The sequence below is a fragment of the Cryptomeria japonica genome, chromosome 5 (genome assembly GCF_030272615.1).
Source record: "Cryptomeria japonica chromosome 5, Sugi_1.0, whole genome shotgun sequence".
In the NCBI taxonomy this organism is placed as follows: Eukaryota; Viridiplantae; Streptophyta; class Pinopsida; order Cupressales; family Cupressaceae; genus Cryptomeria; species Cryptomeria japonica.
Genome location: NC_081409.1, coordinates 164,062,497 through 164,206,675, shown reverse-complemented (window position 1 = coordinate 164,206,675; position 144,179 = coordinate 164,062,497). Strand labels below are relative to the sequence as shown.

Here is a 144,179-nt window from a genome sequence, read left to right as displayed (position 1 = left end):
ATCTCCACTAGCTCTTGGAGTGCCTTTTTCAGTAGTGTGGCACAATTTACCACCTTTGGAGGAGGTTACTTTCAACATCAACATGGGGACACTTGAGAAGTTTTTAGAGATTCCTTTCATCATGAGTTTTTTTGCCTCATCTTCCCTTCATGGTTGGGGAGACTTTTTGGATCCACCTTTTGTTTTGTTTCTTCCTAAGGGGAGGAATTTTGTTCGACGTTCATGGAGCAGTTTCTTCATTCATCTTCGAGATTCTATCATTGGTGTAGATTCCACATTGAGGGGGGGCTTCCTAGTCTCTCTTCTTCTTCTTCTCTCATATGGGGGGGACTTTTTCTTCACATGGGGTTTTGTCCTTCACATACTTCTATGAGAGTTCTTTGTATCTAGTTTTCATCTCTCTTTTGGGGGAGGGTTTTTTCCCATTGGGTTTTTCTCTCCTTCCCCGCTTTGTGAGAGATTTCATTGCATTGGTTTGCATGCATTTGCATTTGTTCATGGGTACCTAACATGGCCTTGTATTCGAGACCCATCTTGCATTGCTTAGTTGCATTGTAGACTTAAGTGCATTCCCCTAAGTTGCACTTAAGGGGGGGCGTTGGTGTAAATAATTATTCATCTTGGATATTATTACTTTACTTAAGTTTACTTAGAAAATGCATTTCATAGTAGTTTGGGTATGAGACACTTGGGTGTTTGTGCCACATTGGCATAGTGTGTGTAGAAGAATTTTCACCTTTTGTGGACTTATCTTGTTACATTCCACATTCAGTGGGTTATCCACCTCATGTGGAATATTATATTGTTTCTCCTACCTACCCACACCTATTTCCTACCTACCCTTGTTTCTTATTGAGCCACATGTCATGTTTGTGTGTTCACATATCCATATAGCCTTGCCTATATAAGAAAGCTCATATTTATTGTATGTAACGCTTGATGATCCAGTTGATCAGTATTTCATCTTGATAGAATATAGTTTATTCCTATCAATATTTTGTTCTCTCTTATTTTTGCTTTCCATTGCCTCTTTATCTTTGCAAAATCTCACAATGACAAATATCATCAAAATCAAGATCATTCATGGGCCAACATGATCAAATAAATCAAGACCAAGAGATCTCAAAGGGAATAGTATAAGCACAATCTTTAAATGAATAAGATATATCATCACCGAACATCACTATCACAAGCTCCCATTAAAGTGTGTAAAAAATATATCCATGACATCATGGTAACGATCTCCTAACTAAAGGTCAAACAAATACCCTCACACAATAAAAGAAATCAATTAGAGTATTAGGGGATCCCAAAAGGCAAAGTGAAACCATGATCCTCAAATAAGAAGATCATATATATTGTCCCAAACAATTAAGAAATAATCCACCACCACTAATAATGCACCTGCATAAGTTACAATCAGGTTATGTCAATTTCTTAAAGGAATAGGGAACATCCATGTCACCAATATCACCACTAACTGTACCAGCATCAAACTCCCACCATATCACACCTATTTGCATCACATATATAGTCAACAATAGGTCCCACATCATGGTTGTACCTAGTAACACCATCTCTCAATCTCAATATGACAAACAAACTAGCAAAACAAGTGACTTAACCAAGCCACAAATTTGAATCTTAATCAACACCAAATCATCTATGGGTACAAGAAACCAACATTCAAGACATATATACACATAGTTATAGACCATCTACAACAATGTACAACTTGTAGACCCAACAATGCAACACATAAATCCAATAAAATAATGATAACCATGTCAAATGAGAGTAATCTTATATGTACATTTGTGTATGTACAATGACTAAAAAACCAATTCAACAACATTGTATTTTCCATGGGCTAACAAAATCATCATAGTCATAATAACCCATAAATCAACTTAGATAGAAATAACAAAAAATAAATCATGGCAAAACATCTCCAAACCTAATCCAATGTGTAGTTATCTAAAAAAGATCTTCAATGAATATGACAAGTCCAAAATTCAAATTTTTTTACAAGTTATGATCTCTACAAGTTTAAAAATAAAATATAGCTTCTAGCAAGCATTTCATTGTCAAAATGGCACAATCCAAAAAAAATAGTCACACCACTATGTAGTACTTGTGGTGCAGGAGCACCTAAGGTCTAGTCAAAGAGTCAACTAGGGGTTTGAGTCTTAGGTGTTAGAGGTCATGTATTTTTTATTGAATAAGGTAAACTAAGACCATCTGTATTGTTATTTCATATTTTTAGGTCGGTATGTCAAATTTAGAGTCATATTTTGTAAAATTGCAAAGTTGTCAAAAAGTTGTCATGCAACATTTTACAAGTTTTGGAAGTTGAACGGTCATGCAACCCAAAATCTTGTTGTGGCCACGAGAAACTTCATAATTTGGTATAAATTGTATAAGCCAACCATTGGCAAAAGGAGGCTGCAACATAATTTCAAATTTAAAATCATTAGCAACTATTTGGAAGCTCATTTTTCTACAATTACTTTGTTTTCTGCACGTGTACGGATTTCAATTGATTGGACAGTCATATGTATGGATAGAGAATTGAATTACCTTCCATTTACTAATGATTTGAGTTTCTAATTCATTGTAAGGAAGAATTTATAGTAGTTTTTCACACGGTTACCTAGTTAGCTAGGGTAACTAGGGTTTCAACAACAAAATTATAATTTTCCCCTACCCGGTTATCAAAATAACCTAAAAATTGTTGTGTGGATAGGGAAGTCACTAAAAAAATATATTTTAAGATTTTAAGGCAGGGGCAATTGATTGAAAGTGAGTTTCAACCAACCCTAGGCCTAGTTTATAGGCTTTTCCTAGCTTTTGTGCAAGTTCAAACTACTAAGGGGACTAATTCTGCATTGTTTGATGTTATCACCCTAAAATCACCAAAATACTTGGTTTCCACATCCCACCTAACTGTCTAAGGGGTTGATTTGGTTTTGCAAGCTAAATTTGAGGGCGTTGCTTTGTAAAATAGGCCCAATTCAGCCTAGTTCAGTCATAGTTTGCTTACCTAGTCTAAAACAACCTACCCCAATTATTGTTCAGGGTGTGTAAGGGATTAATGGTTATCCCCATATGAAAGGGTTTGTGATTTGGAGTAGAGGGGTGAAAGTTGTAGGTCAAAAACACCAGTAGTATGGCTAGTAGGAAGTAGCCTACCTAGGGTCCCAAATTGGAAGCATATAGCAACACCAAGCCAAATTGGTGATTGATTGATTCAAGAAGGTTCACTCTCCCTTTTATTGCATCAAGCGGCATTAGAGTTTAGGTTCTAATTGGGAGATTTGTGTGTGTGAAGATAAGGTGAAAATAGTGGTTACATAGAAGAAGGGAAAGATGCCTCCCAAGGGTAATACAGTCGTCACAAGAGAGGTGAGGTTAGTCAAGGAGAACCAAAATGGACTTACCATTCTGACATGAAATTGGACTTACCAATGTATGGTGGCAAGATGGATAATGAGGAGGTACTATATTGGATAGATGCCCTTGATAACTACTTTGATTTCAAGGAGGTCCAGGAGGACCAAAAGGTGAGGTTGGCCAAGACCACTTTGAAGGGGCCAGCATCAACTTGGTGGAACTACACTTAGTCAGAGAGGTTGAGAAGAGGAAAACCCAAGATTAACACTTGGGACAAAATGGTAGCAAAAGTGAAGGCCCAATTTTTACGAGGTGGCTATTAGATTCAAACCTTTAGGAGACTGTAGAACCTAAAGAAAAAAGAGATGGATGTGATGACATATAAAGAGGATTTTCATAAATTGCACCCGAGGGAAGGGCACCATGAAGATGAAGTAGATAAAATAGCAAGGTATATGAATGGGTTGAGACATAGCATACAAGATGAATTGAGTCTAACTACCCCTAGGAGTGTAGAAGAATGTTTTCAGTTGGCCACAAGAGTAGAAGAGAAGGTCAACATGAGGCAAGAGCAGCAAGCCAGAGGTAGAGGAAAGAACAATAGAGGAAGAGGAGACTTTGGAGGAGGTAGAACATAATTCCAAAAGAATCAAGGGGAGACTAGTGGTCAGAAAGAACAAACCAATGAGCAAACAAGAGGATTCAGGGGTAGGAGATCTAACACAAGGGGGAAGATTTGGAAACCAAGGAAGAGGATCAAATACATTCTCAAGGAAGTGTTTTCAATGTGGCCAAATTGGTCACCCTTCTTGGAGATGCCTGGACAAGCCAAGTACAAGATCTTATGGAGGAGAAAGGAGGATACAAGTTGATCATGGAGAAGAGGGAGAGAGTGTGAACTCACCATCATTACATGCAACACTTGAGGTAGGGGAAACCTTACTCATGAGGAGGACATTGATCAAAGTTCCAACCATCAAGGAACAACCACAAAGGAAGGCTTTATTTAGAACCACATGTAAGGCACACGGAAAGGTATGTAAAGTGGTAGTTGATTTCGGTTCCACTGATAATTAAGTTGCAGTAGAGATGGTAGAGAAGTTGAAACTAAAGATGATCCCTCACCCCACACCATATAAAGTGTCTTGGCTAAATTAGGGTCAACAAGTACTTGTCAATGAGCAATCTTGGATAGAGTTCAATATTGGTGCTTATAAGGATAAAATTTTGTGTGATATAGTTCCCATGGATGTGTGTCACATCCTACTTGGCAGGCCTTGGTAGTATGACAGTGAGGCCCAACATGATGGATAGAAGAATGTCTATGTCATCAAGAAGGGGGAAGTATCTTATACCCTTACCCCATTAAAGGAAGATGAGACTGCAGTCCATGAAGGACCTAGAGTAATGGTGGTGAAGGAGGAGTTCATGAAGAACTTGGAAGAAGAGGAGTGTGGATATGCCATTGTGGGGAAACCAATCTCAAAAGCAACAGATAATGATAACAAGGAAGTCCCTAAGGAGGTGCAAACCCTACTTGACAATTATGAGGGTATAGTAGTGAAGGATTTGCCTAGTTCCTTATCTCCCATCTGTGATGTGAGTCATCATATTGATCTCATTCCTGGTGCAAGTCTACCAAACAAGGTAACATACAAGATGACACCTCAACAAAATGAGGAGATCAAGAAGAAGGTCCAAGAATTACTTGATAAGGGTTTGGTGACAAAGAGTTTGAGCCCATGTGTTGTACCAACTATTTTGGCACCCAAAAAAGATGGAGATTGGAGGCTTTGTACAGATTCAAGGGATATCAACAAGATAACCATTAGATATAGATTCCCCATACCTCGGATGGAAGATCTTATGGACAGTCTAGCTGGAGAAAGGTACTTTTCTAAAATTGATTTAAAGAGTGGCTATCACCAAATAAGGATTAGAGAGGGGGATGAGTGGAAGACAAATTTCAAAAATAATGAAGGCCTTTATGAGTGGCTAGTGATGCCTTTTGGGCTATATAATGCCCCTAGCACATTCATGAGACTCATGAATGAGGTCCTAAGAGAGTTCATAAACAAGTTTATAGTGGTATACTTAGATGATATATTGGTGTTCAACAGGACAAAAGAGGACCATTTGAGACACTTGGACAAGGTGCTAGGAAGGTTGGATGAAGAAAAGTTGATTATCAATCTCAAGAAGTATGAGTGGATGAAGGAATAGTTGATATAATTGGGTTTTGTGATTTCACAAGGAACCTTGAAGATGGACCCACAAAAAGTAGAGGCCATACTCAGCTGGCCAATACCTAAATCAATTGGGGAAATCATAAGTTTCCATGGTTTAGCAAGTTTCTACCGCAATTTCATAAAGAATATCAATAATATTGTGGCACCCATAATAGACACCATCAAAGGAGAGAAGAGGAGCAGATTCCACTGGACCAAGGAGGGTGATAAGAGTTTTGAGTACCTCAAGACAAGGGTAACACATCAACCTATCCTTACTTTACCTAATTTTAATAAGGTATTTACAATAGAGTGTGATGCCAATGGCTATGCCATAGGAGCAGTGTTGAGTCAAGAGGGGAAGCCAATAGCTTTTTATAGTGAGAAATTGAATGAAGCCAAGAATAAGTATTCTTCCTATGATTTGGAGCTATATGCCATGGTGCAAGCACTAAAAAAATGGAGACACTACCTATTGCCTAAGGAGTTTGTGGTATGCACAGATAACCATGCTTTGAGTTTCTAAACAATCAAGAAAAGCTGAGTCATAGGCACATGAAGTGGGTGGAGAAACTGCAGTCCTACACCTTCACCATAAAACACAAGAAAGGGTAGGCTAACAAAGTAGTTGATTCCTTGAGTAGGAGGACAATATTGATACAAGAGATGGAGCTTCAAAGTGTAGGAATTGATTCCTTAAGAGGTATGTATTAGATTGATGAAGATTTTCATGAAGTGTTTGTTGTTTGTGAGCAGACACAAGGGTCTTTTCACAGTGAGTATGCAGATTATGTGTTGCAAGGTGGTCTTTTGTTCAAGGGGGCTCAGTTATGTGTCCCAAAGTGTTCCATGAGAGACAACCTAATCAGAGAGAAGCATAGTGGTAGTCTAGGAGGACATTTTAGATGTGATAAGACATTGGACCAAGTCAAAAGGTTTTATACTGGCCTAAGATGCACCTAGATGTGAAGAGGTTTGTGGAAGGTTGTGGTATATGTCATAGAGCAAAGGGGTCAAGTTCTAATGCAGGGTTGTATCAACCTTTTCCCATACCTAATAGACCATGGGAAGCCATCAGTATGGACTTTGTTTTGGGTCTACCAAGGACTACAAGAGGATATGACAGTGTGTATGTGGTTGTGGATAGGTTCAACAAGATGGCTTACTTTATTGCATGTAAGACAACTAATGATGCCTCCCGCATTGCAAGTTTGTTCTTTAAGGAGATTGTAAGGATTTGTGGGTTTCCATTATTCATTGTGTCTGACAGAGATTCAAAGTTCATTGGAAAAATTTTGGAGAAAATTGTGGAGAAAACTAGGAACCAAATTGACTTTTAGTTTTGCCTATCATCCTCAAATGGATGGGAAGACTGAGGTTGTCGATAGTTCATTGGGAAACCTACTAAGATTTCTAACAAAGGAGCACAATTAGTCATGGGATTTAATCCTACCATAGGTAGAGTATGCATACAATGATTCAATCACCCAGAGCATAGGGAAAAGTCCATTTGAAGTTGCCTATGGAGTGCATCCTAGAGGTATCTATGAGTTGAGATATTTGAGGGGATGGATAGAAGGAGTGCCCAAGGTGAAGATTTTGTAGTAGCCATGCATGACATCCACAAACATGTCAAGGAGACACTTGAGAAGAATGTGGACAAGTATAAGAGGAAGGCAGGCTTGAAGAAGAGCGATGTACAATTCAAGGTGGGCAATCTAGTGTTGGCACATTTGAGGAAGGAGAGATTGCCAAAGGGAAAGTATACAAAGTTGATGATGAAGAAGATAGGGCCATGTAAAGTGGTTTACAAGTATGGTAATAATGCTTATGAGATTGAACTCTCACCGGGGGTTGCTATCTCACCTATATTAAATAGAGCTAATTTGTATCCCTATAAGGAATCTGATTTTGTAGGTCAAGGAGAAGAAGGAAGTGCATATGTTGATGTGGAATGGGTCAAGGACCTCCCACCTGCTTAGCCCATGCAACTTGAAGCCATTTTGGACTCAAGAGAAGTGAAGAGGACAAGGAGGAAAGTATAGAAGGAACACCTAGTCATATGGCTAGAACTACCTAATGAAGATGCCACCTGGATGTCAAAGGAGGATATAGAACATCATGGGGTCTCAGTTGCAAATCTCATTTCATCAGGAGCATAAAATATTTCCTCTCTAGGTGTATGGTGCAGGAGCACCTAAGGCCTAGTCAATGAGTCAATTAGGGGTTTTAGTATTAGGAGTTAGGGGTCATGTCTTTTTGATTGAATAAGGTCTATTAAGACAATTTGTAATGTTATTTCATATTTTTAGTTCGATATGTCAAATTTGGAGTCATATTTTATAAAATTGTAAAGTTGTCAAAAAGTTGTCATGCAACATTTGGAAGTTGAACGGTCATGCAACCCAAAAGCTTGTTGTGGCCACAGGAAACTTCATAATTTGGTATAAATTGTATAAGCCAACCATTGGGAAAGGAGGCTGCAATAGAATTTTTAAATTTGAAATTATTGGCAACTATTTGGAAGCTCATTTTTCTGCAATTACCCTATAAACTGCACTTGTATGGTGTTGTACGGATTCAAATTTATTGGATAGTCATATCTATGGATAGAGAATTGAATTACCTTCCATTTTCCAGTTAATTGAGTTTATAATTCATTGTAAGGAAGAAGTTATAGCAATTTTTCACACGATTACCTGGTTAGCTCGGATAACTAGGGTTTCAACAACAAAATTACAATTTTCCCCTACCCGGTTATCAAAAAAACCTAAAAATTGGTGTGTGGATAGGGAAGTGACTAAAATAATATATTTTGAGAGTTTAAGGCAAGGGCAGTTGACTAAAAGTGAGTTTGAACCAACCCTAGGCCTGGTTTATAGGCATTTCCTAGCTTTTGTGCAAGTTCAAACTACTAAGGGGACTAATTTTGCATTGTTTGATGTTATCACCCTAAAAACACCAAAATATTTGGTTTCAACATCCCACATAACTATCCAAGGGGTTGAGTTGGTTTTGCAAGCTAAATTTGAGGGGGTTGCTTTGTAAAATGGGCGTAATTAAGCCTGGTTGAGTCATAGTTCATTGACCTGGTCTAAAACAACCTACCCCAATTATTTTTTAAGGTGTGTAAGGGATTAATTGTTATCCCCATATGCAAGGGTTTGTGATTTGGAGAAAAGGAGTGAAAGTTGTAGGTCAAAAACCCAAGTAGTAGGGCTAGTAGGAAGTAGGTGGTTTGTGATAGCAAGTATATAGCAACACCAAGCTAAATTGGTGATTGATTGAGTCAATAAGGTTCACTCTCTCCTATCTTGTATCAACTCGGAACCACCTTTCCAATGACACTCTAGGCTCAATTTATGTGCCATTGAAGAAAAATACCAAAGTCTACTATATGGGCAAGCTAGGAAGTGGTAGACTAGTGGTATTTAGATGGTGACTCACCAACAACTCATGGGTGATAGATTTCATTTATCCTAACGTAATAGAACAATAAAACACATTTGTCAAAGAAAAATATTTTAGGTTCTAAGTGTCAAGTCCTTGCAAGACCACGGTCTGGGATTCGAGGGTCTAAGGTCCACATGTCCCACCAATAGACTAGGGCCAACCATCTCTTACATGGTAGTACACCTGTTAGTGAGTATTGATACCCACATATCAGGCTATGTAGGGAACCCTCACGTGTAAAATTTCTTTAGTTTAAATAAGACCAAAAAATAATTTTGTGTAAGAAAATATATTTATTTATTTTTCTCGTCTTCTATATACATGGTATGACTATATGGTTGTATAATGAGGCATGGGACAAAAAAAAGATTATTTTCTTCAATAACCAAATTAGGTCAAATGTTATGTCAATATTTTTCTGTTGAGCCTCCTAGATCCAACGATGAGGCTTATTTTGGCCTAGGGGTCATTTGTGAAATCTCTCCTCCAAAACCCTCATAATGAACACCCATAAAAACCATTTTCCAAAATTAGATTCATAAGCCTATATCTACAAAAAATAACCATAGACCTACAACCCCAAAACCCCAAATCCATAAGAAACAACTTGCATAAAACCCCCATACCTTATCGTGTCTTCATTCTCACCTGCAATCCCTAAATTCAACTATACACTAGATTTACTCCAACAAGGGTTATACAAACCACAACCATGTGACTTTGATACCAATTGTTAGGAAATTTTCAGCCATGCATGATAATTTTCACATAACTTAAATAGAGAAATCTATGTAAACAAGTATTCAAAATACACATGCAAAAGAATAGACAACATAACATTGAAACATGGCACTAGATATACCCTACAAACCCCTTAAGAGGGAAAAAAATCAACTTCCAAAAGCATCCTTGTCTCATTTATTATTCAACAATAAAACCATTACGATACTTATTTAGAGTCTCCTTGAACTCTTATGAAATATAAGCTCTCTACAAGCACTCAACGTGAATAAGCATGTAATCAAACATCACATCTCATGCTTCAAACCCTCACAAATGTAAACAAGAGATTTTATCAACCCCTTAATTTAAATATCCAACTAGCAAACCTTAGAAAACTACCCATGTACTTGTTTTTATAGAATTAAGCTCACTCAAAACCACCAATTGATATTACATAAAACCCCGTGACTAATACCATGAGATTATTAGTATATTATTTTTTCCCAATATTAAATGTGTTCCCATGGGAATGCTGACAATGTAATAACCATTGATAAAGTGAATGAGGACATAATAAAGGAGAGAGTTGAAAAAGAGAAGGACAAATTCTTTGAAGACACCATAAAGAAGTGCACAAAACACTTGAATACATTATTACCGACACTTAACTCTACAATTTTGGAGTACAAGGAGCTTTATAGGGAAACATGCAAACCCCAACTTCTGACTGAATTGCAAGAGATTGCAGGTACAATATTGCATAGGTACGAGGTTCGTCTCCACCTGGATTCGCAAGTTTGAGTGTATCTCATCGGCCCTAAGAGATTGGATTAGGTGGTCATAAGACCCTCGTTTATCCTAGTTGGGTATGCGGGTCGTGTTGGACAATTGAATGACAAAGGATATCACCTTGAATTTAAAAGTGGAGTGTGTAGGATCATGGGATGCAAAGGAGATTTGATTGCAACTGGTAAACAAACTAGAGGTAATCTATTTCATCTGAATGCTAATGTGATGGTGGTTGAAATTGAGGATAGTTGGTTATGGCACAAAAGGTTTTATCATGTCAACTTTGATAACTTTATAAGGGTCAGCAAATCTAGTATGGTGAGAGGTATGCCACAACTTGTGAAACCGGACAATGTGATGTGTAAAGAATGCCAGATGGGCTAGAAAGTGTAGGCCAATAAAATATTTGTATTGATTGAGTTTGTGGAGCCAAGGGTTTCTGCAGATCTATTTGTCTTTGGGAACGATACCTCCCATTGATAGCATAACTGAGGTGGTGAAAGATCCTCCGAAGGGTTGCAATTGAGAGTGAAGGATATTTCAGTCCTTCATACTGAGTTTGTTGAGGTTTAACATCAGCATTCATGGTGGATGATTTGGGAGAAGATTTCTTGGAGATTTGAAAAAGAATAAAGTAAAAAGTACTATTGGAGAGAAAGGTGGATTTAACACTAGAGGTAGGAATAAACAATAAGAGTACACCAAGAGTAACAATATTGGTAGTAGAAGCGGGTTAGTAGTTGTAACAATAGGGTTGGAGAAAGAAAATGGTAGGTAGGTAGGTGGTGAAGAGGATATAAAATTGGTAAAACAATGGGAAAACCTATAGTATGAAGAATATTTATTCCATAAAGAATACCCAATATAATGACTTTCAAAATATAACTTCACTAATTTTTAAAAAATTGACATGACCAAGGCATCAACAAGTGATTTTATCATAAGAGATATTTCTTGGAAACATCGATATCATGATCATAATTGTGTTGGTATTTTTTTATCATCAATACGATTTTTAGTATTAACATAAACAAAAAAGATTTCATTAACATGATAGTGGTTAGCCATAGTAAGGAAGATTTTTCATTTATTTCTATTTAGTTTATATAACTATTGTAAAGATCTAAAAAAAAAAATCATATACATCCTTTCAAGGTTAGAGTAGGAATTTATTCCACTACCTTAGCTCTCTTACACAAATAATGTACCGTAACCACTCATTCAATCCCACCTTGCAAGATTTCTTACACCAACTATATTTAATCAATTAAATAATATTTTAATTTAATTTCTAACCTCGTCATCCTTTCTCTTATAGCATAAGTCTCACATCATAGAGATATTATATGTTCTAGATACTATTACACACCTTAGAATACCATATATTCTCTCCCCTATTGTAATATTGATACTAAAATATAATCTCAAGATTCCTCTTCAAAGTGGTTTCCTATTCACATGATAGGCTACTTTATAATAATAATAAATTATAATTATCCAATGATACAAGATAATTTACCAATAGTATATCCTTGTTTTATAAATTACATATGGGGACTAAAGACAACATAGATTAATGTTTAGGAGCAATATTTTACATAGATTTAGTACTACAACAAGAAAGTTTATTGATACTTGCTAGCTTCTACATGTAACTTCTCACAACTTCCACTAAATGCGCATTGCACGATCTAATACATAACATGGTAACATAACTCACATCCTAAACATAAAAAATATCATTTACCATAAAATTCATTTGAGACACCCATTTGTTAAAAACATATTTTTTGGATAAAAATTCATGATCAACCTTGGGAACCATGGAACATCCACCACTTATAGTTATAGAATATATATTGTATAAATTCTAAATGTGAATTATTTTTTTCTAAAACAAATGCTCCTTTTACAATCTTATGACCACCTTTTTCCAAATGCTACTTATGTCATTTATCTTGCTCAATATGTTCATGTTCTTCATAAACCTAGGACGTGTAAAACTCGAGGGAGTTCCTCAATCCTCTCATATTTGAACACCACCTTGATCTTACCATGACAAATGATCTTATGGGTTGATTTATCATCTAAGTAGAAATAACTTTCATTCTAAAATTCATATTATAAAACCACTCTTTATGAGGATTCATATGAAAAGAATCCGTTGACTAGTTAGTCATGAATCATACATGCAAGTGTATATGATGATGCAAAGAAATTATTTTCTACTTCTTCAGTGGATATCCTTGATTCTATAGAAGACACATCATTTGATGCCTTATCTTTTTCATTTCTTAAACTTGTATTCCCTTTTTAAAATAGATGGATATATCATAGTTCCAAATTTTCACCTTACATATTCTAGGATATTTATGTTAATTTTGTTATCTATCTCTTAAATTGTCCTTTCTTTAGTATGAGAATTACCTTTCACAAATAGCAAATATTTGGTCACACCCTCCATGGATTTCCACACCATTTCTTCTAATAACAAGGCTATAATTATCTCTTATATCTTCAAATTAGCAAAGGTACTACAAATTACCAAATGAAGTTACCCCATGAATTAGGTAAATTACATAATGAAGTAATCCAATTATCTTCATCATCTATCTTATCTTTAATAGAGAATTATTGGCTTACCATGATACTAAAATCATTTAAATATTTTATCATAGAACTACCATTAGCCATCTGAAGGGAGCACAAATTATTCTATAGAAAAATATTTCTCCTCAAAGACTTTGTCTAGTATAAATACCCTATCTTCTCCCACAAATTGTGATTGATGTCTTTTCCCAAAACAATCTACAACACTAAATCTAAAATGAAAATATGGATTAGACTTCTTTCGTTTCTATTGATCATATCCTAGTTATTGGCTAGCATAGATACATGATTGTATATGGATTAAAAAACCCATTGGTCTTGATCAATTAGGAGATCATCCATCTTGAACTTCCATAGTTTATAGTTTTTTCCATTAAATTTTTTTTCTCCATATTAAAAGTGTTAAACCATTTCATGTGCACAAGATTTGGATTCACCTACACTTAGCTTCCAATCAAACAAATATTATCACATAGCCAAAATACCCCTAATAGATCTTATTAACCTTACTCTAATCAAATAAAAGGAAATGGATGATTGATAATATAAACAAAAAGAGTTACACTAAATAGATTCAAACCATAATATAATAGAATAGAGAAAAGAATACACAAATAAAATACTAAATTTACTCTAGATGAAACCCTTTGAGAAAAAATGTCAAAAAGAAAAATAACAACACCCTCCATGTTACCAAAGAGAATGATTACAATATAAATATATATTTTTTGTGTTTATTATGTTCCTTCAATTATTGGGCAATCCAATAGCATCTCTTCTCTATTATTTTATTTCTTCAATATGTGCACCAACCTGTGTGCAACCTGGTTCAATCAAAAAGATCAAAAAAATATAGCAATCACTTTTTTTAACAATATAAAGCATTTTAATTTAATTTATTTATAGGCATGATTAATCCAAGAAACTAGGTGTGTTATCTAGATTATGGGTTCCAAATCCAAGGTCAAACTCCCCCATGAAAACTCATATGCCCCACCCAAGTCATGCAAATAAGATCATTAATCTGAATGCTTTATTTATATATGTTGTTCCCTTGAAAATGTGGATTCAAACTTGCAAACCATATACCCAACATATGAATTTAAACTCACTTTTAGAGATTCCTTAGTGCGATCAATTATTTTTATCTAGTGAAAGATGTCTTCTTTTAATGCACTTTGTAATCACTATCATAAGTGTAATATAACTCATGCATCATAGAAGTCATTACACTTCTCATGAATAATAGATGCTCTTAAACACTTTACAATGTCATAGATATTATTCCATGTTGTAAGATTTTTTAATTTTTTTTTATATCGAGGGCATTCCCGCGATTCAGTCCAGCGAACAAGGTAAGTTGAGGCAAGACTAGTCCCTGGGGGTAGGATCCACAACCCACAAGAAGTCTCCCTCTTAAATCTGAGAAGGCACTCGAACTCGAGACCAATGGGGAGCAAACCAAATGTCCAAGCCAACTCACCTAACAATTTTAAGATTCTTCTCTAAAGTGGCATCCCATTTCAATGAGGAGACAACTTAAATTATTATGTAATGTGTAAAAAAACCTTCCTAACACTAGGGGTAATGATTAAAATATAAATAGAAGAATATATTGGTATTTTCTAATGATGGCATCTAAGTTAAATTATATGCTTCTGGTTAGGATTAGTGTATTAGGGCATTTTCTCGCATATATGGTAACTATAAGAGTGCTATATATTTATCCTATAACATTCATATGTACTTTCATATGACTATAATATTATTTTACTGAAGAATATTGTATGAGTGGTATTGGTGTACTTAAACCAGTTGATTAATACAAGCTTGGTATTTCTTTGGTGATGGAATTCTTTTGCTAAAAGGTTTTCTCCATGTATATCCAATGTCATGTGTTTTTTTTATTTCTTAGTACTATTGTACATTATTTTACATGTTCTATTGTATGTTTTGGTAGTTGATCACGTGTACCTCTATAATGTCCCAATTTTGAAATAGGATTTAATAATGTATAATAATAATAATAATAAAATTAAAATACAAAATAATAAAAATAATATTTAAATTAAAATATAAAATTAAATATAATTAAAATTTAACTAAATTAATGAATGGTCAAAAGGCATAAAATGAAAAGTTGTGACTCCCTCAAACATGAGATATAAAAGGGAGAAGAGAACCTCATTTGAGAGGGGAGAGGGAGGAGAAAACAAAGAAGGGAGCATGTGAATCAAAGAAGTGTCAATAGAAGAAGGAAGGAATGGGAAGTAAATAAGAAAGTGACTCTTCCAAAGGAGGGCAGAAAGAATGAAAGGTTGTGACTCTTTCAAAGGGTGGTGATTGTGAAGGTTGTGACCCTTTCGAAGGGTGGTGATTGTAAAAGGTTATGGCTCTTTTGAAGGGTGGTAATTGTGAAAGGTTGTGACTCTTTCAAAGGGTGGTGGTTGTCAAAGGTTGTGACTCTTTTGAAGGGTGGTAATTGTGAAAGGTTGTGACTCTTTCAAAGGGTGGTGATTGTGAAAGGTTGCACGACTATTATGAAGGGTGGTGATTGTGAAAGGTTGTGACTTTTTCGAAGGGCGGGCATGTTGAAGGGGTGTGACTTCTCCTCAAAATGGAAGATATAAAGGGAAGAAGGTCTCATTTGAGGAGGGGGGGAAGGGAAAACAATTGGGAAAGAATATACTATTTTATAAGGTAGCAATGAAGGGTGGTGACCCAACTCTAATGAAGGGTGGTGACCCAAGTCTTATGAAAGGTGGTGACCCTTTTACCAATGAAGTATAAAATAGATTATTTGAATTATTCAATGATCACTTATCAATCATCATTTCAATAATTCAAATCAAGCAACAATCAATTAGCATACATACAATCATCATTCATCAACCAACCTTCATTACATTATCACTCACCAATACCTCAAATCATACAATCAAAGGATTTCATTCAATCAATCAATTATTAATCAATCATTCAACCATCAAAGGATAGATTGGATAACTGCAACAATATTGACACCTAGTTGTGTGATTATACATTATGTTTTGTGTATGACCTACATACATAGCAATAATATTTATATTTGCATTCTCCAAATTAATATACTACTACTTACAATTATTCAATATAGAATAATATCACTATATATCTACTTCTACATATTTATGATAAGTCATATGCTTCTATTAATATTGTTTATATATTATCTTAACATACTTTTGTATATTTATGACAAGTTATATGTTGCTAATAATATTGTTTGTACATATAGATCTGATTATGGATATTTGGTAGTTAACTGAGACTTGTGTATATCTACTTATACTTTGAATGCTTCTTAGCCATGATGGAAGGTGAGGAGGTTATCTATAGGCAGAATGGTGTTGGGGTCACCCCTAAGCGTGCCACCTCATATGTATGGCAGAGTCCACATGAGGCCAAAGGTGGGTGAATGTGCTCTACCTTTGGGCTTAGGAGGGCTAGACTTAGGGCACACTATTGGGGTAAATCCTTATCCTTTCTACCATAGTGATGGATGGAATCATATGAGAGGGAGAAGGTGGCTTGATTGAGGGGGAACAATTGCAAGACACCCTATCAAGTTACCCATCCATGGCTTGATTGAGGAGGAACGGTTGTAAAAGCACCCTATCAAGTTACCTATTTGTGGCTTGATTGAGGGGGGACGGTTGTAAATACACCCTATCAAGTTACCTATCTATGTCTTGATTGAGGGGGAATGGTTGTAAAGACACCCTATCAAGGTACCCAGCCTAGCTTTCTATGATTGGGGTTCTTTTAGTTAGTTAAGTAACCTTGTAATCAATTAGTAAGTTATGATCTATGATCTTGATCTCTATATTTACAATTGTTTGTAATTGTAAATTGCCTTATGTTTCATCATAATCGATCATTCTATACTTTATGCATCATTATCAATCATTATTTACTTTATGTATCATCATAGTTGGTTGTTTGTAATTAATATTCACTTATATAATATAATTTGTAGGTTATTTTCTAACTTGATTGCAGGTTTTTCCTTTTAAGGAGATAAAGGTACTCTCCCTCTAACCCTCCCTTATTGGTTGAGAATTGTAATCTAGGGCAAACTAGGGCATTTTACAAAAGGGGACATTACAAGTGCTAATTAGGCTAATTTGATTTATACACTTAATGTTTATACTTTCACATTCACAAATGTTTTTAGGAGATATAGATATTATATGTCTTCCTAAACACAAATTAGGTTCTCATTTTAGATTAAAATATTTCATGGTCTAGTATCAAATTAGAGTAATCTTACTTCTATCGATGTAAGAAAACTATTGATAAAAGATGTCTTAACCTTGCATTTCCAATTTTTATATGTATTAATTATTTTCATTTTTTTAATTTTGTCATCACATTAAAAAAATGAACATTCCGCTTTAAGGTAACACATAATAATTATTTTGAAATATGTGTAAGAAGCTCTGAGAATAATTAAAAACAGTATAACATTGTCATACAAATGACTTATGAAAAAATTATATGATGCATAAGCCAATGATTATAGAGCGTTAAAATATTAAACAGTATTATAGATGTCTTCTGATGCATGTCATAGAACATCTTAATTGAAAGTACAACCCAAAAAAATTGGGTCCCCAAGTTCAATGGTCAATTCTGACAAGTTATGACAATATGACAGTATCTCGTTCAAATAAACCCACAATTTAATAAGTGTAATTGACTCTCCTAGTGACATGTATCTCGTTCAAATAAACAACTCGTAACGGCTATTTATTGTTGTACAAGTCATTAAAAACATGCTCGCTTATGCTAACTCCACATGAGAAATGGCCGCTGTAAATGGGTGCAGGTTGGCGCTTTGAGTACCCTGAATCACTTATTGGCCACATATTCAAATGCTCAATTCAAGGTAAAGAATGGGAAGATGTGTCACACCATTGTGGATGATGGATGGATTATTTTAAGTTAAAATGAAGTTTGTTTCTATTTTGTAGATTGTTTAGTCTTGTGGGGGTCATTAAAATTCTTCAAAATCATTGACAAAAAATTTCCAGTGAACCTACATCTCATTCATAACCATGGCGCATATTCTGCAACAGAGTCCTCCATCTTTATATCTCAAAGCGACTGGAATCTTGACTATTATTGGAAGCTTCAATGCTGCATATTCGGAGTTCAGAGGAGCAAATTACACATACTCCAAATTTGCTCAGACACGACAAGTAAAAGAAGCCAAGAAAATATCCAGTAGAAATGGCATGCTTATTTGCTATGGGCCATCCTTAGTAGCTTCATTAGTATTCTTGCTTTACAAAGTGGAATACATTGGATCAACAGACCTGCTGTCCTCCATGGGAATGAAGCAGGGAGCAGGCCCACATCTGCTTGCCCTTGCGTCTGCTTTAACTATACACTTCCTTAAAAGAGAATTGGAGGCAAGTGTATACTTAATATTATTTCTCTACCCTTTTTGTCTTTTTCATTTATGGAATAGAAAAACATTAGGCAATGATATCATGGAGGGCTGTACTTCAATGGAAATGGGCTACCTCAAATTTGTTATATTCCCTGAGAAATTTTTGTGATTGAGAGTTTTATAGCATTAGAAAGAATTGTATGATACGTAAGATTTGGTCTTTTTATCTGAGATTTTTTTTAGCATAGAATTCTGGTTTTACCATGCTCTAAAATTAATATATATCACGGGCCTTGTAGGTTCTGTTTCTGCACCGTTACTCTGGTTATATGATCTTACAGACTGCGTTTTCAATTTCATTTGTATATTTCTTTCAAACTGTTAATCTTTTGTACGCCCAGCAGATCTCAGAGGGTTTGCAGCCACCGGGTAGGGACTTGATGTGGTTTGGAGTTGCGTTGTTTTGCATAGGCATTGGGGGCAATTTTTATCATCATTATCTGTTATCAAGGCTCAGAAAGAATGGGAAAACAGGTTATGTGGTGCCAAGTGGGGGTTTGTTTGATTTGGTGGTGTGCCCACATTATCTTTTTGAGATTGTTGATTGGATGGGCTTGGCCTTCATTTCTCAAACTCTCTACAGTTGGGTTTCTGTGTTTTGGACAGTGGTATACCTGAGTAGTAGAAGCTATGCCACCAGGCAGTGGTATTTGCAGAAAATGGAAGACTTCCCCAAGCAGAGAAAAGCTCTTTTCCCTTTCATATTCTGAATCTTGTAATTTGCTAAAGTATAATTTTGTTTTCCATGCACTTAAAATTAAGCAAAGCTTGTGTCAGTCCCTTCCATTACCATTCCGTGCTCCATATGGCACAATTAAAGCTTACGATGCACTTTTGATATGCTATGTGATGGTTCTACTTCCATAGAGCTATTTGTTTAATATATGCTACCTTCTTTTATATATGATGATGTGTTTCATGATGATAATCCTTCTAGACCTCATGAGATACATATGATTATTCATTATATATTATCGCATAGACATTTCTTTAAGTTTGAGGTCACTTATATTGATGGCATTGCATTACTAATGATACTTCATTATCCTTTCCCTCATTGCATGATACTATGAGCCTTAGTGAGGAGTTATTACATGATCATTATGGTGAATTTTTAATGTTTTTTTGTATGTGAAATCATTTTTACTCATTAATTATAATGCCATCTAATCTATTTTTGATTAATATTATACTCGATTGGTAAATATTCACAATGGTTTGATGCATCTTATTTTCTCAAGACTTCTTTCACAATTTTAGTTTGTGCTTTGATTGACTATTTATCCAGTCTTACTTCAGATAAGGATTGTGTAGATTTAGCTATGTTATCTTATTATTTATATTTCAATTCAAGTTGTTCTACTAGTGTTCATTTGTCTTATACAACCTATTACACATAAAATAAAAGAGATTATGTTTGTATGACAAATGAATATAGTGCTTAGGTATCCTTATCATTACTCAAACATTCAATGGTACATGATGATAGAATCAAATTTGATCAAATGTATTGTGTTCTCCATGTCACTTCTTCCTTGTGTAATGCAAAATCATCTAGGCGGTTAGAGCAATTTTATATCATCTTAAATATATATTTTTTCATTTTTATTGTATTTTTTAAGTTCTCAAATAAACTCATTGTCATCATACCTTTATTGCAAAATTTAATTCACATCATATAAACATATTCTTGTTTCAATAACTTTTTTAACATAATAGGGTTCTAACTAGTATGTATATTGTGTAGTAATACATTTGGATCACTACATCTCATACTTGATATGAAAGCCTCAACATGTAGTATTACATCGTGACACATCAATACCAAGTCTTTTGACCATTGGTTGATTCATTATGATGTAAAAGTTCTTAGAGAAGGTATAATTAATCTATGCACCAAACAATTGAAGATATTCCTAAACTTATTGGTCCATGGAGGTTCAAGATTTGGACCACATTACATTCCAACAATTATATATTATATAATTCATTCAAGGTGAGTCCTTCTATATCAAAGCATGCATTGAGAAGTGTATCACATTGATGATCAATGCACCGACATCTTTAATGTCTTGCACAAGTGTTGTAAAAAAAAATGTACATCACAAACGGAAAAAGAAATGAGGATGGAATTAGATTAGCTCAATTTTGATAACAAATTTATGATTCAAAAGAGTAAAGAGAATCATATATATTGCATATATCAGCTTATAAATTATAATTAAAGAACCACACACTATTTTTGTGTGTATTTCATTATAATAAAAGTTTGAGGCCTCATTCATTGTAAACCCTTGTGAAAAATAATGTTGATGTAATTCAAATTATAATAAATCTTTCTCCTATTGGTATCTTGTGTAAATTATATTATGTTGCTTGGATTTAATGAGTGTTTATTATGTTGATTGTGTGGTTGAATAGTTCCTAATCGTTCATACCAAACTACGCCATTGGTATTAGGGAAAGTTGAAACTTGAAGGAAAAAAATGATACTAGATATTTTCCATTATCATGTGTTGTGTAGGAGTCAATAAAAATCTACTTATAACTAAATTTCTAATGTTAAATAAATTCTCATCTTAAATAAAAAAGTCAAGTTGTCTTCATGAAGAGTAGGTAGAGGTTAATATGTTGTTTACTTTTTTCTTGGAATAATCTAAGAGAAGTTTGAATTGGTGAGAATTTTATATAAATTTTTTGATATTATTGAAGATGATTAGAAAAGGGCCCATAATCCTAGAAATGATTAAATTGATAAAAGAAGGAAATGTAGGAAGAAGAAATGTACTAGTTCTTAAAGTAGTTATAAAGGAACACAAGATGAAGGTGAACATCAAGTGAAGATTATTTTAAAAATTAGTAGGTGACCTAGGTTGATATTCCTAATTATGATATTAGCTCAAGGGTGTAAATTAATTGATCTATTGGATAAGCAAAATAGAAGAATAATTTAAATATTAGGGAATTTCATATCCCAAAATAGTTAGGTTTTCTAAGACAAAACTAAAAGGATGTGTGATACATTAAGGTGGGAAAAGTCCAATTAAAATAATAGAAGAGGCAAAGAAAAGATTGAAAAATGAGGTAAAATGGTTAAAAAGTTGAAAGCTAAATTTATACTTGTAAATTATTAGTTAGATCTATTCAAAAATATTCAAAAAATTGAGACAAAAGGAAAAGAACATAAATGATTACCTTAAAGAACTTTATGGTATCAGAGCCTTGTTCCTCTGTGTGCAGAAGCTTAACCACTTGAGGTAAAGATCCTTGAGGATAACATGGGGGGATATGAGTTACAGGGAGCTTTCAAATGGGCTTGCAGAATTTAAAAAAGCCCTAGGTGAGTTAAGGGTCAAGTATAAAGCTTCATTGGCTAAAAGAAGAGAGCTAGTTGAACAACTGTATGAAATTAGTGAAAATAGTTCATCTGAGGAAGAAAAGATTGATGCCTTGGTGAATGAGGTGGAAATTTTGAATGATGATAAGGCAAACCTAAGGAGATAGCTAGAAGCCCTTACTATCAGGATGAGTCAAGAGTTGGAAGCCAGAAGAACAGCTGAAGACACAATAAGAGATAAGGAGCATGAGATTATTAAGCAATACTCGGGAGATTAGTACCTTGCATGCACATCTTCAAGAGGAAAAAGAGGAAGTGAAAACTAATCTAGAAATGGCTATGTCTCTTAAAGAGAGTCTTATGAAAAATAATGAAGATCTTACTAAGGATTTCGCTGATGCTAATAAGATATTGGCTAAATACAACAAGAGCACTGCTATGCTTGATGAGTAGATTCAGTCAGAAAGGCAAAACAGAGATACACATGGCTTGGGTTACACAACCTTTGAACAAGGAGAACCATCAGGTACCAAGGACACCTTGCATGAAGCCAAATATGCACCAAAGAAGAAAAAGAAGTACACCAGTAAGAGAACCTACAAACTAGTATGCTTTAACTGTCATAAGGTAGGTCATACTGCTAATGTTTGTAGAAGTAGATCTAGTATTGTTAATGGTTATGGACCTAATACATATGATGGATAGAAGCCTAGTACTTTTAATGGTTATTACTACAATTGCAACAAGTATGGGCATAGAGTTGTTGAGTGTGGGTCTAGAGTGAACAATCAGAGATCTTACATGGGTCAGAGGTATAATGGTGAATGGCAGAGATCATACAATGACCAGAGGAACCCTACTTGGCAGAGACCTTATGTGAACCAGTCTAGTCCTTATGAAATGGAGAACAAATGGAATGTGATTTGCACTATCTATCATAACTATGGACATGTAGCTATGAATTACAGATGAAGAACTGGCAGAGGCAATGTTGGACCCTGGAGAGCATCTGGAATGACATGTTTCCATTGGTACAAACCGGGACATCTTGCAAAGTTTTTGTAGAGCTAAAATGATCAAACCGGTTAATCAGTCTATTGATCAAAAAGGAAAGAAGATAGTTGATGTGGAGGAAACCAGGAATGAGATGAACAATATTTGGAAGAAGAAAAGTGAGTAGACACCATCTGAGGATTCCCATTCTTCACCTAGTGTGGAGAATCCTTCACCGGAAAACTAAGTTATGTATGAGGCTTAGGGGGAACATATTGTCATATCCATTTCTGGACCCCCTAAATGGTATGTGTATTGTTGAGAAAACATCTGGAGAACATCAGAAATGTTGAAGAGCTTTTGACTGCTACTTTGATTAAAGTTGATAGCGGATTGTGGAGATTTGTGAATCAGTGGGAGAGCATTCTCACTGGAAACCCTAGTTGTGAACAAATCTGATGAAGCAGATGATTATCAAAAACTTGTGATTATTGAACCGGAAGTGCAGAAAGATGTTGAACAGAACAATGCAAATGATGATGCTCAACCGGTAGATGATGATGAAGATGAAGAACAAGAACAAGAAGAGACTTCTATAACTAGATATGTGAATTTAAATCACTCTGTTGACCAGATAATAGGAGACAGGAATTCTGGAGTCCAAATGAGAAGAAAGATCAGAGAAAGTGCCTGTCTGATTTCAACTATTGAGTCAAAAATTGTTAGAGAAGTTTTGAAAGATGAATACTGGTTGAATGCAATGAATGAACAACTTGACCAAATTAAGAAGAACAATACATGGTCTCTTGTTCCTAGACCGGAAGACAAAAATGTTATTGGGACAAAATGGGTATTCAAAAACAAACTTAATGAGGATGGTGAAGTTGTTAGAAACAAGGCGAGGTCAGTTTGCAAAGTGTATGCACAAGAAGAAGGTGAAGACTATGGTGAAACCTTTGCACCGGTGGCAAGACTTGAAGGTGTTAGAATATTGCTTGCCTTTGTTGCTTTTAAAGGATTTAAGGTATATCAAATGGACATTAAATCATCTTTTCTGAATGGTATCTTGGAAGAAGAAGTATATATAGAACAACTATATGGTTTTGCATTAAGTGAAGATGAAACTATGGTTTTCAAACTACACAAGGAAATATATGGATTGAAGCAAGTTCCCAAAGCATGGTTTGAAAGATTGCATGCACATCTGATCAAGATAGGATTCTGGAGAATCAATGAGGATAATAACATATATTTGAAGACTGATGGAGACAAAATGTTACTTGCTGAAGTTTTTGTTGATGATATAATATTTGGTGGAAATGATGACATGTGTATGTCTTTTGCAGATGAAATGAAGAAATAATTTGAGATGTCTCTTATCGGTGAGATTAAATTCTTTATTGGTTTATAGATTCAACAACTGGAAAATGGAATAATTATCTGTCAGACTAAGTATGTAAAAGAAGTCTTGAAAACGTTTGGCATGGAAGATTGTAAACCAGTTGGTACTCTGATGGTGACAGGTTGTAAATTGTCAAAACAAGATGATTCATTATCTATGGATGAGAAAGAATAAAGGTCTATGATTGGAAAGTTGCTTTATGTTGTTCATAGTAGACCAAATATTGCACATGTTGGATTGGTCGCAAGATTTCAAAAAGATCCTAAGGAGACATGCATGGCAGTAGTAAAAAGGATATTCAGATATTTGAAAGGAACAGTTGATTATGGTCTATGGTATCCTTACAATGATAATTTTTCTTTAAAAGTTTTCACAGATGCAGACTAAGCTGGAAATGTTGATAACCATAAAAGCACAACCTGTGGAGCTTTCTTTTTAGGAGAAAGATTAGTGTCCTAGATAAGCAAGAAACAATCTTGTATTTCACAATCTACAGCTGAAGCAGACTATGTGGCAGCATCAATGAATTGTACTCGGGCTATATGGATGAGACATATTTTGGAAGGTTTTAAGGAAGACATGTCTGAACCAGTGACTATTCATTGTGATAACACTAGTGCTATCAATATTTTAAAAAATCATGTATTACATGCAAGAACAAAGCATGTTGAGTTGAAGTATCACTTTCTAAAGGAAAGAGTACAAGAGAAGAAAGTAAAAATAGAGTATGTGTCTAGCAAAGAGCAGTTACCAGATATATTCACTAAACCTTTGCCTAAGACAACCTTTGAATATCTCAGAGGTAGATTAGGGGTTCTACCCCTGCACAAGATCAACTAAAATGCTGGTGATGCATCAATCCGATGAATTCATTGAATATCTTTCAGTTTTGGATTGATGTGAAGTGAGCTACTCCTCAGGGAGAGAAACTACGATGAGATAAACAGATATGGCAGCAGTAGAGATGAAGACAACAAAGGTATTTGCACCTTTGGCATTGTTGTCAAAGAGGGAGAAGAATTAGTTGAAGATTAGCCATGAGAAGAAGAACTAGATAACTGGCAAAAGAAATACAAAGGAGATGTTGAGCAAAAGAGTTCAGTTCAACATGATGAGGTTTTTCAGTATTGCCATCAATGCCAAAGGGGGAGCATGTTGGCATGTTGGTGATGATATAGTTGAGATGTTATTTGAGGACTTGATGATCAGTTTGTGTTGTCATTGATGGCAACTATGGTTACATTGTTCTATCATGTTATCTAAGTCGTCTATGATTTACCAAAAAGTTATGGAATGGATTTGATAGTTAACTGATAAATAGGACTTTAACCCATAAATGTGAAACTGTGTTATGCTTAAGTAATTGGATCTTGAGATTGATGAGGAATTTGGTGTTGCAGTTTGGAATGTGTTTGTAACATTGTATTGAGGTTATGAATGGAACCGGATCATGTTTTGGCTACTAGAAGTCATGTTTGTGATTGATTGGTGTATTTTCTGTAGGGTTTTAGTAGGGTTTAAGAACCGCAATTCAAATCTTATAACCAGTAATGATTTTGATTTTGTTGGTGTATTACATTATGTTTGTAAGATGGTGATGACATAGTTGAATCCGCATGAAGTGATAAGATGATGGTTTGGCGCGTACAAAGAGCGAATTTCTTGGGAATGAGCGAAGTGCTTAGTAGAATGAGCTAAGGGTTTGAAAGTGTATCAAATCGATGTACGGCGATCATTCAATGGTTGTAATTGATTTTTAATTTGTTATAATGATCCATATGATGATCTGTAATGATTTGTAAATATATGTGATGATCTATGATGTAAATCTTAGCATGAGGTTAGGGTTTTGTAACCGACTAAGTTGTAAAGTCTATTTAGGGTAAGTATGTGATGATTTACTGTGTCAGTGATCAAAAGAAGAGTGTGTGGCCAAACCAGTGTGTTTGTCTGCAAGAGAGAAGCGGATTGGAATAGAAAAGGATATCATACATCTGTTGTTCCCTAACAGTTGCAACAGACTCAAAATCCCTTAACCGGGTGACTCATTAGCTTGGGTTCTAAATCCTTTCACAAGGTTACTCCTAATAGAGTAAAGCTCCTAATAGGGCTGAGGTAAATCCCTTAACCGGGGGACTCCTAATAGGGTCTTCTCCTAACTAGGCATAATTGTAAGCTCCTAACCGGGCATAATTGTAAGCTCCTAACCGGGCTAGGCTCCTAACAAGGCACATTCCGAAAGAGTGCAAAAAATCTTGTGGGTACCAATTCCCACCGTGGTTTTTCCCATTTGGGTTTCCATGTGAAAATTCTGGTGTTCATGTGTTGATTGATTTATTATGTGTTTAGTTGATATCTTTCTATTGCATGCATGTTGATGAACACTTAGAAGAACAACTTGATAAATCTGATCAGCAATATGATTTTAGTTATTACAGGTATTGTTTATGAGTTGTTTTGAAACAAGTTTGTGGTGGTTGTTAAAGTTTTAAAGTTTACTATTATTACTGATTCACCCCCCCCCCCTCTCAGTAATAATCGGTTACTCACAAATAACACTTTATGTGTTGATAATGATGGATGGACATAGTGAAATCTATTAAAAGAATATGGAACATATATATAAATGGACGGAAGGGATCTATTTAAGAGGAACTAAGTATTGTAAGATTTTAGACATGAAGAACTATATCAATTTTTATTTAATGCAATATATAAGTTGAATAAAATATTTCATATGAGTCTAAATAAGCTAAGGGAAAGTGGTGGCATATTATCAAGAAGATGCTAAAGCAAGAGGAGGTAATATTTTATATTGCTATAGAGATCTAATGGATATCAATGAGGTAGAGGAGGATAAATATCATTCAAAGGAACTTGTTTCAAATGTGTAATCGAAGAACCTAGGGAATGCAAGTGTCTTGAATCTCAAGGAAGTAATATCAAAATAACTAAAGGAAGAACAAGAGTGACACATGTAGATATGAAGAATCAGTTGGGTGATATACCAAGTAGATGAACTTGAAAGATGCGAGAGAAATTTTCATCAATCGGTTATCTTTAAAAGGAAGTTCACTAGATATTTTAGTTACATATGTGCACCAATAACTAAGACTAATAGAGGAGATAGAAGGGAATTAAATAGACTACAAGAGAAAATTAAATCTTTGAGTTCTTAAAAAGGAAGTTTACTTTTAAAAAGTGTTAAATTTTTTATGCCCCGATGACATAAATTTTAAGAAGATTGTGATGCCAATGGTAGTGCAATTAGAATGTTGTTAAGTCAAGAAGGTAAAATAGTAGCATTCTTTAGTAAAAATATAAATGATTCAAGGAGAAGACATTCATCATATGATTAGTAATTCTATTCCACAATTTAAGAATTAAAGTGGATACATTACTTGTTTCCTAAAGAGACCATGTTATATAGATAGCATTCAGCATTAATATATTTGAATGGTGAAAGTAAGTTGACTCAAAAATATGTAATATGGGTAGAATTTATACAAATATAGTTTTTTCTACTAGAGCAAAGGATTAGAAATTCAAATATATTTTCTAATGCATTGAGTATGAGAAATAATTCGTTGATTTAAATGAGAATTGTAGTTGGATTCGAAGAAATGAAGCATCTATATGAACATTATTATGTTTTTTTTTAAGCATGGAAAGTATGTAATGGTCTAGTAGGTATGGATATAGCTAGGCGGCTTACTTAATTTTGAATGATATATAGTTCAAAGGAAATCAATTATCAATGTGGGAGAATTTGATAAAAATAAATGCGTATTCATGGAATAGTTGCACATTTTGGTGTCAATAAGATAGTAGTATTGGTAAGTGAAAATTGTTGTTTTTTATTAAAAAAGCAACGTTAACTAGGGTGCTGACCCTTTACATAGCCAAAAGGCTATCAAAAATTAAGAAACAACCCAAAGGTAACAAAAAGACCAAGCAGAGGTAGAAACCCCAAACAAACAGATTCAGGCAAGCCAAACAAACCTGTCAAACCTACAACAACCCAACCCAACTCAAGAGTGGGGCAAGACACCCAAATCTTGACAAAGGGGAGGTTGGGAAAGTGAAAACCATTGTTGTCCATAAATGTATAAATATGTTACTCGAGGTATATACAAAAAAGTTAAATTCATCAAGGGGTAAAAGCATAAAGCTATGTCACACTTTTATAAAGGAAGTGGCCAATGTTGATTAAACTTTTTAAACTCAATCAATAGAAAGTGAAATATATGTTTTGAATTTTGAAATTATGCAAACTAATAAAATGTATATTTTTTGTGTATTTTATGTTTGTAATTTTTTTTTAAAAATTAAAATTATTTGAATATATTTTCTTATAAAGTAAACACTATTATTTAGTTGTTGACAAAATACTAAAATTGAAGTTACACGAGGTGTCGCACTTAATATAGTAAATTTTACCTTGTTTTTCATCAAAAAATTTTGTGTATATTGATAACTTTAAACTTTAGTACAAAAATATATTTTTAACTATTTTTTATGTATATATGTTTTTCAATAAATTTGAAAAGTTGTGTGTACTGAAATAGAACTCTTTCCATTCAACGTCACCTTTTTTCTTAATTATTTATCCAAATTAGAAAATTATTATTTTTATTTTTTTTAGAGGTAATAGGCCGAAGCCGCAATATTTTGAATTATTATTATTATTATTATTATGTTTGATTAGATTGGCCCAAGACCTTCCCCATCCTATGGAAGGCCAAGAGTCACAACTTAGAATTCCACTTTAGATGTCCTTATTGGGAATTGAACGTGGGTCTCCACAGTGAGAACCCAATGTTTTAACCAGTTAATTTCAACCCCTTGGACCAAATTAGAAAATAATTTTATCATCTTGACATAGACTCTTTTCTCTAGTGCATTTATTTTTTTCAAATTTTTTAGATAAATTTTAGTATTTTTCCTTTACAAGATAATCAACCTTAAATTTTAGTGTTGATGACCTACTTTCAATAAAAAAATATATATAAATATAAAAACTAATTAAAATAGTAAAAGATATATAGTTTGGAAAATTCACTCATAGATCTACAAAAGGGTATTTTTACAATTCAAAAAAAAAATTATTTATAAGAGTAGGAGTTGTTGAAACATCAAGTTTTTTTGTTTTTCAATTTTTTTTTGTAATTAGACCAAAAGTGGTATAAAGTTTACATTTAGTAGACAATTCCAATTGGAAACGTTGTGGCCCATATATAAGATAGCTATGATGAATCTATATAGACCACATGTTTGACTAAAATATTTTTTTAGTTTGAATTACTTAAATTCACTTGTGTTGATAAGATGGCATGAAATGTGACACAGTTTTGTGCTTTTACCCAAGATATAAAGTGTAGTAGTTAAAATATTGGATCTTACAATTTAATGATGATTTTAATGAAGCCTTGGGAGTATTTTATTATGGTTTGTGTAGTAGTTTTTTGATAAATAAAGAGGGAGTGATTGGATATTTGTTGAAGATGATAGAATTTGAAGATAATATATTTCTTAACATTTTTTTTTGTAAATGTTAGCTAGTCTATTTTTAAGAAAGTTGTGAAATTACATGAGTTGCCAAGAAGTTACGAGTTAAAAATTTATAATTCATATCATCCATATGTTGATGGAAAAATATAATCTTGTAGTGAATATGATTCTAGATAACTTATTTTTTTAGAAAAAATAGGAGGTAATTGGGACTAACATAAGCACAATTAGAGTTTGCATATAATATTTTGACAAATAGGAATAAATTAAGAACGTAATTTAAAATTTTATATGAAAAAAATACAAAGAATGTATTATAATTGAGATATACTAGTCATGAAGATAAAATAATGAAGAGAAAGGAAGTGTAGAAGTAAAAGAATTGGTAGACAACATATAAATTTTGCAAGTTGTAATAAATCAATTGCTAAAGAGAAATACTAATTCTATGGAGAAGGTTAACATGATGAGAAGACATAAGGAATATGAAATTGGAGATGAAGTAATGGTACGTGTGAGAAAATAAATATTTCCACAAGATGTATACAATAAGCTTCAAATAAAACTTGTTAATGGGTCTCAAAGGGTTAATCCTTTTGATTTACCAGTGAAGATGTCTCTATGGTACCCTCCGGAATCGGGATGGGTAAAAATTAACTTTGATGAGGCGTCTCGTGGAAATTTGGGACCTTCTAGTGCAGGTTGTGTTTCTAAGGATCACTATGAAAATGTCATTACTAGGTGTAAGCAACGATTGACTCTGGGTACCAACAACAAAGTCGAGGTGAAGGTGGCCTTTATGGCTAGAAGGATAGGTGTGACAAATCTCCACCTAGAAGGAGACACCCAAATCATCACGCATGTCATTATCAAGGGAGAAGCTCAGAATTGGAAGCTTGACAAAGATATTCAATGGATCAAAAATCAACTCAACTTCTTTCAAAGCTACAACGTGTCTCATGTTCTCATAGAAGTAATAAAGATGCTAAAGAGTTCGCCAACCAAGCATTTGACCTACAAATAGGCAAATTAACCTTAGATATTCTCCCTCCGAATGGCTCTATTCTAGTGTAATTCAAATTTGTTTGATTGACATGTTTGGGTGGCGAAATGGCTCATTATAGTTGAGTTACCCAAAGGATTTAATGCAAGTCAAAGTACGTACAACGACAACCCACAAAGGACGTGCAAAGAAATGGCAATATGCTCCAAACCTCTCAGGTTAACTAGCAAAGATTTGGGGTCATTCATGTTTAAACAAGCCGACAACGCAACCATACACTCCTTGTGTGCGAATTTTAAGCAATGTCATGTCTTTAAACATTACTATTTTCGAAAGGTCAAACGCAATAAATTTCTCTTGGGCCATAATTGAGGATATTAATGAAGATTGGCTTCCTATGCAAGCTAAAGTCCTCAAAGAAAGTGGAGAACTAAAGTGTTGGTGTAATTAATTATTCATGTTGGATATTATTACATGTTACTTAAGTTTACTTAGGTACATGCATATCATAGTAGTTTGGGTATGAGACACTTGGGTGTTTGTGCCACATTGGGATAGTGTGTGTAGGATAATTTCCACCTTTTATGGTGTGATCTTATTATTACTCTATCATATCCACTTATTGTGGAGTGATAATTCCACCTTTGGTGGGTGATTCACCTCATGTGGAAGATTATATTGTTTCTCCTACTTACTACACCTATTTCTTACCTACCCTTGTTTCTCATTGACCCACATGTCATGTTTGTGTTCTCACATATCCATATAGACTTGCCTATATTAGCGGGCTCATATTCATTGTATGTAACGATTGATGATCCAATTGATCATTATTTTCATCTTGATAGAATACAGTTTATTCCTATCATCTATTTTGTCTCTCTATTGTACTTTTCATTGAGCTTTTGATCTTGCGAAAATCTCACATGGTATCATAGCCATTGGGGCTTCATTGATTTGTGTTAGAGAGGCATTTTTGGAGGCTTCAATTTTGGATTTGGGGACATGCATTTTTGGGGGGGCGTCATACATCGATTTGGACATCACGGTTGAGTCTGGAAGGCCGTTTCCATTATTTTTTACTATAAAGTCGGCCAATTTTGGAGAAAGTCAATTTTGGAGGAAAAAATTAGCCTATAAGGCTATACGGTAGAGAATATGTACCAATCAACTGGTTACTAGTTTGTTCTCTAATTCGTCCTGTCAGGTACGAATTTTTCAAAAAAAAAAATTAAATTTTTTTTCTGCGAATTTGTTTTATTTTATTATTCGCAGTTTTTTAATTTAAAAAAGAGGTGTTTTTTGAATAGTTTCATTTGAAAAATTTAAGTAAAAATATATATATTTTCGTTGCCACGTTTTGTTGGGATTCGTTCACCGTCTACCGCTGTCGTGTTCTCCCATTGGCTCCGTGCTACAACATTGTCCTTATCGCCACGTTGTCTGCCATGCCAACTGACACTTGTCATGCCACGTCATATGTACGGACCCACTGACCATTTTGCTAACATCATATTTCGTACTGTTAACGTCGTTTTCCGTATGGTTGACCAAGGGGAGCGACGGTTTGATGACGATCAAACAACCATCGATTTTAATCTCATGAATTGTTTACGTCAGCACTACATCAGCATTTTTTGGAAATTTTTTTACCCCCCTCTCATTGAGATTTTTAGTTTTGCATTTCAACTTTGGAAGGCCATATCTTTCTCATTTTTGCTCCTTTTTTGGTGCAATTTTTTTTAAAATGGGCTAGAATTTTGTGCTCTTCGCAGTGGTGGAGGAATTTTTTTATTTTGATGAATGAATTTTTCAGAATTTGCAGATCTTCATGACTATACCTGTCTAATCCCAGATTTTGCAACTTCAGAGGCTTCATTTGGGGTATACGACCTCCTTTTCAGGTGTCTTTTTTTTAAGTGCATAATTTTTTGTCTACTTTCATAATTTGTCATTATTTTGCAATGATTTTGAGTAGAAATTGTACTTTCATTATTTGGTCATTTTTGGCCTATTTGGTACTTGCATTTTGCTTGGATCTCAGTTTAGATCACTTGCAGTATTTGTTGAGGTCTCTTATAGCCTATTTGAGGCAGTTGTAAGATTTAAATCAGAATTCCACCTTGCCTTGTTTTGCAAGTGGCCCATTGTATACACACTAAGTATAAAGTGCGAAATCATCAAATTTATTTTTTTTTTTTTTTGGGGGGGGGGGGTTGATTGAGTATTTTGGGGGGTGTCTTGTGTGATTGTGTCTCTCTCTATCTTATGTTTTTTCATTTTGGTGTTATGGGTTCTCCTAAATTTCCACTTTTAACTCCTCATAATTATGCTTCATGGAAGATTAAGGCATGGAGTAAACTAATGGAAAAAGGACTTATTCATTATGTAAATGGAACTATAGAAGCACCACCTGATCCTAAGGTTGATCCTAATGCTCAAATTTAATGGCTCACTAAGAATTCTATGGCACTTGGAACTCTTAGAAAGTATGTATCAGATGACCTCATTTTTCACATTGATAAGTGTACTACAATTAAAGAGGCTTGGGATATTTTTTAGAAATTGTATGGTCAAGTTGGTGAGATTAAGGGCTACAAGCTTGATAGTGAACTCACAACTTTGGATCCCAAGGATTTTGATACAATCCAAGATTATGTCACAAAAACAAATGAGCTAAGAGCAAAGCTAAAGGATTGTGGAATTGACAAAAAGGATGCTCAATTGGTTTACAACTTGTTGGACAAGATTCCTTCAGAGTATGCAGCCTTTGTATCTAGCTTTCACACCCATAGGTTAGCTCAAGGTTCCTCATACACTTCCCCCTCATTTGATTCATTCATGGAGATGTTGATACTTGAGCAATCTAAGTTGACCAAGATAGGGATTCTCAAATCTTCAAAGTCACAAGCATTGGTGGCTAATAAGGGGAATCAAAGCAATAAAGGAAAAGGAAAGAATCAAAAGCAACCTAAGTCAAAACCACAACAAGATGGAGCACAATCCTCCTCTCCACAACAAGGTGATTCTACTTCCTCACCTAAGAGGAAATCATATAAGGATAATCTTTTTGGTGCATATTGCAAGAAGTCGGGACATGATGAACAACATTGTTACAAGAAGGATATTGATGAGTTGAAGAATCTTCTTGAGAAGAACAAAATCAACCTACCTTCCAAAATGTCTACATCGGCTTCTTCTTCCAAGGAAAAGGATAAAGGCAAGGATCACTCTTTTGGGACAGATAAAGGAAAGGGACGAGCTCTTTATGCTACTACAAGTCATGATTCAGGGAGATGGCTTCTAGATTCAGGGGCTTCTCATCATACGGCATCTTTAGAGTCTATGTTCTCTTCATTTGAGCCTTGCGACATCCCACAGATTTTGATGGGCAATCATACATAGATGGATGTGATTGGGAAAGGATCTATTGTCATTGGGGATAACTCCTTCGATGATGTGTTGTGTGTACCCCATTTGACAAACAATCTTCTTTCCATCTATCAAATCACACATGGGGCAGCTAGGAAAACTGTGGAGTTCACACCTGATTCGATAATCATTAGAGACTTGGAGACTAGAGCTATCATTGCGACTGGGGTGGTTGATCATGCATCTTGGTTGTACTCTTTTTCACATTTTGGTCCTATTGATGAGGTTGATTCTTCCTATGTTGATGATTCAAATTTTGAGGACAACTTTGGGTACTTGAACTTGGGGATTCTCACATGTGACCCTATTCTTGAGCCTTGTATTTCATCTCCTCTTGATATCACATCACCTATTGCACCTGATGATGCAACTAGTGCGACAGTTTTGCCTTCTTGTGATTCAGTGCAACGGGATATTTCATGTCTTCCAGCTTCAGTTGATTGGGATGCTTACTTGACAGACATTGCAGGTTTGTTTGTGGAGTCCTACATGGTAGATTTGGGAGACATCATTGATAATATTCATATTCTCTTTGATGAAGATAATGCTTCTTCGATTGTTGCAAGGGAACACTCTGACCCTCTTGTGCATTCTCTACATGATCATTCTTTCAAGGTTGATATGATTGTGGATACTTTTGTACAGCAGTTTGAGCAGGTTTCTTTATGCTTAGAGGAGACATGTGAGTCTTTGGATGTTTTTCTGCATTCTTCTCCACTAGATCTTGGAGTGCCTTTTTCAGCAGTGTGGAGCAGTTTACCACCTTTGGAGGGGGTATCTTTCAACATCAACATGGGGATGCTTGAGCAGTTTTCAAAGATTCCATCCATCATGAGTTTTTTTCCTACATCTTCCCTTCATGATTGGGGAGACTTCATGGATACACCTTTGGATTTGTTTCTTCCCAACGAGAGGAACATTGGTTGACATTCATAGAGCAATTTCTTCATACATCATTGAGCTTCTATCATTGGTGCAGATTCTACATTGAGGGGGGGCTACCTAGTCTCTCTTATTTTTCTCTCATATAGGGGGTACTTTATCCTCACATGGGGTTTTGTTCCTCACATACTTCTATGAGAGTTCTCTTGTATAGTTTTCATCTCTCTTTTTGGGGGAGGGTTTTTTCCCATTGGGTTTTTCTCTCTTTCCCCACTTTGTGAGAGATTTAATTGCATTGGTTTGCATGCATTTGCATTTGTTCATGGGTTCCTAACATGGCCTAGTAATCGGGACCCATCTTGCATTGCTTAGTTGCATTGTAGACTTAAATGCATTCCCCTAAGTTACACTTAAGGGGGGTGTTGGTGTAATTAATTATTCATGTTGGATATTATTACACCTTACTTAAGTTTACTTAGGTACATGCATATCATAGTAGTTTGGGTATGAGACACTTGGGTGTTTGTGCCACATTGGGATAGTGTGTGTAGGAGAATTTTCACCTTTTATGGTGTGATCTTATTATTACTCTATCATATCCACTTATTGTGGAGTGATAGTTCCACCTTCGGTGGGTGATCCACCTCATGTGGAATATTATATTGTTTCTCCTACCTACCACACCTATTTCCTACCTACCCTTGTTTCTCATTGAGCCACATGTCATGTTTGTGTGCTCACATATCCATATAGCCTTGCCTATGTAAGCAGGCTCATATTCATTGTATGTAACGATTGATGATCCAGTTGATCAGTATTTTCATCTTGATAGAATACAGTTTATTCCTATCATTTATTTTGTCTCTTTATTGTACTTTTCATTGAGCTCTTGATCTTGGCAAAATCTCACATAAAGAAATAACCTAATCAGATTTTTGTGAGTCTTCTCTTAACACGGTGACATCAAAACCCAATGAGAATGGAACCCAATTCCTCATTGCAGGCCTCAAGACCAATGATGGTGTTTTGGGGTTAGATTTCAGATGAAAGGTTGGCGAGCGTATTCCATTTTGAGGAAAGAGGAATTCTTCACCTGAGCCAAGATTGTCTACGTGAATGAATATCTACGGGTGCAATTCAAATACCGCACTAACACGGACATTGTGTCCATGTTTGTGGCATGGTGTTTTGAGTTGGAGGATAAGGAGCAAGTGGAATGGCTAGTGTGAGGTTGTGTTCAAGAGGAATGGTGTGGAGGACTTGATAAGACCGGGCTAGTTTTGTGTCCCCAAATGGATGTTGGCTCCATGTGAGCGAATTTCAACCTCCTTTGCACCCATATCTTCTATGGAGCATGAACTGCAATAAGGAGGTTCGTCGCACATCAGCACAAATTGGTATGAAAGGAGTGAAGGAGTACTTGAAAATGTGGGAAAGGTAGGAACTGAGGCTAGAACAAGAGAAATGGGGACCATATGAGCTAAAATCCTCACACCTTGGTGGGGCATCATCCTCCAAGCACAAACACAGGCACTCGAGGAGTTCGAAGAAGAAGCAAGGTTGGAAAACCCTGTGGATCGGATTTATGCCCGAAGACAATGATGATATCGACAACTCGGAGGAGGTGACACAGCTTGGTAGGAGTGCGAGTGAGAGAGGCAAGGTGATTGTTGTGGTGGAGTAAACCTTCTTAATACAAATTTTGGTTTATATGTCAATGGCTTGTTTTGTAAGTTTGTATTGTATAGACTTATCTATTACATACAAAGGCGAGGGTAGAACGAATTCTTTTTAATTAGTTGGTTTTTAGGATGAAATACTTAATTCAAATTGTTATCTTTGTTTTGATTATACAAAATGATTGGCTACAGACAATGTAACTTTTGTTTTTAGCAATAAAAATTATACCATTAACTGATTAAAAAAAGCTTCAAATTAAGAAGTTTTTTCTTCAAGTGATCAATAAGAAATTTGATTTTGGTAATGCATATGAGGTAGAATTTCCTTAAGGATTTTGTATATCACATATCTTTAATATTATAAATTTACATGATCTGCATGAAGGTGAATTTAAATTATAAGGTAAAAAATTTAATTGAAAAAATTAGATGTTAAAACAATAAGTTGAAGAAATTGAAGAAATACTAAACAATAGAGTTGGAAAAAGTATAAGGATTATGAAGTATGGAGTTTATCTAATTAAATGAAACCTTGGGAAAGACAATGTAAGAATAAACATGGATATCTACAACTAAAGTGAACTGTTTTGGTTTTCTTTTAGTTTCACAAAGTGGGGATCACTTTTTTTGTTACTAAAAGGTGTTTGATACAAGAGCATCCAAGGTGTAAAAGAAATCTTACATCACCCAAAAATATTTTCTCTCATTTTTACTTTTTTAGGTTCCTAAAAAAAATCATATTCATATATAATTGAATTCAACCATAGAGGAACCTTTGTGTTTCAATCAGATATTATGACATCAAGGTTATACATAGTATGTATAATATGCAATAATTCATTTTGATCACCAAGCCTCTAAATTGAGTGAAGATTTAAGACATCATAATTTATCATGCCATATTATACCAAATGTTTTAATCATTTTTCAATATATTATGACTTGCCAAAATTTTAGATAAGGCTTAGTTAATCGATTTGCCAAACATTTGAATACATTCCTAACCTTATTGGTCTAGGAGAGGTTCAAGATTAGGATTGTAATAAGTTCCAATGCTTCTGTTTTGTTGCATTCATTCAAATTAGGTTGGTTTCTACATGTTTTCATATCAAATTATGCATTGAAAATTATTTCATATTGATGGCCAATTTCATAACATCTATACTTTCTTGCACATGTACATTATACAAGAATAATATTTCTACAAAATTGAAGAAGGAAGTATCTTAGCTTAATTTTGATAGAAATATATGATTTATAATATTAAAGAGGATAATATACATTGTAAATAGCATCTTAAAATATTGTAATTGAAGAAGTGTACAATAATTAATCTTTTAATTTAATGGAATAGAAGATTGAGGTCTCATTTCATTGAAAGTCCTTGCAACAAAGTCTCTTGATGTGATTCGGAGTATGAATAAATAAACTATTTGTTCCATTCATATCTTTGTGTAAATTATATTTCATTTTTTATCTATTAAGTATTTATTTTGTTGGTTGTATGGGTGGATGGTTCTAAAATAAAGATCCATCATCCCCGACTATGTCAATATGTCAAGATAGTGATATATTTAAATAGAAATCCTTACGTATAATGTTGGTTCTCTAAATTTGTTGGAATGGATAACTGAGATACCTCTAAGGACTTGAAGGATATCATTTTTTAATATTCTTCAAACTATGTAGGATATTATTGTAATGTCATTGAATAAGGGACCATAATAATTATTCAGTATCTCTCTATCATAAAATAAAATAACTAAAGAAAAGATAGAATAAATATTATGAATTATGGTCATATATATTTATATAGTGATATGGGAAGTAGAACCAACATCCTTAATAGCTATATAACTTCTATTCATGTGTATTCATAGTAAGATGTTCAAAAACTATTAATATTATTATTTTTAATGTGAGAAAAATAGTTGTGTTAACTTATAAAAAAAAATTAAGAAATTTAATTATTTTCATCTACATTCACACCATCAACATGTATTATATTATTAATCCTCTAGAAGGTTTCAATGGATAAATTAAAGAAAGAGTAATCACATTATTGTCAAGCAATATTTTATGTATATTTTTTAATGGTTCATTAAGCTTTAAGACCTTGAGTTTTGAAAGATGCAATATTAGAGTAGTAGCCACTTGTTTTGCACTAACACTTTTTGAATGATATTAATCTTTTGAAATTAATAAGGATATGAAAGTGTAGAAGTACTAGACGACATTCCTTAAACTACTAGATGCTAGCAATTTAATTAAATAATATATTGAATGGGAGAAAATTTATTCTCCAAGAAAGATAAAATTTTAGCTCATTATCATTTAGTTTTTCCTATATTTTATTATATGAAGATTGGAAGTGAATGAAATAGTAAAAAATAGGCTCACTATTATTTCATAGATTAATCAAATCAATCTTATTTTAGTTTATGCCCATTATGGAACAAAAGTGTTAGAAGAATGTAGTAGATAACTCACCAAAATAGTGGATATAATTGGGAGCTTAAAAATCAAACCATTGAATGGCACAGTCCTCTAAGTTTTAAGGAAATAACTTAGTTAGTGTTAATGGTGGTTTTAGCACAATCAACTTCGAGTATATAATAGATTACTTACCCCTCTTGAAAAGCAGAGATTCCTACTCCAAACTTCCTTCATAGTCGATTCTTGACCATGTGAAATGGCTAAGTGGTATAAATGATCATTTATAGGGTGGCCTTTATCGGTGTGATTTGGATTAAGTTAAAAGAATGATAAGATAAAATATTCATATTTGTGTTCGCATGCAACATTAGAAACTTTCTTATTACAGATCTATACATATTTCTTCATGCATTCAATGTACATTATGTAGATCCAAAAATCTTATTATTCCTTAAATTTTAAAATTCTCTAACCATCAAATTTAAAATAAAGATCAAAAGATGGTTAAGGTTCAAATGAGGTAAAATTAAATCATTTAATGGACAATGATAATTCATGTTTCATTAATCAATCCTAAACAATTAGTTGAAATAAGAAAATAGTACTGTAACAATTAGCATTCACACAATTGCACACAAAACCAATGCAAACTTACAAGGAAACAATCATAAGATTTTTTTCAAATTGCACATGATCAAATCACCATATTTGATGTGCATATTTGAGACACGATTATATAGAAAATCACAATGAATCTAAGATTTTACTAGCTCATTCAATTTTAGATCAACAAAATACAACCTAACATTATCGAGATCAAAAAAATATTTCCAAATAGTAGATGTTATCCTTTGATTTCCAAAATATTACATGATCACATAATTCAATAGAGTAAACACGTTGAAATTTTATACGCTTTCTACTAAACAATGGTATTATAACCCTTAAAACAGTCACACAAAAAGATATAAATAGAAATCTCTACTTCCATGAGTTTCAGATTAATAATACCTAACTAAAATTGAAACTAAGCTATTTAGAACCATACTAAAAGTGTCAGTTACAAATTGGGTGAGCATTACAATGCCAACTTCAAAAATATCAACCTTTAAGTTGATTTAGTGCATTGATTAAAATAAATAAATAATGCAATTAAATAAGATTGAATGCCAAAAACTCCTAAGAATTTGGAAAGGTGTAAGGACCTCTCAATATTAAAAAATTAAATTACACATAATAAATATAAATTGAATTGACTTGCTCAAAGATATAATAAAAGAGACTAAATTTAAGATTTTGATAGAAATTTATGAATACATTAGCCCCAAAGGCTAGCAATACATTAAGAAACTATTTTCTTACAAGAAAACCAAATGGTCATGTACATCAAGTACATAAAGAAACAATATTAACGAGTACTTTTGATATGCGACCTCCACATAAGAACACCCTAAGTGAGAGCATTGTAAGAGTGCTTTACTGCCTAACCATGAAACATATGCTTCCCAAAAATCATTTAAATGAAGAATACCCAACCGTGCATGACAATGTGTAGCAATCTAGAACCGGAAGGAGTGATGGAATCTGATGTATCATAATATACCTAACATTCTAATGCCTAATGAATGCTAATGTATCTATATCATGATATGGTAGAGAGAGAAAAATAATCAAATAGTAAATATTTAAAAATAATTAGCAAGATTTGGCCAAAGCATCTTTTTAATCTAACTATTGATAGATAGGTTAGTAGTAGATACCTACCCTTATATGTTCTCCATATTCGGCACCCATCTGACTTCAAATTCTAAGCAACTACTCAAACATATACAAAAGAAATATAACTATGCAAATCTACTAAAAGACTATGTACAATTATAATTACCAATTCAAACACATTAATCCAATAACTATTTCATAATAAATAAAATATGATTCATTAAAGAACATGTGATTAAAGTGGTTAGACACAATTACTTGAATTTTAACATCTTACTAGCACATTTGAGAACTTACATGATACAAATTGGTAATCATCAACTATCTATGAACATTAAGATGAGAATAAAAACTATCCTACACTTCCATAATAAGGTACCCTTACTCTAAGGAGATTCAAAAGATAATTTTGATAGAAGAATATCTTTCATTTCCTAACCTTGGATGAGCCTTTACCCTTGATTTTGTTCTAAAGACACTAATAATATATAGTTTTAATCTTTTACAAGTTCACACTATATGATATGAATCACTGCTACGTTGTTGGACATATTTATTAACTACACAACAAAGTTTTAATATTCATGAATATCATTTTAGACATTTCTCAGACATGACAAGTTTGGGACTCTCGCAATAATCATACCATTCCTTTCAAGTAAGAAAAATATCTACACACATAAGTTCATGCATGCATTTTACAATCTTTTTATACCATATCTTAATTCAAATAGTTTTTTCAATGTAAAATTATATGTCTATGACATTCTTGCAAGATGGATAATGGTTCTAAATTATTCTATAGCTAATCATATTTAATACTACTTAATTAAGATGCCTCTTGAAAGATTAGTACCATCTTAACAATATGACAACTAGAGTCAATCCAAAGTACACTAACTTGATATGGTAGCAAATGATAACTTTATATTTTATAATTGTGATTATATAATTATTAATAAGAATGGTAATTTATAACATCAAATGCGATAGAATTTCTAATTTTATTGCATTCTTGCATGAAACATTACCTATTGATTCATCCTTTCAAGGTTACATTTTATTCGAATTACAACATTTCACAAGGAATGCTGAAATCTTCCTAATGTTAACCTTTTTCCTAGTAACAATATAATTAAAGACTTGAGATTTCCACAATCCATAATGTTCAATTTGCTATTTCTGGATTTGATTGTGTGAGTTTTTTTGTATCAACGTTTCAGATCACATGGATGATGGATCATGGAGTGTGATCCGAAACATTGATGCAAAAAAGCTCACACAATCAAATCCAGAAATAGAAAATTGAACAATATAATTATTACGGATTTGATTGTGTGAACTTTTTTGCATTCATCCCAAATGTGATCCGAAATGTTGATGCAAAAAAAATCAAACAATCAAATCCTGAAATAGCAAATCAAACAATATAATTATCAACTTAATCATTTTTCCAGAGATTATAATATATAAATTCAAGAAATATAAAAATAAAACGCCTATTTCTAAAGTTATATCAGTCGGATCTTCCCTTAACCTAAACTGCTGTTGATTTTAATCATATGCGCATTGGTTTGGATATCAACATACAGCATCATGATAAAAGAATAACTATTATTTATCCTATAAATTTTGCAACCATAAAAAGACTTAGAGATCGACTTGCATGCAATTATGTGGAAGCATAGACAGGGCACATGAGATAGCGATAGAGAAAGACTGTTAATTTACAAGGACTTATTGCAGGATGCATGTTGTAGACAAAGCAATCAACACAATGCAAAGGTCGAGGGATAAGAGTGTACAGCCTTCATTATATTGTGAGATTTATCCATAGGCCAATAAACATTAAACTTTCACATGCACATACCAAGAGACGGGATACGCTCTTATTCAGACTAAGGTAAACATTTACAAATCTTACCATTGAAATAAGAATGTGGCTGCCATTCAAAATTCAGATGTTATAAAAAAGACAAGCATGCAAGATGAAGACCTAAACAAGGCATGCAAACTATGTGTCAGAGTATCTTAGAGATACGTATACTCATGGAAATACATCTAGATAAAAGCAAGGGTCGTGTGGTAAGCACAAATTAGATCTAGATAAAAGCATGACAATGATTTTCAATAGATAAAGAAATGTCCGTCACGGATTATGTTAATCTGCTACTTGGGTTGGTAGTGACCTGACACATGGCTTACAGTTTCAAGGAAGAAAACGACTATCCAGTAATGCATAAATTATGATACGTGAGAATAATTTATGTACTGATATATTCTTAAATCCTTAAAGTGAAGCAGAGGCATCCCAAATCTCATTTCTATTTTAAAAAAGAGAATGTGTGTCGATGGTGCTCTCTTTCTAATCCAAGCAACACCAACAATAGTTCTAGCTTCGCACGCGAGAGATTACGATAGTATTATGAACCCATGTGCACTTAAAGCCATTTCTGTGCAGTTTTCCATTTCCTTCGTGTAAGCACATGTTGTGAGTCGCTTCCATCATTTTGTCTTCTGTACATATAACTAAAGAAGAAGAACTTATTAAATCTAAGTAATTTACACAAACGTAGCATAGAGCAACAAAGAAGTTCAAGTTATTGTTTCTAGTTATTAATTGTATTGGATTTCATTATTTGAGATGTGAAGCTGGTAGATGAAAGGTGTCTAAAGAAGATTAAGAAAAAAGACATACATTTTTTGTAGCAAGAAAGTGGTGGAAACAGAATGGCACAAGGCTTCAGAAAATCTCACTTTTTGAGATGTAAAACTGATAGATGGAAGGTGACCAAAGAAGATTGGAAAGAAAGGACGTGCATTCTTTGTAGCAAAAGGGTGGTGGAAACAGAATGACAACAAGATTTCACAAAACAGCAAGCTTCTTACTCAAGATACATAACTGAAAATTCATTAGAGAAAAGAAGTTGAAAACAGATTAATTTGGTGCATCTTGATCCCTTAGACTGTTAGATCTTGTGGATGTCATTAAAATTCCTCCATTCATTCATTCAATTTATACCTTCCACTAATTAGAAATGTAGTTACTTTTCTATTCGGTCGATGGTTTTGTTCAAAATCGTAGTGGGTAGCTTTTTTCTCTCTTTTGCAAATAAGATTGCTTCCCCCCTACGATCGAATAGCTCTTTTCATGGCCGATCCTACTTTGCAAGTCCTTGTGTTGGTCTCGTGTATGAGCGGATGATTATAAATACATTTTTCTTTAATGCGAACATCTTTATGGTTAGAGCATTCTTTTCTTTCTTGGTGACATTTTTTGTAGTTTTGAGAGACTTCACTTTTGTGTGCACAAATTGATTTTCGCCATATCTATAGGATGTCCTTTTATTGCTCTGCATATTGTTCTAGCAATTGGTGAATCTCTTTGGTGTTGGCAGATGGTTGCAGGTACATTTATTTCCTTCATAGTGGACTTATGTGTTAAGCATGTGTATTGCATTTCCACAAATTTTATTTTGAGCGATGTGCACAGATATGAAATGTTTTATCTTCATAGCAACAACTATAAGACTTATAATTCACTTTGGGTTGCAGGGTCCCCTTCTCATGCAGGTTAATTTTAATCATGGTAGAAATATGTGATGATGGGTTCCCCTCTTTATATTGAATCCTCCTTTACTCTGTCGCAACTTCTTCCTTGTATGCAGATCCCCATTTTGTCTCCATAGTGTTGGTATTCAATAGCATGTCATCTTCCAATTGTCCCATCTGCTCTGAGTGCCTCGTTTCTCATGGCAACCTTCAAGTGATGATGCACGTATTGCAAGGTTGTTTTACTTCCCATAGATATTATGTTGCGCGCAAACATTTGAGTGGTTGTATCCCAGAACTCCTCTTCCTAAAGCTTCCATGCTATCCTTTGATGGCCATGAACTTCTCTTCTAAGTTGTGCAATTCATCTCGTGAAGATATTTAGCTAAAAATTCAATTCTCCAGTCAAAAGTATTTTTTTCAATGGAAGCTTTTTTTCCCTCAAGTCCTTTGTTGGCAGAAAAAATTCTTTTCTATGGATTTCTTGTTTGTCGGTCTCAAGCTCTTCGATTTTTTTCCCTTCTCTAAACCCATTTTCTTCAGGTGCAATTTTTTCGTTTTTCCATGGCAGACTTGGATTCTTTGGTGGTAGTTTTCGTTTCCTCAAGTTCTTCCCTGTTGTGAGCAAATTTTCATTCTTACTGGAGGGTTCCTCATTCGCACATTGGTGTTGGCTTTGAGACTCCTTATTCAGTCAACAAAATTAATTTCCACCAGCCGTTTTACTATGCAAGATCCAATAGTGCAGATTTCTGTTGTTCGTTGGCCTTTTTGGTTTCACAGAACTTTTTGGAAGTCCATAGTGGTTGTTAGGGAAGAGGATTTAACTTTACATTTCTCAAAATTTTATGTGGAAATTTTAAGTCACTTTCAATTTTTTTTACAGCAGTTTACTTGGCAAGTCTCTTGCTTATAACTAAGGTTTCAGGACCACATCATCAAATATGATGCCACATCAACATTCTTTTTTCGAAGTGTCCCAAACAGCCCAAAAAAAAAAGTGAGAGCAAGAATCGTGCAAAAGGGAGACCCATAGTTGTGCAGCTGATGAGGCATCACATGATTGGTTGTTTTTAACAACTATAGGTAGTCATCATCAATTAGCAATAACAACTTTAAAGTCGCAACTATTAGTGCAATGTTGTCAAAAAAATTGGACATTAAATCAAGTGTGGGTGTTAAATCAACTAGTGTAAGTATTAAATCAACAACTACTATCATAGCCATTAGAACACGCTTAGGTACTAGGTCCTCTCCCTTGATCCACGTCAAATCAGAGAGAGTGGATTTCTTCTCTTTTAAGGTCACATCAACAATGGGTCCACCATAGCTTAGACTACCTTCTTTTTTGCTTGTTGATAGAGGTTTCCAGCAGAGGTCAAAAATTGATTCTTCGACTAGCACAAATTTTGGGCATTTCTAAGCCTAATTGTACTTGTTTTCATCCATGGGTGAGATCTTCGAATTCCTCAATTCATGCATGCTTCAACATTTTTCTGATTGCAAATTTGTGCTTAGATGGGAGGGGTGTTGCACCTCAACCCTGTCTAGTGCACTAGGAACGCGTTGAGGTAATTGTCCCCAAATCTTAATGGTGCATTGTCCCTAGTTGTCGCCCTGCATGCCCCTTTCAACTCCATCCAATGGATGAAAGAACGTATAAACTAATATACCTATCTTTAGAGAAATATAGGTAAAGTACGCCAAAAAATATCATATTTGTTCACTATTCCACTTAAAAAATTATTATATTGTAATTAATATTAAATTATTATTATGATATGATTATAGTATTATGTTCTAACATATTATTATTTTATATTACCACATTATTATTGTTATATTTTAATTCTATATTCCTTCTTATCCTTATTCTTGAGAAAAACTTGGATTTTTAGGGACACTTTCAATCTCCCATAATTACTATTAGATTGAGATGATTTCAAAATTAACTAATTGCATTATAGAGATAAACAAATTGATTGATCACTTGAATTCAAAATGAATGACACTTTAGAGGTGGAAGTGAAGATATAATTAACAATAAATAATTAAAAAACAAATTAATTGAGTGCATAAGAAGAGAAAATAAATTAAGTTAAATAAATAATAATAATAAACTATTTTTGGGGCTTTTCATGCATTTAAATGTTACATCATGTCAAATTAAATATTTCTAGTTTTTATTGACAGACTTTATTAATCCATATGTGAATTAGTTTTTATTGACAAACATTTTTATATCCATGTGAATATAATACACCTTCAATATTCACCAAAATGTAACGAACTCTTCATTATCATTATATTATAATAAAATTCTCATGAAAAATTTATATATTATTATTTGTTTCAACTTCTTTTATATTAAATGTAGTACTTTACCCCACTTACCCTTCCCATTCAAGGACTGTGTGATAAAGTAATTTTTAGAAGTTAGTCTTTTTATTTTGGCATTCTAATTATTTTGATCCATTGGATCGCCCTATTTAATCAATAGTTGAAATCGTCATCCTCTTTTCACAAACTATAAGCAAAAGGGTCTTGCATCGTTGTAATTTTTTTTATTTCTTTTGGGGCTCGTGAACAAATGGCAGTGTTGTTATTGGCTTTATTCTTCATATTTCAACCCAGAGATGACATGTCTCGATCTCTCATTTTAAATGGTTCTCTAACAGAAGTGTTAAGTGATTTAATAATTGACATTATATTTAGAATTAATAATCGATTGATCACTAGTTCTTGTCACACAGTCCTATTTTATCCTCTTTGCACCCGTCTCTCTTTCTAATTCTTTGTCCCTTTAACTCTTTCTCTGCAGATTTAGCTTACCATTAGATTTATTTTAGCTTAGGTAAAGAACCAGCCTTTTCCAGAGGTTGCTTGCATATTTGAAGTTGTGTGGGCCCATGTCATAATGAGTTGCCCCCTAAACCAATGTGTCTTTGGCCTATCAAAGGTGTGCCAAATTGGAGCAACAACACTACATTAATCTATACATGCAAGAGAATTTGCAATACCAAATATCTATATTTACAAAGAAATAAATAGATTCCACAAAGATTTGGTCAACCGACAATGCACCCTTTAAAAAAATTAATTACACCATTTGACCTTCATAACATCACATAAGAGTCAACCCAAACAATGCATTACACAGATATATAGAGAGAGCTATATTCATATATCTGCATGCACATATGCATGTGTTATATACTAAATAAAGTTAGCCTGGCACACATAAAATCCAACTTTCTTAATGAATTGCCACATAATGCCTCGGCAGAGCAAATATGGTTTCGGTTTCACAATGGTTCCTGGTTTTGACTATAGTAGATATTCAAATACAGCACATTTGGGAATATAGTAAGTTGATACAAATGTACGGACCGTGCATTAAAGAGAATTAATATGTACCAAAAAATGAGCCTAAGTTACAGTTGAAAACTGAATTTAGCTTTTGCTTCCATCTACTGAGTTGCCTTTAATAGCTAGGCCTTCGTGTTCCACAATTTATTGGAAATACTATTTTTAAATTTTTCACTGGATCTAAATCAAAACTGAACAAGAAGTTACAAGAAAATATTACACATGTTGAGAATATCCTTTATATCAAGGATATTGAATTTAGAGGAAACTAAATTTAAACCAGCCCCACTGTTTTTTATTTTAAGCAGGTCTTTCCATTGAAAACAAATAGCAAAATATCCATGTCTTACAACACAGGCTTTCCATACATACAAAGTCTAGGGTGGCCTAGCATGCCCTATCCCTTTAGTTGCAGAAATCCCTACAAAAATGGTGCACCGATCACTTTCAAAATAATAAAGACTGTTCATGCTTACATATAAACAACACAGAAAAGAAATTATGGGGAATTATTCCATTGAAGCATGCCCTCTCCCAACTAAAAACCACTTCTCCATTCGTCTTCATAATGTATGGCCAATACTTGCCAGCGTCTTCAAAGCATCTGAGCTACCTTGTCATATAGCTCCTGTGGCCAATTTCTTGGCAAATAATTTGCCACAAAGTTTGCAATCTACAAAATGCCATTAAAAAAATTTACATTAATTAGAGTCTTACGAACAAGACCAATATCATAAACTTCCTGTTCGACAAGGCATCTAAAACATCAAAAAACGGGATTTAGTTGATTCACATTATAATTGCCTAAATCATTCACAAAATAAAAACTAGCCGTGCATCTACTTTTGATTAACAGTTGCATTAAAATAAAAATTGTCTTGAAACATGAGTGGGCATCAAATTATTTACAATACTGAACCTCCAACTCAACATAAATTTACCAAATCCAATTTCATCACATGTCATGGATATTAAAAAATTGTGGGACAAAGGGCCAGTTATGAACCATATAAGGTTACAAAGCCTATCCATGCAGCATCTAATAATACAGTAAAACTAAATTGTGCACAGAAAGATGCAACTTTAGACTACTAAATAGGGAAACATGTCAAGTGTTTTGTGGACCTGTTACAGTCTAATAGTCAAAAATGAGATCCTAAGTACCAAAACAGCTAACAGCAAGGGGATGACTAAGATCATTTGGGACCATCTTGATCCTTATTGAAGACCTATTTCTTGGCTCCAAAGAGTTTCATTCTTTATAATGCCTCGGGATGATGAAAAGAGACTTTAAATCATAGATACATCATAAGGTAATTGGGCTCGTTAGAAAAGAAGCATATAAGGAAAAGAAAAGAGACAGATAGGAGCAATTCGTGAAGAGCATGGAAATAGGAGAGCACCAGATTGGGTGATAAAGATAAAAACAACACGAATGGCCAAATCCATATGTGACTCCAAATAACCCAAAATAAAGTGGGAAGTCATAAGTCCTTTGACACATCAATGTTCATTTGAGGGTGCCTTTCTTGTAATGTAGGCAAAGGATAGAAGATTTGCAATGGCACTCTTGTTGTAGAAGCAATTTGTAGTTGTGAATGAGTTCTTTTTAAAGTTTATTGTGTTAGACTATAAGACCTTTTGTTCTGTGATTTTGTAAGGCTTCAAGGTCTAATTCTAATGCCTAGAGGCTTGATGTAATTATTATGGACGAATATAATACATTTCTCTATTAATTTGTTGTGTCGTTGGAATTATCTACTATGATTGATTTTGTGCATCAATGTTGCATGATGGGATTGTTTTTCATTAGACCCTGAATCCATGACTAGACCACAACTACTTTGGATAAAGTATTTTTTAATTTTATGTTAAACCTAAATCTTTCAAAACTCCAAAATTTCTTATGCTTACAATTTTCAACAACAAATTCATATTTGACTTTTCAATATGTCCCATAAAAGTGTCGGTTTCAATTAAATAAAGCCTATGTTCCCTAGGGACGCATCCCCTACTCATCCACAATTTATGAAAATTTACCCAACTATCCTGAAAACGTTTTTTATACGAGGGAACACAGAGAGTATGGCTAGACATTTCCCAACCATCCCAAGGATGGTCAATCATCTCCACAACAATTAAGCCATTTTTTAACAAAGGTCTAAAATGAAAACTTGATTCCTTTATTCTTATTCTTTTTAAACCTCCACAACACACTTATCCCTAAATCAACAAAAACCCTATCTCATTCCAACTCACTGTTACATGTCGAAAAAAAATTGCAGCCAAGTTGGAGCAGGAACAATCATTTTTAGCAAGTTTGGAAGTGCAACTGAAGAAAACAACATTGCTGAGCAGTGAAGAGTGGGGTGACAAAAGATGCGGAAGAGGTGAGTGATTCTTACATTTGTTTTTGTTTTCTTTCTTTTTGAAGTTTTAAAGAAAAAATGTATGAATTTTTTTTAGTTTTGCTATTTTTAATTTGTACTTGCATTATTGTTTCACAAAGCAACATGAGCAACAACGAGCATAGTGAACATGAGATGGAAGAAAGAAATGTGAGAGTTCCAATCTCAGTTAGTGTTCTTTAGGGTGCGGGAGTGTTGCACTGAAGGTGAATAACAACAAATTCCATTTGAAATCACTTCCATTATTTTAAAATATTATGCAACAGCCCCTTTAATTCAAACAAAAATCTTCTGCAATTTGTGACAGCCCTAGACAAAGATAAAAAGAAAAGTTTGGGGGGTAATACAATATGGTTGTCACATTTTCAAAAGAGATTCTAGACAGAGGTACACAAAAGTATTTCCTCATCTCTGGGCCGTTAGCAGACATGGGGTTATCTGAGTACAAATATAGATTATGAGTAGATAGAGCTTCATAGACGGCATATGGAGGGGGAAGCAAAGTCTCAGGATGTAACCATACCAATACGATCTACACAACCAGCTGTGCCTATGCCCTCCATGGTTGGTACTAGTAGTGGTGATGTTTTTACAAGAGAAAAGAGAAAGACTAGTGCTAGTGAGAAGGTGGGGACAATTGTAGGTATGTTTATGCCCATGCCATCTTGTTCCATGTAGTGCATTCTCCTTCAAACAAATGTTCAGAGATGTAACTTGTGTTGGTCTCTCATTCTCCCCCTTGGAGAACATACAATATGCACTAGCCTCTTTACAAAGAATATTTGTAAGTGAGGTTGATGCTGGAGGACCTAAGGCAAACTTGGAATAGGACGAGTTGCTCTATTTTCAAGGATGGGTGAACCAATATTAGACATCAACCACTCATTAACATCATAGCCACATGTTTTGTTGACTCATATTTTCTTAGTGCTATTGACAGTTATGGGAAAAGGATGTGGACTTCCAATTTCATTTTTTGAGAGGCCATAGGGAAGAATGGGGCCTCAAATGTTGTACAAGTGATCACTAATTGAGCACTCGTGTAAAAATTAGCTGGCATGATGTTAAAAGTGCATACAAGCACATCTTTTAGACCCCTTCTTGTGCCCATGCATTGAAAAATGCATTAAAAGACATCGGGTAGATAGATTGATTGCAGCAAATTGTGATAGAAGCTAGAGATACTCAAATGTTCATTTGTAATCACCATACCTCACTCTCTTCAAGACTTTTTCTAAACAAGAATCCCTCAAACCTATGGAGACTAGGTATGCAGTTTATTTCATTTTGAAAGAGAGGATGCTTGAGATGTAGGAAGCTCTAAAAGTGATGATGGTTAATCATCTCTACAACTGATGACAGTTAACTAGCTCTACAGTTGATGATGGTTAATTCAGAGTAGTCTAGATGGCCTACTTCAAACATTGTTGAAAGAAAAAGTATCAAACAAAAGGTCCTTGATGATGACTGGTGGTCCACTATGAGATAAGAAATTGTTGATTTTTCAAAAAAATATTGATTTTATCAGTAAATTGATTGCTGATTTTATCATTGAATTTCCAAATATTAATTTTCTAACTTGTCTTGTTTGAATTTTTTGTTTGCAGATGCATTTTCTACTTCATTTCATCTATTGTATATGTCATTAGATATGCCAACATTCTCCTAGTCCTGGAGAGATTTATGAGACATTTGACAACATGCTTGGGCAGATGAAACAAGCAATTTGCAACAGGGAACCTTATTTGGGGTTATAGGAGCAACATATTAAGTTCATCGTAATGCAGCCGTGGAACTATATGAATAGCTTGTTTCATATAGCAATATTTGATCTAAATCCCAAATGGTATGCATCAAAGGCGAGGATATTGTCTCCTTGTGACGATGAAGAGGTAAAAGAAGGGTTAATGAAGGCCCTTTGAAAGATGTATTCAAGTGAGAAATCAACTATTCTACTTCACACATAATGGTTTGACATTACTAATACATACCCAGAATACACACATACACACACACACACACACACATACATACATACATACATACATACATACATACACACACACATACACACGCACATACATACATACATACACACATACATACATACAAAAATTTACACACAATCTTACTAACTCATGAGTAGTGTTAAGAGTGCTTGCAATAAGTGCTAAATGTTCCATTCATTCTCATGAGAGATGGGTTCTTGTGAACCACTGCTCATGAAACATGGGTCAATCAGTTTGACTCGGAAACTACACAATTGAATCTTGATAGCATTATCATAAGTTGACTTGTTGTGGACATGACTACATATGCAAGGGCACATATATCTGCACTCTAACAAGGAACATGCCATTGATGAATGTTACTACTCACTCAAGGGCACAAATAGGGGTATGGTACAGGATAAAGCTATATCTAAAGGTTAATGACCAGTGCATACCAAAGGCTACCCCACATGCATGTATGCACCCTAACCCCAAGAAACAAAAAGAGTTACTAAAGGAGACTAAAAATATGATGGATCTTCTGGCATAATTGGAACAAACATAAAGGTACTAATTTCATGAGTAATTGCAGTAGACACTGCTGAAAGGTGGAGAGATCAAGTCAACCATCCTACAAAACATTCTGGCTCTCTTCTCAGAAAGGAATGCTCGAAAAGCTCAAATATTTGTTGCATGCCAATGCCAAGAATGGCTTTAGTGCAGAAGACACTCCAGAATCAGTGCAAGAAGCATTCTTACCACAAAAGATCCACATTGCATGCAATGATGACTATAACAGAAAGCTTATTATAGACACCACAGTCAATGGATGGGATAAATGTGATATTTTAGTGGATAACTATGTAGAGATGAATGTTCTAATGAATGATACTTGAAGAAATACAAGTAGACCACACCTCAGATCAACCTTCATGTATTTTCCATAGGAACAAGGTACATGACCAAGCTCTCATGATTCTATGTGAAACCAAAGCAAACATGATTTGCATATAGTTTGTATCATATTTTTAGGGTTCTAATGAATCACTACTCATGATATATGCATCAATGTAGATTAAATTGAAACTAAGCAGCTAAACCCAAAAAAAATCATATCACACAACCTGATGCACTGTAGAAGTACCACATTCATAAAAACAAAAGATGTAGGAAACTGCATATAAAATGGTTCACAGGGCACAACACTTGCTGAAGGTTTTATCAATTGGTAGCAAACCAAGAGGGTTTGAACGTGGAGAAAACTATATGGATACTGAAGCCATATTGGGATCAATGACCTCCTGAATTATGGTGCTTCACCCTTATAAGCATCAAGAAGATACAAGAAGTGCCAAGAGGACCATTCATTCTTGTTAAAGATGCTTTCTTGGTAACCACTACTCATGGAAAATGGGTCAATGTGGATTTACTTGATGCACTGAAGTACCATTAGATGTGATCTCTAATTTAGAATAGGATAATAAATTGAATTTCACTGTATAAATAATGCATTAGTCAAAACAAAATGAGCTAAAGAATCAATGGATTTCTAGAAATTCTTATTCTGCACATAAGAGTAGTGATTTAGAAATTCTTATTCTGCACATTAGAGTAGTGATTTCCCACCATTGTTAGAAATCTATAAGCTACAAAATTAAAAATGGATAGACATGACAAGAACTAAAATGCTTGGAATCTCAACATTGCAGACAGTCCTTACTTTTCTCCTCAAAACACGAACTGTCCCATCTGTATCTGTTACATTATCCAGGCATGTGAGAGCAACCTTAAGGACATCTGGAATACATGCTTGAACTGGAGGCGAGAGGTTTTGAAATGCATCTGCAGTTATGTCAGGGGATCTTGAATCCAATGGAAGAAAAGACAGTTTGGTTAGTTCCCTTAGAGATTCACCATACCGACCACTTCTTGCAAATTTGTGAACAGCTAAAATAGCCTCAAGTTGCCGCAATGTTGTTTGTCGCTCTGCAATTTGGTCCCTTTCTTGGATGCTGGCATTCAAATAATCAGATGTAAGAGTGAAGTTAGATATGGGAACAAGTTACATATCATACTTATATTTCAATACAAGAGTGAGACTTTTGAAAATTAAATCCCCGTAAGAAACATCTAGACACTCAATCCAAGAGGTTGAGATGCAATGATCATTGGGAAAACTATCAATGCATGACCCAGAATTAAAAATATAAGTATGTCTTTTAATAAGCAAAAAGATATGTATTAAAGAATTAAAACACGTATAGACCAAGCATATCACAAAACTGAAACCATAGTGCTGATTAACTTCTAATGTACAAAACATGAAGTAAGGCTTCACTAAGAGGCCACTTTGCATACGGCACTATCTAGTCTATTGCAGAGCTATAAAGCATAAATGATAAGTAAAATACAGTACAAAAGACTAATGTTCTGAAGGGTTTGATCTCGGTACTTCATTGAGAAACACGGGTGAGGCATCATTCTTTCAGCCACAACAGGTGTGTAGAAAATTAGAAATTGAAGTGGCCCAAGGTCAACACAAATCATATAGAAGATGGCCAATAACCTCATCCATAGTTTACCAAGCCAAAAAATACCATCCCTATGAATAATGAATAAAAACATAAAGAAGCACATTTGGGCCTTTATGAAACGAAGTATGAACTCTCATCTGAATACTTTTAGGGTTCTACCCATCCCCAAAAGGATATAAGCTTCAACAACCGATAAGTGGGAAAAATTTGTGGGGAAATGAGGATGATGACATGCACATTTTGCTATGCTCTTTGAAACGGTGAAAACCAACAACCCATGGACTTTGGTTTATGAATAGAACTGTACTGTTCATGGAAAATTGGAAAAAAGGGTTTAAACTATAGATGATTAATCCTTTGCATGCCATCCTGGGTAAAACTATTCACGATTCCAACAAAATTCTGTAACTATAGAGAATTGTAGTAATTGAGGGGAACTGGCATGTGATTTCGATCTGACCATTTACAAAAACTTCACAATAAAGAAATAAAATTTTGATCTAGGATCTGGTCACAATAATATCTGCAAGCATCTTCAACTTCTTGGTCCACTTATAGCAGAGCCATCAGGTTGCTTGTTCCAACTAATGTGGTTTTCCAACATTTTTAACAAGCCTTGAGGTAGCAAATTACTGATAAGAATATTCAATAAACACAAGATGGCAAAAGAAATTGTAGAATATGCTGCATATTAGAGTTGTGCCTCTCCTTGTACAGTATTCGAGAATCCCCAAACTTGAAGCCAACAGGCAAAACAGAAGTAATTGATGTGAACCCACAGGGTAGGTTATGGAAAAATGTCTGTGCTGGACAAATCAATGATTAATAGTAGTGGAGTGTATCCAATCATCACTCAAAATTTTGACAGTACACTGAATACTGTTTTCATCAAAATCCTCTACAGGATTCTATGCATACTTGAAAAATATCTTTGCTAAAAATTTCTTTGTTATCATGAGAAAGATCTTGATGCCAATCCATGAAGTGGCAGCCACACAAATAAGGGTGCTGAAAAACAAGCTTTATCTGGCACGTAGATAAAGACAAACATAAAGGTATCTTTTATAGGTCACCACCAAACAAGTTATCTATTTGGAACACAAACCTTGTGAACATCATGATCAGTGGAATTTACCATACTCCAATTAGTCCACTTGTTCCTACATTAAATACTGTTTTCATCAAAATTCTCCACAGGGTTTCAAACGTCTTTAAATATGTCTTTGCTGAAAATTTCTGCGTTGCCATGAGAAAGGTCTTGATGCCAATCTAGAGTAGCAGCAACCACACAATGAAAGATGTTGGAAATCAAACTTTATCTGGCACATAGATAAAGACAAACATAAAAGTAATTTTTGTGCATCACCATCAACGGAGACATGAAAGGTAAAGACAAACAAAGAAGTATTTTTTGTAGGTCACCACCAACAGAGACATGAATTTTGTGCATAAGATCTCCCTTGTGAACACCATAATCAATGGGCTTTACCATCACTCCAATTAGTCCACCAGTTCCTCAGGGAAACTAGTAATCAATTAATTATTATATTATCTATATGTAGATTCCAAAGCTTGTTATGTTGAGTCTCCTGATGATGAAATAAGGCTTCGCCTGGGCAAACAGGGAGCTGGCAACAAAGGAGAACACTCTGCCATGAGAGACATACTTGGGGCAAACCCACAGGGTCGGGGGTGTGTGCAGGCCATATCCAAACTGGGACATGTACCTGGTACAATTCCAGTCTAGTCACACCCTAGATGACCCAGGAACCAGATAAGATAAAGTATGAAAAATGAGGAAGTGGAGGATAACAGAAGCCAAGTTGAGAATAAGGATTAGAATCAAAACTCGGCAAGGGAGAGAATAATTCCTCTAAACAGAGATCATTCACATTTGACTAACCTTTACCTTATCTCTAATCATTAGACATGCTGCAGAAGTTAATTAACCAGATATTCTCATTGACATTAAGTGAAGCATCGCAGACACACTGGTGAGCTGCAGGGGATAAATGTATTGGGATTGAAGAATAGGGCAGACACACTGATGACTGGGATCACCCAAGGTTATCAATTTTCCCTATATGGGGAAGCTTTCTTGTACAGTTTTCTGAGAAGCTCAACGCAGCCCTGCTCAATGATGGTGACTACCATGATCAGGGAAATTTACCAACTCCAGTCCACTCAGTCCACCTGTTGCTCGAGAAAACTACAAATCAATTACAATTTTTAGATGTGAATTCCTGAGCTTGTTATGTTAAGTTTCATAGTATTGGAAGTCAGCTTTGAGTAGCTGATGTAGAGCTAGCAACAAAGTGATCACTCTATAAAAGGGACGAAATGGAAGGAGAAGCATGAGCAATTATTGGCAGAGCAACAAGGTATTCAATTACAAAACTCAGAACACATAGCTCAGCAGCAGCAGCAGCGTACCTCCTTTGTTTAGCAACAGGTTTGATGATGACTTCCACAAAAAGATGGCCAGTAAGGATAAATTTTTGAAGCCAAGGCGAGTCAACTTGGAGACAACAAAAGGAGAGATTTTACCACTCCAAGGGCAGATCTCACCGGTGTATGGGAAATTAGTGGTTAACATAAGCATGTTCAAACTAAAGGTTAAGAAGACAGTGGAAGCAGCACTCAGAGTCAATGCCACAGAGGAAAAGATAACATATATAGACGAAGCAGAGGTGGTTGACCTGCAAGAGGAAGTGAAACACTTGAAGATGTTGGTAAACAATTCACAACTGTCAACTAAGGATTCAGCAATGTATCCATTCCAATACCAAGAAGCCTACAACCACAGAGCTACAGACAGAAATTGCCACCATCCCCACCAACCAACTCTATCTTGAGTATCAACAAGCATGCCAACAAGAACATTTAACTAGCATATTTTCTAGTTTTATATTTGTAATTTTGAATACAATTGTCTGAAACATTGTACTAATGATGAATAAATAAATATATTGAAATGGATTCTGTGGGCCAAATGTATTGTGTTAAGTAGGTCACCATTAGAATTGTTATCAAAAGTGATTGGGTAGGTTGATTGCAAAAATTGTAATTTGTCTCAGAAGCCACATTCGTTAACCTTCTTTTGTACTTTGCTATTCATAATATATTTAGTGTTGCTCATATGTTTGTGCAATTCTCTAATACAGTTCTGTTATACTACAACTGATTGTCGGTGACATTTAATAATTCAGATTAGAAAACCTACAGCTTGCTGCAACTAATCATTAATGTGTAGGGAAGGAAGATTCAATAGATCTAGGTTGGCTTTGCAGGTTACAAAACAAGGACTCTGATGAAAAGATCAGCCACCTACTTTGACAAAGCTTAATCTTACAGCATGAAAAAAGCATCCAGACTCCTCTTTTCACCTTCTAATTCTCTAATTTTCTACTACATACCCTAATTCTCTAATTTGTGTCATATCAATTTTGGGTTTATGGAAAACATTCAAAAATAAAATAAATTTGTAGACACACACTTTTAAATCACTTAAGACAAACATAATATAACAAAATAAATATTGTAAACATAAATATAAAATCAAAGTGTCAATTCATAGAAATAAATATTTCAAAGTTATGTGCTATAAGATTTAGATATATAAGCAATCGAATATATGTATATTTCTATAAATTTCATATCTAGCTATATCTGTATCAGGGGATCAGGGGATCTTGAAAATTTGTTATATCCATATCCGATGCTGTATGCATCTCCATGCAACTCCGCTTATATGGTACACCTTTTTTTTTGCCTCACCTCTCTGACTATCTTCAAATCCAATCCCTTCCCTTCTGCGGCATCTAGTGATGATTAGTCTTCATGGCAAATATGGTTGAGAATGGTTCTAAATTTGATATTGTAATCAGTTTTTGCATGCCCCAGCTGAGATCTGTACATTATTATTTTGTAATTTATTCCTATGAAAGAAACACCATCAAGCTGCGTAAGGCATGTACACGATTATTTTTCTCTTTTGCATGTGACTATATGCTTGTCAGAACTCAAATGGTGGCAAAACACTTAAAAATTTATTCCCATATGAGGATTAAATGCATAAAATTTTCATTAAGTCTCACATAAATCAATACAAGATGAGAAAAAAAAGTTAGCTTACCTTGTTACTCCAGAAAACTTGTAAGCTTCTATAATATCATTGCCCGAATACACTAGACCAGCAGTCCTAGTATCTCCATCAGCCCGACCTCGTGCAATTGCACCAATGGCTTCTGAGAGGCAATTATTTATGGTCTGTAAAGCCATTGCAAATGCCCCAACCCGTTTTTGAATTTCAACAGACTGCAATCATTAAGAAAATTAGAATATAGAATAAAACAGAACATTGGATAAATTTACACAAAACATGAAGATATAGTATGCAAACATTGGCAATGTGTAAGGTTCTGGAAGTACCCTCAATACTGAATTTATATTAAAAACACAAGATAGAATGAAAGACAACATAGAGAATGACTCAATACAATCAAATTTACAAAAGTATATAAATATTGGCAATGTGTACAATTCTGAAAATCCACACAAAACTGAATATACATTAGAAAATAATACATAGAATGAAATGTGGCACACATAGAACAATTTAGGAAAATCAAATTGTAAAACAAGGAAGACAGTGAAGCCAAGAAAAGCATAGCAACAACTAACTTTATGTGTCAAACTTTAGTGCTCACTACAAAGACAACAAGGAATAGCAGTTATAAACATTCTAAATATCATCAATGCACTACTTGAAAGTGGAGATTACCTTTTAGGCAATCAAGAACTAGATATAGCTGCAAAACTAAAAAGATGTATATACATTCTAAATATCATCAATGCACTACTTCCATTTTATGGGCACTACAAAGAAACTGCTTGAAAGTTGGACTTACTGTGAACATGGTATATTATTATATACCATATTCCCCTAGTGATAGCATACCCACAACATTTCCATCTAAGTTAAAACTAAATACTATTAGATTACCTATCGTATTGCATTCAGTTCCAGCAGCAACTAGTTGAAAGGCATAGTTCCAGAGGGATATTCCCCCTCAAAATGCTACAATTTCAAAACAGGGACGGACATAGGGATAAAATGTCCCCCCACCACCATCACCAGAGTAGGGACATGTCCAGAATGCCCAGCCCCTTCTCCCTCCACCATTGGGGACATTGATAAGATGGCTTGCAGAATTTAAGAAGTCACTAAACTGTCTGGGAAACTCCAGGAAGTCCCCACATTCTGGGCAGCATAATTGTCATTTCTCATTTCTTTATTTGAAAAGCATTTCAAATAAAAACCAACATTTCTTTATGTCATGATGACAATTTTGATTTGTGACAAAGCTTTAAATCAGTGTTCCACGGGGACGCGTCCCCCCCTTTTTGGCCGCATCTCGGAGACGGGGACGGGGACGCGACGTCCCCCGCCATCCTACCACCGCCACCCAAGCGCCACCGGAGATGGGGAGACGTCTCCACATCTCCTTGAGAAACGTCAAGGCGTCTCCCCGTCCTTCGAGAGGTGTGCAGACGTCTCTCGAGGGATGGGGAGACGCCCAGACGTCTCCCGTCGCCCCCACGTATATTCAAAGTTTCAAATTAAAAATTTTTTAAAAAGTGAGTTTTTTGGGGGTTAAGGGGTAACCCTAATTGGACGTGGGCCAATAGAAAAATAACACCCGATGCCCCTTGACCCCAACTTAGGGGTACTTCTCCCAAACCCCCGTCGAAAAATATAGGGGGAAACTAAAAGATCCCTAAATAAGTCTTTTGCTGCCCTGTTTACATTTTAATTTAATAAAATATATTTTGGAGCCTTTTTGGTGTTCTTAGAGACTAGACAGAAGATGCAGAAGAGTTTGTTTCTTTTGTCTTGTTTTTTGGTGATGGGGTTTGCAACATATGACAAGAAACAACATAAAAAATGAACTGTAATCAAGAGATCAGCTTCTGATTTTTTACATGACAGCAGATTACAATCATCTAGAAGTGAAATAACATTCACATGTACAAGCAGAAAACATACCAAGGATCCAGTGCTAGGGTTTGAGCTGGTTTGCTATCCAGAAAATGGATACAAGTTGAGAAGGGTGATGTAGGAGCAGATCAGTGAATCCAATCTGTTTATTCTGCCATAAGATGAATTACCAATAACAAATTGGGCAAGAACCCAATTACCAGCTGGAAATCCAACCTTTGCCAGGCAAAATTATACAATTTTGACCTTCTTTTCCCGCTGTTTTGCTCACCCTGATCACAAATCTAGTCAGTTGATTGTGAATTCTTCCACACTACCCTTTCTAATCCCAACAATGAGATCAAGCACAAGAAATGGAGTTAGAACCCTCCATTTAATTTAAAATTGATGCACAGCCCTCTAGAATGGTACGACATAGCCTGGAATGGTACGGCTGCAATTATGAAACCCACACTTGCTGTAATTTCAAAATAAACTACTCAGAACTGATGTATCATACCTAATGGTGATTGTTGGGCTGGTTTTGTTGCTAAATTGACCCCCATTGGGTCTAGACAAGGCACATCCTTGTCCCACGTGGGCAAATTAGTGGGTACACCTCCACTACCAATGCAGATCTGAGGGTTTACGTCCTCCAAACACCTGCAATTTCTGCTGCTAATGCAGAGCAGAGAAAATCAAAAATAAAATAATAACCAATGTTACCCCGAGTTTCCGGGACGGGGATGGCAGGGGACGGTTGGAAGCGTTTCCAGGACGGCAAATTTTTTTGCCAAATTTGGGGAAGGAGGGGGACGGCAAAGGGGACCGCTATATAAAATATAGGAAAAATTTAAAATATATAGGAAAATTTCAAAATTCTAAATGTTCATATGAAAACATGGATAAAGCATGCATACATACATTTTATTCATATGAAAACAATAAAACATGGATATAGCATGTGTATGATACTATGAAAAGTTGAAAACATTTTAGAATGTAAATTCTGAACATACAACATTGTTAATACTCAATAGACAATATGCAATTATGCATTCATAAATCAGAATTTCAATTCATTCACATTGTCAATATGCATATCATAATAGATATTAAAGAAATAACATACAAAATGTCCAAACAAAGAGGTTAAATTTTCCCCACTTCTATCGACGCAGTTTCCCCCCATATTTTTCAATGGGGGTTTGGGGGCAACACCCCCAAGGTGGGGTCAAGGGGCATTGCCCCTTGCGGGGTCAAGGGGCATTGCCCCTTGCGGGGTCAAGGGACAACTCGCGATACAGGGCCGGGTCGAGGGGCAGCGCCCCGCGAGGCCAAAAAAACTTATTCTTTAATAAAGGCGTTAGGTGTTATTTTTCTATTGACTCGCCGAGTTTGGCGATTTTTGGGCGATTTTCTAATCTCTGTGTCAAAATGCCCAAAGGCTACACTGCTGCCATATAGTTTCATTGTCAAAATTATGAATTAAATTAATAAATTTAAAATTTAATTAATGTTATCTTTTAATTTTTTTATTTTTAATAACAATTTGAATTAATAAGGGACCTATCTTAGAAAAAAAAAAATTTAAATTGAAAATACAACTTTTTTTTTTTTTTTTAATATTTTTTAATGGCCTTAGATATGGGGGACGTTTGGCCGTCCCCGGGACAGATTGGGGACGTCCCAGTCGTCCCCGGTCATCCCCGGGACGTACGTACTTCCCCCAAAGCTAGGGCAAGCGTCCCCCCGTTTCGGGGTCGCCCCCTCAAAATACAAGGCAATTTGGGGACGGGGGGAAACGTCCCCTGGCCGTCCCCAAGTCCCCGAAACGTCCCCAGGACGGGGACAAGGGTTTTCAAGTCGGGGACGCGTCCCCGGGTAACTCTGATAATAACATAATGCCAATTCCCTCCTCCAAAATGTCTAATAACCTTTTCCAAAGAGTGGTGTAACCCTAAATGGAATATCCAACTAAAAAAGCATATTCCTTGGCATCTTTTAGGTCCACGTACCTTAAAGGCTTAAAGGCTTTTAAAGAATGACAAGGGTCCCACCATGCCATGTCATTTAAGTGATTTGAGCCACTTTATTAAAAGGTACGCATAGCACTTTATTCAAACATAAGCCTTTATTAAAAAAAGAAACTTAGGCTTATAAAGTAACTTTATAAAAGTTACTTTTTCCTTATTAACTTTTGACACTTTGAAATTTTTAAGTGTCTTTATTCATCAAATGCAATGTGGAAATTGCATCAAAAAGATGGGGACATGACAGAAACCGCACCGATAGAAGTAGGGAAAATTTAACCTCCGAGTCTGATTAGGCTCTATATAACAACACAATTAGCATTGAAGAAATCTTGGTATTTAAATTTAGTATTTCAAATTTCCTATAGTTTCATTTGAAATGTAATTCTTATACTGTTATATTGTCATACATCTTTTCAAAACTAGTTTTTCAAGTACTATATGTATATGTATAACTATATCACCACCACCACAACCCCCGCCGCCGTCCCCAAACTCAGGCCGTTGGTCCCCCCGTCCCCAACGCCGGTGGAACACTGCTTTAAATAGACAATCCACATGATGGCATATACAAATGGTTGACCTTGGAGGAAAGAAGGAATATTTACACGGGGCAAAATAGACATTTATATTTATAACAGCTGTTACTGTTTTTCTCTACTTACTTGAATGCACATTCTCTAAGCTGTTACTGTTCTTATTTCTGCCAATTGCTGTAAGACGTTTCTATAAACAGATTAAAAATTCATGAATAATGAAGTTCATATATTTAACTCCATAGCCCTCAGCATTCAGGCCAGTCAGATGCCACAGCTTCAATGGTCAGAAATAATGAAGATTTGATGTCCGAGAAAACATAGTGAAAAAATCATGCCCAAATTTGGGTCCATGTTCCTCCCATCTCCAAAACCTGTCCCCAAAACCCCATGGAACAATGTTATAAGGCTCCCATCTCCAAAACCTGTCCCCAAAACCCCATGGAACAATGTTATAAGGCAGGTTTTCCTTGAACCATATTCCACTTCTACCCTGTAATTTCATGGTGTGTGGCTCATGTACTTTAGGTGCCAAATGAATTAATACAATTTAGAGCAGTTTCCAAAGGGCTAGCACAACATAGAAGCAAATAAAAAGTCATAAATAACTCCAATGTGTCCGACTTAAATTCAAATGCAACCTTCCCTGAACATAAAGTGTCTAAATTATGACAAATACGTCCAACTTGCTTTTGTGAAAGACAAATATGACAAACAAACCCAAAAATCAGGGATTTATGCAGGGTTTTCTTGTTTTTGCAACAGCCAAGTCTTCCTCTTGATCTCACCAGGTACGAGCAAGTCCTGGCAGGGAAGTCACAAGTTTCACAGCCAACTTTGTTCATGAAACATAGGCAAATTGCTTGCCTTGCAAGAAAATTGGCAAGTACACACCAACTTTTATATCTATTTGCATGTCCTTTGAATTCTAGGTTGTGTAGGAATGTGATTTTTAAAAAATGTTTTAATTTAAAGCTAAGTTACCGGTTCGGGTTCGAAGAACCCGGTATGCCAGTATGGCAAAATTTTGAAAAGGGGTTTGGGTTCGTTTGGGTTCGTTAGTACAAAAACATGTAAATTATATATATATGCAACCTATAAGCATGAATTAAGATTAGCATGTCACATAGCATCATATAAACAACAAAACCAACATAAACTTGTAATCATAGCATCATGATCATACCATAACAGCATCATATACATCAAGTTTAATATCAAAATGATAAAATATTCAAGTATCATTGTTTCAACTTTCAACAATTTAAAGTTTGATCATTAAATGGATTCAAACTAAGAACATCCAAGTTTAATTTTTCAAACTGAGGACCTGGATTTTGCCAGCAACGCCCCCAACGGGGTGCCCCTTGCGGGGGTCTGGGGGCAGCGCCCCCGCCGCCAACACCAAATAACAACCTTCAAACCCACACGGAACTCCATGGCGTGCATCAGTTTTCTGCCTTTTTAAGACGTCTAATTTTCTGCTTTTTAAGGTTATAACTTTCACTTTTTACAAGGCAGAATTGAAAAAAAATTAAATTTGCATTGTTTTTTGACTTTACGGGCCGCCCAGGTTCGACTGGGTCCACTCGGGTTCGACTGGGTTCGACTCTGGGTTTTTCGAATCCAGGTCGAACCGGACCCATACCAGGGGGGCCCAGAGGTGAACCCGGTAACCTAGATTTAAAGTAGTAAGAAACACTACTAAATAGGAATAAGTTGACAAAACCATTTGTGTAATCACATGCACCTCACCAGCTCAACATAGCTTTCTTTTCAAAGATTATTAATGTAATTAGTCAAACAATCAAACACTCTACATATTTTAATATGATTTCAATAAACCATAGCATGATGCCAAGTAAGAAAGCAAGTCTGACCAGCACACAAACATTTTCTGACACGATCAGAAGAACAATTGACCTTATTCAAGTTTTTGTAAAAAATCAGCTGAACCTATCACATGGATTGTCTCAACATTGTCTATTGTTATTTATTACAATAATTGTAAGAGAAAAGCATGATCCTGATAGGACTGTAACAAACCAAAGAAAAATTTTGTCAATGTTGAATTAGGGTAGGGTATCATAAAAGCATCTGTTGGTAACCAAAATAGGTCAATCGGCTAGCAAGTACGCCAAGAAAAGACAACACAGAGAGCTATCTAAATAAGCAACTAAACAGAAAAACCATTATTCAATTTGCTAAAAGTAATAAGTGTGTCAACCAAGCAAGGCAGAGCCCTTCAATGCTGGAAATTACATGAATACATAAAAGTGGCTATCAGAGTAGAGTCTCATCTATGTTGCCAGTTCTGGTTTGGATCCTAGTTAAGTTGGTTCATGGATCTGTGAAAAACAATAGGGGCTTATATATATATATATATATATATTAAAACATAAATATTAGAGTATATAAATATTAATAATATAATATTATAATAATTATTAAAAAATATCTAAATATATCATGGCTCCCTGCCACACTGAATCGGAGAACATATCTTGTTTGAACTGGACCCAGATCCAACGACTTGGCCCACGGATCTAGTAAGATAGAGTCTCGTGATACAGAACATGAACAAGCTCTACTCTTCATCAAGTTCAAGAGAGAGGTCTGTCAGATCTGTCAAGCATTCTGGAATTCTTTTGGCCTTTGATCCCAGAGAAGTAATTCATTATTTTTCTTATCTTCATAGAAAACAGCTAACATTTACCTTGTCATAAAGGCCAGACTCTTGACAGTGCCGAGCAGCTTCAAGCAAGAAGAGGTGTTGAGTTTGCCTATCTGGTAAAAACCTTCTCAAAGCACCTTCTGATCCAGTCCCATTAGGTCCAAGAAGAAGCATAATTCCCCCCTCCCTTAACAAAATCTCTGTCAGAAGTTGTTTCAACATTATCTCTCTTTGTCTCTGCTGATCAACACTGGTGTGGCCCATCCATGAAGGAGCACCACCTCCCATGGCAGAAGCAGCTTGTGCATAGTATTCCAATGCTAGTGACAGGTTACCTAGCCTTACATATAATGAACCATATTGCTGAATTATGCTCGCAATTTCAGCAACAGCATCCATTATCCCAAGCTTGTGTCCACTTCCAACTCCCTCTGATAAGACTCCATGATCAGCCAGGGCAATGGAAATATGTACAGCATCAATATTATAACCTTCATTGCCAGCTTCTTTTGTGAGATATTGAACAGCTAACTGCAGCTGAATGCTTAATAGTAGCACATATGGATAAACCAATGGGTCTTTCCCATTCTTCGTGTAGTATGATGGCTCGAACTTGTTCAAGTAGTTCTGAAGATCTTCTAAACTATATGGTGCCAGACCTTCTGGAACAAGTGCTAAGGATGAACTAGCACCCCCAGTGTCTCGAACAACAGCTAACTTGAACCACAAGAAATCCTCAATGGTGCTGAACAATGTTGGAAGGTCTCTAAGCAACCGGTCAATTTGCTGGCGGCTACCAGAGACAATGGCATACAGTAGCAACTTGTGTTTGTCATACCCAGCCCTCCCAGCACGATCTCCCAGTCTTAACATGCGTTCACATTCTTCTGCAACCAATGTTGAAGTTCCTGAAGAAACCATGCCTCCACTTGATATCCATTCTGCAAGCTGGCAAGGAAAAGTAAAATAAAGCAAATAAATATCCTGTGAATCTTGAACTCCTACTCAAATTGCATTAAAAAATGAGGGACATACCTGTGGGGCAAACATTTGGCTGACTCTAGAAGACTGTGCTACCGACCTGGCTTCATCATAATAACCAGTCCTCAAGCAAAAGTATATCTGCAGAGAAATTCCATCATTCTTCTTGTGCAATTGCCTTCACCAAAGAATATTCACTCCTCAAATTACATAAGAAAAAACTCAGCTAGAAATGTTGCACTTTGAACCAGTATTTTTCACAATTATACTTAACAAAGAACAGTTGTTTCAAAGCATCTTAAACAGCAAAGTATTCTGCCAAAGAAAAGAAAGGGAAATAATAACAAATGAAGTAATGTGATGAACTGGTAAAACCAAAATGATCAATAGAAAATCACTGAAGAACTCAAGATGGCATTTTTTCACAGATCCTTCCTCTGTTCATATCAAAGCATAATAATTGATTTTTGACCATAGCCTCCAAAAATGCATACTGAACAAATCATGACAAGGAAGTGGACCCCAAACAACAATCATATAAACAAAACCACATCATCAACAGTTCAAAGCTTTTGTCCCTTCTACTTTTACAGATCCTTCATTTTTTCATATCAGAGCATAATAATTACTTTTTAACCATAGTGACTCCAAAAAGCATACTAAACAAATCACAACAAGAAAGCAGGCCCAAAACACCAATCATATACACAAAACCACATCATGAACAGTTCAAGCTTTTGTCCTTTCGGCATTAGGGACCAAAAATCTACCAAAAATGAAAAAAATTAAAATCATGGCAAAAATCATACATCACAAATGCAACGACTTAGGGATAACTTTAAGGAGTGCATAACTGTTGCTAAATTGCATCCTTTGGAACCAACTTGGACATTGCACAAACATCTCTTCTTGTAGCAAAGTTCCATCGACACAGATATAGATACAGATATGGGTACGGCCATTTTCAAAGACCCCCAATATGGATACAGCTGGATACAACACTCATAAAAAAAACATAACTCATATATTTAACACAATTACTAGGTTACTTGAGGAGACTTTCATTATTTTAAGAGCAATAGACACATAATTGCTACATAAATAATATAAGTTGATTTAACAATTTACAATATGCAAAACATAGTGAGTTGCATTGAAAGATAACCCAAAAAATGGGTCATTGAAATAGAAAAGCATTTCATTGTTTTCCTCATTTGGTGTCGGTTTTATTTATACCAAAAATAAATTGAAAAAATTGCATGATTGGAAGTTTTTTTAATTTGAGTTTAGGAAAATTTACATCAATTTAAATCACCCAGTATACGGTATCTGACGTGTACCTGCACCGTATCGTATTTGTATCCATATAGGATACACAGGTACGTGCACCCGAAGAGGGGGCAGATGTGTATCCAACTACTCTGTCTTGTAGAGATTATGTGATATGAGTATCATCTCAGAGCTCTTTATTATTGCCATCATATAGTGCAATGAAACAATTGTTGGCCTGTATTGGACAAACCACGGAGTTCCTCAATCTGTCTAGTATTTACTAGAGATCAAAAAAGGCTTTCTTTATTATTGCCATCGTGAGGTGCTATGAGTCAATTGTTGACCTGTCTTGGACTACCCATCGACTCCCTCAATTTGTCTAGTATTTTCAAGAGATCAAACAAGGCTTTTTCTCTCAGTGACTTCTCTTAATGGAATTACAGAGATGAGCAAAACTTTCTTAGGTAAAGCAATCTTATTGATGAAGATTGCACCTTGAGTGTATCTTGTATTGATCATGATGCTTTATTTTTCTGAGATGAGATCCTACATTCTCATTGTCACGAGGGTTGCAGTGTGAATTAGATACCCCTACTCACTTCTGCAAGCTTTGCCATCTTCTGGTTAAGCATAATTAAACTAGGGCCATGATCTTCCATACTTCTGAGGATGCTCTTTCCAAGTCACAATTCCCCACCTATGCAAATTAGGGTATCTCACAAGAGACTACACCTAATTTGGGGATCAGTCTACACTTTCTTTCTTCAGTCTAAAACCTGTGTTTGCATGTGTTATTTATGCCTTTGCTTCATTTTAATGCAGCAATGCTTTCAGGTACTTCAGGTATATCACTTCAGCAAAATCATTACACACACCACTCCTGATAAAAATAATGTTTGTGGCCACAGTTCAGGGTCTATTGATTTGGAACATATCAAGACAGACCAATCTTATCATTCTTCGCTGTCTATACTGTTGTAAACCAATGGTTCTTCAATGCATTGTTCAAGCTTAATTATTTACCCACCTTTTTGTCTTGAAAAGAACTTTAAGTTTACGTTTATTTATTACAAGCATACACTCAATCTTTTGGCATGTTCCCTCCTTGGGTCTCTAAAGAGGAAGGCCTTGTCTGTACACTAAAAAACTATTTCGCTCATTCAATTTATCAGCATACCTATAGAGAGACTTTCTTGATTATGGATGTCCCCCCCACCTTCGTCCTACAAAGATTGTGATCAACAAATTGGCCGAAAAATATATTTATCAATATATCAAATCAGCACAACTCTCATTTCAATATAATAATATTAATAGTGTCTGCGATGTCGCTCCGGTATGCTCCGCAAGCTAGGGCTTCTGTGAATGGGCAGTTTCGTGCCGGAAATCCTCCTGGACGGGGGGGCTCTCAGCTGGGCTTCCATGGTGAAGGGAGATTGCAATGGTGTGGAGTCGCAACGAAACTGGAAAGGCAGTTTTGGGGCACTGCGAAACCAAAAGGGTTTTGCTGTTAATGATGGCAGTGTCTCTAACCGACGGGATCTAGGGTTTTCCCGTTTGTGGCCTTGCTCAACGTTTGTACGATCGATGGGGAGAGGTGTCAAGGGTAGAACGGATCGATGGGATCACCGTCATACCATGTGGTGAATCTGATGGTCTGGGAAATTTGGACCCCGCTGCTACAGCTTTGGTTCTTGCGGCTAAGCCGGTTACTATGAAGTTGTCGGAGGAGATTGAGAAGGAGGTTGAGCGTAATGAAATGGTTTTTGCAGCTTTAGGGCTTATTGGGCGCTTTAGGGGTCTCTGGCCAAGTCTTGGTGATTTGCATAAATGGATTTCAATTCATTGGGAACCCATTGTGGAAAGCTGTGTGCAAATTTACCCGCATGGTTGTGGAAAGCTGTGTGCAGATTTACCCGCATGCTCGTGGTTTTTACGTTGTGGTCTTCCAAAATGTGGAGGGCAGAAACAAAGTTCTTGGTGACGGTCATTGGTGTTGGGAGGACAGTCACCCTTTGATGCTGAAACCTTGGCACCCGGCTTTCAACCCTGAGTCACGAGTCTTTCGATCGTACTCCTGTTTGGATCAGGCTTCCAAACCTTCCAATGCAATTTTGGTTTGATTCCTATTTTGAAGCAATTGGAAATTCTTTAGATAAGTTTTTCATGACTGATGATGACTCCCTAAATTTGTTGCATACTACTTTTGCTCGTTTAGTAGTTGAAATTGATGTATCTAGGGATCTCCCTTCGGAGATTTCCATTTCATCATCAAAAAGTAGTTGGCTTCAATCTGTGGACTATGAAGGGATTCCTTTTAGGTGTAGGAGATGTTTTAAAACAGGTCACAATGTTGATTCTTGTGCTAGGTGTAGGGTGAAGCAACCAACATCATGGTGGAAAGAGGTTACCCCACAATTTTACACGGTGGATGAGGAGGGGGATCCGAGCACCCCCCAAGATATGGGGGGTTTGATCAAAGATACCAGTGAAAAGGCCGTAGAGCCAACAAATAATATGCAAGGTGTAGCTTGTGGCTCGGATGGTGTGGTGGTTGGCGGTGCTCATTTGGGTTGTTGTTTGGTACAGGTTGTTAATGTATCTGAACAAAAGATGGAGGGTGGTTCTGGATCTCAGGGGGGTTGTGTAGCAGGGCTGGTTGATGGGCCTCAAGTTGCTAAGGAGTTGGTTGATGTAGGGGTTCAAAATCTGAAATTACTGGAGAATACCAAAGCGGATGGATGGATTGAGGTGAAATGGAAGAAGGATAAGAGGGGAATGGGGGGGAGTATTTGTATTGTCCCTTCACAGGAAGGGGGAGATGTATCTGGGGAGGTGGCTCCCTTCTTTAAGCACATTCTTATAAGTTTTTTAATTAAATTTTGTATGTGATTTATTCAAGATAAATAAAAAGAAAACTGCACTTCCTATGCTAATGATAGTCTTAAACAAGAAAACCCGAAATAGGATGTATCTGAATAGATCAACTTAGAATAGCTATCCTCTAGTGATGGCCATGGCTACAAATAACTAGTCCGATGCTCTAACCATGGTGATGGTCATCATAACGAATATTAAAACCCTAATGATCAATAACAAATTAGTAGTTACCAAAATATCTAGATCACTCAAATTTGACTTCTTCATTGGAAACTTGTAAAATTCGAAGCCTAGGTTTCACTAAAAATTTTATCTTGATAATTCATCCTTCGAATGGCTACTTGACAAAATATTGATTGCAGCACCTTAAGCACCATTACACAGGGAGAAACAGATTTCAAACAAATCTGCAACTTGTTTTGGGAGTCCTAAGTTTAATCACCTTCCACACATTTTCCTCTGACAAATATCAGACTATTGATCCTGAAGCTCCTTGGATGAAGATTGAAGTAAATTATAGACTCTTGGTTTCATATGTTTTTTCTTGTGATGGCTGAAACTTCATTAAAAGTTGCCAGGAAAGATAATTCAATCATTGATGGAAAATAAAGGCCCAAAAACAATGTGCTAAGACTCAAACTGCAACAATCTGATTGGAAAACCCCTCTCCAATGCCACATTGCAAACTGAAACTGTTGAAAGTCCTCTTGCTGATAATACTTGAAGACACATAACAACTCTTTGTCAAGATGTTTGGATATGAGAAAAACTGCATTTCAGGGAACGATTTTTCGAAGGCTATTTGAGGGGATGGGAGAACGCATTTTGAGGAAGGATTTTTTGGAGGCCATTTTAGGGGATGGCAAGGGGATGGCTATTGTTAAAAAAAAAAAAGAATAAGTTCTATGAATACAGGGAGATTTCAAATATTTCTCTGATAAATTTGATAAGGCATTCATCATGTACATTAGAGGTTTTTAATATATAGCATTACTAACATTAGAGTTCACGTAAGAGTTGAACAATTTTTTTTTTAAAAAAAACTTGCATAACTCATTGTCAATGTGCATGTCAGGGATATCCCATTGTGCCTTATAATATCATTCATTGAGCTTGAAATAAAAACCATGTCAACAATTTACATTGTGAGAGTGGTGGAATGAATATGCTCTATAAGTGCATTAAAATCCTTATCTTGCACCATTCTTGTGGTTATCAATTCTAGTGGTAACAGCGTCGTGGCATTTTTGTGTTGTGAATTTGAAAGGTAATGTTATATTCCTATTATGGAAATGATTAAATTGGTTTTGTTTGCAATTCCCAAAGGTGGTGTCCAAATGGAAGTGGGACTTCGCTTATGGCCAGTTGTTAAAAATTAAAATATTCAATGTTCGATGTATTAAACAATGGAGACGAAGTCTCCTTAAATAGATAAATACAAGACGATGTTTCTAAATGAAACAATCGTAAACTGAAGCTGAAAATAGAAACTAACTAAATAAACTAAAGATGACTAAGAAGACTAAGATGACCATTAAAGAAACATTACAATATTCTAATACCCTCCCTTAATGGTCATGTCATCGTTCTAACTACCCAGAGAAAAACAGAGAAGGCTGCCCCCTTCTTCTCAAAATGTTCTACGACATGAGCCTGCCACTGACCCTGTCAAAATCTGGAAAACTTTTTGATAACATAAATCGTCCACAAACTTTTGCAGATGAGCACGATGCCCCAAAACAGACTGCAAGAAGCCACGATTTTTGAGGAAAAAATCGTCAAACCCAAAAACTGAAGATTACAAAGCATCGTTTTCTTTCAAGAAAAAATGGTAAAAACCCAAAGACAGGAACATCTGTTCAGAAGTTTTCTAAGGGAAAAAATTTATTAAAACCCACCAATAATTTTTTAAGGGAAAAAAATTATGAAAACCCATCAAAACATCTCCAAGCGACCAAACAAAGAGGCAGATTGTGTGCCCTAGTCGCGTTTTTCCAGGGAGATGAAGACATCGAACAAGGTCTGACTCCACGAAGCCCTAGACCACAAGTACACAGGATCTGAAACTCTAGGTTGCAGAATGCAGAATACAAATGCAGGTTGCAGATCTGAAACACACCAGTCGCGAACAAAAAGCAAAAATTTGTGTGCACGAAAAAACATAGGAAAACCTTCACGATCTTCATATGCAGCACCCAAATTGCCCACGAACACAAATCTACGAACCCACAAAAATTTTGAATTATAGCTCCAAAAGAGTACACAAAATTCTGCATGCAAAAATCCTACACGATCTTTGCCAAGAAGACGAGTCAAAACCCTTCATGGGTTTGAACACAGAAACCCACCTTTGCAAATCCATACCAAAACAAAGAACCAGAAAAGCCTTCCCATAATCCTGAGCCCTCCTGTGAGGGAGACATGTTCAGACCGGCTTTTGATACCATGTTAAAATATTCGATGTTCAATGTATTAAACAATGGAGACGAAGTCTTCTTAAATAGATAAATACAAGACAATGTTTCTAAATGAAACAATCGTAAACTGAAGCTGAAAATAGAAACTAACTAAATATGACTAAGAAGACTAAGATGACCATTAAAGAAACATTACAATATTCTAATACCAGTTTCTACTAAAGATTAACATATTGCCATAATTCTGCATTTCCTGCTCCTATACACAGAAAATTATCTGCACTTTTGGCCATGTTACTGGTGTTTCCTGTGCATTAGCATTTAACTTTTGCTGGTTTTCTTTGATTGCAAAACTTTTCTGCACGCATTCTTCTGTGCAACTGAGCAGCTGTACACATTTCCTATTCAAAATGTTGCACTTGCAGCAACAACACTCTGAGTAAATCATTGCTGCTCATAGAAGATCGGAGGACTACATGGATTTTACTTCAATATGTTTTCCTCATACTACTACTTTCAGGTTTTTTTGGTTTTCCTCCCCTTCATTCTAGCTTTTATCTTTTCTTTTCTGTTTTTTTTCTTTTAAAAATCAAAACCTTTTAGCATGGGGACAGCTGGCCATCCCCAAGATGGCTGGACATCCAGAAATCCCCAAACAATATCCACATTTTTGAGACGTTTCTTTTTTTGGCAGGGGGTAGCGGATGGATGTTTCAGAGGAGTCCCACATCCCCAGAAAGTTACTGGTACAGAAACAGGTCAAAAACTGCTGTGGACTTGTCCCCATGGAACATAGGCGGAAACTCTTGAAAATTCACCACAAATTAATGAAAGAAAAATTGCTAAAGATGATTGTAAAGGTTACACGTTGTTGTCACTGCCTACAAATGTTCCTCCAATCATGAATAATTGGTGTGGCAAACTTTCCACATCATTTGAATGGGCCACTGACCTACTGAAATACTGACACAAATGCCAGAGTCTGCAACAAATATGTCGTGGTGCGCTCTTTGAAACTATATGATACTTTTTTCTTTTGTCAAAAAACCTACAATGCATGCACTCATAACCTTCAGAATTTATTGATGTTTAAATATAAAATTTGCACAATTCTTGTTATGCTGCACCCAAGTCTGAAATGACCATTTTGTGTTTTTCAAATTTTGCCCAAAAAAAGTTGTGGCATGCTCTTCAGCTGCTAATGGGCACTTTTTCTTTGTGTTAAAATAATCTATTGGTCAATTCCCTTTATGGCATGGGCTTGACAGGTAAATGACCAATTTTTGTTGTTTTTGAATCACTTTTGACCATAGTGTCCAATGGCACATGCCATGGACTCAACTCACCTCTTTTTATGTTTCAATTATTTTCAGGCAAAACCATGTCAAGCATTGCTGCTGATCTTCTTGGCCACTTTTGGCTTTTTAAACCTTCTGTCCAAAAGTGGAATAATAGTCAAAACACAAAAAAATAGTATCAATATTTTTTGTGTTTTGCATATTTGTAATAATAGAATCAATATTTTTTTGTGTTTTGCATATTTTGTTAGAAAATGGAATAATAGCATGCGCTGAGCCGTATTATGTTCCTTGACTGTCCATCATTTCCATTTTCCAGACCCTGCAATGACACACTTCACCAGTATTGTTCTCCTCATTGAATTTTTAGTGATGTTTATCTCCAACATGGTTTCTCTAGAATGCCCAAAACAATAATGTAAACTTACTATAATGCTTGTAGAAACCTTTCCATCGATATTTTATTGGTAAATATCTTACACACTGCTGAAATGATGTGTCCTAACAAGCAATGATACCTGCTGCAAGTTTTAAAATGTTTTGCCGTGAAAACTGACTCCAAAACTTGACACTGTACAAAAAGGAAAATTGTATGGGTACAACAGAAGTCTTCAAAAGAACTAGAAAAGGTTTGCATTCCTTCAAACCAATTCGCTAGCCTTAAAACCAGTTATAACTGGCTTGTAAATGCATATCTAAATACAGTAATGATGCGCTGCAATAATGAAATACAAATCAAGAGTTAGGGGAAGTCAGCTTGAAATTATATGAAATTTTCCACACTTAATAGCCTCAATTTTAAAATCTAAAGGACACTAGGTAAGCCACCTTTACCTGTCTATCCAATTTCTCCCCAATAAAGGCCAGAACATTTTATTTGATTGGCCCCTACGCCTGCAAACAGCTTCTTATACCTCTTATAGGTACTTTCAATAATCATTGAGATAATTTTAAATTTAACTTCATTCATATCATCATATGCCAGATCAAATATCATATGATCAATACAAATAATTACATACAATTTTAGTGCAGCCTCTAATCTCACAAGCGCCAATCATATTTAATCTATAAGGATCTCCGAAGATTCAGGGCAAACACAAACTGGGGGTTGTCATCAGGAGGCAGTTTCAAAGTTGAAAGCAACAGTTTTGTGGCTGCCAGGGCAGATCCATAATCACCAGGATGGTCTTGACTGAAAGAAAGTAGTGATTTCATTGCAACATACTCATCAGCAGAGGAAGTGAACAGACACTCACAGCTTTTGGCACTTCAATCCCCAGAGAAGGTTTCAAGTGCACAGGAGGACTCCAAACAACATTAAATAACATAACAAGCACTAGAAAGTCTAATACAAGGTTCTGAAGGTTGGAGACAGATTTTGTATGCATCCAACACAATGGAAAACTCAGCTCCAGTACATAGGAGACTTGACAGACAAAACGAACAGCTCTATAGTTGTAATCCCCTCTTTGTAAATGATTTTCCAGGCAACATAATACGGTAGAGTTGTTATTTGAAGATGCCAGCTGCTTTTTCCTTCATTTCTGGAGGCTTTCTAGGGTAAAACTGAGTGTCTGCACTTCTGTTTAGTTGATTTGCTTGAATTGTTTCAGTTGTTGCACAATCTAACCAACTTCCAAAAGCTATTTGATATTCTAGTAGAACATAAAGGTTTTTGACAAAATTATGGATCAATATCATTTACGTCTATGGTTATTATGGACTATCAAGAAGAAAATCCTTAAACATAGAATTTAAGTGAATAATAAATATAGTTTTCTCTTAAAGCGTTATTCTCCTCCTATAATAAAACAAAACATTCAAAAGCAATTTCAGCTTGCATTTTTGGGCAAACTTGAAGTTAATGTAGCGGCAAGGTAGCTGCTATTGTCTTAAAGAAATTATTATACTGACTCACTTCAACCAAATTGAGTGATTTACACATGGCTCCAAAGAGGAAAACTGCTACAAAGATGAGGTGCTGGTTTTTCAATGTTTTGTAATAAGGTATCAGTTATAGTGTTTGTTATGAAATAACATGCTTGACATAACATTACTGTCATGTCATGTGACAAAAGCATTCTATGTCAGCAATACTTCGATTACTAAGTTAAATATTAGTTTTGTAAACATTTATTGTTTAAGAACTCATTTTTGTGGCTATAAGAATTATGAAATGTCACATTCAAAAATGTGGAGTTCCTCCTCAATAGGAGGAGGGCACTAAACCCACTGAAGAGGACAAACTATTTTGATTAAAGAATGTATGTCTTAATAAATAAGTAAGTCCCGACTATTCAAATACTTGCTAGTTTTGCAACTCAGTCCTGTACAGCAATTTCCTTAACACCAGGGTGCATTTTCTGTTTCTATGTTCTCATATCAATTTGACTAGAGCCCCAATTGAGCACCTCAACGTGGTAAGAGTTCTTTTCAATCGAATTGCTCCATTACTCAATATTAATTTTTGAAGTTTACAAAAGAGACTGATGCTAATTCCTATGTGGGTCTCTCACAAATGGTTGCCTTCATCTACCCAAGCAAGCTATTAATGCAGTCAAGATCTCCCAAGGCAAGGACTAGTATCTCCATATCTGATGATACTACAAAGTCAAGATACAAAGATGTGATTATATCACATTTGATCAGAACATATCACAGACTACATACTCTTCCCCTGTTATGTCTTACTCTTAAATGCCCCTCACCTTGTTCACTCCTCTGTCATTATCATAATTTGCAAAGGCCCCGTCAAATCAAGCATCCTCTACAATTAAATGAAGAATGAAGTAAAGTGGGTCTCAACTGATTGGAGGAATGCTTTATTTGTAAAGGACCAAAATAATTACAAGGTATGGTGGTTGGAACTTGCAAATGAACATTTGCACCTCCCATCCACAATAACCTTCTTGACAGACTCAATTTTGTCAATGTCCTTCAATGTAATGCATTGTTCATTACATGCACACACCAAGGGGTCCAATAGATGTCCCTGTAGATAGACTTGATAAGTTCGTTTGTTGATCTATACACATGCTGCATCAATAACCATCTGCACTACACTATGAGTACCAAACTCAATGGCACCTCTCAACGTTTGGAATTGGAACTCTGCATCCTTGTGTTTTCCTAAGCAATCAATCACTCTTGAGAAGTAAGACCTAACCTTAAATGAAACTATAATATCAATGTGTAGGCAGTGTCTAATATTTGTCCAACCATTCATGATGATGTTGCAGCCATGAGAGACCTATATAGCCTTTATATCCTCCAACAACATATTCACCTTGGAATAATGTCTATCTAAGCAAGTGGTCTAAAATTATGTCTCCCTAAGAGACATATAAATACCTACTTTGGCCATCTTGGTAATAGCCTCCTTGAAGGAAAGAGAGCAAGCGACCAAGAATGGAATGCCATTGGCAAAGAAGAGTTTTCCAAGGGCATCATCTTCCTCATCATGAGCCTATGAATAAAAAATGCCCATTAGCAAATTGGAAGTTGAACACGTGGCTTTTCTTTTCCCCTTAGACCCCACTTTGGTCACCTAAAAATAAGCAACTATAGAAAGTGTGGAACTACAAATCCAAACAGTTTTATTGGGTTGGGAGGCCTTCGTAAGGCATCCTGTTAGGTTTTTAGTTAAATTAGAATGTTACTTTTGTTTTGCATTATTTTCTGTTTTCTTCTATTTTAATGTATGGCATGGAGATACTCTAGCATTTGCAATATGATGAAGTCTCAGAGATGTTAAGGAATTCTCCCTACACAACCAAAACCAAGGGATGTCCCTTTTGGGTATCGCCTAACATCCCTCTGTTCATTATAGGTGGTCGTATTATGTTATGTTATGTTATCGTGTGTAATAATGGGTTATGGCAGTTAGTTAGTCGTCCTGAAGGGGGCAGTTGGACGCGACGGTTGGTCGCACCCCTTCGGGTATTATATATTGCATACCTTTCTTTCTTAGTATCATCATCATAGTTGTATCTGGGTGTAATGTTATAAGCACTTGATGTAGCGAACACCCTCAACCATGTTATTAACGTAATTAAAAATAAGGATGTCCTCTTTTTCAGGATTGCCATGGAGATGTCCCAATAATTTTAAGAAACACGAAACTAGGGAATCATCTCCTCCCCATCCACAAGGAACACTCAAAGAATGATTGTTTTAAATCATCTGAACCTCTAATACAATGTCCACAACACCAATACTGAGAGAATGCATTGATATGGCCAGCTAGTACCTGCTCATTGGTAACTTCACGATGTAGCAAAGTCCTATACACAAACCTATGCCTCCATTGGCCATCATAACCTGAAAAGTTTTAGATAAGTAAGGCAAGCAATTTAGCAAGCAGCCAACTTCTTGTCAAGAAAAATTATGAATATTACTTGAGAAAATAGAGACACCAACCTTTCACTTTTTGATATAACTTTGGGTTCGCAATGTATGAGATGCGGCAAGGCCAGCTAAGGCATGCAAAAAAATGGTGGTCTAATCTAGACCCTCTTCATCTTGAACATCACCTAGAACTTCCTTTGAGTTCTCCATTTCCTTAATCTAAAGCATTTTCTAGGATGAACAATGTAAATTGGCACATTGATGCCCCTTGAAACCCTTCTTATATTTTTACATAAACCCTTCTCCTAACATTCTTTATATTCATTTTGGGAAATTATAACAGTGGAAGGAAGAAAATGATCAATTCTACTGTTATCTTTTTCAGCAGCATTCAAAACTAGTCTTTTGGGAACCTATTACATGTCCTAGTACTTTTAAATTATGCTGTATATAAATGGCCTTAGTTATCCCTAGAGGATGAAAGATCTTTACATCATGCCTAATGCCCTCATTCAAATATCTGATGTACAGCTCAAATTTTACACAACTTGGATGGGCAGCTGATATGGTAATTGTTTCAGATGTTATCATAGTGAGTTGTGATCTATTCGGTGAACTTATTTCAAGTAGAGATTCCATATCCAGATGCAGAGCTCCAAAAGTAATCTTCTATTTTCTTGTGTGATTGGAGAGAAAATTATTGGTGGAGCTAACTTGACCATTTTTTTACACCAAATCCATTAAACTTTTTGACCTCCACTTCAAGCAAGGTTTGATTATCTAGTGCAGGGAATCTAGAGATTTCTTATACAGGACTGTCAAATGAATGTGGCTAACGAATGTGACCTAACCATGTGGGTATGGACAATGGAGCTGCTCTCTTGACCCTTGCAGTAGTGGCTGGAAATTGTTTGAAAAAAATAAGATAATGTTCCTGGCAAGTCCCAATTAAACTATACATGCCAGCTATTCCAATGGATAAAGAAACCAAAAAAAACAAAAACCTTTGCTTGAGATAATGCTCTAAGACCATTTGTAGGGAAACTTCTTGATGAAATATGCACACCAGCATAGAAGCTTTAATTCATATTTAAAAATTCAAGAGGCAATACCCCATTGCATTGCCACTGCCACAGAGAAACGTCCTCTTATAATAGTACTCAAAACACTGGGCATGCTTCCTCGAATGCACAACTCTTATTTATAGGAAAGATAATAATATATTTACATACTACCTAAATTATATGGGATACAAGAAAAGGATTAAGATAGAAGTGGGGCAAACATAAGAATAATAAAGGACGAAACATGATAGAAGAAAATAAGAGATAGGAGGTGGGATTTATAACAAGCCAAGTCTACAAGACCACAGATAGGGCCAATGAGACCATTAGAGCTTTCCAACAGAACAAGAAGACCCAATAATGTCCTATAAGGAACACCAAAGACCATAGATGAGACTATCATTTCCATAGGCCATTACATGCAGCTGTCTATGTCTTGAATGCAAGATTTATTTAACAGGGGTCATCTATTACTAAAACAGAGGTTCTAGGAGGTCTTCACAAATGCATTGAGAGGATGGTGCCTCTTGTTAAGAATGGAGAAAAAATACAAACACAGAACCAATGAGAATCTGTTTGCTTGTGCAGTAGCAACCAAAAGAAAACCATGCAAACAAAACAAAACAAAATTGATCTTTTAAGTTCCAAATGATAAATGAAAATGCATCACAATGCATATATTTAATTCTTATCATGTGTGCAAATTCACCTTGAATGAAATGTCATATCATTTTGAATTGGAAAATATTTAGTGGTTGACATAGTGCATACCTGCTGCCATGTGGTGTCCACTGGAGGATGTCTACGTCCATCTGATGCATCGAAATCCAGTACAGGATGATCCCTTAGACGAACCTGAAATTAAAACTCATTGAAATGTTACAATACACTTGATACTTAGTCATGAGGTTTTATTTCATAATTTGTGAAATCTATCAACATTTCTGCAATTGTACTTATAAGGTCCTCTATAGGTTGGCAATTAATTCAGAATGATAGGGAACAAGAAATGTTCATACCCTCAGAAACGCTCGAATCCGTTGTAAATTCCCAGTAGCACCTCCAAGGGCAGCCTGCAATTTAGTAATCGGATAAATACTAGGCTAATCAGAAAGTATAACAGAGTAGCTTACAAAATTCAAGGATGTTTACTAAATCTCACAGCAACACATTATTATTTTCTCAATATATTAAAATTGTGAGAGAAAGTAACTCAACAAACATAATGGGCATTGTCATCAAATAAATCAACATTAGTAACCTAGTCATACGAATCTGGTGCAATTGCCTAACAACTCCAGAAGCATGTGCAAAGAGGTCCAACTTGATGACTATTTTTGCAAAACCCTACAGATTATTGCGTCTCTAGTTTTTATGCAAATGAACTTATCCAAGCTCAGTCCAAACCAATTATTTAATGAAATATCCCCTGTAGTGAATTGACTGAAAAAACAAGGAATATTTACTGAAAACTTGACTCTTCAATCTGCGTGTTATGCTGTTTGGTATTTGCGTGTTATGCTGACAGAGAGTCTCAGAAATTTTCAGTCTGATATGGAGGTCATGCAACATATATTTCTCGTGATTTAACAACTATTACTAACTACTATTGATTGAATGTTTACTAGGAATGCATATACGACCATCTTATGATGTTTTATATAAGATTAGGCACACACACATGAACTTACAGCTAGCTGACATTATGACAAACAATTGGCATACATCCTCAGAAAATCATGAATGAAGATGCAACCAAATACTCCTTCCTTTCTTATTTCATATGATGCTCAAATAGGACATTACATTGACAGCATTATGCTCAAACACATTGACCTTCAATAATGAACACTTTCAGGTTTTCTGAAGACAAGTGACAGCTATGGACTCATGCATACAAACTCAGATTACAATAAATTAACAATGCCAAATGAACCTGGAATATAGCGCCTTGAAGAAGCAAGCAATATCACGGACTAGGGAGCTTCCAATGAGTCAATTCGTCCTCCTTATCAAGTCGCCCCTGCTGCTGCTAATGGAGGTCTGATACATTAGTGAATGACAGCTGCAAGTTCTCCAATCTTCTTCCCAGAATGATCACCTTCCCTTCACCAATGTAGCACTATTTTTATTGATGAGATTTGATGCCAAATAAGTGAGATATGAGCAAAATCGAAGGTATAGGCTGACTGCTACGATTTTTATTTCAGACTGATATGGCACTAATCTTTCCACAAAAACACCTGCAAATTATCTCAAATAGAATCGCCTAACTCCTTCAAGAATATCGATGGCCTTCGAAGGAAGATTTGATGACTTATTGGTGAATTCTGATCCAAATCGTGGGATAGGAGAGAAGAACACGAACTTGCTTCAGACCTGGAATTTACAACAGCAAACTCACAAGCTCTCCTCAAATGTTCTCCAATAGGATCGCCTTACTACTCCAATCAAAACCGATACACAATGGTTCTTCAATCTGAAAATCTGACAATATCATGAACCCATCCACCATGGAAATATAGAAAACTCAATAAGCACACTTAGGAAGACTGATTTGTCTCCCTCTCCCAACAGCAACCCCTCGGAAGATCTCTCACCTCCTCAGTTATGCTAACCATCAGGAGTTTACGTTCCCAAATGATTGTCTGCAGAAACCCTCGGCTCCACAAGTCTACACAAAAAGAGATATTCACAACAACTGATGATGAACAATGAACCAACCTCCTCTATTTATTCTTTTCATATCCAATCATGTGGTTCCTTCTAGAAGATTCTCTTCTTATCCTGTTGTTACACTTTATTATTTTATCACACATTAATTTAATTGCACTTTTAAAATATTATTATATTATAATTAAAGTGCACACGTCTCACAATACGTGTAATCTCCTTATTTCGCCATAAAATCAAGTAGACATAAAATGTGAAGTCGTAAATCACTGCAAATCAACCCCCTAATCAATCCTCTTGGCCTACGAGGGTCAAGTGATAGGCAAATCTCGTGAATATCTACAGACTAATGAGAAGGGGACGTTACATTTAAGGCCAGAGATGATATATCTTGCAAAAAGAAAAAATAACCAAGACCTAATGTAATATATTTACTAGGAATAGCCAAAAGATCAGTATTCTAAAAATGACCCAAAAACCAAATAGGAAACTAGATCATTTCACTAATCAAGAGCCAAAATGCAAATACCAACAATGCAAGAAGCTAGATGCATTAACTGAAATGTCCACATTATTCCAAACAATGCATTTAAGTATATATAGAATATATGAAAGGAAGGACATCACAAATACAAGCAATAGAAAGCATAACTCCTAAATATCCGTAAATAGAAAGAAGTAGCTCCAAAAGGAGATACCGACAACACAACCCCATGACTCATTTCAAGACAAGCCTAAGCAGGCTTAACCTAGGTGTAGGAAAAAATAAAACAACCTAATGAAATGAAATAAAAAGTTACAACACCACCTCTGTAATGTCCCCAACTCAAGCCATGAGGTTTAATTGTGCATTGGCTGTCCTTTCCTTGGATTACCAAGGAGGAAGAGGACTTAGAGCACCATTGGATAAGTGTTAAGAGTCTTTGGCTTGCTCTCTATTCTAATCTTAAGTTGTGGGCACGTCTTTATATGCAATTTAAGTGAGCTTGATTTGTGGACATGTCTTTTTATGCAACTTAGGTGACTCTTAGCCTAAATATTTATTATTTCCCCTTTTCAGTATAATGACTTAAGACATGTACTTTAAGTGATTGTTATTAAACATCTGCAAAAAGAGGCAAAAGAAGGGCACTGAAAACAAAGGAACCTAATGGCTTATATTTTAGGGTTTTATTTTGAGCATTGGATTGAGCTTGCAATGAATCTATGGCTAAGATTAGATCATTCTTTTGGGAGTCATTATATGATATGTTAGGGTTCTCTTCGAGCTCATTATGTGACGATACTTTTCTCTATTGCTTCTGTAATTTCTTGGCTTGAGACTTGTAGATCTCCACCAAGATCTAGACCTATCTCTCTACCCCTCTTTTTCTCACCCTCAGAACTGGGAAGATCTCCACTGGGAAGAGGAGGAATAGTAAATAGTTTTAGCTAGAGCTGGGAAGAGGAAGTTGTAATTGTAATTTGTAATGATGTATTTACTTTTGGTTTTAAAAAAACTACTTACTATTTTGCTTCCAGCCATCAGCATTCCTCATGAGGATGCGATTTTGTAGACACTTTGCATTTAAATATATCTAGAATCAGCTTGTTTCTTTTGTGTTATCATTTATTGACTCATTGGATGCATCTTCTCATTAAATTTTGCAAAAAAAATGCATTTTTTACTAAGTTTAATCGTGTTTTTAAGTTGCTGAGTTTTTCGCCGAGTTTTTCTGAGTTTTTCCCAAGTTTTCCCCGAGTTTTTTTCCCAGGGGCTTGGCTAAAACAATGCGAGACACGCAATGGATTTCAAAGAATTGATTGATTATCAGAATGAGCAAGACGCTCATAAATAATACAAGGATATTTACAAGAATAGCAAGTTTCTAATAAGAAACTGCTGAGAAGATCGAAGACGATCTAACCAAAATAGAATATACACTATTGAGCATTAATACTAAAATTAACATTATTTTAATATTCTATTACCCTCCCTTAATGCTCAATCTGTTAACTACACCTATAGACCCCCTGAATTTTACAAATTTATCAGGACCAAGGGGCTTGGTGAAGATGTCTGCTGGCTGCTCCGAGGTAGGAACATACAGCAACTGGATGGATCCGTCTTCAACCAGCTGTCGAATATAGTGACAATGAGTTTCCACATGCTTGGTTCTTTCATGGAAGACTGGATTCTTGGCGAGTTTGAGCACTCCCTGATTATCACAGAACAAGGGAGTAGGACCTGCCTGGGAGACATGCATATCCGCAAGCATTCGTCGAAGCCAAACTGCCTCACAAGATGCCTTAACTGCTCCCCGATATTCTGCTTCTGTCGAGGAGAGAGCCACTGCCTGCTGCTTCTTACTAGTCCATGTGATAGCACCAGATCCCAAACTAAACACATACCCTGCTGTAGACTTACGGTCATCAACTGAACCTGCCCAGTCAGAATCTGTGTAACCACTGAGTATAGGATCAGAACTCCAAGTGTACAGAAGTCCATAATCAGGAGTGCCACTCACATAACGCAGCACACGCTTCGCTGCTATCCAATGATCAGCCTTGGGAGCTGTCATGAAGCGTGCAATGTAGCTCACTGCAAAACTGATGTCAGGTCTAGTGGCAGTAAGATAGATGAGGCTGCCCACTAGTTGCCTGAACAGAGATTCATCCACAACTGGTGAGGATGACTGAGCTGAAAGTTTGAGCCCGGGTTCCATAGGAGTAGAGGCAGGTTTGCAATCCTGCATTCTGAATCTGTCCACAAGACTTCTGGCATACTTGGACTGAGAGAGAAAGATACTGTTCTCAGTCTGCCAGACTTCAACTCCTAAGCAATAATGTAGAAGTCCCAAATCTGTCATATCAAAGGTGCGGCACAAATCCTGTTTGATCCCAGTGATCAAATGTGCTGAACTGCCAGTAATGATTAAGTCATCCACATAGACAACCACAAACAGAATATCATTACTAGAATGCTTGATATACAAGTTTGCATCAGATGGACTCCACTGAAAGTTATGATCTGTCAGGTACTTATCAATTTTCATGTACCAAGCCCGAGGAGCTTGTTTCAGACCATAGAGTGCTTTGACTAATCTACAGACCTTCTGTTCTTGACCAGCAACCTTGAATCCTGGGGGTTGCGTCATGTAGACTTCTTCCAGTAAGTCACCATTCAAAAAGGCACTCTTGACGTCCATCTGATGGACTTTCCAACTGAACTGGGCTGCCAAGGCAAGAACGAGCCGTATGGTACTCATTTTGGCTGTAGGAGCAAAAGTCTCCTCATAGTCAATGCCTTCTTTCTGTGAGAACCCACGAGCAACAAGACGAGCCTTATACTTGTCTAGGGTTCCATCAGCTTTGTATTTTACTTTGTACACCCATTTGCAGCTAATGGGCTTCTTCCCTGAAGGAAGATCAGAAAGGGTCCAAGTGTGATTCTTCTGAAGACTCTGGAACTCAGCTTCAATAGCCTGTTCCCACTCAGGTATACCTTTAGCCTCTGAGTATGTCTGAGGCTCAAAAACACTGTGTATGTTAGCCATGAGAGCAAAATTGACTGTATGCTGCTGTTTGCTCTTATTACGGGAGGTTCTACCCTCAATGAGCTCAGTATCCCTGAGATCACCAATGGTCTTGGCCCACCATTTAGGCCGGAGAGTAGAAGTGCTAACATCTGGAGGAGCTGGAAGAGGCTCAGGATCAGGAACAGGAGCAGCAAGAGGAGGATTATTCTCCGGAGGGAACTCAGGTAGTGCATCATCGAAAATAGATTCTGCATCATCCCTCCCATCAGGCGAACCTAATGGAATAAGAACACTGTGAGGCCGATCCTCAGAACTCTGCTCAGAAGAAGGGGACTAAAAGAATCCTCTGTCTTCATCAAATACAACATCACGACTAAAGATAAGACGTTCAGTGTCTATATCTATCAGTTTGTAGGCCTTATGGTGATCACTGTATCCTGTCATCATGAGTTTCTGACTTTTGGAATCCAACTTGGAGCGCTTAGCATCTGGAATCCAAACATAGGCAACAGAGCCAAAAACCTTCAGGTGGCTGATCTGAGGCTTCCGACCAGACCAAACCTCTTCTGGAGTCTTCCCCTTAATAGCCTGAGTAGGAGAATGGTTAAGAAGGTAGACAGCAGTAAACACTGCTTCAGCCCAATACTTATTCGGAACACTCCGGTGTTGTAACATAGAGCGAGCCATCTCAACAACCGTACGATTGCGACGCTCGACAACACTGTTTTGCTGAGGAGTGTAGGGTGTAGTCAACTGGCGTTTGATGCCATGGGTATCACAGAAGTTGGAGAATGCAGAAGAACAAAATTCCCCCCCCGTTATCTGTCCTAAGAGTAATGATACTATGTCCAGACTCTTTTTCAACAAAGGACTTAAACTTCTGAAAGATACTAAATACATCTGATTTATGTTTAAGAAAGTACACCCACATCTTTCTACTAAAATCATCTACAATAAGCAAAAAATATTTGCAACCAGTAACAAAAGATGTATTCATAGGACCACAAATATCAGCATGGAGTAATTGAAGTACCTTAGATGCGCGCCAAGACTTTCCATATGTGAATGAAGTTCGATGCTGTTTGCCAGCTTGATAGGCGCCACATACTCCAAGATGTTGAGTTTGAATATCAGGTAACCCTGAAACAAGTCCCTCCCGAGATAGCTGAGAGAGATACTGAATGTTGAGATGTCCATATCTCTAATGCCACAAAGTGCTGAGAGGAGAAACTCGAGCTGCTAGAGCCACTTCAGGAGAATCACCAGTGTCAAGAAGCCTATATAGGCCATGATCCTCTAGACCAACAGCAACAGTAAGACGAGTCTCCCGATCAATGATGGAACACTTGTGAGCACTGAACACCACATCTAGTTGAGGAGAATTCCTCATAATCTGGCTGACAGAGAGCAGATTAAGTTCCATTCCAGGAACATAGTACACATTCAGAAAAATGAGAGTCCTGCCACCAGACTTTATCTAAACAGTGCCTTTGCCAACAACTGTATACTCCTCACCTCCGCCAAATACAACGGAATCACTGAAAGGTGAGAAGTCTGTAAACCAGTCACGCCGATGAGAAAAGTGACGTGATGCACCAGAGTCAATGTACCAAGCAGAAGACCTGGCATGATCTGAAGACCTCCTAGCCATAAAGGCATAAAAGGCAGACTCCTTCTGCTCGGAATGTTCAACAACATGCGCCTTCTGGTGTGACCCTCCCTGCTTCTTTTGTTCAGAAGCGAGCCTCTGACGGCAATCTTTCTTCATATGGCCGTACTTGTGACAATAATTGCACTACACATTCTTCTTCTTAGCTCCATCCTGTGTCCGAGAAGAGCCTTTCTGCTGAGAAGACTGAGAGGACTGAAATTTGCCTTTATCCTTGTGAAAGGATTGGGCTGTGAAGGCATTTTCCGAGGAGGCTGATGTAGTACCACTACCAAACTACTGTTTCCAGCGATCCTGCTGTAGAAGTTTGGTGCACAATTCTGAAAACTTCAGATCAACATTAGTGGAAGTAATATTAAGGGTCTCAATGAAGTGTTCATACGATTTCGGAAGACTTTTCAGAGTGATTACTAACATGTCTTCTTCCTCCATAGTCCGACCAACAGCTTCGAGCTGATCTCGAATGTCCTTAATCCTCGTGAGGTGTTCCAGTAAGGACATACGTTTGTCCATCATAATGGAGAACAGCTGATTCTTTAGAAAGAATGCTCGGCTCTTGTCGGATGTCTCATGCAATTCCTTCAGATGCTTCCAGATGTCGGAAGCTGTCTTCCCGGAAGGAATCTGCAGTAACTGATCATCAGTCACTGAGAGTTTGAGAAGCATAACTGCCTCCCGATTGCGTTCATCAAACTTATCTTGATCTGCACCAGGTGTACCAGGACTGAGCTCTTTTCCTAAAACAAGCTGGTCAAGACGCCTATATTCAAAAATGGTCAACATACGTTGTTTCTAGATGTTGTAATTGTGACCATTAAAGCGTTGACTGCCTTCTAACATCAGATTGGTGAGAGAAGCCATTTGCACGTTTCCCAAAAAAAATTCCGGCTGACCCAGAAAAATCCAAAGACAACCCACAAATTTGTGCGAAAAACCCAAAAGGAATCTGCTGTCAGAATCTAGATCCACGGGCACGAAAATCGAGGCACCCAGAAAAAACGGACAACTACCCAGATTAGGGTTCGAAAAACCCACCAAGAATCTGCAAGAAAAATTGATTTTCGATAAAAACTGAAAGGTTAACACCTTAATCGAAAGTTGCAGAAGGTCATGGGAGCCATGGATTTCACCGAAAATAAATGGCGTCGCCGAAGGTGCAGGTCCGGCGACGCGTTTGCAGGTCAACACCAGAGATGACAAACGGAGGTCGCGACGTGGAGGTTGCAGACACACCGGAGCTTGCAGACAGAACGACGTGTTTGCAGGTCAACACCGGAGATGACAGACGGAGGTCGCAACGCGGAGGTTGCAAACGGACCGCCAAAGACGAAGACCCTGCAGGTCGCGCGAACACAGGTCGCGAAAAAACGTGACGACCCTGCAGGTCGCGCGAACACAGGTCGCGGAAAAACGCGACAATACAACCCCAGAAGCTAGGCAACAAAAAAAACTTTGATGGATTTTTTTCCAGAAATAATTTCGAAAATTTCCACTAATTGGAAATTAGGATTAAAAAATTTTCGAAAAAATTTCTCCTATAGCTCTGATACCATAAAACAATGCGAGATACGCAATGGATTTCAAAGAATTGATTGATTATCAAAATGAGCAAGACGCTCATAAATAATACAAGGATATTTACAAGAATAGCAAGTTTCTAATAAGAAACTGTTGAGAAGATCGAAGACGATCTAACCAAAATAGAATATACACTATTGAGCATTAATACTAAAATTAACATTATTTTAATATTCTATTATTGGCGAGTCGAGCCGAGTCGCGAGTAGTTCAACTATGGGTGAAGTTTCAAGGCAAAAACATGTATAAGTATGCCCAGCCAACATTCAAAATAATAATATATTTGCTGATGGTGATTACTAAGTGGCAGATTGAAGGTGATTTATTAGTGTTTCCAGCATAATTTGACCTGTCCCGAAAACTCGGAAACTTTCGAAAACCCGTACTCTGGCTGTCCCATAAAATTAATGATTGAATTTTGATTATTTGTTTGATTTCCACCATCATGCAAACTCTCAATTTAAATTATTTAACACAAACGTTATATGTTAAGGTTTTATAATGTATATAAGCATACTTTATCCATGTTTTTATACGAATATTTAAAATTTCCCTATATATTTAAAATTTTCCTTATTTTTTATATAGTTGTCCCCACTGCCGTCACCTGTCATCCCCTACTCTAGGAAAAAAAATCTGTCCCGGAAACCCGTTTCCTTGTCCCCTTGTCTACCCATCCCGGAAACTCGAGGTAGCATAGTGATTTATTGATTCTAGCTGGGAGGTTTTTAATCTAAGTGTCCATTGGACACCATTTGAAGTGTTGAAGTTGCAGATTTGTCTAGTTCAGCCTTGGCGCCCCGTTTGGAGGAGAAACTACAGCGATTTAAGTAGCTGGTCAACCCACCATTGTTGGCAATTTGAAGCTTTCTAAGTTTTGCGCCACTATTGGGATTGGGTGATTTTGGCTAAAGTGAAGATTTTTCCACTTTTTTGGAGTTAAGTACTTGTGATAGGGAGGTGCCATTGCTGCGTGTTGACTGGATCTGCATAATTTCACCCTTGCTGGGTGCTGCTTGACCTCCATTGTCGGCTGGGAACTCATTTTCAGACTTCAATTTCATTCCCAGCTCATTTCCACCTTAGCCGATTTTATTGGAGAACTGTATGGAGGTAATTTTAAGGACATTTTAGAGCATTTTCAGACATTATTATCGCTGTTGCAAGTCTAGAACACCACTGTTTGGAGGTTGTCCTCAGAAAAATTTTCATTTCCAGCCACCTCTACACTTGGGAAATTTCACTTGTGCATCGTCCTTATGAGTTTTTTGGGCATTTGGTGGAGCTTCCATTGCTGATCTAAGTCTGAAACCTCACTTTCAGATTTGTCTTTAGACTTAGATATTCATTACCAGGCCTTTGTTTGTACCCAGATTTAGCAATCTTCACTTTGGGAAGGTAAAATCCATCAAATACAAGTGTTTCCTATGACTGCGACAGGTTTAAATGACTGATTTATTGAAGTTGCAGGTTGTCTTCAAACGTTGGGCAGCCATTGTTGGACCTTGAAAGGGTGTCTTCAGACTTTAAGAACTAAAAATCAGACTTTTCCACACCCTTTTCCAAGCATTGTAGTATACTTCCGGGCACTAATTTTGATATTTTTCTAAGTATATCAGGTTATCTTCAGACTGAAACTTCATTTCCAGCCACATGGTTGTGCCCAGATATGACCATTTCTAAGTTTTGAGGGGCAAAATAATTCAAAAGCAAGCATGTGAAATGGCTGTGACCACTTCCTACCATTGATATTCATCATTTTCAGAGTGTCTTCAGAATTTTTTGGAGCCATTTTCAGAATTTCAGAGGGTGTATTTAGACTTAAGCATCAGAAAATCACACTTCAATACACCATTTTGAGTATTTTCAAACATTGGAGGACGTATTCAGACTCAGTCCTCAAAAAATCAGGCTTTTATTACAACTTTGATATCAAAAATCACTCACTTTCTGAGTGTTTTCAGACCTCCAAGTGATATTTCCAGACCTGGGTATACTTTTGGGGCTCCAAATACTTGACTTTTTGAGTTTACAGGGGTGTCTTTAGACTTACTTATTCTGAAAATCAAGTTTTCTTGAGGAGAATCTTCCAGATTTCAATTTATACCTTCAGATTTTCCAGAATTGGTGCTACAATTTTCTAGGACTACCTATCACAAGTTAGGACAAATGTCAGGAACAAAGTCCTAATGTTGTCTGGATGTCCACTCGATCGAATGGTGATCAAATCAACACAAAATTTTCAAGGACAATGAGTTTGGATGAGGGTCGGACTTCCACTTGAGGACGGAATTACAAAGGAAGGGACGAATCAATAACAAAGTTGTCCAGATAGGTCTCAAATTTCCACCAAGTGAAGAAATGAACAAGGATAATGCGGATGTTTTGAGAACTAATCCGTTCGTATGCGGATGGATTTCCCACCAGGGTTGGAATAAATTTTATCATACTTGTGTTTGATTCAATGTCTGTTTGTTCTGTAGGATTGCTATGAGGAAGGGAAGCATGATGATCAAGGCTTAAGGTGAAGGAGGATGCACGCAATGCGGATGAGGAAGATCAATACTTCAAAGATTGGATGAGGATTTCGGGACAGAGATTCCAAAAGGTGAAGATGAGGACTAGATCAAACATGAAGAGAAAACTTCACCTTGATGGTGAACAAATTAAGGAAAGCAAGTTCAAGACATGAGCACAAAGGAATTTCACATCAAGAAATCCGGAACTACATCAAGGAATTTCAATATCAAAGAGCACCAAGGAAGGAAATATTTCAAGATTCCAAGATCGGAAAAAATTTCCAAATAAGGAGGGAACAGTTCATGGAATTCCTTAACAGAAGGATGGAATACAAAGTATCATAAGGAATTCCAAACATTATGAAGAAGAGGAATGTACAAGGCGAATTGATTAAGTCTACAAGGCAGGTTGAGGTGGCATCCTAGTCACCATCCGTTCAATCAAAGGGTACCAAGTCAACATTCATTCAAGGAGGGAATAAGTGACAAATGGCGCTACACCAAATATCATTTATCTTACTTACCCTCGTTTCTCATTGGCCAATGTAATGGTGGTTGTAACAAATCCTAATTAGGGTTTTATCTTGTAATCTTGGTGGTTGATCTCGAATCAATCTGAGCCATTCATTTCTTTTGAGGCTCTATATATACCCCAGTGCCTCTCATATGTAAGCAAGAGATTTTTGAGAATTGTTGGTAGATGTTACAGATTTGAATACAAATCATTGTTCGAATTGATGGTGATTTTTGTTTAAGTGTTGTCTTGCATTCAAGGTTCTCAATTCCTCCAAGTTAGATTAGAATTTGCTTTTAAGTTTGTTAGATTGAATGAAAGAAATTGTTGAATGTATTTGTGTGGAATCCATTTATCCATACCACTAGCCTCTTGCTGATTGTAAGTGTGCCTTGTGTGGTCAATTGGAAATTTATGCACGCTTAACTTTGATTATTATACGCCCATTGTTATGCATCAACTTGGATGGTATCAATGTCTGATGGTAGTAATTTGAAAATCTAGGAAATACACCTTAGATGATTGCACTAAACTTGTGTCAAAATCTATTCGACTTGATGGTGAGACCTTGCCTAGTTTGATTCCACTGAATTTGTTCCTCACTTCTTGCATTCTAGGCTTAGAATAGAATTCCTAACCCTATTCCCTTTTTGCCCCCTTTTTTAAAATTCTTGTTAGAATTAAGTCCAGAGCTTCATTGCAAAATCCTAAGTTATCAGCACACCTATTCCATATCCATGATAAGATTGAACATTCATGTACAATGTAAGTCCCCTTGTGATTCCAGCATTATCACATCAAACCACTGAACTTATCCACACATCCAGACCTGACATTTCGTCACCTTGGAGTTGTCTCATTTGGTCGCGAAGCATAGCATTTGAGATATTTTGTTCAAGAGAGGATAAGATACCTTGGTATTTTATTCTGTGTTCGCATGTGCGTAAAAAACACATCAACAAGTCCATCATAAAATTCATTAAACATTGACTCATAGGAAAAAAAAAAACATAAAACTAAAGGAAGACTCTAAGCAAGTCTCTTTAGAAATGACAATGTCCTCATATGTCTCTTATATGTTGACAATATAAGCATTATGAGCTATAAATTTATAGCATTAACATTTTGCTTAGCATGAAGCAAAAGCTTAAGAAAAATTCAATAGGAGGCGATTGATGAAATATTTCCTTGGTATCCAGACTTTGCAACTAGAGAATTAAATTTTCCTGTTACAGCCTAAAAGGCTAAATATGTCTTATATATAATGAGGATGATCAGCGTGGTGGACTATAAATATGCTTCAACTCATTCTTAGAATGGAATCCAATCCTACCTCACAGAAGATCAATGTACAGATAACTGATGGACAGTCTTATCTACTTGACTCACAGCAGAATAGATATCACCCATGACATTTGATAGAAAATATTTTGCTTCCATCATTTCAACAAACAAATTATGCACAACTAGACAGCTTAAAGAAAACCACAAAAGGTTCCAAAAAGAAAAATTGCATTGCACTAAGTACAAAACATCCCAGGAGTAAGCAATAAAATAAAATATGTAGTTGATGAAGTAGGTATGTCACCACACACTTGTAAGAGCTATATCCATGGCACTAAATAGTTAAGTAACCTCAATGCATCAATATGATAATATTTGACTTATGAAAAATGACTTTTGACAATGAAATAAAAAAATAGCACTATGCTTAATTTCAACATGTTCCAGAGGGGATGTCCCCGCAGCGCAATGACAGTTGCGAAGCCCTGTGGTTGGGCTGTCCCGGGATTGATTCCCATGCGGTCGGCGAAGGAGGAAATGCCAAAGGATGCAGAACAAAACATAAGTGACAGATTGTATCTAGTATGAATATGGGCATAAAACAGGTCATAGGAGATGAAAAAAGAATGACTTTGTGTATTCCATCAAAACAAATTTGATTAAGTTTCAACTGAATAAAAATATTAGGGAATAGAAAAGGAGATAAAGAACCAAACAAAAATTAAGTAAACAACAAACCACAATTTCAATATAACAGCTGAGATTCCTGGAGCAAAAAATGAGGAAAGAATGCCATCCTAGAGTGGCTCTGTTGAAGCAGGCTAAGACCGGACAGGTCTGGCAGGTTCTGCTGAATTTTGATGGAATAGATATCCTTTGGACACAGACTGTAAGCCAGAATGCCATTCTTGCTTGATAATGCACTTTTCTTGTGCATAACAAAGAAAGTGAATTTCAGAAAAATAAAAACAAGCTATACTTGACCCTTAAAGTGCAACCCAAAACAAAAGACATTAAAACAGGGATTAAAACAACATTAAAATTCAAATATGTCAAAATAACCCACTTCTTAAGTGATAACTTTTAAGAAAAAGCAATAATAAAAGATAGTTATCTACAGGTAAATTAAGTGACCTGAGCAGCATGACTATGGATGGTGTCCAATATATATTTCTCATAACCAGCTTCTAAATGGCGCCTTGCCCCAATAACCATAACCATTTTTCTTGACAAATTCTTTGGTGCTTCTTTATCTTCCCCAAGCAATGCCTACAAGATAATGTTAAAAGGTAAAATCAAAAATTATATTGAAAACACTGATACATAAAGAGAAAACCAAACCTTATGTCGAACAATTATAAAAACCTAATTTACGAATCATATTGATACAAAATCAAAAAAGATCTGAAAAACAAAGATAAAAGGAAATATTTAGTTACAGATATTGAGCTATGATGACACAAACAGCTATGCTATGAAACAAACTTTTTAGATAAAAGTCTTATCAAAGAGGTTACCTGAAGCAAGTTCCAGATCTTCTGCATGCTAACAGATTTTGAGCCAGATGTCTCGCTGGCTAGTTCCTCATAAGTTGTTTTAAAAGCTGTTGCCACCTAAGTGTAAAGTTAAGGTAAGGAAAAAAAACATCAAAAGAAAATTCTTAGCAAGAAGACCATATTCACTAAACATATATATCTGAACATCATTCTAATTCATGAATCTAAGCTTCAGCCATCATTGAAATTATTTACTTGTATATAATGGGGGTCAAGATTTATAAGTTGGACTTACAATCCACAAAGTAGGAGATAGTTCTCCGTTAAAATTGAAAATAATAAAATATAAATGCAATGGAAGGGAACAATGAAATTGTGATGCAAATCCAGGGTAATCTACATTAACTTCCAACTGGGTCAAGGAAATTTAGATATGCAAAATCATTAAGTACACACGCTCAACCCTAAAGCATTAAATCTACATGAGTGAAAATTTTGACTCATACAATATCATAGCACATCTAAATCTAAAATCACCTTAAAAGGAAGTCCACGTTCTCTTTCAGCATTAAGATTCCTCACAACATCTGCATAAGCTGAAGCCTTCTTTTCTAGAAAAGGTTTCTCAGTTGCAGGCACTATCTCCATACTTTGTGCACCCTGTGAGAGATGTGGAGTTGCTGTGCCTGATAAACTTCTGACACTTTGACTTATACCAGAAGAAGAGATACCACCATTTGCTTTAGAAATGGTTGGAAGACGACTCATATTGAGCAAAAAATCCCGCTTTTCTTTTTCCCAATCATCCTACAGATAAATAAGTTAAGAAATATACTTTATGGTGATAAAATTGACTTAATATAAATAGTATAAAAGCAAATGCTAGTTTTCCAAGTAAGAATACGAATTACAAAAACAGATCCCAGTCACTGCTATAATCACAGCATAGCCTACATAGCTGAACAAGATGATACCATCCATTAATAAGTAGTATACCAATCAGAGAAAATTCCAATTCCGTAAAATCAAATCACTCAAAATGTCACTGATTTACCGATTCAACCTAAAACTCATTTGCACAATATTTGCATTACAGATGTCAAGGCTAATAAAAATGCTCTTGCATTTCAATAAAGTTCATCTCACCTACAAAATGCTTTCAAGTTGAAACAGCTACATGCTAGAATTTGAAAGCAGAAACTTCAGAGCCCATATTCAATGTTTTAGCCCAAAAGTAGTAGTTGATGTGGGAGAGAAAGAGAGTGTGTCGCAGTAAACCAATGGATGATCAAACACATATTTCAAATAAAAATACAACATATTGGAATAACAAATCTTAAGGAAGACCAAGTATACCTCAAGAACTTGCAACATATAGTCATCAAAACTCCGCAAATTGTCCCGTTGGGCTGCTTGTATAGCAGAGAGCATTGCCATTTCATGAACCTGACAAAATTAAAACAAGTTAGACACATCACTATACAGAAAAAAAATGTAGGCCTAGCATTCTACAGCAAAGACATAGGTAAAGATACAGCTATCGATCAGTTATAGTCCAAGTTTTAGTAAATGCAAAGAGATAAATACAGAAGGGACCAAAAACTAGAGAAACCAATAAGACTCAAAAGCTTACTACAACAGATATGATGTGAACATGCAGGTACATATTGAGAGTCCATTTGAAGGATGCCAATACTTCAGACATGAGAGTTTTTGTGATGTCTCTCAAGGCCTCCTGTTGGGAATCAAATGCATAGCGTAATAATGTCTGGGACGTCAATGTGAAGGGACTGAAAACATCTATCTTGGAAGTATATGTTGAGGTTGTTACTTCTTAAGTGGACACCATGCAAAGACATGTAGATGTTAAGGATGAAGACGTCTTACAGTCCAAATGTTCAGATTAACGTTGTCTAAAGTTACAGGACACTTCCCTTGTCCTATCTAGACACATGATCAGATACCAAAGATGGGTGTCATAGTCCTGGATACCACAAGGATACATTATCAAGATGTACCCACATATGAGCCTATATTTGGGCCATTTATGCATATGGAAACAACACCACAATGTCTAATACCATATTCAGTTTAGGGTTCATGACAAAAAATTCAAAATGTGCAAAAAAAACAATGCCTCCATACACACACATATTACATAACTAACGACAAATACTAAATAGTATTAACTAAAATAGAAAAATCAAAATATATATAAATACATAATGAAAAAAAAATCTATATCCTTCGATGTAAATAATTGAATATATGAATATATTTACAATGTCATCTCTAATTGCACCCACAGCAGGGGATCTTGAAAATTAGCCATATCTGTATCCATGTCTGATATTGTATTCATTTTCATGAAACTCTGACGGTGGCATGATGCAAAGTCCAAAATTTGGAAAAGAAATCAATCTACTAAGGGGTGCATCTGCACATGGAGGAAGCCCCCTTAGGAGGGATGTATGCACTTAAGAAAAGGTCTTTGTGCTTAAAAAGAGGATGTCCTGATTGGTTGATTAATTGCTTTAAAGTGTGTTGTCCCCATGAATTACCAAAGTCATAACCCATGATTTCCTATTTTGGTAAAGACTAGTCATTAGACAGACCCTATGATGAAAAATTGTGAATTGTTAATCCAACTCACTAGTTATAATTATGATAATCATGAATAAATATGTTACATTCTTGATATTGTACACATGATTTACACGAGATAAAAATTATCCAAGTAAATATTTCCAAGTTTGCTTACAAGTAGCTCCGAAAGCCATTTGAAATAGTATGTGTTGATTAAAGTAATATTTAAATTAACGTTTGATCTAGAGAATTATTTGATTATGAATGTGATTTTTAATTATTAATATTAGCTAAGTTACCGATTCAGGTACGGATACGGATACATATTCGGGTACGGATTCACATATTCAGCAAAAAAAAAAAATCTTGGGTACGGGTACGAGTACGAGTACGTCCGTATATATATATATATTTTAATTATATATATGTCATATTATTTATATATATATATATATATATATATATATATATATGTTCAAACTGTTAATGCATAATAGCTTCGGTAAGATAAATGATTGAATGAGAGATAAATGAAGTCTCATTCAATCATTTATCATATTGATTATTAAAATGAATAACCTCAAGCACTCAATTGATAAACATTCTTTGTTTGTATATGATGATTAACTGTTCATTATCATAGAATCCCGATTTGATAATCTATTACACTATTTGTATTCACCGATTATCAAATCGGGTTAACCATTGCAAATCCGATTTAATGATTATCGGGTAGACCCAACATCGATTAGTATCAATGTTAGTTTATGTTTGCACCGATTGTTATCGGGTAGTATATTAAACACACACCGATTGATATCGGGTGATAAGGCAAGCTTTCGAAGTGTTAAATATAATCATACACCGATTGGCATACACCGATAGTTATCGAGTGTTGAACATACACCGTTTGGTTAATAAACGCCATGCACTATTGTTATAGCGAAGGGGCACGATCAAGTGATGTCTTGATCGGCCATGTCCAAAAGACATGGCCGGTCAAGGCATCACTTGACCGTACCCAGCCCACTATATATGTCAAATGGTATGTGTGAGAATGGACATTGAAATTTATAAATGCTCCTCTCACCTGCCACATAAAAGGATAGTCGGATTCATATATTAATTCAGTAATATATAAAACAAGATAATACTAGGTAGAATATAACTTGCATATTGAATGTAAATCGAACATCATTTACACAAACATCAAAATTATATATGTTCAAACATACAAATATGAAACATACAATGTAACTTTCCCATACAATGATACATAAATGATAACAGATAAATGATACATAGATGTTTTTTAATTGTTTTTTTGACTTTTATGAACCATGGGCCCCATTTTTGGGAACCCACGGGCCTTGGTTCTCCCGGGTCTGCCTGGGTTCTCCCTGGGTCCTGCCCAGGTGGCCGGGTTCTCTGTGGACCTGCCTGGGTTCTCCCTGGGTCCTGCCCACGTGGCCGGGTTCTCTGTGGGTCCACAGAGAACCCGGCCACCAGGGCAAGACCCAGGTGGAACCCAAGGAGAACCAGGCTCGGACCACGACCGGGCAAGAACCAGGACCCGGACCCAGCCTTTTTCCCCAAGAACCAGTATCTCAGAATATTAGGACTAATATTTACCTGAAAGATGACTTGCTCACATTTATTAGTTTATTCAAACTACAAAATTCGCACTAACAATCAACAGTTTCAGAAATTTACTTGTGGACTAACATTGCATTGATTAACGTTTTAAACTTATATTTATTGACTACTGATCTTAGGACTACCATCTACCTAAAAGATGACTTGCTCATGTTTTCAAATTCATTCAAACTATGAAATTCACGCTATCAATCATCAGTTTTGGAAATTTACTTCTAGACAAGCATTGCATTCATTAATGTTTTAAATTTATGCTTAAAGTAAAGTTTATTCTCAACACTAGACAGATTTCTCTAAATGCACAGGTTGAAGAGAGGGTACTCTGTTTCACAAGATTCTAATGGTCACTAGGGGCAGTGCATGAGCAAGACAAAGGTAGAACTAATAACTAATAAGCCAAGTGGCAGTTACGATGACAGAAAGAAGGCCTGGATTGCTCGATACAATCTGCTAGTTGGGAATCAAAGCAATTGAATCTAGACTAGAAGAATTGAATCTGACAAAAACTTTCTTGAAATTAGAGGTACATGAAAAGGTGTCATGAACAACAGGAAGCAGCTCAGCAATTGGCAGAGAAAAGAGGGGAGCCAAACTAGTAAATTAAGAAATGTCAAGAGAAAAGAAAATTTGCTGGTTAAGAAACACCACCAAGAGAAAGGCCAAATTGTCGCATGCCTCAAAAATCTACAAAACGTTATCATTTCCATGAAAGAAAAGATAAAACCCAATAAAATATTTAAGGTGCTAATACACCTCCCAATTCGACCAATGAAATTCAAGTCTAAAAAACTCAAGAAATAATATAAGTACTAACAAATAGCTCAAGGGGAAGGACATTGAATTTCCATTGTTCTCACGTAGGATGGTCTAGTGGATAAGCAGAAGAAGTGAAGTATATCAAAGGAAACGAGGGGTAAAGGCTAAGACAGGATTAAGGATGTAATTGGCTGAGTTGAAGCCTGGTGTGCTAAAATTTGTGAATATGGATCTCATTAAATTTGTGAATAATGTGATACTCAAATGCTCCATGTGTTGCCCTAATGGAAAGAACCTTTATGAAGAGCCTCTGAATTGTCATGCAATAGGTGATGTAGAACAAAAGATGTGATGTCTTGCTGAATTTTTGGATGCTCTCTAAGAAGGGTCTTTAAACTCTCTGCAAGAACTATAAAAAAGAAGTATTGGAAAACATGTATGATTATCTTGTTGTAAGGAATCACTGATTGTAATGGTCCCCATTTCAGACTTACCATAATTTAGTCCTGAGACATCAATTTTAAATTAAAATGAGAGTGGTAATATATTAATAAACATAACTATATTAAAACTGAACACGTTTCATTATAATATTGAATTTAAAATTTAAGAATGATTCAGAGAGTATAACTTATCTTGGTAACTTCATCTGATTTACCCAAACAAAATTATTCAGCATGTTGTTGATTCCTCTTAATCATTTGTTGACCCTTTGGTAATGCTGATTGCTCAAATCACAAACAATAATCTACAAGTTCCTTGTAGAAGCTTAAGTGGGGTTGAAGTTAAAAACACAACCAATATCTCCCAGTATCACAGGTGGGTCCCATTCCATTTAGTAAAGCTGTAGCTAAAAACACAACAAAATTGTGAAATCTTCAAAACCTTTTCTGCAAACACTGTCTGAAGATTCTTTTATTATAACAATCTGAATAATTATTGTGTGGGCCCACAAAGTACTTTGGCCAGCTTGTTCTAATACTAATTAATCTGAATGCCTATTTAAGTACTCTTACTTTAATTCATCAAGATCCTCCCAAGTGGTATAAACCATTCTTTTGCTCCCTTGCAATCAATAGTGTGTCTCTAACTTAAACTTATGTGGTGGCAATTTCTAAGCCAAGTGGATCAATGCTCAGCAGAGCAGATCCAATTAAGGAATTATAAGTAAATAAGTTCTAAGTTCCATATTCATATCTCTGCTGTCTCTGATATGATCGAAGATAATTATGTGAGGAATGATCTCTGATTTATTACTGGAGTATACAACCAGTTTGATGCCCAAGGGGTGATGCTTAGTGGAGTCGTTCCAATCTGGATACAAATAAGAATATAAGACCAGTTCCTTTCTTCTTGCACACTCAACCTTCTATCCGATATTTCCCCCTTTCTAATTCTAATTGCTTTTCTATAAATCTCTTTTCAGAGAGGCTTCTTCCGAAAAGTCATGTCTTTCTATTTGGCCATAACTCTTCATAATTTAAATCGCTCCGCTCATAATGAATCACACCTCTTGGTCAATCGCACTTCTTGGTTTTGCTTATGTTAAACAATGCTTCTCCTCATTGTATTAAATCACTCCTTAACCAATGCATTATGGTCTGTATTATAATATTATTAATTTATTTATAATAAATACAATCTCCTTTCTGTTATTGATTGAACGATCCCATTCTTAATAAATCGCTACTTATGATAGTTAGTCGACTCATGAAATCTCCTTGGTAGTCGGCTATCTCAGGCTCCTTGAGCACTGCCAATCTAGATATAATGTCCCAACATACCACTAAGAACAGTGCCTTAGTCAAACTGATAATGCCGTATCTTTTAGTACGATTTCTATCCTTGTGCCGAACTCTTATTGCTGGCTATTATTACACGATCCTTGATTTAAGTTCTCTGTTATTCTCATATAGCAGCAATGATACTTCAATGGATGGCTTTGTCTTACTTGCTGACCAACGCATATCTGCTATATTCTCCTCCTCCTCCCTTTATACATGTATTAGTAGTTAGTTGTTGCAGAGGCAGACAAATCTAACATGCGTCAGATTTGGTCTGCCACTATGTGTTTATTTAATAATTATTTAATAGTAATTAATATTGATTGCAAATTAATATTTTATTTAATAATTTATTATTATAGAGATAAAAAGTTATTCATTATTTAATAATATATCGCTGATAGAAATAAATGGATGATTAATCAGTACTAAATAAGTGTATCGATATTTAATTTAATTTAATTTTTATGTTTATTCTTTTGTATTTTAATTTTATTATCATTATTTATTATTAAACTATATTTCAAAGTGGGGACATCACACTGATGCTTTTAGTGAAGCATTTTTGGATTCATATGTAGCAATAAGTGTTAAGATCACAATGCAAGTCAAAGGACTACAGTGTTCATGAAACGAATCACGAAAGTGCGCTGAGGTACGACTCAAGACACGCCCCTTGATTCAAAATTAGGTGAACCCCCCCACTAATTTTTAGCACTTCATAAATTTGTGCTTTTTACAATGCATCAAGGTCCATTACGTAGGAGATATCAAAATATTATGCTCGATTTAATACTACCATTTAAAAGTTATTTAACAATCAATTTCTCATAAAATGGCCTATTTTTTATTACATCTACACTAAAACAGAAAAAGATGTTCTAAAATGAGATCGAACCTATGCTTCAAGTACTCGTTGGAATCAGCACAATAAAAGCTTTCCAGTGACTATGAATTTGTCAAATTTCACCAATCACAGCAAATGGGGGGTGGACAGATCAACAAGGTGTAGAGCATGCAATAAAACCCCACCCAGTGAGTATTAGTTGCCATTTTTTAGCAGGTTTCTCTATTGTTCACACCTACGGAGCCTCCTTGGCAGCTTCCTTTCTTCATGAGATGCATTGCTTTTCACTTTGGTGCTCAAAAGTTGGCATGTAAGCTTGTATGCCCCAAAGAATGTATTATTTCACAAATTGATCAATCAGTTCTTTCTAAATATGTGGGAGCACCTGCATACAAAGACTTGCCCAAGCATAAGAAATGCCACTGGTAGTATGGATGCCGCTTGCAACACTTCACCTATAGCAAAGATTGACACCCTTCAAACAGAAGATGTCACAAACCAGCGAACAAGCCAAAAACCTTGAAAGAGGTCGTGTGGCTTAAAAAAGCACTTGCAAGATTGCAAATATTGACCCGAAAAAGAAATGAGAAGGATGCAATTTTGCCCTTGCTAAAAAAAATTTGCTTTTTTGCCCAAAAATCTAAACAAAACAGAGTTTCCTTAAATTTACAAGAGCAAAAAAATTGCAAAAAATGAAGTTACCATTATTCGCCAATTTTAGATTCAATAGCGATGATGATTTGACTCCACAACACTATGATAAAGCTATGTGCAGAGTCACTTTGATGCAAGCGCATGTGCAAACTTCGAGAGAGAACTAGCATGCAAGAAGCCAAAAGAGTCGAACAATCTTTACAAAATTTTCAAACTAGCACCTTCAACAAAAACCAGCTCTGATACCATATTGGCATTTAGCCAATATTAAAGTTCACAACCACCTTCTAAAAGTGAAACCAAATTAGCACAAATAGCAATATCTATCACATAAAATGAGAGTCTAAGTAAAGGTACATAGATAGCCTTCCATATATAGGCAAGGCAGATGAGGTAGGCAAGCTGGATACAACAACTCACTAACCCTCCAAAGATGGGACACTTGTGAGCTCACTTGACAAGTGTGTGAGCAAGTGGCAAGTGTAAATGCTCTACGTGTCTCACAAAGTGAGTACACATGTCTCAACCACATAAAATAAGACAAAATACTAAAAGTCCATTAGTGGAGACTTAAGTAATGCTAATAGGAATATCTCTAGGTATGCTAATAGCTAGCTAGTTTGATAAATTCACTGTTTGGACCAACATTTAAATTTAACTCATCTAAAGGATTTCTAGGACTCTGCAGCTATTACAAAAGATTTGTTAAAGGCTTCTCAACGCTAACTACCCCACTAACAAACCTAACTAAGAAAAATGCTTTCTCATGAAGTATAGAGGCCCAACAAGCCATTCAAAAGCTAAAAGAAATAATGAGCTCCTGCCCAGTGTTAGCCATTGCAGACTTCTAATTACCATTTGAGCTAGAGTGAGATACTTCCGAAGGAGGTGTCGAAGCAGTATTGATGCAAAACAAATACCCTATAGCTTTCAAAAGCTGCAAACATAAAGAGACTAAAAAGAACTACTCCATTTACGATAAGGAAATGTTAGCAAATATGCATGCCCTGGCAAGTTTAGGTAATACGTGGTTTGTGGAAGGTTTGTTGTAAAAACTGATAATAGCCTAAGGCTCTTCTTGAACCAAAAAGATTTGAATGATAGGCAACAAAAATGGGTTAGCAAATTACAAGCTTGAGACTTTGACATTAAATATATGAAGTTAAATATATGAAGAGCAAAAATAATGTTGTGGTTGATGCTCTATCTCAAATACCCTATCTATGCTCTATGATGGATATCTCTACAAAATGGAAGAACGCGATCCCTGCAAAATATACTAAGGATCTGTTGGCAAGTAACATATTAGAGGGGAAATTGCAAGATGAAAAGTACAAAGTGATAGAGGAGCTCATCCTCTATAAAGATAGAACATATATCACTTTCGGATCAAAAATGAAGGAAAAGATGATAAGACCATAATACTCCTCTAGTAGGTCATCATGGATACTATAAAACTTACAAACAAATAAGGGAGAGACTCTCTTGGAAATTTCTCAAAGGAGATGTCTTGAAACACATTAGGGATGTATGGTGTGTCAAAAGAACAAAGCAAAACAATCATTTCCTTTCGAATTACTTCAACCCTTACCCATACCTAATCAAAAATGGGAAAGTATTTTGATGGATTTCATTATGAAACTCACCAAGATAAAAAGGAAAAATTGCATATACGTAGTGGTGGATAGATTGGCTAAGTATCCCTTTCTTTTTTTGTAATATCTACCAAATATAGAGCACCCCAAGTGGAAGATATTTTCTTTAAAAAAAATCAAACTACATGGTTTACCCAAGAATATTGTCAGTGATACAGACCGTGGTTTTAAAACTCGTGGACTCGCCACGGACTCACGAGTCCATGGGAGCCACGAGTCGACTCGCCAAGGACTCGCGAGGCGAGTCCTGGCGAGTCCATCTGAAAGACTCGCGAGTCTTTTGCAAGGACTTGCGCGAGTCTTTTGCATGGACGCGCGAGTCCTTTGCATGGACTCGTGCGACCCAGAAAAAAAGTCATGCAATCTTTAAAATTGAGTTTTAAAAAAAAAAAATTGCCTTCATTTGGCATAACTGAGGGAGTGAAAAATAAAAGAAAAATAACACCCGATGCCTTTATAAAATAATAAAAGTATTTTTGGCCTCACGGGGAGCGCGCAAGGGGCACTGCCCCTTGACCCCAACTTGGGGGCAACCCCCGTCGAAAAATATAGGGGGAAACTGCGCTGATGGAAGTAGGGAAAATTTAACCTCCGAGTATGATTAGGCTCCATATAACAGCATAATTAGCATTGAAGAAATCTTGGTATTATACATTTTAGAGTTGGAAGTTTGAAACTATGAGTATGTGACATGTGTAATGTTTCAATTATGGCTCTTATGCTCTCTAAATGCATTAATTTCTTTATGTTTTTTTTGTAAAACTACGGTTTTTCTTTTTGCCGAGTCTTTCACGAGTCCGAGTCCGAGTCCAAATTTTTGGTTTGCTGAGTCCGAGATTTTCAACTATGATACAGACAACATATTCCTTAGTTTGTTTTAGCTAGAGCTCTTCAAGCTAGCTGGAACTAAACTCACACCATGTACAAGTTACCACCCACAAACTAATGGGCAAACTAAAATTGTAAATAAATGGATTTAGGGATAATTAGGAAACTGTGTCACAGGCAACAAACCACATGAATCAAATGGCTACATCTCGGGGAGTATTGTTATAATACCACTCGTCACATGTCAATAGGGATGATCCTTTCAAAGTATAATATGGTATAAAGTGACATCATTTGGAGATATAATTCTTACTGAAACCCGAGTTTCAAGGCTAGAGACTTGGTGCAATAAAGTATAGATATTCTAAATGCACTCAAGGACAACTTGCATCATGCACAATAACAACAAAAGATGTATGCTAGCCATCGACGATGTGAAAAAACATTTGAAGAGGGAGACTTAGTCTTCTAAGTTTGCAACCCTATAAACAATCATCTATCAAAAGGAGTGGTGCTGAGAAACTCAAGCCACAAATCTATGGCCATATAAGATTGTACGAGGGATTGGCAAAGTTGATTGTGAATCAAAGTTACCAGCAAACAGTCAAATCCATAATGTCTTCCATGTTTCTCACCTCAAGGTGTTAGGTCAACATGCTATACCATGTCCAAAGTTACACCCACTTGATGATGATGAAGGAAAATTAGTTTTGGAACTAGAGGTTGTCCTTTATATGCAAGATAAGAAATTATTAAATAAAGGAACAAGGTTATTCAAAAATATTTGGTTAAGTGGAAGAATTTGCCTATGGAAGGCACCAATTGGGAATGATCAGAAATTTTTTATCATCCTAATCAAGAATTGCTTGTGGACAAGCAATTTTGGAAAGAGCGGACTATCATGCCCCTGCCATAAGACAGCATTGTCTCACAACGCAATTCCCAGCACTCAGAAGACTCCAGCCACTGCCTATAAAACGTGGGCAAGGGAAATAAGGGCCAGCAATCTTTTATTACATATCAATTGGCAGTGATCTGTTATTATGATTGTTCAAAACTAATTGGCAGCAATTCTTAAAAAAGGGTAGTTTAGCATGCAGCGATTGGATTATGGAAGGTGCATCCTTTGAAAGGGGTGTGATGATTACAAAAGTTGTGACTATTCATCCCACCTTAGGAGATATAAAAAGGAGATGGAATTAATTGAGAAGGCATTAAATATGAATGAGAAAAACAAAAAAAATAAATTTAAATATAAGGCAGAAATAGTATTGTCTTCAGCTATCATCTTATTTCGAGATAAGTTTGAATATAATATTAGATTACAAATTAATTGATATATAGATGTTAAATTAATTACTATTTGTAAGTATTTTTTTTGCATTTTCTTTAAAATTATTTACCACCGAATGCATATAGCAAAATCCTATAGGAAATCAATTTTGAATTTATTAGAAATGGCTTGCAAATAGGAAGGATAAGCAGCCTTCCGAGTTCACGAGATATCAAGCATGCCACCACAAGATGAGTGGACCAGAAATCCTACCATGCTCGTGGGCCAGGGAGTATTAAGGACCAGAAATCTAATCATGCCCCTGGGCTTGAGGGTCTTATCAAGCACACCAACCAAGATGGATGGACCAGAAATCCTACCATGCTCATTGGTTGGCAGGCTAATGAGTACTCTTGGGGTTGATCAAGGAGGACGGCCAGCCTCCAAGGTGGGTTGAGGGATGGAGTGGATCCAAGATCCTATCAAGTACTGTACCTCAAGAAGGATGGATAGGGAATTCAGCAATGCTCTTGCAATACAAGGACAACCATCCTTGAGATTGCGATTTGCAAACATTTCCAACGATTTCATAATATGGTTAGTAAAGGAACATTCCCTGGAATAATTATTAATGTTATTAAGGTACTTTGACTTTAATAGGATTGATGCTCATATGGATTTATATGTTATCATGAAATCTTGATATTCAATGTCAATACTTTGATGTTATCACATATTCTTACTTTTAATGATTATTAATTAATATTGTTTGTAGGTCCTAAACTAGGATTATCTTATTTAGAGCATTACAATTGATTATATTAATATTAAGTTATATTTGTAAATGAATTGCATTCTTCAAATTAAGTAGGAATTGTTAATTTAGGGCAAAATCGAGAAAATCCCGAGAAGGGACTTTACAAGATATCCCTATACATTACTACGTCTAGTGAACCTTCGTTCATTGCTCTACTAAAGTGAATCGGCAAGCAACTCATGTCCTCAAAGGGCAGAACCAAATGTTAATTGTGTATTAATTGTGAAAATCAGATTCACTGGTAAAATATCTTGTTCATATTAACTGGTAAAGATTACAATTTATAGAAATACAAAACACTGTAGAAATTAATGATATTACCTACCTCTATCTACCTAATACTACAGATACAATAATGAAATCTAACAACCTAAGTTGACCATTAACAATATAAGAAATTATTATTCTAACACCCTCCCTTAATGGTCAATCTATCAAAAACACCAAGTTGCCCCCTGAATTTTACAAATTTATCCGGACTCAGAGACATGGTGAGAATATCCGTAGTCTGATCCGCTGTCGGAACATACTGCAACTGAACTGATTCGTCTTCTACCAGCTGGCAGATGTAGTGACAATGAAGTTCGACATGATTGGTACGTTCATGGAAGACTGGATTTTTGGCCAACTTGAGCACCCCTTGATTATCGGTATACAAGGGAGAAGGACCTGTCTGTGTCATCTGCATGTCAAAGAGCATCCTTCAGAGCCAAACTACCTCACATGCGGCCTTTACTGTTCCCCGGTATTCGGCTTCGGTCGAGGAAAGAGCCACGGCCTGTTGCTTCTTGCTGCTCCAAGTGACGGCACTAGTACCCAAACTGAATACGTACCCAGCAGTGGATTTTCAGTCATCCACCAATCCTGCCCAATCTGAGTCAGTATGACCAATCAACTTTGGATCATTGCACCTCATATACAGAATGCCATAGTCTGAAGTGCCTTTCACATTTCGTAACACTCCCTTCGCTACAATCCAATGATCAGCTTTTGGAGTTGTCATGAAGCGAGAGATGTAGCTGATAGTGAAACTGATTTCAAGTCTAGTGGCAGTGAGATAGATGAGGCTGCCTACTAGCTGTCTGAATTTTGTTTCATCTACTGTAGGTGAATCGGACTTGGCTGATAACTTCAGCCCTTTCTCCATAGGTGTGGAAGCAGGTTTACAATCCTGCATTCGAAACTTCTCTAGCAAACTGCGGACATACTTGGATTGTGAAATAAAGATATTGTCATCAGTCTGCAACACTTCGACACCTAAGCAATAATGAAGAAGCCCCAAATCTTTCATGTCAAAATCTTGGCACAAGTCCTATTTGATTGCGGCAATCAAATGTGTTGAATTTCTAATAATGATCAAGTCATCCACGTAGACAACAAGAAAAAGGATCTCATCACCGAAAAGTTTGACGTACAGATTAGTGTCAGAGGGACTGTGTTGAAAACCATGTTCAACCAAATACAGATCAATCTTGAAGTACGTACCAAGCCCGAGGGGCTTGCTTCAGGCCATAGAGGGCTTTTACCAATCTGCAAACCTGATGTTCCTTACCAGGAACCTTGAAGCCATAGGGTTGAGTCATATAAACTTCATCCTGCAAGTCGCCATTGAGGAATGCACTCTTAACATCCATCTGATGAAGTTTCCATCCAAACTGAGCTGCAATGGCGAGAAGAAGACGAATGGTACTCATCTTGGCCGTAGGAGCAAAAGTCTCCTCGTAGTCAATGCCCTCCCGCTATGTAAAACCCCAAGCAACCAATCTGGCCTTATACTTATCCAAAGTACCATCTGCATGATACTTGACTTTGTAAACCCATTTACAGCTGATAGGTTTCTTCCCAGGAGGCAAATCAGAAAGAACCCAAGTGTTATTCTTCAGTAGACTGAGGTATTCGATCTCCATAGCCTTTTCCCACTCAGGAATGCCTTTAGCCTCGGAATATGTCTAGGGCTCATGGATGTTGTGAATGTTGGCCATAAGTGCAAAGTTGACTGTATTTTGTTGCTTTCTCTTTCTGCGAGCGAATCTGCCCTCAATAAGTTCATCATCATGAAGATCTTCGATAGTCTTGGCCCACCACTTAGGCCTAAGGGTAGAAGTACCAACATCTGGCATTGGAGGAACAACATCCCCTGGAGTTTCTGGAACAAAGTCATCTGGATGCGAAACTTGTGGAAAATCAAGTGGTGTTGGATCAGTAGATTCCTCATCTTTAGAGTCAGAATGCTCTAAAGCCCTCCCATCATGGGAACCAAGAGGAAGACGAACACCAACATCAAGAGTTTGCATAAACGGAGTCGCAGGAATAGTAGTAGGAGGAGGCATGAATGGACCAGTAGTCTCATCAACCACAACATCACGACTGAAAATGAGACGATCTGTCTCCACATCAATCAACTTGTAGGCCTTGTGGTTGTCGTTGTAACCAGTAAACATAAGAGTTTGGCTCTTTGAATCCAGCTTAGCACATTTGGCATCTGGAATCCATACATGAGCGGTAGAACCAGAGAATTTCAAATGGCCCACTTTAGGCTTGCATTGACCAGGCTTCTTCAGGAGTCATCTTCTTAATGGCATGTGTAGGTGACCAATTTAGCAGATAGACTGCAGTGTAAACTGCTTCAGCCCAGTATTTCTTAAGAACATTTCTATGTTCTATCATAGAACGATCCATTTTAGTAATGGTGCGATTTCTGCGTTCAACTACACCATTCTGCTGAGGGGTGTATGGTGTGGTGAGTTGGCGTTTAATGCCATGTGTAGCACAAAATGTAGAGGTGTCATTGGAACAAAACTCCCCCCCATTATCTGACCTTAGAGTGACAATTTGAGAACTGGATTCTTTCTCAACTAAGGCCTTAAACTGCTGAAATGTACTGAACACATCTGACTTATTTTTCAGAAAGTACACCCACATTTTATGACTGAAATCGTCAACAGATAACAAGGAGTACTTGCAACCAGTAACAGATGGAGTGTTCATTGGCCCACATACATTAGCGTGAACCAATTGAAGGACCTTGGAGACTTGCCAAGAATCACCATCCGAGAATGGTGTTCGATGTTGCTTCCCAACTTGACAGGCTGCACAAACTCCATGATTTTGAGGTTGGATCTCTGGTAGACAAGCAACCAAACCCTCCCGATATAACTGAGAGAGATAGTGCACGTTTAAGTGCCCAAAACGTTGATGCCAAAGTGTTTCGATGGATGTACTCCTAGCAACCAAAGTATGCTCTTGAGAATCACTGGAATCAGCAAGTCTATACAAACCATGATCTTCAAGTCCCATAGCGATTGTAGTACGAGTATCCCTATCAACGATGTTGCAGATGGACGAACTGAAGACAACATCTAATTGAGGAGAATGCCTCATGATCTAACTGGCGGAGAGGAGATTATGTTCCATGCCTGGAACATAGTAGACATCAAGAAAAATTAAATTTCTACCTCCTGAGTGTATCTGGACAGTGCCCTTACCAACAACTGTGTACTCTTATCCTCCTCCGAAGATTATTGAATCTGAAAATGGTTCAAGTTTTGTGAACCAATCCCGATGATGAGTAAAATGTTGCGAAGCTCCTGAATCGATATACCAGGCAAAAGAGTGTACTGGATCTACTATTCTCTTGGCCATAAAAGCATAGAAAGCAGATTCTTTCTGCTCAGAGTGTTCGGCGACATTTGCTTTCTGTTGAGACCCTCCCTGCTTCTTTTGTTCAAAAGCCAAACGAATTCGACACTCGGCCTTCATGTGACCAAACTTATGATAATAATTGCACTGAACGTTCTTCTTCTTCTTGCTGTCCTGAGAAGAACCAGAGCCTTTCGGTTGAGAAGATTGAACCTTCCCTTTGTCCTTAGCAGAAGATTTGGCAGAGAATGCTTGCTCGGTGGAGGTGGAACTGGTACTACTTCCAAACTGTTAGCGCCACCAATCTTGCTGTAAAAGCTTGTTACAAAGATTGGAAAACTTCAAATCGACGACAGTGAAAGTGATATTCAGCGTTTCGATGAAATGCTTATAAGATTTGCGCAAACTCTTCAAAGTGATGACAACCATGTCCTCTTCCTCCATTGTGAGACCAATCGCCTCAAGTTGGTCACGGAAGTCCTTGATCTTGGTCAAGTGATCCTGCAAAGGTGTCCTCTCGTCCATCATAATCGAAAAAACCATATTCTTCAGAAAGAATGCTCTACGCTTGTCAAAGATTTCATGGAGACTCTTCAAATGATCCCATATCTCCTTCGCAGTTTTGTCGAACGGTACCTAAGGTAGCTGCACATTGGTAACAGAGACTTTGATGAGCATGACGACTTCCCAGTTGCGCTCATCCCATTTGTCCTGATCTTTTCTGACAGTGTCTGGACGTTGAGACGTGCCTAGAACAACTGCATCAAGACATCGGTACTCAAAAATCGTCAACATATGCTGCTTCTAGGTGTTGTAGTTGCAGCCATTGAACTTCTGGCTGCTTTCGAGCATAATGTTCGTCAGAGATGCCATCACGTACCCCAAGGTCGAACTGGTGAAGGCACGAATGCACAAAAACCAGAGGATGAAAACAGAGGGTTTTTAGAAACAAATTCTGCAAGTCGGATTTAGAGGCAAAAACTAAAACCCCTGGCACGGTTTTTGAGGCAAAAAAATTTCGAAAGTCTCGAAAAAATCTGATGACAACCCAGTTCAGATCTCAAAAAACCCACAAAGATTCTGCAAATAAAAAAAATCTGAGTTGAAACGAAGGTGATAATCTCAAAACCCTAGCACAATTTTCGAGGTAAAAATTTCGACTAACCCAAAAAAATCCGACGAAGACCTGCAAAAAACCCAGAAAGAATCTGCAACCAGAATATTTTTTCTGAAAATGAAGGGTCAAATCCGTGGGCTCAAAAAATGAGGTATGGAAAACGATGCACCCAAAAAATCCGACAACCTAGTTGAGCTCTCGAAAAAACCCACAACGATTCTACAACCGGAAAAAAAATCCCCTTGAAATAGAGGGTCAAAACCCTAGGCGAAGTTGCAGAAACCCTAGGTGAAAAATATCTGCAGACCCAGAAAAATCTGATGGTGACCCAGTTGAGGTTTCGAAAAACCCACCAAGAATCTGCAATCAAAATAAAATTTCGACTTGAACTAAAGGGTCAAAAGTGAAAACCCTAGTCAAATGTGCAAAAACCCTAGGCGAAAAAAAACTGCAAACCCAAAAAAATATGACGGTGACCCAGTTGAGGTTTTGAAAAACCCACCAAGAATTTGTGATTGAAACATAAAATCGCCTTGAAACAGCGGGTCAAAACCCTAGGCGAATTTGCAGAAACCCTAGGTCATTAAAAAATGTGCAGATTTTCTGAAAAAAAACAAGTTCCATGCCCTAGCTCTGATACCATGTGAAAATCAGATTCACTGGTAAAATATCTTGTTCATATTAACTGGTAAAGGTTACAATTTATAGAAATACAAAACAGTGTAGAAATTAATGATATTACCTACCTCTATCTACCTAATACTATAGATACATTAATGAAATCTAACAACCTAAGTTGACCATTAACAATATAAGAAATTATTATTCTAACATTAATCCCAAACCCCATATCAAATTGCATAACTTATACAATGACTCACATCCACTAATTCCCTACATAATATAAACCCACATATTCTAGAGCCGAGATGCCCTAGTGAGTATTATAATATAACGACCTTGCATCCATAGTAAAACTTGTAAATATTTCCATGACAATTCCAAACGCAAAAACTTGAGCTAAGTAAATTATATTTAATTTCACAATCCTTGACATAATAAGCATAAGGAAATCTCCCAAGAGCTCCTAGTGGGCCGAACAAATCAAAGTAGGCCACATGTTGGCACCAAAGTGACTGGAGTTTTCATAATAGACATCTTCAAGCCAAAACCCCAAACTTGAATAATTCAGTTTAAATAAATTCGTCATGCCTACTGAATGTCTTATGTATGAAGTTTTAAGGATTTTGGACCGAAGAAGAGGGAGTAATTCAGAATTGATAGTTGTCCTGCATCTGCAAGAAGGCATGGATTATACTTAAGTGAAGCCCAAAGCCAAATGTCCATAGATAGCACATCATTTTCTAGGGAAATCATTTTGCCAAATATGAACATTTAGGGAGGAATGAAAAGGAAAAAACCTAAGTTTCATTGGGTTTCCAAGATGCAGACAGCTAAAACATGGGAATACATTTCCACAACACGGGATAGGAGGCCATTTTTGTGGGAACAACAATAAAAACAGGGAAAAATTTAAATATTGTTTGTGCCTTTTTTTAAAAAAAGGATGTAAGCACCTCAATTGGTATTAGCAGCACGAAATTCACCCTAGACGACATACACTACTAAAAAAATTAGATGTAAGCACCTCAATTGATATTAACCGCACGAAATTCACCCTAGAAGACATAAACTACTTATTCAATCGTAACATATACAGAGTGAAATGTTTACCCATGAAAGCATCTTAGTACAATCTTTGTCAAGCACATAAGATAGTCACTACATTATGGAAAACTCTACAAGATTGACATACAACACACAGATCCTTAACTTGTCTCGCCCTGCAATTACTAACATACAATAAAAAGAAAATTCCCTAGCATAGGCATCTAAGATATAAAAAATTAAGAAAGAAAATAAAAGCACAAGTAGCAATAATTGTCATCTTCTCCCCTGCAATTTAATTTGCCTATATCCAATTCATCTTGATTCGACAAATACCTGCTGAACATGTTCCTCCACACTCGCTGCTTTGACAGGAAAGACATCCTCAAAAGTTGTCTAGACAAAACAATAAAATTAACAAATCAGTACACAAAAATATGATGCAATATCAAGTAATCACTAATTTAGTAAAATAAATATTTTATTTTATCAGCCAATATTTGAACAAAACAAAGAGAACTTTCCTTTGACACTTGAGGAAACTAACATGCGAGAAGAGTTGACAAATACACTGTTACTGATAAACTTCTTCATCCCCCAAACGGTAAGAAGTTGGAACCAATCAATCTATTGGAAAGCTGATAGAACCGATCCAAACTTGGACCTCATCAAATTTTTCAACATTTCAGAAATGAAAGACATGTCAAATATATTGATTTGAATAAAGCAATTTAGAAAGATAGGCACAATCAATTTAAGTTCGTAAGAATTTTAAAGCACAGAATAATTTGAAGAAAATAACGAACACTCAACCTCCATATTCTTCCAGGCTACACAGACTTCACTTCCAAGCCTCTCACTTTCTCTCCTATATGGGAAACATCTATTGTACATAGGTGACAAAGTAGTGGTCGTGTTGAGTCCTCCTTCCATCAATCAATTGTACATGATTGTTTACATCTTTTCTCCATTGGAGAGGAGTTTTTTCCTACAGTTTTCTCTCTTTTACTCCACTTGTGAGAGATTTGTCTGTGTATGTACCTAACATGAACTTTTAACCAAGACCCATAATTTTGGCATCTTTGTATTTTTTTATACTCCCTAAGTTGCACTTAAAAGGGTGGTATTGGTGTGAATGGTAGATTACCTAACTAGTTTCATACTAAGTCTTATCCAAATTTACATAAGCTTACTTAGGTCATTTACTTTTTGTGTACCTATCATTGGATTAAGACACTTCTTATGATCTTAGTATGTTCTAGGGTTTCATCCTTATCTTTATAACAAGGGATTCTTCATCATATATTAGACTAATTCCATTTATGCATATAATGAATTATCTAGCTTCATAGCATTTCCATTGCTTCTCTTGTGTGGAAGATTGTTTTTGTTGCAAGTGACCCTTGGATTTATTTGTCTTGACCATTGTTGAGGAGATAAGTATCACTTCTCTTCAAGCTAGCAAAAATCTCTATAGCAAACACCATTGCAATTTTTATTTACTATACAGCCTTCAAACCTTTGTTCAATCACCAATAACTCCAAAGCTCACCCCACAACAATATCTTCTTGTCCTTGATGTTAACTTTAGTGATCAGATTGCAGAGAACAATGTGAATGCAAGAATACAAAAGAGACAAGACGCAACACATACCCTGGGAAAACCTCCCTCTTGGAGGAAAAACCCAGCAACAAATCAGATCTAGATCCATTTATTAATTGTAGAATACAATGGCAATAAAGATCAGATTACTTATCTGATATAACTGTCAACCTAGGGCAGAATTAGAGTTACAGTCGTAACCCAGCTAGGGCACAATGTAACAGCAGAAGATAGCAGACTTATCTCTTTCTTATATAAGAATATCATCAGCATACAGCTTCCAGCTCTTCGTAGTTCTTCACTGAAGATTGCAAACCTAATGGTGTTTGTAGACCTTCAAGAGGAACTCGCTATCCTCTTCGATGTATTCACTGTCCAAGATCGCATGTATGGCAAATGCTGATGGCAGAAGTAATTCGCTGATTCCTTGATCAGAATTCGCATTGACCTTTTATTGCAGAGCACAGGGTCTTCACATTGATTGTCTAATATTCGGATTGCTTGATTGCATTTACGACTAGTGATATGCTTGTGCATATATACAAGAGGTGAGCCCTATCTTGGGTCGGCCCAATCCATCCTTGGGGCCAACACTATAAATTAGTTCCACACGCCACCATAAGCATGGGACCTAAACAATATAGTTTCCACGTTACAAGAGCCCACGCAACATACAGATGTGCTAAAATAAGATATAGGACCACACGTTTGGAGAAGGGATGCGTCCTTTTAATAATACAATCATTTGGGCCCAGCCCATCATAAATGATCAATACATAAGACTATACGCCACAAAATGTGTGTGCTGGAGATAGGTCCATACGTTGGACCTAGAGATGCGCCCCTTTACATGTTAGGTCCAGCCCTTAATGGTTTTACACATTACATATAAATACAATAGATAGGGCCCTGCCCTATAAGGATTCGGATGATGCCTTAAGGCAATCCGAATCCTATTTATTTTCCTATCCTAGTTACACAAAAAAAACCAGCACTCGATACCCTTCACATTATTTTTCTTTGTTTTTCTTTTCTTTTCATAGATCTACTCCTCTCCAACCACACCCCCAACCATAGGGGCAAATACATTTTATGAGATTTTTCACTAGTACACAAGTTACTTGAGCCTTTGATGTTAGCTATGATCCTAGAGGGAGTATCTTGCTTAAAACTCCCTGCCCTCAACACTCCCAATGACATCAAATTCTTCAATTATCGATTATGGCACCAATGACTTCACCATTCAAGTCCATATAGTGATACTCGAGGATCTCCAATTTTTTGCAATGTTTGCACTTTGGCATTCTTTATATCTACTAGTTTCTTCACTGCTTGCATTGGTGATCCCTTGTTTTGTACTTTTTGATTTTGTTCTTCCCCTTTGTGGAGTCTATTCAGATTTTTCTTCCTAGAACTTTATATTGTAGATTATTATACTCTTGAGCCCCATTGATCTACTTATGGTCATTCATGGAATGAGAGAGAGAGAGAGAGAGAGAGAGAGAGCAAAGTCGGGTTCATGGGACACCATTGCCACAACATCATCAATCTTTAACACACCCAGTTCGTCAATCTCCAAGTGTGAGGATTCTTTTGTTTTCAACTATTTGAATTGGAAAAATCTACTAGTTTTAGAGGAGAATAGATTTTATAATTAGATGTAATTAGCTTCGCACCTTTCTTATGTCTACAGCACTCTATTATACTTCCTTCGATCTTAGGAAATAATTTAGTGTTTTAGTAGATAAGTTTATTTTTGTAAATCTTTGTTTTTATAACAGCAGTATGTGTCTTTTGAAAATGAAAAAATCAAGCAGACCTTAACAACAAGCAATCATCAATCACCAAGCAACAACCACAACATTGCTCAGGCAACCAAAAAACAAGAACAAGCATTTCATTATTAATCTTGTTCAAAAATCTGCAAGTTTGTAACATTTATTTTGTTCCATGAAAAGGAAATATTTATTCAAATTAAGTTGGAGAAACCATTCAAATTAATTTAACAATTTTTTTGTAATTGAAATCATCGTTTCAAATTGAATCACAAGAGAAGCAAAAGAGAAATAGAAGTGATTGAATTTCCATGGTAACTTAATAGTTTGATTTAAATTGTTGTAATTGCAATTCATTTAATTGATTCTAATTGTGCTTTGATTGTATTGCTGTTTTGCCCAGTTTCTAAACATTTTTCTGCTTTTTAAAGAATACACTAGAAGGATATTTAGTACAAAGCTTCAAGTTGACAGGAAGTTACTCAGGCTTGGGGTTCAACAGTGTGATTAAACCTTAATCCACCTCTTATAATTTAATTGCAATGTCAATCTGTTATTTGGGGTTGTAAGGTATGCTAATTTTCTCCTGGTCTTGTGGAATAAATTGTCGGTTTATCCACCTGCCAATCTTTTCTCTCCAAGTTGTTATCTTCCTTTGGCAGGCATGTTACAGTTCTACCTTCTGATTTTCCTATGCCATTCAGCTATGGCATGTTTGGGCAGCAACAAATCTACTGGGCAAGAAGATGTCTAACTCTAGATGTAGAAAGTAAGCTTCACCTGGAAGAAACTACTCAGGAATGAGACTAGGCACTCAACTGGAATCAAAAATATTGATATCCTCTCTAGAGTAAGAAGCCAAAATAAAATAGTGCCCCCTTTGCCACCTGGGCCTTCTGTGGCATTAAAACCTTTTTTTTCTAACATGGAAAAGAAAAGAAAATGTTTGAAGAGTCACAAAGTACCTCTAAAGGTGGAGGCAGAATTTTAGAAACATCTTCAAAGACAAATTTTTCAATTTTGCAAAAACAATTTAAATATACAACAAGAAGCTGTCATATTTTGATTTTTTTAATAAGTTTTACAGTTTACTTTTATTACTTTATATGTTCAAATTTTTTATTTTGTCAAACTAGGATTATAACTTTTGTGTGTTGTCTGCTTCTGTGCTTCATGTGACCTGAAGTAAGGAAAACAAAAGTGAAATTTTGGTTGGCAAAGATTAAGAACAAAGATTTATTTTTATGTAGTCGGGGGTCCAGTGTTCACTTGTCAATGCAATAGACTTCAGCAATGCCATCCAATGCAAAAGAGCCCATCAACAATAGGACCTACTAAGTTACTAACACACTTGTTACATGGAGCAATATCAAAGCTTCACAGTTTGTAGCTTCGGATCTTTGAGGTGGGGCCACTTCAATGAACTAAGGCTTTGCACGATGCTATGAGGAGTTGACAACTGGTAAAAGTTCAGACTGAGCGCAGGGACCACAATATTAGGCTTTCCTTGACAAGACTAAGGAAAAATTACAGCACTACTATATTATCTGCATTATCTATCTTACCCTGATCTAAGGACTGGGTCATTCAAATCTACGCAGGCTCCTTTGTACGAAGGGAAACGGCTTAAAAAGATGATTTGGCCATAAGTACAAATTTTCAACAAACAACAATTAACCAAGAATAGTCATGCCCTCTCTCTCTCTCTCTCTCTCTCTCTCTCTCTCTCTCTCTCTCTCTCTTTCATGGGTCCTAGGATTAGACACAATTGGATAGAGGTTAAATCAAGGGTATATGTAAATTTATCTCCACCTGAATTGAAGAGTTACACACTCAACAAGCTCAACAAAAGAATGACCCACAATTGGCCATTGAGCTGGTACGCCTTGATGCATTAATTGAAGTAGAAACTCAAATTAATCTCTAACTAGAGAAGACTCCCCAAGAACTCAACACCATACATGCCATCACCAACGCTAGTGTTACAATCATCACAACCACACCTGTAAAAAGACAAATAATAGTTGCCACCCATAGGGCAGTTCTCCTTAGTGAAGAAGGTAGTCCTCCAAACACTCCCCCGCTTCACTTGCTTTGGCCATGTGAGCATGAGTGCTTTGTCCATACACAAGCCACATGCACCCGTTTTTTGTATTTACATACAGTAGTGGTGAGCTGGATTTGCATACAGCATGAAAGCTAATTTCTAGTCTGCAAGGTAGAAAAAAGACTATTTACTGCACCAGCCTTAATTTTCTGTTGGAGTGAAAAATTGAGACCAGAAAATTTTAAAAAATTGGCATGGAGTTGTTTATACGAAGTGTAAATTCATATAATTTACTGATATCACAAGTTGTTTAGAGTCATCTTAAATAACTGCAATTTCTAAATATATCAATTCAGTAGGTTATAACTTTCAACTCAGGCATTTGATTGCAATGTTTTTTTCATTGTAAAATTGACTCCTCAAACTTCAAAAGGGGTGGGTGGTGCTTTATAATCATTAATATTGTTTATGAAGAAAAAGAGTATAGAATTAGACACTTAGTTTCAGCCTTTCAACATTAAGTTTAAAACTATGTTAAAGAAAATGAGCAAGGCAAAATAAAAAAAGTTGAGAAAGAAGAACCAGAAATAATATTGAAAGCATTTTATAGCTCCTTGATAAATTTACAACTCAATTAAATATGCAATCAAAATACAAAAAAGAAATAGATGCATTACTAAATTTGAAGGATGAATGCATGGAATGGTTAGGAATTTCTTTCAGTTGGATGGTGATACCTTATTTAGGCTTCTATTTCATGAATTTTGCAATCCTGTGGAATTGAGACCCAAAAAATTGAAATCTAGACTCCAAGTCTTTTAAAAAAGCATAAATTTTAAATTTGCTTATTTTGGAGTTATGTGGAAGAAGATATAGATACTGCAAGCTGCAGTTGTAGAAATTTCTAATGCACTTAATTGAACAGATTATAAATTTTATTCCCCCAGTTTCAAAATGAATGGTGCTTTATAATCATTCAAGATATTTGGAAAGAAAAAGGCTCTACAATTGAACACCTGGTTTTAGAACAAACCCTAACTTTAAATAACTGCTGAAGAAAAAGAGTCCTTAGTTTCTAGACTACTTAATTTGACAGATTATAACGTTCACTCCTTGAGCTTCAAAAGGAGAGGTATTTTATAATAATTCATGATATTTAAAAAGAAAAATGATCTATAATTGGACAGTCAATTTCAGCCTGACAAACCCTAAGTTTAAAAATATGTTGAAGAAACTGAGCAAATCACATTAAAATTGTTGTAGCCACACAAAAAAATTGTATTGACCTGTTTTTCAGATGAAGACCATGATCATTCCATATTAGTTAGTCATTCAAAACTTCTCATTCCATAGTGAAGACCATGATCGATTTCAAATTGTAACCAATGATGAATGGCACACTGAACGAAACAAGAATTGAAGCTTGAATCAAAGTTCCCAGACTCGGACTCGGCTCGGACTCGGCAAGGCCGACTCGACTCGTGACTCGGCTACGACTCGGCAAAGACTCGGCTACGACTCGGCAAAGACTCGGCAATGACTCGGCAAAATAAAAAAAACCCTTGAAATTAGGAGATTTTTAACAATTTTAAACTTGTTTCATGCACCCATTATTGAATAAAGCCCAATTATAATGTGTGCTAGCTTGTTATGCCATGAAAGGCATGTTGGTAGAGTATCTACTTGTTTGGGGCTTCTGTTTAGTATTTTCTTTGGCCAAATTGAAATTTTGGGAGCACCAACATGAGACATCATGAACATCTTCACTTGGAAACTGTAAGGAGTGCTCGTGTATGGTAGCATTAAATAGCGTGCTTGTTGAACTTAGATTTTACCTTGGGACTATAGTTGACCTTGGTCTTTCTTGGACCTCTTAGTTTTTAGGCTATATATATGTTGGATGGAAGGGGGAATTGTGAGGCCATAAGGGTTTGAAATTATGCTCTTCAGAGACATGTCCCTTGCCAAAAATAACCTTGTGCCCCATGGCGGGATTTTTTGGGATGTGGGGATAGGTAGGAAATGTCCCCAACTCACCCTCTTTTTTCAAAATTTTAAGAAACATCCCTGTTGTTAGGTACTCACACATCGCCCCATTGCAAATGAAGACCCCCACTTTTTGCTTTCTAGGGTTAGCTCTTTTAGTTTTGTTGTTGGTCGTTTTAGTGTCTTAGCCTTTGCATTGAAGGGATTGAGTTTCTCAAAGGTCATCAATTCAAGTGGATCTCCTCAAGGTGGACTGAAGGAGGTTAGGTCAGTTGAGTGATTAGGGGTTATTTAGATCATTCCTAGGGTTTTTGTGTACTATCTGGTCATGCTTCAAGTTGCTAAATCAAACCTTGGTGTAATGCATAGTGTCCTCCTAGGTCTCGTCCCTTACATCAAGGTCAGAGTGAACTCGCCTTAAAAGTCTGGAATGTCATCCTGATCTTGAAATGGCTTGAAATTTGACTAAGTCTGGAAATTTGAAGGATCCTCCAAAAACTAGATTTTGCATTATAGCTCATGGAGGTCCGAAACCACTCTCAAACATCCTGACAATATATATGGAATATAACTTAAAGTATAAGTGTTATATTCCATATATGAATCCTGATAGGGAGAAAAACTTGTCAAACAAATCAAAACATTGACCTGTCGTGGCCGAGTCTTGGAGCTTGGACTCGGCGAGTTTTGCCATAACTCGCCTGACTCGCGAGTCAGGCGAGTTATGGTCAAAACTCGCCGAGTCCGAGTCCCGAGTCAGCAAAACTCGTCGAGCTTGGCTCGACTCGCCTGACTCGCGGCGAGTTTGGGAACTCTGGCTTGAATGCATGAATAGTGCCAAAACAATTCAATTGGAATGTCAATAATGAGTTTGCAACTCAGCAATGGCATGCCAAAATGGCTACACGTCAAAAAAGCAGCAGAGCACCTAAAATAGCACAACTATGTAAAGATATAACAAAAGTTTGAAAAATCGAACTCGGCAGCCCAAAATAGGACTCGGACTCGAGACTAGGCAAAAAACTCGGCTAGGACTCATCAAAAAAAAAAACTATAGTTTTACAAAAAACAAAAAGAAATTAATGCATTTAGAGAACATAAAATACTATTTTGACTATCAATTTGTCATAATTCATACATTGCACATGTCATATGATCTTTAAACACTTAATACTTGAAATCTCATAATTCATACTCAATAACTAGTGGGGGTTTGGGAGTGGAGACTCTAATGGGTTTGAAGGGCAGCAATGATAAGCTGCACAAGGTGTTAGATATGAGAAAAACCCAACGATAGAAGGGGTGCAGGGAAATGAACTTATGTTTCCCCGTGGGCCGGAAGTGGGAATTCAGAGGCCATGCCTCTGAGAAAAAAAAAAAATTGGATGATTGAAAATCGATGAGTTTGAACCAAAATATGAAGAAATAGACACCTACAAACCTATTTTGGGCACCAAACAGCAGAATGAAATGAAAAAGAAAAAAAAATTGTCTTTTATAGCCATCTGGGCGTTTCCAAGCAGGCGCAAGAGTCCTAGGTCGAGACTCACGAGTCTGACCCTAGGACTCGCGCGAGTCCTTTGCAAAAACTCGGGCATTTTTTGGGGCGAATCGGCAGGATGTGGCTTGCGAGTCCATGGCAAGTCAACTCAGCAAGCCAATGGACTCGTGAGTCTATGATTCATATAACAATTATTGAAATATAGAAAAATTAAAAGGGAAACACAACTTGCATGAACCACCATTAGGCTACCAAAAACTGAATAAATGTCAAAAAGGACACCTCTTTGAGGAATAATGCAACTCACCAAAGAGGTGACCAAAGGTCTGAAACAACAAAAAAGTAGCAAGTTGCTTGGAATCATACAACAATGCATTATAGTGCCCAAAACCTTAAAAACTAAAGAGTGGCAAAACCCATTGAATCGTACAATCACACTATCATGTCAAAAGTTTGTCAGAAATAAAAAGTGAAAACATTTCAAAATGTGTCCTCATGCATTACAGCACCCAATTGCAAAATAAAAGCAATGGAGATGTCTAAATCATGTGCATGCTCATTCACAAGCAAAAAAATTCTAAATTGATGGAAGTATCACAAAGACACAAATTGAGTGACATTGGAAAGGAGCGCCAAAATTTTGTGAAAAATAAAAAAGTGGCTTGTAGATAATAGAAGCACAAATAGTGCGACAAGCATGATAAAAAGCAAAAAACACAAATGCATTAAAACATCAATTGGCCACAATTTCTGATTATAAATTAAATCTTGGGATTTTCTTTTCTTCGCTCATCTTTTTATCATCCCAAGTGAGGTGAGCTGAAATAAAAAGTAGGGTTTCAAAGCATTGAGGGAACAAGTTTCCAGCGCCATTATCAACCACGAACAAATCAAGGTCTCTATCTTTTTCAAGTTTTCAATGGCATTGTATCCATTGTCACCCAAAACTTAGCAAGGCTCCACAAGAAAAGTCCACGGTTCTCTAGCTTTTGTAGGATTTTCCAAGCATAGTAGACCACCATTATCAATCAAAAGCCTAGGGATTTCATTTGTTGCAAGGATTTTCAAAAGCATATTCACATAAAGCACATAGGTTTTTTTTATCAAGTAATTATCAAAACTGAGAGGTGTTAGGGTTGCAAAATGCTAAGTTTCATTTATTATAGATAGCACTAGGTTTTCATGCAAAAAATCACCAAGGATATGGAGCTAGGGCACAAGGATGTGCAAGAGTTAAATATCGATAAAAAGATCAAAAATATGGAAACAAGATTACTTTGACTGTAAGATAATGAGCTTATTCAAGCCCCAACACTTCCAATTTCTGCCCAAAGCCAAGAGTTAAGCATTGCTTGTGCTAGGAATTATGCTGTAGAGAAGAAGAGGAAATCTGTACTATCAGCAATGACATAATTATAAATTTCCTTGAGAAAGCCTTTGGATTGCTAATATATAAGGAAACACAAGAAATAAACTTGAATGGATGTGATAATGCATGGAATGATAACTTACTAGATTATCTGAAATTGATGAGAAAGTATTAGTTGAATGAATCCAAGAGGCCTAAATGGTTTCCCAAGTTCATGTGAAGGAATGAATTCAAGGAATACCTGTCAATCATGAACACTATGCACAATCACATGATGGAAAAGATGAGCCACAAATATTCAAGAGTTGGATATCCTACATCATGGGATCAATTTGTGAAGATAAGATATATTTTAATTGGAGCTTTTTAATTAGTGAATGCATTCATAGATAGTTGGCCTAACAAAAGTTCGATCATTTAATATAACTTGGATTTATAAGCATTATTGAAACATTGTAAAAGAGTTAACGATGCTGGTCTGATTTATCATGTGAGGGTTAATATAACTTGGATTTATAAGCATTATTGAAACATTGTAAAAGAGTTAACGATGCTGGTCTGATTTATCATGTGAGGGTATTCAACAACCATTTCCAATCAGGATTTTAATGCAAGCAGGGGCAGTGATCTCAAAGTGGGCAGAGTGGTTTTTCCTTCACTTATATTTAGGTTTATAGTTCCTCTCGTTACCATTGTATGCTTCTGAGGTACCTAAATGATCAGTTAATCTTGATGATGTATTATCATCCATTGTCTGGGGTACATTATCTTTTGGGAGGAAAGCACAAAATAGCTGATTGATTTCCTATTCAAATTGTAGCTCCAAGTGTCCCACTGCCATAAATACAAATTATATAGGCGGAGAAATTTCCAGATTTAACTATAAGCTTTTCTATGAAAATCAAGTCTATGATAGGAAAGGCCTCATGGAAGAAAGATTGGGAAGTAAGTACTGTGATAGTGTAAAGATGAATGACTATCGGGCAAATTGTGTTGATGAGGTTGAAGTTGAGAGGGAAGAGCACAGTCAATGAATCTTCTAGTCAGTTGGCTAATATCATTCCTATAGGTTCCTGAGGGGCTTTCTGATTCAGAAAAAAGGTGATGTCTCTCAGATTCATGAAGGCACATATTGACCAGCAGCCTTTACAGTTGGAAAACTGATCTGTCAAGGAGAAAACATCCATTCAAGAAGGCTAAAATGGTTTGGACCCATGCATGAGTTAACTTCAAAGCAATATATCAGAAAGGATCTCGGAAACATCCAAGGGTAAAAAGTTAGAAATCTTCAATCACAATGCAGCCATTCTATGAGCTATCTTCTTCACTTGTACATTCATTTTGTATCATTTCTCTTTTAGAAATGAGTTTTTTTCCCACTAGGTTTTCTCATTTACTTGGCTTTATGATAAATTTATACATGCATACCTAACATGGCTAGTAATCGGGACCCATCATCATCATTGCATGCATTAATCCCTATTTTAAAGTAATATTCTAATATTTTTATAATGGTCATTTAGTTCGTTAGTTTAGGTAATTTCCTTTTCGTAGTCAGTTCATATTTAGAATGTTTCTTCCCTCTCTGTTTGTCATCTCTATTTAAGGAGCTTTCATCTCCTTTGCAATTATCAATTCAATAGAACATTCAATTATCATTTCATGATATAAGAGCAGAGGTAATTGTTTGGCGAATTTTTTAATAAAATTTGTAGTTTCAATACCTAGAATTTATTTCCAGAAATTTTTTAAATTTTTCAGTCAGAAAATCACATCTGTTGAAAACGTGGTTTTTGATCGTGGAACTTTTTTAGTTATTCTGTGCGATTTTTCTCAGGGTTTTCTGCAACATCGTACGTGTTTGATGATTTTTTAAAAATCATGGGCAGTGTCCTCCACGCTGAAAAAAACACAAGCAATACTGAGAGGGGGGGATGAACCAGTATAGCGAATAATTTTAAAAATTTTGCCTACATAGAATCAACAATAAGACATAACACCGTATATCTCATGGAAAACCCTTTTGGGTAAAAAACCACAGCATCAAGAAACTTTTATAAACATCAAATGGCCACCAACCTAGATTAGAAAGCAAAAGAGCACCAACTGTGAGCTGCAGAGGCTCCAACCCCTAAACAAGAGAGAGCACAAACTCTGAAAAGAGAAAATCAGAATAAGAACTCAAACAACCAAGAATTGTGCTTTGGACTGATTCCAAAGCTACAAAGCTTTTACACTGGATAGAATACTTCAAACGAATGAATTTCAAAAAACAGACCACCCTTTACACTCAGCAACTCCTGGTACACACAGCAGCTCCTTATTCAAGCACCTGAAAACACTTAATAAAAAAACTTTCCCTTATTCCACATCTGAAACCAAAACGGCACTGCACAAAATATTTACTGAGCTCTACACAGAATTTTTATCAAGCTGAAGATTCACAAAAAAAACTTTCCAGATTTTTTAAGAGCGTTTTAAAAATCACCATCAATACATTTTATGGAGGCCCAACATTTTCATATGTGAGACGATTTCTATTTCACAAAAAAAATTCTGAAGACACAACCTAGCCACCTCTACCGTCTGCAAAAATTGATTGCACAGCATATATTCCCCAAAAAATCGTAGTCTTCAGGGTCACCACTCAGCCAAAAATATCAACGCATTAACTCCCAGCATGCAAAACACGATACTCATAATGCCCACACGAATTCTGCTCCTTTTCATCAGAGTTTACCCACGCCCACTGAGGAATAAGAACCGTCGATCTCGTTAATTCCACCTCTGTAGTATATCCAGCATGATTTCAAAAAGGCTTCAAAAGGAAAAAGATTCCCCACGACTCCACACTTATTAAAATGAAACAGACCATGCCATGCAGCACATCAGCCACGCACAGCAGAATTAAAAAAAAAATTGAACCATATCTATCACCCATGATATGGTATCAAAGAAAAGTCGCGGACTTCGAAAACGACCATGCTTAGAAAATATGACTTCCCAGATCGTATTAAAAAAATACATCCCTCTGCCGTCCACACACCACACGAAAAAAATCCTCTTCAAAAATACGAATTTCCAACTCAGCCCAAAAAGAATGTCTCAGATCACTCCATTACTTCCGTTACATGCACCCTTAGAAGAAATTCAAAAACGAACCCATATTAAACGCTACGAGCCATAAATTCCAAAATATAGCTGCAGCCACAAAAGGAAATACTGCCAAGAGAATAATAAATTTGTATGCTAAATAAATTCGATGCCTTCAATAAATTCAACACATTAGCTAGAACCATAAGATGACATGGCAAGTTTGCTAACTTGGCATAAGAAGAAGATGTGGCAAAAATTTCTGATTCAGCTGCTGACAAAAAGGACAAGCAAGTACACAACCTGCTCAAGCAAACACACAAGCAGGTCAAGCACCTCAAGCACCCAAGAAGGCAAGCAGCTCAAATAAACTTCAAAATTAACCTTGACATCAATGACAAAAATTCCAACATCATAGGTGTTTGACCATTTTTTTTAAATCGTGGGCAGTGTCTTCCGCGCGACTAGAGCATTTTACCACCCTGACTTTTGTTTTTTGGCAAGATTTAAAACACTTTTTTTATTATTTTTGTCCTAAAAAATTGTGGATTTGGCTATTTATCCTCCGCGGCTAGGGTTTCATGATTTTTTCGAAGTCTTCTCCAACTGTTCACCTACAGTTTTTCTCCAACGACTATGATGGTGTTTTTTCCACACAACGAGTTTTTTTATACTGAGCAAAGGACTCTGGCCATGCCTCTATTGCCAATTCGCCACATCATGTCTAGTGTTTTGCCACACGAAATTTTTTGTGGGTTTTTTTATTGTTTTTCCCAAAAAAAACATGGTGGGTTTTTCATTTTGTGCGTGATTTTTCATACAAAAATAGTGGGTTCTTTTGCTCCAAATTTTTGAGTTTGTGGGTTTTACCATTTTTCCACAAAACGAAGGTTTTTACACATTTTTCACAAAATCATGTGTGATTTCAACATTGCATCTAGGGTTTGACAATTTTTTCACAAAATCATGGTTTCTTGCAGCTTGTTTTGGGATGCATTTAAGGTTTCTAGGGCAAATGGTATTCCTCTACAAAAAAATTTGATGATTTTTGCTTCTACTATTGAGTGGTTTTCAAAACTGTGAAGTTTTTGGAGAAGCTGATCTTGACTCCTATGTCTCTGGATAGCGGAAGGAATGGCTTCATTACCCAACATCATGTTGGAGGGATGGTTTTTGTTTCTTGGTCATATGAAGAAGTTTTGCAAAAAGCGGTGGTTGATCAGATGTCCAACCAGATAAGGTCTCAACAAGAAGCTCATGTTGCAAAGCATTCAAAGGAGAAGGGGTCAGCCTTCTATGCATTCATGGCCAAATGACCTATAGATCATGTCAAGTCTTTTGTAGGGTAGTTAATCGAATAACCATCAACGGAGGGTATTAAAGTAATATTGTAATATTTCTATAATGGTCATTTAGTTCATTAATTTAGGTAATTTCCTTTTCGTAGTCAATTCATATTTAGAATGCTTATTTCATCTTTGTTTGTAATCTCTATCTATAGAGCTTTCGTCTCCTTTGTAATTATCAATTCAATAGAACATTCAATTATCATTTCACCCTAAGCTACACCTAAGAATATTAAAATAATATTATATCTATTCTATAATGGTCATCTTAGTTGTCGACTTAGTTAGCTTTTTAGTTCGTTTAGTGTTTTAAGTTCAACTATTGCTTCTTTTATTAGAACGCGTAGTTAGCTTTTAAGTTTTTAGCTATTTTGCTTTTTAAAGCGTTTTTAGCTTTTCAGCTTCAAGTTCAAGCTTTAGTTTAACGGTTCGTTCTTTTTAGAACACCGGCTTGTAATTCCTTTATATACGTTGTATATTCATAATTAATTAATTCAATTATTTTTCATGGTATCAGAGTGGGTAGATGGGATTTTTTAAGGTTTGGCTCATGAAAGCGTTACCTCAATTTTTTTTCTAGAAATTTTTTAATCAATTTGTTGGACTTTTCTTCTAATTTTTTGTGGGTCTGTTCGTGAAGGTTTCTTCATCTGCAATTCGTCTTTGTGAAGGTTTTGGTCTGAGGCAGATTTTCATGGGTTGAATTTTGTGATTTTTTGGGGGGTTTTTGTTATGTGATTTGGGTCAAAGGGTCTGTGAGCCACGATTTTTTTTGGCATCATAGAGGGTTTGGATACCCTTGAACCGTGTGGGTCTCTTTTCCTTTGTCACAACATTTGTTTGTGCACGACCTGCCTATCTCCCCCGCACGGAGTTTTGACCTCGAAACTAGTTTCTTGTGCACGTTTTCTGCTCGACAATTTTTTTTGGCAAGTCATTATAGAAGGATTGCAGCAGCACATCATTTATTTTTCCATCCGCATTTTTCTCTTGCATGCGATTTTTCACGATTGTTTTCCACGTGGAGGGTTTGCAGTGCATTTTCTTGGGTTGAAAATCTGCGACGACATCAGTGTTTTTTTTTCATGTCTTCTATAACCTACGACGACTTTCGTCTTTTTTTTTTTGCTGGTTTTTTCTACACGACGGATTTATTCCCACGCGATTTTTAACAGACCAAGGATGGCATTTTCACAATTTTCTGGATTTTCTATAATTCAGGTTTTTTGCAAAAATGGAGTTTTTTTTGCAGGTTTTTATAGTTTTTCCCTTAAAAAAATTCAAGTTTTCTTGTTTTGGAGTTTTTATAATTTTGTCCCTTAAAAAAATTATTATTTTCATGTTTTACTGTTGTAGGTTTTTAATAATTTTTGTCCTTAAAAAATTATTTCGTGGGTTTTATAATTTTTATCCATAAAAAATTATTTGTTGGATTTTCTAATTTTTTATGGACAAAAAAACATGGGAGGGTTTTGCTTGATTTTTTCCTCAAAAATTGTTAGTAGGGTTTATAATTTTTCCTTAAATATTATCATCTATAATTCACGATGTTCGCATGGAATTTTGGTTATCTGAGTTTTACCGTTCTTTCACAAAAACGATGATTTGTAACCTCAGATTCAGGGTTTGACAGTTTTTTCCACCAAAATCGTGGTTTGTTGCAGTTTGTTTTTGGTCGCACCTGGTATTGCTAGGGCAAACATCTGCAAACATGATTTGTTGCAGTCAATTTTGAGTCGCACCTAGAGTTGTTGGGGCGAACATCTGCAACCGTGGTATCTTGTAGTTTGTTTTGGAGTTGATGGAGCAAACAGTGCTCAGTGCTCTTCTGCAAAAGTTTTTTCGGTTTTTGTCAAAATCGTGTTTGTTGCTCTTTGGAGGGTGTGCCAATTTTTCCTCAAAATTGTGGTTTCAGGCTCAGTAATTCGCGTGTGACAATTCTATAATTCGCGTGTGAGCATTACATCAGGTTGGATGGCTTTTGGTACTCTTGGTCATTAACATTCTGCAGATCCTGGGAGGGTCTCCATAGCAACAGAGTGTTCTTTGCATTTGTCATCAAAAGACCTGCAGTGTCTTTTGTAGGGTATTGAGTACAATGACCATTAGGGAGGGTATTAAAATAATATTATATCTATTCTATAATGGTCATCTTAGTTGTCGAATTAGTTAGCTTTTTAGTTTGTTTAGTGTTTTAAGTTCAACTATTGCTTCTTTTATTAGAACACATAGTTAGCTTTTTAGTTTTTAGCTATTTTGCTTTTTTAAGCATTTTTAGCTTTTTAGCTTCAAGTTGAAGCTTTAGTTTACCTATTCGTTCTTTATAGAACACCGTCTTGTAATTCCTTTATATACGTTGTATATTCGTAATTAATTAATTCAATTATTTTTCAAAGGAGGGGTATTAGTGTAAATAGTGACTTTACCAAACTAATCATCTTTGGGCCGTAGAGAGACGTTTGAGACAAACATTCTTGGCTGCCCCAAGGATGATCATGTGTCCCCTATGCATTTCCTGTCATACCTGACTTCAAGGATGTATTCGAGATCAATTCCTCAATTTCATAGTATTTGGGGCAGCCAAGGGACATCCCCTTAATGTCCCACCGTCCCTAAACTGACTCAACTAACGAGAACAAGTGTTTGGGAGAATTTTGAGACTCAACTCATCCTAAATTTCACCCCCTTCCACTCCTACCACAACAAACTTGTTGCCTTTTTGTGTTTTTTGTTTTGTTTTTCTAGCTTGACATTTAATTTATCATTCATCATTTGTTCTTTTTAGGCTTATTTGCAGCTAACATAATGAGATGTCTTCTCACAAAATGTCTTGTTTGCAACTAACAAAAAACATAGGTATCCTCATGAGGTTTGACGTTGTTTTATTGAATGAATTTAAATCAATCAATTCACTTTTGCCAACATGCTTCAACCTATGCCAACATAAGAACATTGCACCATGGTACAGTCATCTATCAATCCATAACAAAAAAGGGTATTTTTATTAGATATCATAGTTGGAAATCTCTTGGTAGATATGTATGCAAAATGTCAAAGCATACAAAAGGCATATGAATTGTTTTACAGGACACCTCAAAAATATGTGGTATCATGGACTACAATCATTGCAAGATATATAGAACATGATGTTCTTGATGATGATCTATGTGGTTTTGAAAGCCTTCATTTGGGCTTGGTGACAAGGGCTCTACCCCTCAACCCCACCTTATATCACGATAGGGAAAAGGGAGCTGCCCCCAAACCCCTACGAGGGATGCTACCCCTCAACCCCACTGGAGGCATTGTCCCTAGACTCCTACAAAGGATGCTACCCTTTGATCCCATTGGAGGCACTATCACTAGACTCCTACAAAGGGTGCTACTCTTAGACCCCTTGCACACTCATTTGATACATTTTTTACTTGTATTTTTCATTAAAAAAAAAAAAAATTAAGAAATTTAAGTAGTTTTTAAGCTCTCATGTTTGAGAAAAGCCTAGGTTATGGGAACTATGGTATGGATATCCATCAAAGCAAAATTGATAGTGGTTTTGGATTAAATATTAGAACTTGTCAATTCCCTAATAGATATCTATGTGTTAGTGAATAGATTTGTCCTCCTGAAATACCTTCACAAATGACTCCTAGATGCCCAAAAGTTGGAAAACAAACTGGAACTAACAATTGAGTCACTTGCAATGGAGATGCGCAAGTGCTCTCTGAATTTTGATGAGAAGGTATAACTCCCTTCGATTGATTTGCAAGGAATTAAATATGAGTTATGTCTTTCACTAGAAGACACAAAGGCACTTTAACATCCACCCATCACCATGGTGTGAACACAAATTTTGGATTTAAAACTAAAAGAAAAGATTAAACAAACAATGCAAAGCCCATCTATTTGATCTTCTAACTAAAAGATAACAAAGGGAAGATTTTAAATATAATTTTCAGGTAGATGCACAGATGAAATTCAAAGCTTTCATCATCACCATTCACACAAACAGATTGCACAGGACTGTATAAAAAGAGGGCTGAAACAACACAAAGATTGGCTCAATCAGAAGGAAAAATATCTTAAATTCAAAGCTTTACATATATTCCCTCCTTTTCTTTCAACACAAAATAAACAGATCAAAGTCCATATTACCCCTGTACCCCCAAAATAATATCTAAAAATATTAATACTCTCTTCCTTTGCCCTGTTACAATTCAGAAAACATAAATTATCCCCCTTTCCTGTAGCACACATACTGCTGGAAAAAAAAGAACCCTTTTTCCCCCTTTCTTTTGCATATTTATCCTTCTTTTCCTCTCAGTGAGACATTTTCAGTTCCAAAAACTGAATCCTGGCATATCATATGCTGACAGCTGGATATAAATAACTGTCTTCATTCTTTCAACACTTTCTTGGCTTCAATGTAGTTTTTAATCGTAATGTTTTCATCTGGAAACATTATAACTTAAAATACATAAGATTTATGAATTAATTATGGGCTCCATCGTTACAAATATCAGTCGTGCCTTGTTAATATTTGAAAACAAGAAACTTGGTTGTTGTTGGTCACTTTGGACAGACCCGCACTCAATCAACCATATCTTTTGAAGAAGACATAATTCGGTTAATCGCTCCGGTGGAAACGTGCGCAACTTGTCTGTGCACAAAATATTAAAAAATGGGAAAAATCCAACCGTGGAATGAAAAGATATGCCCCCCGCAACATGACGGTTTTTCTGTCACAAAAATCAGAAAATGTTCTTTGTTCTAGACTTGTATTATGTTAAGTGTATCTTGCAGACCAAATTGAATTTCCATAATTCCTTTGGTGAGAACTTGTAAAAATAGGTTTCATAAAACATATCCGAAATCCAGCTTGATCCAATGATTGAAGTGAGAGATATACCCCCTGCACAGAGACTGATTTTGCCATCTCAGAAAATTTGTATTTACAGGCTGCATTGAAATTTATAAACATTCTTCGTGCTAACTCTTTCACAATCCTCTAAGAAAAATAATCAATTGCTGCCTGAGTAAATGGTGAATCAATATTCCTCTTCCAAACTTTTGTTGGTTGACCAAATTTGTCCACTGATTGCTTTGCCTCTCCATTTTGGTTGTGCGTTGAACCTTTGAACTTCATTGAACATGTTGAACATCCCTGAACTGTTTGAACTTTTGGAACCTGTTGAACTACTTTGAACCATTTTGAACCTGGTTGAGCTTATGAACCTAATTGAACTGAATGAACCCGACTTAACGCATGAACCTGATTGAACTGCATGAACCCGATTGAACTGAATGAACCCAACTGAACTGGATCAAGGGGGTTCAATGGTTCAGAGAGTTTTAAAGACGTTCTTTTTCACTTAACTGGAATTTAACACAGAACTTTAAAGGGAAAAAGTCTATGGAGACATGATACACAACTAGAGGGGCCCAACTTAAAAAATTTCAATTGGGTGGACCACAAGTGGGCCAACACTATGCAAAGTGTAGAAGCATATACACAAGGCATGTGAATTGTTTGAAAATGCCCCAACAACATGTCGTCTCTTGGAATGCCATGCTTACAAGATACGCAAAAAAATTACTTGTTCAAAAAGACCTTGGACATTTAAGGAAATACAATTGTAGATGTAAATCCTATCATCTCATTTTGCAAATTTTATTATTATCAATGGTAATAGTAATTATTAGTAATAACTTCTTTTTTGATGAGTAAACTATAGCCATGTGGCCTACTCCCTTTGTATTAATAATATATAGAGGAAATTAACATCAGATAGTTTTGGATCTCTATCCAATTTACCAAAAACCAAATAGTTCTTGAAGTGTTCTTTGTTCCACAATTTCAACTTTCTCTTCACATACTTCGACTTCAAAAATAGCCCAAACATTTTGGAGCGAGTCTAAGAATCTTCCGACCACCATTTTTCTATGTTTGAGAGAAGCTATGGGTCCTTCATCCACATGTTTTCAAATTTGAAAAGGCACCGGAATGGTATCATGTCACGAAGATATTTAGTTGGATTGGGAAGTGATCTGAGCTGGAAAAGGGGATTAAAAAGCTCTCCAACACTTTGGAATAGGCCCCCAAATAACCTCTACAAAAGAAATGATCTAATTTATCCAAAATGCTACTAAATCCCAAGCTTCTCTTGGTCAAGTAAAGGATCCATTCTTCATAAGAACTTCGAACAACTTATTGCTTTCTACAAGGCCCTCAAAATCTAGGAACTTCGAACAAATTATTTATTTCTACAAAGCCTTCTAAATCTAACTAAGATCAAATTTTCCTTTGAACCACCCCCCACAATTTATCCTACTTGTTGAGAATAGCATTGAAATCCCCACTGAAAATGAAAAATGTCCTAGGAGAGGATTGGAAGACTATTGTCAGTTCTTTCCATACTTGCTTTTTCCTAAGATGTGTTCGGGCCATAAACATTGATCATAGTGAAATGGAAATTTGCAACTAGGCATCTCACTTCGCATACATACCAAAATATGGCTTTTGTAAGTTTTGTCAATGAAAAGTGACAAGGATTCCAGAATATGACAATTCCTCTTGAGGCCCCATCATCAGGAGCCCCACAACATCCCAACATTCAATTTTGACTTCATGAGCTCTATTTCCATTTAATTAGACTTGGTATCATCGATCATACAAATGTTTGCGTTTGATGTCTCCATTTGGCTTGACCAAGCGCTTCTTGTTAGGGGATAAGTGTATCCTTTCATAGCCACATCCTGATATGGTTGTTGATAAGATTGTGTGTTTTTGGGCATTTTCCTCTTCAAAGCAATGATATCATTAGCTAATCTGTCAATCATAGGGTCAAAATTTTGCCTCCAATCAATTGTGTAAAAGCATAACCCATCCATCATGAAGGGTTCTTGGCTAAGAATCTCCTTCTTTTCCCCACTGGCACACTTGATTAGAAAGAAGCCTCTAAGCACCATTTTTTGAAATCTTACCCTTGTGGGACATTCTCTAACACATTTTAGGAAGAAGGCGTGCTCCCTAAAGCGAGCAACAAAAATCAAAAAGATCATTTGAATTTAGAGCAATTGCTTTGCAAATTACCGGTTTCTACTACGAAAGATGGTGGGTTAGCACCAATTGCAACATCTAAGTTCTTTGGGATCCAAATTTCACTCAATTTTGCTAACCCAAGATTTTGTCTTCCCCATGACAAGATCCTCTCCAAACTAGGTGTCGGAATTCATATTTGTTAGAGCCTACTCCATATCACTGTTGTTGCTTCAGCCTTCTCCTTATTCTACCAAAAAGTCCATTGCACAGAGTGGTCTAGGTTTTTTTGATTGCAAACCATGTTTCTAGACATTTAATATTATCATTTATTAATATTGATATTCTTATTATGGAATATTATAAAATAATTTTATTAATATTGAGTAAAGCTTAGAAATATTCTTGTAAATTATAAATATTACACGCCTCTAATATTTTTTATTTTACACTGCAAATATGTATGTATGTATGTATGTATGTATGTATGCGTGTGTGCGTGCACGCATGTGCGTGTGTGTGTGCATGTGCATGTGTGTGTGTGAATGAACCCAACCTCAAAAAGTTTTTTGACTGAATCAATGAACTGAACCCCCAAACCCATCCAAGACCAGTAACTTAAATATTTATGTAACTATCTCATATTTTCAAATTATTTGGAGTAGAATTTCCTCTAGTTATATGTAACTTAGATTTTTGGCTGCAAATATTTATATATTTCTTATTATAATATGTTTTTGTATAAATGAACACAACCCCCAAAAATGTTTTGACCAAACCAGCGAACCAAACCCCGAACCCATACCAAGACTAGTGACTTAGATATTTATGCAACTATATGTCATATTTTCACATTATTTAGAGTAGCAATTCCTCTAGTTCTGGATTTGAATGTGCAATCCACATTTTCAATTGCAAGTGTCCCTTGCATTGATTCTATAATTTTGTGTAGTCCTGCCTCACGTTTGCAAGTAAATTAAAATCCTTAATAGGGGTTAGCCTTTACAAAACCAAAAGCAAGCCTATATACTTAGACTCTAATAAAGTAGAAGGCTAACAAGAAAAAGGCTAGAGGCATAGACTACTTACACTTCAAATATCAACCACTTCTAATAGTACTAATTTATTATAGAAACTGAGATGAGGAAAAGAATACCATAAACAACCACAATCAAAATATCATTTTAAGAGCATGAAAACTCAAAAAAAAAAAGCTAGAATCAAAGAATGTAAATAATTATAGAAATATAAACTTACCCTTAGCTCAAAAGATTTCAAATCTCGTGCAAGCTGTTCTGCATTTATCCCTTCACGAGCCAAAAGTCTGTATATTGAGGTAACGTAGAAAAATGTCTTAATTAACTCCACAAAAAAAACTAACAATTGCATTCCCAAGAAAACTAGTAAGAACTTTACTTGGTACCTACCATATAACACATTTTTTGAATGAAAGAAAATCTTCACTTACATGCGATGTTAAATCCACACAGGGTAATACACGTTATGGATTGCATCCATATACAAATTTCAAAGCAAAAGACAAGCTTGTTAAAAATAGTTTTTTACAACTAATTTATATCAGTCCAGGAAAAGCATGTGTGAAAAATATAGGACCAGTCTACGCTAAGCAAGCAAGCCAAAGAACTCTAGATAGTACCCCAAACACTCTACTATAACTACGCCACAGCATATAACCATCATCAACCGCTAGATGGTCCATTAAGATTCTGCATAAATTCCCAGCACTTAACAACCAAAAATACACTCTTATCTACACGAATATCAATGGACACAAACTGATACCCCACCATGTTAGAATGAAAACTGATAGAATTTTAATCATATTCCACAAGCAATACACTATCATTCACCAGTTTACAAGTGTTAATTGTTAACCATTTAGTAGAGCATGTGTTTCTCATTTTTGATGCAGCTTCCCATACTTTTACTGCTATTAATATTCCTCAGCCCAACTCACGTGTCTGACCATTAGCCAACTGACATTAACTCAGAATCATATGCATGACATGGTGGTTGCTCTATAACCCATCTCTCATGAGAATGAATGGTCCACTTAGCACTCATTGCATCTAGGTGATGCTCACAGAGATGAAGCATTGGACCTTCCCGGAAGGTCACCCATCCTAGTACTACTCCAATGCAAGCGCGCTTAACCACGAAGTTTCTTCCAAGGTTAAACCCACTTAGCTTGCAACCCCAATAAGTGTCATTGTCGCATGCTATATGTTATTCCCAAATAACTATTATATAGTAAATAGGACCTGTGGGTCCAAAATATTGTGGTGTAACTATAGTAACAAAATTAGTCATAACCCCTAAATATAAATTTTATGCTGCTGACCAAAAAAATATAAATTCTATCAGTTACCTCCATATGAATACAATGCAAAAGGAGCTTGGCATGCCCCCGTCATGAAGGGGATGTCCCTTCCATAAGCAATTTGTCTTGTCAAGAACGGACAGGAAACCTTAGTAATGATCAACAAAAACAGCAATGGATTGATTGATGATCAGCGATTATTGGAAGGAAGCAATCAGGAGTAAACAGCAATCTGGAGCGAGCAGCGATCTTAAGAAAAGCACCTAGTGTTTATTAAGGCATGCGATCTTAAAAGAGGCACATTTGTAAGAAAATAATTAAGGTAACTAACAATTAATGGAAGGGCACCTTTGAAGAGATTCGACCCCTCATGAAAGGGAGCCACTCCAAAGATCACATACTTTGAGAAGAAGGCTAAGGTATTGAGCCATGATGGAGAAGCAAGCAAGAGGCATCAAAGAAGATCAACCAGCACTCAAGCTAATACAAGTTACAAACTCAGAAATTAACATACATATATATCACACAGCAGTTACATAACTAACCGATATTGTGGTATGAATATAATGCATTGTCATATGATTTAGATAACTCGTTATATGTCTTCATTTGATAAGAAGTATGAATGTTTGCAGAGATTCTATTGCTTCTAACGTATGATTAATAATAGGAATGTATGCTTAATGTGGATAAGATTCCTTTAAGCTTATAGCCAATCCACCATCCCATTATGGAGGGAAGGTAGGACATATGAGGAAGCAAGTATCAAAAGGTCCATTCAAGTAGTGGTAACCCCAAATGGAGCTGGGAGGCTGAATGGCAGATGCCATTAACGAGCTCCTGGGCTTGATGGATAGACTCAATGTGCCTTGTATACATTAAAAGTATCATAGTGATGAGTAGAATTCCCTTTGGAACATTGTTGAAATATATGTTTATTTTTCTATTGATGACTAACCTGATTGCAGGATCTAGATCAAGTCAATAATCCAGGCTTCAATTAGGAATTCTAGGGCAAATTAAGTTAAATCCTAATAGGGGACATTACAGAGCTTATTGATTGTGCAAGAGAACAACGACTGTATGCATAGCTCGATCTCATTTTGTGTTCTGCGGATAACATTATGTTTAGTGTTTACTCTTAGCTTCTTTTTTTATATTAAGTAATTGATTTCCAGTTATCCAACTAAGACCAAAACCCACTTACATTGAAGGCCAGGCAATAGTGAACTTTGAACCCAAGACTCACTGGAAAATGCCAAGAGACCTAACCATTGTTCCAGCAGTTGTTGACAATGTATGTCCTAACTTGTGAACAAATCAAATATTTTGAAGATATTAATATAGAAATTACAGTTCTTAAGTGGATTATATTTGTTGTTTTCCCAGATCTATCATATTTCTATACATTTTTTGGGTTAAACATTGTGCTTTAATTTTTCCTTATTTGGGACTCGTGCTATGGAACATTCCATACCAAAATTCTTACTGTTGGTATGACAGTAGTGGTGGCAGTCCTAATGGGGTGATCACAGTTTAAATCATGCATTTATTTGTAAACAACTCACTTTTTTTTGTAAATATCTCTAGAATATTAAGTTATCATAGTTTTTTATTGTTTACTTCTTGACATTTCAATTTTATTTATCTGGAAGACCTGCTTTTCCCTTATTAAAGTTTATGGAGCATTTGATAAGACAGTTGTGACTAGAGGTATAAGCATATAAAGGACACAATGAGAAACTTGACCTAGGTTCAAATTCTATTCATAACTCATAAACAACTCAATTTTGTTATAATTGTGCATTGAGAATGTTAGATTAGTATAATTTAAGTCTATTGTTAACTTTTTTGGGGGTGTCTGTTGTATTCTTCTGGTCAGCTGTTGTTATTTCCTTATTTCAAGCCCATAGCATGGAAAGTTCATACAAGAGTTGTTACCATGGTCATGAGTGTTACAGAACACTTCAGGAAGTGAGCAAGGTTCAAATTCTTCTCTAACGTGCAAACAACTAATTCCATCATAAATATATGCAAGGAATACTAATCTTTGGAAATTTAATATATATTTTCCACTTTCTTTACAGACCTCTTGTACATTTTTGGTTATTTTATGGCCAACCCTTCTTTTTCCTTAGATAAACCATATCAAAAATTCAGTATGAGATTTGTTGCAATGGGTGTATTGGTAATAAGAACACTGCAAGGAACGTTATCTAGGTTCAATTTTCCCTCATACTTGTGAGCAACTCGATTTTGTTAAAAAAGACATGTCAATTATGTTAAATTTTTTTAATTACCATAAGTAAATTTTCCAGGGTTATCATACTTTTCTATATGCCAGTGGTTGATTTTATCTATTTTTTACTTGTTAACTATTGTTTCTTTTTCTCCATACTTTAGGTCTGTCATATGTAAACTTCAATATGGGCATTGCGACCATGGGTGCAATGATCCAAGAAGCCTGAGCTAGGTTCAAATTCTGCTCTAACATGCAAACAACTCCATTTATTATAATTTAAAATGTATACTATACTTTTTTTCTGTGTCTATCATACTTTCTCCGTATTTTTACAACCAGCCATTTTTTACTTATTTGAAGGACACCGTATTGAATAATTTAGTACATGTGTTGTAACCAAGTATTAATGACAATTTGTGCATGGGTGTAATGGTAATGAAGATACTCCAAGGGACACAAACCTAAGTTCGAACTCTGCTTAACATGTAAACCACATACATCTGTTGCAAACGTGTCTAGAATATTATATGATCAAAGCTCTAAATGTACAATTCACCTTTTTGATGTATCAATCAAATTTGTACTGCAATTTTCACGCCAATCTATTTTTGCTCTAGTTAAGGTCCACCGTATATTGCATACAGAGGTTCTTACCATGAATGAGAACGTAGCGGATACAATTCTATGAGCATTAACTGGACTCAAATCCTGCTCTAGCTTGTAAACAGCTACACTTTGTTGCCAGTTTCTATCCAAAGGTAGTATTAAGTTTTGTTGCGAAGTGTACTATTAATAAGATAATCCAAGGCAAGTAACCTGGTTTGAAACTACCCTCAATGCAAGGATCCCATAATTTTAGCCACCGACGTAAGGAGGTTAAAAATCTGATAAGTTTAAAACAAGCTCACTTCACAGAGCAAGAACACGGCCCCATAATCCATGCCAGTACCCACCAAGAAAAGGCAAAAATAAACACAGGCCCGGCAGCAAATAAAATAATATCAGGACCTGTAGAAGTCACAAACTATAGTGGCAAAAGAATAACATGCATTTTATTTTAATGGAGTTGAGGTTTAATGGTAGATTAGTATATTTGCAACCGAAGTATTTCATGCTCAATTCGACTTCGGATGTCTATGCTTGGCACACCCATCTGCTAGACAGTGGTTGTGAAGCCCACTGAAGAACCTCATTTACAAACAAATAAAAATAGCCCTGTGAAAAAAGTTATAAGCTGAGAGATACCTTGTTCAACAAGGTGAAAATTGGTAAAATTTGAGACATACCTTTTCAACGTGGTGAAAAACGGTAAAAGCTGAGGCATACCTTGTTGCTGCAATGTTGTGGCTAGGCACTTCAAGCCTCGAAGTTTTAGCTTTCAACTTGTTCGATAGAGCCTCCAGTTGATCTAAACTTCTCTGTAATAATCAAAAAAATAATAAATAGCCTAGCAAATATTGTGTTCCTTAAATTTTCACATTTCTAAAGAGTACAATCAAACTGATATAGTGATTCCAGTATAGAATTAAACTCGAAATTGCGTTCCTTGTTTGTTTGATGAAAACATTTACATATTGAAGTCTCCCAAAGCCTAAAATCTACAAAGATATAAATATTCATTTCCCTATTTATACCCGAAAAAAAAATCAACCTGTATAGGAGGAAATTCTGTAGAAGGAGCGGCTTGTTGCAAAAGTTTGGTGGAGTTGTTCAATAAATCCGTCCAGCTCGTCATGTCTGCTTCGCCTGCCATTACTGATTTTTCTTCTAAAACCCTAAATGTACCGGGGCTTTACATATGCCCGAACCTTGGCTGTGTTGTATGGTTTTCTGTGTGCAAGCTTCAGAGGTTACTAAGAATGGTAGGCCATTAGATCAAACCCTGAATTAGTTTCCCGGTATAAGAAGGTTTTAAACCAACAAAAATATTAGAACTCCAGACGAGTGAAGGCAGAATTTAAACTTCTAAGTAGATTTTTAAGTCACAGAAAACATATAATTTTATACTAATTTTAAGTCAAGAGAACACATAATTTTTAGGCTAATTTTTAGTAGATTTAAAGTCACAAATAAGTGAGGGAATGTAGTAAAGTAAATTTAAATGTTTTAGTAGATTTTTAAGTCGTGGAGAATATGTAATTTTTAGTGGATTTTCAAGTCACAAACAAGTGCAGTACTTGTCATTTTAATAGAATAATACATATAATAAGATAAATATATAAGATTTTAAAAATACAAATCGTCATTGAATTATAAGTGAAACTTAGAAATATATACATCGTAGGTTAAAGTTATATGTGTCGGTTAATAGATTTGTCTTTTACACGTTTTAATTCTTTAACTTTTACATGCCCATAAACAAAAGACAAAACATACCAACATTTGGCTAGCTGCTTAAACAGTTAACCTCTGCATATGGGTACAGCTCCCCAAGAATGATTTTCAATAAGCTTAGGTTACGACAATTTCTATGCACACTTTTTACCAAAAAACATTAAAGGTGTTTAAACATTCATATGTCAACACAAAATGAACACCGCAAATGTTTTTAAGCACAGATTTCTTTTAAAAGCTCACAAACTTTCATTCCTCTAATCGGCAAGACAAACATTTCAAAAGCTTTTCCTTTTGCACATTCACATACATTGTATCAGAAAGATGACAAATAGTACAATTGAATCAAATCTTCACAGAGATTCACACTTCAATTCATAAATACACAGATTTATAAAACGAAAAATGTTGCAATTTCATTCACAGATCAAATTGTCTTTCCTCTAGAATACATAGCACTGCAAAATATAAAGCTTATGTCCTATCTTAACCAAATATTCTCTTTACTTTTACAAGGCTTACAACCAAATATATAGCCATCAAGCTATGATA

General features: G+C 35.9%; 2 protein-coding genes across 3 annotated transcripts; one reads left to right on the top strand and one right to left on the bottom strand.

The window, feature by feature from the left end:
* The first annotated feature begins 18,188 nt into the window (after positions 1 to 18,188).
* LOC131072686 (uncharacterized) lies at positions 18,189 to 19,479 on the top strand. Its single transcript, XM_058008917.2, has 3 exons — positions 18,189 to 18,532; positions 18,584 to 18,652; positions 18,933 to 19,479. Exons 1-3 carry the CDS (start codon positions 18,296 to 18,298, stop codon positions 19,401 to 19,403), a joined length of 777 nt encoding a protein of 258 aa, XP_057864900.2. The 5' UTR covers positions 18,189 to 18,295; the 3' UTR covers positions 19,404 to 19,479.
* Positions 19,480 to 48,277: 28,798 nt separating this feature from the next.
* Positions 48,278 to 143,261, bottom strand: LOC131072721 (nuclear pore complex protein NUP93A). 2 transcript variants are annotated; one of them, XM_058008967.2, is made up of 15 exons: positions 142,945 to 143,261; positions 142,620 to 142,711; positions 137,968 to 138,034; positions 115,294 to 115,353; positions 97,034 to 97,123; positions 96,215 to 96,484; positions 95,699 to 95,794; positions 95,316 to 95,450; positions 81,446 to 81,499; positions 81,198 to 81,281; positions 67,200 to 67,286; positions 66,207 to 67,112; positions 59,077 to 59,258; positions 54,128 to 54,419; positions 48,278 to 48,681 (listed from the first exon to the last, which is right to left on the bottom strand). In XM_058008967.2, exons 1-15 carry the CDS (start codon positions 143,044 to 143,046, stop codon positions 48,604 to 48,606), a joined length of 2,595 nt encoding a protein of 864 aa, XP_057864950.2. In that variant the 5' UTR covers positions 143,047 to 143,261; the 3' UTR covers positions 48,278 to 48,603. The 2 variants fall into 2 exon arrangements, with proteins under 2 accessions (XP_057864950.2, XP_057864951.2); XM_058008968.2 differs by lacking the exon at positions 115,294 to 115,353.
* Positions 143,262 to 144,179: the final 918 nt, after the last annotated feature.

What these genes read in the sequence shown, in the direction of transcription:
- LOC131072686 (XM_058008917.2), top strand. Translation starts at nt 18,296, where the DNA reads ATGGCGCATATTCTGCAACAGAGTCCTCCATCTTTATATCTCAAAGCG. An exon ending in TAGTATTCTTGCTTTACAAA is followed by an intron (nt 18,533 to 18,583) that starts GTGGAATACATT and finishes GGAATGAAGCAG; the next exon opens with GGAGCAGGCCCACATCTGCT. An exon ending in TCCTTAAAAGAGAATTGGAG is followed by an intron (nt 18,653 to 18,932) that starts GCAAGTGTATAC and finishes CGGGCCTTGTAG; the next exon opens with GTTCTGTTTCTGCACCGTTA.
- LOC131072721 (XM_058008967.2), bottom strand. Translation starts at nt 143,046, where the DNA reads ATGGCAGGCGAAGCAGACATGACGAGCTGGACGGATTTATTGAACAAC. An exon ending in TGGAGGAACATGTTCAGCAG is followed by an intron (nt 97,124 to 115,293) that starts GTATTTGTCGAA and finishes TAATTTTGTCAG; the next exon opens with GTTCATGAAATGGCAATGCT. An exon ending in TTCGTGTTTTGAGGAGAAAA is followed by an intron (nt 48,682 to 54,127) that starts GTAAGGACTGTC and finishes GGCATTTTGTAG; the next exon opens with ATTGCAAACTTTGTGGCAAA.